General features: G+C 40.7%; 1 protein-coding gene across 2 annotated transcripts; it reads right to left on the reverse strand.

Moving 5' to 3' along the window:
• Window positions 1-35,636: 35,636 nt before the first annotated feature.
• rpap3 (RNA polymerase II associated protein 3) lies at window positions 35,637-110,246 on the reverse strand. Of its 2 annotated transcripts, none has more exons than XM_073058720.1 (16): window positions 110,040-110,246; window positions 106,334-106,474; window positions 103,828-103,926; window positions 98,798-98,925; window positions 93,643-93,764; window positions 93,426-93,496; window positions 90,629-90,754; window positions 90,087-90,214; window positions 83,432-83,553; window positions 71,748-71,818; window positions 68,639-68,743; window positions 54,595-54,785; window positions 52,102-52,291; window positions 51,723-51,820; window positions 41,753-41,853; window positions 35,637-36,109 (listed from the first exon to the last, which is right to left on the reverse strand). In XM_073058720.1, exons 1-16 carry the CDS (start codon window positions 110,181-110,183, stop codon window positions 36,024-36,026), a joined length of 1,923 nt encoding a protein of 640 aa, XP_072914821.1. In that variant the 5' UTR covers window positions 110,184-110,246; the 3' UTR covers window positions 35,637-36,023. The 2 variants fall into 2 exon arrangements, with proteins under 2 accessions (XP_072914821.1, XP_072914820.1); XM_073058719.1 differs by having other exon boundaries at window positions 110,022-110,246.
• Window positions 110,247-114,385: the final 4,139 nt, after the last annotated feature.

Consider the following 114,385-nt stretch of genomic DNA (forward strand, 5'->3'; position numbering starts at 1 on the left):
GATAATAAGTTAGCCATGATTCAATGGCAGAGTAGACTTGATGAGTTGAATGGCTTAATTCAGATCCTATGTCTTGTGGACAGGTACCCAGAATTATCCTCTGCAGTGATTAAACACCCTCATTCAAATAATACTAAAGCTGTAATTACCGTATATTAGCACTTTATATATATTTGTGATTAATTGATTGACATTATTTATTTATTTACTTATTCAGAGATATGGCACAGAACAGATCCATCCAGCCTAATGAACTGTACCACCCAGCAACCTACTGATTTAACTCCAGCCTAATCACAGGACAATTTACAATCACCAATTAATCTACTAACTGGTATATCTTTGGACTATAGAAGGACACCGGAACGCCTGGAGGATACCATGTGCTCACAGTAAAAACGTATAATCTTCTTAGAGAGGACTCTGGAACTGAAATCCGAACTCCGACACCCCACTGTAAAAGCATTGCTCTAACTGATGCTACAATGGCACCCCATATACCCTAGCATGGAAAGATAAAACAAACTGGATTGTTTATTTTTGATTTCCATCACTTTTATTTTTCACAGGGCTGTAAGAAACTTCTGATCAATTTTCTGAACTTCTTCCCCCACCTTTTGTTAGGTTGGACTCTTTCCCCTCCACCCGCTTCATGTTCAACAACTCATTCTCAGTTTTCAGCTCCTGCATTGTGATGGCACATCTTCCACTTAGCTCATAAACACAAACAATTCTGCAGATGCTGTAAATCTTGAACAACACACACAAAATGCTGGAGAAAGTCAGCAGGTCAGATAGCAACAATAGAGGGGATTAAGCTGTCAGCACTTGGAGCTGAGACCCTTCATCAGAACTGGGAAGGAAGTGGGTAGATGTCAGAATAAGAAGGTGGAAGGAGGAGAAGAAGCATAGGTGAGGGGGGAGGAAGGTTGAAGTAAGAAGCTGGGAGGCGATAGGTAGAAAAGGGCTGAAGAAGAAGGAATCTAATAGGGAAATCATAGAATACCATGAAAGAAAGGGACTAGGAAGGGGCACTAAAGGTGGAGAACTGCAGCTGAGGAGAAGAGAACCAGAAAGAAGAATGGACAGAGAGAAGAGAAGGAGGAAGAAGTTACAAGGTTAGGGAAATTATGTCCTTATTTCTGCTAGGATGCTCATGCACACTCACTCCATCTCCATCAATACCCATTCCACTTCTCACAGTGTCACCCTATATAACAATAGGAGATACAACAATAGCCTTTTTCTGCTTCCCCACTCATCATCCAGGAATCAAATCCACTCCTCCTAGGTAAGGTAATGGTTCAGTAATTCTTCTCAGTTAATGGGGTCTGCACGACATTGGGGAATTCACTCATCCTGCAAATATGACCACAAATTTCCAGCTGCCTGTCACCCTGCAACTGTTTTGATGGCCATGAGTTTGGACTCCTTCACCAAATGATGCTCAACATAACACTACACAGTTACCAGCCTGTGTGTTACAACATAACACTAGAGAGTTACCAACCTGTGTATTACAACCTAACATGAGAGAATTACCAGTCTGTGTATTACAACCTAACATGAGGCAGTTACCAGCCTGTGTATGTGTCAGTTACCTCCAGTTGAACTCTGTCTTTTTGTGTGTTTCCCCCATCTGTCATCCTGTCCCCACTCCTACTCTACTCCGGCCCCTGTATTACTGAGTACTCTGTCCTTCATCTCTCATTATTACCTGTATTGTTGCCACCTGTATCTCATTGTGCTCCACCCATCATCTGCCTCTCTGTTTATTGCTCAGTGTATTTCAGTCCTGTGTTTTCACCTGTTTGTTGCCAGATTGTGCCAGTGAATTTTCCTCAGTCTTTCCAGCATTTGTATCTGTACTCTGTCCATCTGAATATTGACTCTGCCTGTTTCTCGATTCTGGTTTTTGGATTTCTCTGGATGTTTTGATCCCTGCCTGAACTTTGACAATGACTTTGTTTGCAACTCAGGATTTGTTACTCAATTAATATTACTGGATCTGCAATTGGATCCCTGCTCCAGCACCCTGACAGTATTATAACATAACACTGGACAGTTACCAGCCTGTGTGTTACAACATAACACTAGACAGCTACCCGTCTTGTACATTACAATATTTGATCTTCAAAACTGAACTCAGTAATAAGATAATCAGCATATTGCATCATATTTCAAACTTGCTGTTCTTTTTTTCTCTTTTTGTGATGATTTTGGATCTTGTTCATCACTTCTCACAGATATAACATTTATTATTCAGTGGCCTATAACCTCTCTGGCAGTTCCTCTGTATTTCCTCAATAAACAAATGCTGTTTTATCCTTCAAAATGCTGGAGAAAAGTTCTCAGCAGATTTGGAGAAGAATAAACAGGTAAACTCCTCAGATGCTGCCTGGCCTGCAGGAGTTCCTCCAGCAGTTTATATGTGTTGTTCTGGATTTCCAGCATCTGCAAAATCTCTTGTGTTTCTGCCTTTTTCCTAATTTTACAGAAGTTCAAAGGTTGAAAGGTTCAAAAGATCATTTATCATCAAAATATACAACTCTGAAGTTCTTCTCCAGATAGCCATGGAACCAAGAAATCAAAAGAACGGCAACATGATCATCAAACCCCAAATCCCCCAACCTGCACAACCATAAAACATGGAAGATAGGGTGAAAAACATGGAATGTAAAAAAAACTTTAACAGTGGAAAAAAGTTCACAGTCCATTATCCATGTCTATATCCATATCCATTTCCAAAAATGCAAAAACCTTGGTAGTATTATCCAAGCACAGTAGCAAGCCATACAGCCTCACCTCCCTGGCAGCAGGGCGATCCCACCAATGGCAGGCAGGCAGTCGGCGCTCACCTCTACTTTTCAATTTCCCTAATGGAAGCTTCAATTAGCACAATGCAGTCAAGCATTGGCTCTCACAAGCCCCACACCCCCTTAACCTCCTTGCCTTGAGGCTCGTGCTCACTGCTTTCTGGAATCCTCTTGGAGACAGAAAGTGCTGGATCACCCAAATGATTTCTAATCTGTAAATCAAAGGCTGCAACAGTTCCAGAATCACATTCAAGATGAAAAACAGACCTAAAAGACATAAAAGAAGTGAAATAAATAGTTTTTGTCCATGCGGAAGATGCCGAATTAGTGAAGACATTAATTCTGTTTCTCCTCCACAGATGCATTCAGACCTTCTGAGTATTTCCTATATTTGTTTGTATTTTAGCAATAATCAAAAGTTAAAATTTAATTTGCCTGTTAACACAAGTGTCACAGTATTAATAATGGCAAAACTATGAGCATCCTTCATCATTACCCTCCAAAATTGACAGCCACCTTGGATTTCCACAAATGAAGAGTTGATTGTGGAAATCCCAAAATTAATGTTTTGACTGTCCCTGATGAATTGCACATTTCTAGCCTTGTCCAATGTAATCAAGGAAAATATATTGAAGTGATAGGAGCTTATAAAATTACAAATGGGTCCCTCTATTAAAAACCCTGAACATTTTCAGTTTAATGGCTTCTGTACCATAATTATTGTATCATCAACCATCTGCTCATTAAAATAATCTGACTTTAAGATTGTCTTTTGTAATTACTGTACATTAATATAAGGAAATATGAGACACTTTTAAGATTTGTTTGCCTTTACAGTAAATGCTGAGTTATCATAAGCCAATCACATATCAAGATATCAATCACAATCACTTGATCACATATCAAGTTTGAAAACCTCCTTTAAAAACTAGTTATTTTGCTTTCCGATACACTCTTTGAATCATTTAATGTGATCGGCTTGATAGCATTACAGTCACTAGGTTCCAATGTCAGGTGCTGTTTCTTTGTTGGAAGTTCTTTCCAAGATCAGTAATGATCTCAAATTCTAGGAGCAAAGGTGCTGAATTTGGGAAAGTTGAGAGCTTTAAGTTTCTAGGTGTGAACATCACCAATAATCTGTCCTGGGACAACCATATTGATGTCACAACCAGGAAAGCTCACTAATGCCTCTACTTTCTCAGGAAGCTAAAGAAATTCATCAAGTCCCTGGTGATCCTTACCAAATTTTATTGATGTACCTCAGAGAGCATCCTGTATGGATGTATAACAGCTTGGTATGGCAATTGCTCTGCACTTGACCTCAAGAAATTGCAGAGAGTTGTAGACACAGTACAACACATCACTGGAACCAGCTTCCTCTCTATGGACTCTGTTCACCTCATTAAAGCAGCCAGCATAATCAAAGGCCCCACCTACAACAGAGATTCTCTCTTCTCTTCTCTCCTATGAAGTAGAAGATACAAAAGCCTAAAAGCACATACCACCAGACTCATGGACAACTTCAATCCCACTGTTATCAGACCCTTGAAAAAACCCCTTGTATGATAAGATGGACCCTTGGCCTTACAATCTATCTTGTTATGATTTTGCATGATATCATTTACCTGCAATGTACTTTATTGGTAACTTTTACACTTTATTCTGAATTGTTATTACTTTACTTTACTCTAGTTCAATGCACGTTGTAATGATCAGAGTTGTATGAACAGTAACCAGATAACCATATAACAATATAGCACAGAAACAGCCTATCTCGGCCCTTATAGTCCGTGCCGAACGCTTATTCTCACCTAGTCCCACCGACCTGTACTCAGCTCATAACCCTCCATCCCTTTCCTGTCCATATACCTATCCAATTTTACTTTAAATGACAGTATCCAACCTGCCTCTACCACTTCTACTGTAAGCTCGTTCCACACAGCTACCACTCGCTGAGTAAAGAAATTCCCCCTCATGTTACCCCTAAACTTTTGCCCCCTAACTCTCAACTCATGTCCTCTTGTTTGAATCTCCCCTACTCTCATTGGAAAAAGCCTATCAATGTCAACTCCATCTATCCCCCTCATAATTTTAAATATCTCTATCAAGTCCCCCCTCAAACTTCTACACTTCAAAGAATAAAGACCTAACTTGTTCAACCTTTCCCTGTAACTTAGGTGCTGAAATCCAGGTAACATTCTAGTAAATCTCCTCTGTATTCTCTCTATTTTGTTGACATCTTTCCTATAATTCGATGACCAGAACTGTACACAATACTCCAAATTTGGCCTTACCAATGCCTTGTACAATTTTAACATTACATCCCAACTCCTATACTCAATGCTCTGATTTATAAAGGCCAGCATACCAAAAGCTTTCTTCACCACCCTATCCACATGAGATTCCGCCTTCAGGGAACTATGCACCATTATTCCTAGATCACTCTGTTCTTCTGCATTCTTCAATGCCCTACCATTTACCATATATGTCCTATTTGGATTATTCCTACCAAAATGTAGCACCTCACACTTATCAGCATTGAACTCCATTTACCATCTTTCAGCCCACTCTTCTACTACTTTATTATCCACAGCACCATCTATCTTAGTATCATCTGCATACTTACTAATCCAATTTACCACCCCATCATCCAGATCATTAATGTATATGACAAACAACATTGGACCCAGTACAGATCCCTGAGGCACACCACTAGTCACCAGCCTCCAACCTGACAAACAGTTATCCACCACTACTCTCTGGCATCTCCCATCCAGCCACTGTTGAATCCATTTTACTACTTCAATATTAACACCTAAAGATTGAACCTTCCTAACTAACCTTCCGTGTGGAACCTTGTCAAAGGCTTTACTGAAGTCCATATGAAGTATAACATCCACTGCTTTACCCTCGTCAACTTTCCTAGTAAATTCTTCAAAAAATTCAATAAGATTTGTCAACAACGACATTCCACGCACAAATCCATGTTGACTGTTCCTAATCAGACCCTGTCTATCCTGATAATTATATATACCATTTCTAAGAATATTTTCCATTAATTTACCCACCACTGACATCAAACTTACAGGCCTATAATTGCTAGATTTACTCTTAGGACCCTTTTTAAACAATGGAACAACATAAACAATATGCCAATCCTTCGGCACCATCCCCGTTTCTAATGACATTTGAAATATTTCTGTCAGAGCCCCTGCTATTTCTACACTAACTTCCCTCAAGGTCCTAGGGAATATCCTGTCAGGACCCAGAGATTTATCCCCTTTTATATTCCTTAAAAGCATGAGTACCTCTTCCCTTTTAATCGTCTTGTTATGAACCCCATAACTGGGTCACTTACCAGCAAAGATAGAGAGGTCCGCTTAAGTCTGATGGTACCATTTTTAAACATTTTTATTTATAATGGGGCACAAAAGTAAGGTTAATACAAGCATTCAGATAATATACGTCGTCAATACTCAATCTAAAGCACGAGTATAGTAATAATCAACAATTTGAAGTAGCTCTATCATTTGTCTAGGGGTAAAACGATTGTCCGATGGAAATATAAAAAGTCTCGCCAGTTCATGAAGGATTTTAGCCATTTGAGGGACCACTGGGTGTTCACGGGTTGGAGAGAGAAAATAAACTTGCCAGCCTGTTGGACTCAAATCGTGTTCGGGACCGTGAGTTCCCCATTGTCAGTTCGGAATCCTTTTCGGGGTTATTAGCCACTCGATTCCCTTGCTAGGGGAACCAAATCACACGTGGCTCCCGAGCAGCTTCCCGGTCTTACGGGAACGATCAGCGATGGTGTCTCCGTCTGGTGCGTCGCTGGAGTACCGCCTCCTGCAGTCTCCGTTTTATCATGGCTGGCAGATTTGTAAATGTCAATCAAGGTAGGGTGATACCATCCCCACACCACATTGCCCGAGGGTGTCCATGTCCCTGATAGCTGGCACGTACTATAGAGTTGCAATTCACACAGGTGCCTCTAAGAACAATGGTCAAATCCGTTGTATTGTCTCTCATTTCCCGGGTCCAAGACCCGAATTAATAGCGATCTTGCGATTCTCCGGAAGGAGGGGGCTGGTCCCGCACCCTTCGGCCCCTCAGAGCTGTGGTACATTCATAACAGTCTTAGTTTCCACAGCCTCAAAGAGAGACCTTGGTTTACAGTCCATCAAAAGCTACTGTTCAATTTTACATACTTTGGCTCTCTCTCTCTCTCTCTCTCTCTCTCTCTCTCTCTCTCTAACAAGGGAGAGAGAGATATCACTTCTTCCACAGGGAGAGGAGAGACAAACAGTCCCTGTTTGGATGTTACAGTCTGTAGTGCCGCATTTATTTCGAGTTCCTGCAACTTGAAAATCAGCAGAAAACTCTCACTCACCATTGAAAGAGAGAGAGCGAGAGAGAGAGAGAGAGAGAGAGAGAGAGATCACTCAAGGTAAAGGAGCCTCCAACAGCCGAACTCACTACCTCCATGTTCTGGCTCCCCATGATGCTTCAGCTGAAACACCAGCAAAAAGTCAAATGCACGAAGATACCCATCTTCACACCACTCCTGGAGATATCAAAAACATGGCCAATCGTGAACTCCACGATCAGGAACATGCTGTTATGCAGAACTGCAGTTTGAGTGCAGCTGGAGATCACAGACTCTGACAGGACTCCAGCTGCCTTGGAAAGGGAAATAGAGACATTAGAAGCTTTGCTGATGGGCCAGGAGAAGTCACCATCTGGCACCATCTTTAGCAGGCTCGAAGGGCTGAATGGTCTACTTCTGCACCTATTGTCTATTGTCTACATTCAGATTTGAGAGAAAACTTCTTCTAGGTTCTGCTGGACCCTTATCTCATCTAGTGGTTATTCCCCAAGTTTGTCCCAGAACATACCAAACAAAAATCTCAATGTCTCAGTGACGTGGTGCCATTATCAGTGACTGGTGCTGATGACGGACACATCTAAAGACTCGACTGGCCTTCTGAGAGCTCATGCTGCTAAAGATCTTCTTGTTGTTTACAAATGGTTATGAACAACATTAGCAAACAACTGATAGGGTAGCAAAAGAGAAAAAAGTAATTGAAAATATAAAATTAATACATTGATGAAGTATAGCTGACACACATTAATTATAAACCCTCCCCATCATTGAGGATATTGCCTCAAGAAGGGGCATCTGTCACCAAGGACCCACACCATCGGGGACCTAACCTCTTCTCATTATTCCCACTGGGGAGGAGGTAAATGAGCCCAAAGACCGACACTCTACAAGTTGGAAAGTTTATCCCCTCTGCCATCAGATTTCAGAACTGTTGATGAACCCAGGAATGATATCTAGTTATTTCTTGAAAAACCAATCACCTGCTTTCCATTAAAATGAAAGAGGCCATGTTTGAGGACTGGTTTAAATATAACAGGCCATATGGGAGGTACATTGGGCCTGCTCATCTGAGATTGCCACAGAAATCCTGTGCATTCACTTTCTCTCAGTACATTATGGAATTTCACCCTTCAGTGAGGAAGCTCTGTGGTCTGGAACACATTACTGTGTATACTGGAACCAGGTGGCAGTTCTCTCTGGACTGGTATTAGCACAATCCATCCAGCCTAATAGTTCATACACTTTGGAACGCGTGAGTCTATGGCTTAATGTTTCTGCACAATTAGTAAATGCAACATTATAAATGTCACTTATTGTAAGTAATTACAAGAAGAACCAATTATTCTCATTTAAGTTTGAATCATTGTTCATGTGTTATCTTCTCGTGCCATCTGTCATACCTGCTCCAACAAGGAATACTGGAGTGGATTTTAAATAGGAAAAACCTTACCAACCTTACAGAATCAGCACTTTAGAGTAATCCCACAAAATGCTGGAGGACAAGGAAATCTGCAGATGCTGGAAATTCAAGCAACACACACAAAATGCTGGTGGAACACAGCAGGCCAGGCTGCATCTATAGGAAGAAGCACTGTTGATGTTTCGGGTCAAGACCCTTCGTCAGGACTAATGAAGGGTCTCAGCCCGAAACGTCGACAGTGCTTCTTCCTACAGATGCTGCCTGGCCTGCTGTGTTCCACCAGCATTTTGTGTGAAATGCTGGAGGAACTCAGCAGGTCATGCTGCATCTACAGAGGGAAATAAACAGTCAAGGTTTCAGGCCAAGACCTTTCAAGAGTCTTGATGAAGGATTGCGGCTGGAAGTGAAGAATATTTATTCCTCGTCATAGATAATGCCTGTCTTGCCGAGTTTCTCCAGCACTTTTTGTGCATTGCTCTAGACTTACAGCATCTGTAGAATCTCTTCTGTTTGAGTAATCTTAATCTTGTTGCTGACCTAATGTTTTCAAGGTTTGTACTTACCCAGATTTGCTTTCTTGAAGATGATAACATCACCTTTTCAGATTAGTTTTATTTCACCACGCCAGGAAAATATGACCACAGCCATAGACTTTCAAGCAATGAAGACTGTAACACTCCACTTAGTGTAGTATTTGTCAGTAGTTCACATTCTTCGCCATTCAGGGTGTGTGTGTACCACAATTCATTGATAGTTTGCACTGGCACTTCCAGAGGAAAGGGCTCGATCTCATACTCCTGCTTTTCCCCTTGACACAAAAGGATTTAAAGCACCAACATTTACAGTTAGTGATTTATGTTAGTAAAAGATGGTAAAAGTGACTTCACAAAGTAATTTTAATCTTTCTATTGGCATTGAAAGATTAGCAATGAAGGCTTATTTTCCTCACTTTATGCCCTTACTTGATGACTGTAGGGAGAAGAGTATTTACAGTAGTTACTCCTGCTGGAGCTGAATACAATTTGTTGGTTGCCAGGAGTTGTAGCTTAGTTGGTCCCACTGAATCTGAACATTCAGCATAGTTTAAATATAAATATCTAAGTTGCCATTCTATCGCATAGAAAAATTAAAAGTTCAAAGTAAATTTATTATCAATTTATGTATATGTCCCATAGGCAACCCTGAGATTCATTTTCTTGTAGGTATTCACAGTAAATACAAAAAAAACCACAGTACAATCAAGGAAAAACCATACACGAGTCACACAAACAACCAATGTGCAAAAAGACAACAAAGTGTGTAAACACAAAAAGAGAAAATAAATAAATATTGAGAACATGAGATGAAGAGCCCTTGAAAACAAGTCCATAGTTCACTTCTGTGCTGGGGTGAGTGCAGTTGAGTAAAGATTCCCTGTGGTTCAAGACCTTGATGGTTGAGAGATGATAGCTGTTCCAGGACTTGTTGGTGTGAGCTCTGAGGCTCCTGTACCTTCTTCCCAACAGCAGCAGTGAGAAGAGAGCATGTCCTGGATGGTGGGGGGGGGGGGGGGTCCTTGATGATGGATGTTGCTTTCCTGCGAAAGCACTCCTTGTAGGTGTGCTCAAAGGTGAGGAGGGATGTACTGGGCTGTATCCACTGCTCTTTGGAGCCATTGGTGTTTCCATACCAGGCCATGATGTGACCCTGTCAAGATACTCTCCATTATACATCTGTCAAAGGTTATCAGTTTTCGGTACTGATGGACTGTTGATCTATTAAACTAAGATCATACTCACTTTTACATGTGGCTGTAGAATGAGTTACCCTTGTGTCCTGGCTAATATTTCCCACTTAATAGGTTTAAGGTATGTATTAGCTTGTACCTGAGGGAGATGGATGTGTACAAATTGGCTCTTGTATTTCCTGCCTTGTGTTGCTGTTGCATGTTTAGTCATCACAATAAGCTCTTTATAATAATAATTCTTTGTTTTTAAAGCTCTACCAGAAAAGTTCAGGTTTCCTTTTTGTTTTTTTCCCTCTCTTACTATACAATTTAAATACCCATGGTGTGTTCTTCATGCCAGATGTTGGAAAACTGGGAGACCCAGAGTCTCCCAGAGAACTACATCTGCATGAAGTGCATCCAGCTACAGCTCCTTGAAGACCCTGTTAGGGATGTGGAGCAACAACTAGATGACCTTCAACTTCTACAGGACGGTGAGGATACTGATCAAAGTTACAGGGAAGTAGTCGCCCTGAAGCTGCAGGAGGTGAGTAGCTGGGTGACCGTCAGGAGAAATGGAAATAGGCAGTTAGAGCAGAGCACCCCTGTGGCCATTCCCCTCAAAAACAAGTATACCGCTTTGGATACTTTTGTGGGGGATGACCTCCTGGGAGAATGCCACGGCGACCGGGTTACAGGCACTGAACATGGGTCCAAGGTGAAGAAAGGAGCGGTAATGATAGGGGACTTGATAGTGAGGGGAACAGACAGGAGATCAGGAGATTCTGTCAATGTGAACTGGATGGTATGTTGCCTCCCAGGTGCCAGGGTCAAAAAGCAATGAGGTCCTGAAAAGAGAATTTAGAGAGCTTGGTAGAAAGCTGAGAAGCAGGACCTCCAGGGTAGTAATTTCTGGATTTCTGCCTGTGCCACACTCCAGTGAGGGTAGAAACAGGATGATTTGCAAGATAAATGCGTGGCTGAGAAGCTGGTGCAGGAGGCAGGGCTTCAAGTTCTTGGATTATTGGGATCTCTTCTGGGGCAGGTATGACCTGTTCAAAAGTGATGGGTTGCACCTGAACCCAAGGGGGACCAATATTCTCATGAGCAGGTTTGCTAGAGCTGTTGGGGAGGGTTTAAACTAATTTGGCAGGGGGTTGAGAACCGGAGTGAAGGGACTCAGGATAGGATGGATGGTAAAAAAGTAAAGATAGCATACATCAGACTGGCAGGAAGGGTAGGCAGATGATGGGACTTAGTTGCAGTCCACAGGTTGAGAAAGTCAGAAAGGATAGCAAATACGGTACTCAAGCTGTTGTATCTCAATGCGCTTAGTATAAGAAATAAGATGGATGATCTTGCTGCAATATTACAGATTGCCAGGTATGATGCTGTAGTTGGAAGCTGAATGTCCAAGGTTACACATTATATCAGAGGGATAGGGAAGCAGGCAGAGGGGGTGGTGTGGCTCTACTGGTAAAGAACAGCATCAAATCATTAGAAAGATGTGATATAGGATTGGGAGATGTTGAATCCTTGTGGGTTGAGTTCAGAAACTGCAAGGGTAAAAGGATGTTGATGGCAGTTATATACAGGTTTCCCAACAGTGGCTGGGAGGTGAACCACAAATTACAACAGGAAATAGAAAAGGCGTGTCAAAAAGGCAGTGTTATGGTAGTCATGGGAGATTTTAACATGCAGGTCGATTGGGAAAATCAGGTTGGTAATGGTTCTCAAGAGAGTAAGTTTGTTAATGCCTGCAAGATGGCTTTTTAGAGCAGTTTGTCATTGAACCTGCTAGGGGATCAGCTATATTGGATTGATTGTTATGTAATGAACTGGAGGTGATTAGGGAGCTTAAGGTAAAAAGAACCCTTAGGAACCAGTGATCACAATTTGATTGAGTTCAACTTGAAATTTGATAGGGAAAATGTAAAGTCTGATGTAGCAGTATTTCAGTGGAGTAAGGGAAATTCCAGTGGTATGAGAGAGGAGGTGGCCAAAGTAAATTGGAAGGAGCTGCTGACAGGGATGTCAGCAGAGCAGCAGTGGCGTGTGTTTCTGGGAAAAATGAGGAAGGTGCAGGACATATGTATTCCTAAAATGAAGAAATACTCAAATGATAAAATATTACAACCATGGCTGACAAGGGAAGTCAAAGCTATTGTGAAAGCAAAAGAAAGAGTATACAACAAAGCAAATTTAGTGACAAACTGCCATACACAAGGCTGGTTACTAAGTTAAGAGACCATGGTATTACAGGAAAGTTACTAACATGCTTAGAGTATTGGTTGATTGGTAGGAGGCAGCAAGTGGGAATAAAAGGATCCTTTTCTGGTTGGCTGCCTGTGACTTATGGTGTTCCACAGGGGTTGGTGTTGGGACAACTTCTTTTTATGCTGTATATCATTGATTTAAATGATGGAATAGATGCTTTTGTTGCCAAGTTTGAGGATGATACAAAGATTGGTGGAAGAGAAGGTAGTTGAGGAAACAGGTAGGATGCAGAAGGACTTAGACAGATTAAGAGAATGGGCAAGAAAGTGGCAAATGAAATACAATGTTGGACTATTTTCTAAACAGGGAGAAAATCCAAAAATCGTAGATGCAAAGGAACTTGGGAGTCCTTGTGAAGAACACCCTGAAGGTTAACTTGCAGGTAGAGTCAGTGGTGAGGAAGGAAAATGCAATGTTAGCATTCATTACAAGAGGTCTAGAACACAACAACAAGGATGTGATGCTGAGGGTTTAAAAGGCATTAGTGAGGCCTCACTTTGAGTTTTGAGAGCAGTTTTGGTCCCTTCATCTTAGAAAAGATGTGCTGTCATTGGAGACAGTCCACAACAGGCTCACAAGGATGATTCCTGGAATGAAAAGGTTATCGTACGAGGAACGTTTGATGGCTCTGGGTCTGTACTCACTGGAATTCAGAAGGATGAGGGGAGATCTCATAGAAACCTTTTGAATGTTGAAAGACCTAGATAGAGCAGATGTGGAAAGGATGTTTCCCATGGTGGGAAAGTCTAGGACAAGAGGGCACAGCCTCAGAATAGAGGGGCACCCTTTCTAAACAGAGATGTGGAGGAATTTCTTTAGCCAGAGGGTTATGAATTTGTGGAATTTGTTGCTACATGCAGTTGTGGAGGCCAGGTCGTTGGGTGTATTTAAGGCAGAGATTGATAGGTTCTTGATTGGACATGGTATCAAAGGTTATGGGGAGAAGGTCAGGAACTGGGGTTGAGGAGGAGATAAAAATGGATTAGCCATGACGGAATGGCGGAGCAGACACAATGGGCCAGATGGCCTAATTCTGCTCCTATGTCTTATGGTCTTATAGTCTCATAGAACCATAGAACATTACAGCACCATTTTTCTGCCTAGTCCCACTGACCTGCACCTGGACCATATCCCTCCATCCTCTCATCCATGTACCTGTCCAACTTTTTTTTTAATGTTAAAAGTGAGCCCTCATTTACCACCTCATCTGGCAGCTCATTCCACACTCCCACCACTCTCTGTGGAAAAAGCTCCCCTAATGTTCCCTTTAAACTTCTCCTCCTTCACCCTTAACCCATGCCTTCTGTTTTTTTTTCTCCCCTAGCCTCAGTGGAAAAAGTCTGCTTGCATTCACTCTATCTCTACCCATTATAATTTTATATATCTCTATCAAATCTCCCCTCATTCTTCTAAGCTCCAGGGAATAAAGTCCTAACCTATTCAGCCTTTCTCTGTAACTCGGTTTCTCAAATCCCGGCAACATCCTTGTAAACCTTCACCGTCTCTTTCAACCTTATTAATATCCTTCCTGTAATTCAATGACACAATACTCCAAATACTCCAAATTCAGCCTCACCAATGCCTTATACAACCTCACCATAACATTCCAACTCTTATACTCAATACTTTGATTTATAAAGGCCAATGTACCAAAAGCTCTCTTTACTACCCTATCTACCTGTGACACCACTTTTAAGGAATTTTGTATCTGTATTCCCAGATCCCTCTGTTCTACTGCACTCCTCAGTGTCCTACCATTTACCTTGTATGTTCTACCTTGGTTTGTCCTTCCAAAGTGCAATACCTCACACTTGTCTGCATTAAACTCGATCTGCCATTTTTCAGCCCATTTTTCCAGCTGGTCCAGATCCCTCTGCAAGCTTTGAAAACCTTCCTCATCGTCCACTACACCTCCAATTTTTGTATTATCAGCAAATTTGCTGATCCAATTTACCACATTATCATCCAGATCATTGATATAGATGACAAATAACAATAGACCCAGCACTGATCCCTATGGCACACCACTAGTCACAGGCCTCCACTCAGAGAAGCAAACCTCCACTACCACTCTCTGGCTTCTCCCATTCAGCCAATGTCTAATCCAATTTACTACCTCACCATGTATACCTAGCGACTGAATCTTCCTAACTAACCTCCCATGTGGGACCTTGTCAAAAGCCTTACTGAAGTCCATGTAGACAACATCCACTGCCTTCCCTTCATCCACTTTCCTGATAACCTCCTCGAAAAACTCTAATAGATTTGTTAAACGTGACCTACCACACACATTATGATATGAGGGATAGATTGAGTGGACAGCCAATGACTTTTTCCAGGGTGAAAATGGGTAATTATGGGGGCATAATTTTAGATGATTGGGGAAAAGTATAGGATGTATGTTAGAGGTAGGTGTTTTACACAGAGAGTGATAGGTGTGTGAAGAACACTGCCAGGGTTGTGGTAGAGGCATATACATTCGGGACATTTAATAAAAGGAATATGCTGTGATTTATGAATTGTTTCCAGAAATTCCAGACACTACTGTTCTGCCATCATCCCTGCCATTGTTCTTTTCCAATCAATTCTGGCCGAACTCCTCTCTCAGGCTTCTGTAATTCCCTTTACTCTACTTTAATACTGATACATCTAATTTTAGCTCCTCCTTCTCAAATTTCAGGGTGAATTCAATCATATTATGATCACTTTCTGCTAAGGATTCTTTTGCCTTAAGCTCTCAAATCAATTCTGGTTCATTGCAAAACATCCAATCCAGAATAGCTGATCCCCTAGTGGGCTCAACCACATGCTGTTCTAAAAAGCCATCTCGTTGGCACTCTAGAAATTTCCCCTCCTGGAATCCATGAGTGACCAGTGTGTCTGGCTTAGGAAAGGAAATGGAATAATAAGTGCAATGGATACAGTCTGAAAGTGCACAGGACAATATCTCTTTAGAATTGATAGAATCTGTAGTGAATTTTATCCATTCTCTTAATCTGCATTTGCTTCATGTGAGATGTCATGGCAATTCAAACTGACTTCATACTCACTTAGTCAATGCACCAAGGACACTATAAGACCTAGGGACACAGTAATATGAGTTCATAACAACACTGAAGACAAGCCAGTTGTGTTTGCACACTTATTTGCATAGAGCTTATGCAGCACCTGATCTCAATGTAATGAATTCTATAACCTTCCTTAATTTACCAATGAACAATTACTCAATCCATCAGAAATTAACATCAGCTGGCGCAACTGTACAAGTTTCAATAAAATTGAGAAGTCCCTTCCAAACAGATTTACTTTTAATGGCTAAACCTTGTACTCAAAGAAACCTGTGACAACAGATATTAGACCATAACAGCATAGGATCAGAATTAGGTCATTTGACCCATCAAGTTCTCCACCATGGCTGATTATCCCTCTCAACTCCATTCTCCTGCCTTCTCCTGGTAGCCTTTAATACCCTGGCCAATCAAGAAACTAGCAACCTCCTGCTATAAATATACTCAGTGGCTTGGCCTCCACAGTGACCTGTAGTAATAAATTCCACAGATTCATCACTCTCAAGCAAAATAGATTCCTCCTGATTTCCATTCTAAATGGGCATCCATCTACTCTGAGGCTGTGCCCTTTGGTCCTAGACTCCCTCAAAACAGGAAATATCCTCTCCATGTCCACTCTCTCTAGGTTCAATATTTGATAGGCTTCAATTGAGATCCCTCTTCATTCTTCTATACTCCAGCAAACCTACCTCCAAATGACAGACCTCCGAATCCAGTTCTAACCATTAGTGCCTGAAGTCTCATGCAATGTACTTTGGTGCAGAGATAGGACCAAGTCTCAAAATGATAACTTTCAGATGCAGACTAAGCATTTATTAAGCTAATTTACAAACCATGTTCCCTAGAGGGTGGAATACTAATCAACATTCTAGAATTCTGTAAGTGTAGTGTCAAGGACTGAACCACCATTCAACTGGATGGGGGTTGGGATTTGTAGGAGGGAGGTAGGAGGGGAAAATTGGGGAAGAATTAAAGTCCATGTGGGAAAGGTACTCCCAAATTCTCTTTGATATGGAGTTCAAAGTTCAAAGAACACTTATCATCAAAGTATGCACACCATTTACACCATAGGTATAACATGATTAGTAGTAGTCAGCATGGCTTTGTCAACGGCAGGTCGTGCCTTACGAGCCTGATTGAATTTTTTGAGGATGCGACTAAACACATTGATGAAGGAAGAGCAGTGGATGTAGTGTATATGGATTTCAGCAAGGCATTTGCTAAGGTACCCCATGCAAGGCTTATTGAGAAAGTAAGGAGGCATGGGATCCAAAGGGACATTACTTTGTGGATCCAGAACTGGCTTGCCCACAGAAGGCAAAGTGTGGTTGAAGACGGGTCATATTCTGCTTGGAGGTTGGTCACCAGTGGAGTGCCTCAGGGATCTGTTCTGGGACCCTTGCTCTTGGGGACTTTTATAAATGACCTGGATGAGGAAGTGGAAGAATGGGTTAGTAAGTTTGATAATGACACAAAGGTTGGAGGTGTTGTGAATAGTGTGGAGGGCTGTCAGAGGTTACAGCGGGACATTGATAGGATGCAAAACTGGGCTGAGAAGTGGCAGATGGAGCTCAACCCAGATAAGTGTGAAGTGGTTCATTTTGGTAGGTCAAGTATGATGGCAGAATTTAGTATTGGCAGTATAGATCAGAGGGATCTTGGAGTCTGAGTCCATAGGACGCTCAAAGCAGCTGCGCAGGTTGACTCTGTGGTTAAGAAGGCATATGGTGTACTGTATTGACCTTCATCAATCATGGAATTGAGTTTAGGAGCTGAGAGGTAATGTTGCAGCTATATAGGACCCTGGTCAAACCCCACTTGGAGTACTGTGCTCAGTTCTGGTCGCCTCACTTGAGGAAGGATGTGGAAACCATAGAAAGGGTGCAGAGGAGATTTACAAGGATGTTGCCTGGATTGGGGGGCATGCCTTAACTCAGCCTTTTCTCCTTGGAGCGAAAGAGGATCAGAGGTGACTTGATAGAGGTGTACAAAGTGATGTGACATTGATCATGTGGATAGTCAGAGGCTTTTTCCCAGGGCTGAAATGGTTGCCACAAGAGGACACAGGTTTAAGGTGCTGGGGAGTAGGTACAGAGGAGATGTCAGGGGTAAGTTTTTTACTCAGAGAGTGGTGAGTGCGTGGAATGGGCTGCCAGCAACGGTGGTGGAGGTGGATATGATAGGGTCTTTTAAGAGGCTTTTAGACAGGTACATGGAGCTTAGTAAAATAGAGGGCTATAGGTAAGCCTAGTAATTTCTAAGGTAGGGACATGTTCGGTACAACTTTTTGGGCCGAAGGGGCTGCACTTTGCTGTAGGTTTTCTATTTTTCTATATACAACCTTGAATTTTGTCTGCTTACAGGCAGCACAAAACAAAGAAACGTAACTGAACCCATTTAAAAACATCCACACAACAGAGATATTCAAACACCCGATGTGTGAAAAAAGAACAAATCGTATAAACAATGAAGAAGTCAACAAATAAAACACAGAACATGAACCATAGAATCCCCGAAAGTGAGTCCACAGGCACAGAGCCAGTTCAGCACTGAGGTGAGTGAAGCTGGTCCAGGAGCCCGATGGCTCTAGGCTTCAGCCATGGAGACAATTCCAGCATTTCAAAGTGATAGAGCCTCTATTTCTGTAATGGCGATATTTTACAAAAGCTGATTTCATTTCTGGAAGCAAACTGGGGTCTATGCCAAGATGCAAAATAAAAACATTTGAAATCAGCTTCTGTGAGGAGATCACACCTGTTAACATTAAAACAGAACATGAAAGGCATATTCATGTAATTAAAAACAAAAGTTAGCTAGAGCCAGGGGAAAAAACAAAGTGCTTGAAACTGATTTGAGCTAGAAGGAATTTTATAGTGTTGTTTTCTGGTGAGCCAATACCTATTTAATTATAGCTCCCTTTTACACACAGAGCTCAAAGCCCTTAAGCAGTGCAGAAGGTAAATGGAGTGTCTGAAACTGAGGCCAAGTACAGACCATCAAGGCTATGAGAGGGCAGGGAGTCAAAGTCTAGAGGTGATGAGGGGTGGTGAGTCATCAAAGATCAATAACTTAATCAGGGTTGAGGTGGGGACTGGGGCTTCCTTTGGGGATAGTTGCAGTGGACCTGAGCAATTGAGTGGAAGATTGGAGGTTAAGGACCAAGCTAATTAGGAATCAGAATTTGGGGAAATTTGGCAGCAGGTGAGGAAGGTGTGGTGCTTTGGGACTGTGAGAAGAAATGGGACTGAAGAATAAGAAGTAATTAACTTACCTGCCTGGAATCCCATCCTGACTGTTCTGCGATTACCTATTCATCTGCAATGCAGACTTATTTCCCTTGTAACACTCTATTTAAGAATGGTCATTTATTGCTTGACTGACATGAAAATCAGTTATTTTTAAATTTCAGGAATATATTTTATTTTACAACCATATACAGTGATGCACCATCAATAACTCTCAGAGACATGAGGCGAGATATAGGCTTTTATTGGCTGGAAGAAAGAACAAGCAGCAAGTGACCACCACACTACATCCTGGAGAAGGCCGGGGCTGTGTCTCCAATCGCCTTTATACCGGGGTCCGTGGGAGGAGCCACAGGAGCAGTCAGCAGGGGGGCGTGTCCAGACAGGTATATGTAGTTCACCACATACAGGGAATACAAACAGTTTATGTCTTTCTTTATGTTAATTGTGCCATCAAATAAACATTGATAAATGATTTCAATTGCTATCACATGCATCAAGATAGCACAAGGGAAATCAGTAACAGTCTTCAGATTAGTGTTGGATTATAGTCCAGTGCAGGTAGACAATAAATAACAAGGCTATAATGAAATAGGTTGTGAGGTCAAGCAAAATCAATCATCAAGGATCCCTGCCATCCAGCTCCTGCTCTCTTCTCTCTGCTGTCATCCTAAAGGAAATACAGGACCTTTAAGTCCCACATTACCAGGATCGGGAACAGTCAATACCCTTCAACCATCAAGCTCTTGAATCAGCATTGATATCTTCATTCTCCTCAAAACTGAACTGATTTCACAAACTATGGACTCAATTTCAAGGACTCTACAACTCATGTTCTCAATATGATTTATTATTTATTTATTATTATTTTTCAAACTTCAATGTAAACTTATTATCAGAGTACATATATGTCACCAAATGCAACACTGAGATTAATTTTCCTGTGGCATACTCAAAAAATCTATAGAATAATAACCATAATAGAATCAATAAAGTACCACACATTTTTAATCAGAATACAGTGGTCAACTGTACAAATACAAAAAAAGAAACATCAATAATGAATAAATAAGCAATAAATATTGAGAACATCTGATGAAGAATCCTTGAAAATGAGTCTATTTGTTGTGGGAACATTTCAATGATGGGGCAAGAGCCTGATGGTTGAGGGCTATTAACTGCTTCTGAACCTTGTGGGGTGAGTCCTTAGGCTCTAGTGCCTTCTCCCTAATGGCAGCTGCATGAAGAAAGCATGTCCTGGGTAGTTGGAGTCCCTGATGATGGATGCTGCTTCCCTGCAACAGTGTTTCACGTGGATGATCTCAATGGTGGGGAGGACTTTACCAGTGATAGACTGGACGATATCCACTACTTTTTGAAGGATTTTTCATTCAAGGGTATTGGTGTTTCCATACCAGGCTATGATGCAGCCAGTCAAAATGCTCTGCACTACACATCCATAAAAGCTGACAAAATCTTAGGTATCATACCAAATCTCCACAAACTCTTAAGGAAGCAGAGGTGCTGTTGTACTTTTTTTTTGTAATTGCATTTATATGCTGGGCCCAGGACTATTTCAGGTCCTCTGAAATAGTAAACACCTAGGAATTTAAAATTGTTAACCCTCTCCATCTCTGATCTGCCAATGAGTACTGGCTCATGGTTTTCTTCTCCTGAAGTCTATAATCAGCTCCTTGGTTTTACTGACATTGAGTAAGACATTATTATGACACCACTCCAATTTTCAGTCTTTCCTATATGCTGATTCATCACCACCTTTGATTCAGCCTACCACAGTGGTGTCATCAGCAAACTTGAATATGGCTTTGGAGTTGTGCTCAGCCACAGTCATTAGTGTAAAGTGAGTAGAGCAGGGTTGTGGTGCACCTATGCACATGGAGACTGTGAAGGAGATGTTGCCAAGCCGAACTGACTGGGATCTGCAAATCAGGAAATCGAGTATCCAATTTCACAGGGAGTTATTGAGGCAGTGGTGGTGGATGTCTTTAATTATGTTGGTTGCTTTACTGTGGTAGCAAGGCATTCACTGTGCATTCCAATCTATATATACTCTTACCAAGCACCAATACCACTCACCTTCCCTCTCTAAACAGTACACCAATGAAAAGTCAGATGCATGGAGTAATGAAACTGAGCACGGGTTCATTTTCCATTCTTGGGCCTTGACATAGCGTCTGACCCAGAGACAGTCATACCTGCATTCTCAAGAGTCAGGTTTGCTGAATCCTTCAGGAGGCTGTGAAATCACTAGTTTGTTTGGATGATTCAAAAAGTACATTTCTTAAAGGGAAATTACAAGCTGTGGATTGCAATGATTGTATTTCAAAATTGTATCTAGTAACACATACAAAATACTGGAGGAACTCTGCCAAACATTGCCACATGTCAACGGTGCCATTTTGCCAACCAATTCTTACCATTTTCAGCCTAACTACTTTCAGTTTAACACATACCAAGCGGTTTTTACATTACATTAACCATGAAAAGGAATTCCACAGAAAAGTGCTGCTGCATTTGCACCAAGCAAGATTATATTCTTATTCTCTTTCCAGGACTGGGCATTACTGTCAAGACCTGCATTTATTATCCATTCCTAATTCCCACTAAGATGGTCACATTGAGCTGATTCCCTGACTTTGCAATGTTTCTGCTGAGGATCCTCCTCCTGTTACCTACTGACGTGGGAGGATTTCCAAGAATTTAAAACCAGCAGGTTTGGAGGAATGGTGATAAATTTCCAAGTCAAAATCATGTGCAACCATAAGAGACAGGAGCAGAATTAGGCCATTCAACCCATCGAGTCTGCTCCACCATTCCATCAAGGCTGATTTATTATCCCTCTGTACCCCATTTTCCTGCCTTCTCCCTGTAACCATTGACACCCTTACCAATCAAGAACCTATCAATCTCCGCCTTAAATAGACTCAATGACTTGGTCACCACAGCCATCTGTGGCCGTGAACTCCACAGATTCATCGCCCTTTGGCTAAAGAATTTAGGATGTCACAGGAGTCATAAATTAAAAATACATTAACATACTGTAAGTACGGTCCTTTTAAACTGATAAAAATCTTCAAAATTATAAACGAAAGGGGAAAGATTTCAAGTTGAACTAGTATGCTGTTCCTTATTTGATTGTGCTCTACAACTCTTCCAGCACTAATAACTGTAGGAAGCTTCAAGGTTACATTCAGATACAGTAACAAAATCCTGACTTGATAACATATGGAAATGTACTTCATAGGTACACACTTCATGTACTAACACACTAGGTATAATACTTTGGTGCCACCTTGTGGCATTTAGAATTACTCAAAAGGAGTCCAAGCCAGTCAGTCAAGTTTACTGTACACACAAGTACATGGATGTGCAGGTGCTATGAAAAATTTAGCATCACAGACAAGTAAAACTATATCAGCAATATTCACAAGACAAATATAAATTAAGCATTTTTACAACAAATGCAGTAAGAAGAAAGAAAAAAAATCCCCTTTGGTGCAAAGGTGCATTTGTACAGGGCCCTGGTGAGACCACACCTGGAGTATTGTGTACAGTTTTGGTCTCCAGGGTTAAGGAAGGACATCCTGGCTATAGAGGAAGTGCAGCGTAGATTCATGAGGTTAATTCCTGGGATGTCCGGACTGTCTTACGCAGAGAGGTTAGAGAGACTGGGCTTGTACACGCTGGAATTAAGGAGATTGAGAGGGGATCTGATTGCAACATATAAGATTATTAAGGGATTGGACAAGATAGAGGCAGGAAATATGTTCCAGATGCTGGGAGAGTTCAGTACCAGAGGGCATGGTTTGAGAATAAGGGGTAGGTCATTTAGGACAGAGTTAAGGAAAAACTTCTTCTCCCAGAGAGTTGTGGGGGTCTGAAATGCACTGCCTCGGAAGGCAGTGGAGGCCAATTCTCTGGATGCTTTCAAGAAGGAGCTAGATAGGTATCTTATGGATAGGGGAATCAAGGGATATGGGGACAAGGCAGGAACCAGGTATTGATAGTAGATGATCAGCCATGATCTCAGAATGGCGGTGCAGGCTCGAAGGGCCGAATGGTCTACTTCTGCACCTATTGTCTATTGTCTATTGTCAAAGAGATCAAAGTGCTCATAGTGTTGCTGAACTGTAGTGATTAGGGTTTTGCCAGTTGGTTCAAGGACAGGATGGTTGAAGGGAAGTGGCTGTTCTTGAACCTGGTGGTGTGTGACTTCAGATTTCTGTACCTCCTGCTTGATGGTAGATGCAAAAAGATGGCTGGGCCCCAATGGTGATGATACTTGATGATGGATGGTGTCTTCTTGAGGCAGTGCCTTTTGTAGATACAACCAATGGTGGGCAGGGATGTTTGCATGATGTATTGGGGCTGAGTCCACTACTCTCTGCAACTTTTTGGCTTTGTATGCATTTGAATTGGCATGATCCAGCTAGCCAGAATCCATTCAACAGTATATCTGTAGAAGCTGGTTAAAGTATTTGATCATGCAAGCATGAGTGATACATAGTTAGGAGATGATTCATTTTATTATTCTGAATCATGCATACTGAAGAACATGGTATCACAGTGGGGCAGCTAGTAGTGTGCCAGAGAGCCAGGTTCAATGCTGACCTCTGAGGCTGTGCAGGCTTCACACACTTTCCAAAATTGTTTTTATTATTATCACATATACCAAGACACATGCAGAAAATCATGTTTTCTACTGCAGTAGGACCTCCACATGTTGTTTTGGCTTCTTCCACTTGCTGTCTGGTGGTGCATCAGTCAAAGTTTCCACCAACTAAACATTGGAAAGACCAAGGCTATTGTTTCTGGATCCTACTCCAAATTTCACTGACCAGCCACCAACTTTTTCCCGCCCCATGGCAATTATCTGACGCTGACCCACATAAAAAAAAATTCACTATCTCTGTACATATGTCAACAATAAACCAATACCAGACTACACATAACTTTACTGACAATGTTTAACCCTTGACAACTTGTCAATTGTATCTCTATAACCACACATTTCCACATTCAGACCAGTGCAGTCACTCCCTCATCTCTGAACGAGAATCCAAATGTTTATTATCACTAATATAGGTTGCAAAATTTCTTGGTTTATGGCAGCAGTACAATAGCAAGCATAGAAAATTATTGTAAGTTGCAGTCAGAAATGAAATAATTAGAATATCTAAGAGGGAAAGTGAGGTGGTGGTCATGGGTTCCTGGACAATGTAGAAAACTAATGGTGGAAGGGAAGAAGCTGCTCATAAAAAGTCAAGGTTATCTCTTTATGGTCCTGTGCCTCCTCCCTGAAAGTAGTAAGAAGGGGGCATGTCCTTAAAGATGGATGGTGTCTTCTTGATGCACCACCTTTGGAAATTGTCTTTGATAGTGGGGAAGCTTATGCCTGTGATGGAGCTGGCCAAGTCTACAATCACCTGCAGCCTCTTTTGATCCTGTGCAATGGATTCTCTCTCTGAAGCCATTTTATACTTCATACTCTAGGGTTTGCTATTCTATTGGAACCTTGGCCAATTTGTCTTCCATCCTTCAGAAGTCAAAGATCATCTAAAAGTCTACTGACCCTGCTTAACCATATAACCATACATCCAAAATATATTTCATAATTTCCATGATTTTGTCAATTTAAAGACATTTAATTAAAAGTGCTTGTGTTGCTTCATATCAGTAATTGTAAATTTATTTTGCTATTTAAATCCCTCTTTCCATTGATTTCCTAAGAGCAATCTTAAGTCATTATTACCATTGAAATAGACAGGGGATCTGAATGACACAGAGTACCAATAATGGTTTAGGAATATTTATCATAAGCATTCTAAATTGCTGATATTAAGTGGGAAGTTTATGCTTGACACTTTGGTAAAAAAATAATTATTATATTATGTCATACGCCATTATATAGCCTTGAAAGATTTGTGGTTAAATGTGGAATAAGACAAAATATTGCAAAGCCTTCTGCTATATTTTACATTTACATTCTCTGTTTACCTCTTACTAACTCCATTTAAATCTCCTGACACTGCAATTTATTCTATAAATGCTTATGAATGCAAAAACAATAAAGAGACATAATTCTGCAATCGCAATATTGATGCTGTAATAACCAATGGGAGTGAAGCTCATTAGCATATTTCACCCTAAAGATTCACAGAGGAATACGTCCCAAGCCTCTTTTCACAGAAAGGCAGACATTTAGCATAATTTGTTTTAAGCAAATTGTGAATGAAAAAGCACTTACAGTACACTCCATTAAGTAGTAAAACTTGTTCTGCATTAATATTAAATTGCCAGTGTAGGAGCAAACTGAAAAGCCACATGGAGCTGGTGCTCCAAATAACAGATTTATTAGAAAACTGGAGAACACCAGGAGTCCAGTCAAAGCTGATCTACCCAAGTATGAATTTGGTAGAGCTTTTACATTCTCAGTTACATTACAATTTACATTAGCAGTAGAAGTCCATTTTTCTTTAAACAGCATGGTAGCTACAGGAAGACTTAATTAAGTAACAGATTCCGTCCAGATTACAGAATAACATGATTATACAGAGGTCTAACAAAAAAAATCAAATTTTCTATTGTAATAATAAGTGCACGCTATAACATAATTAATGAAGTTCCTGAAACACGGATGTTGTCACTGCCGCATTCCATGTCTCCACTTCTAGGCCTTGTCTGTGTTTCCCTGTTATCACATTAGCACCATCCACATCCCTACGTACTAGTTATTAGCCCTCACTATTCTTTTTCCAGAGGACACGCCTCTCAAAGTGAAGTAAGACTGCCTTGGAAGTTAAATCCATCAGGGTGAACTACTAAATTTCCTTTGCATTGTGGTAAGCAGGGTTGAGGGTTTGGTGAGGGGACTGGACATATTTGCAGTTCATAGATATTTTGAAAGCCCTTCCACTGTCACCAAGTACTTACAATACTTGATCATTCTCCTTCAACTTTTTGGCATCAAGTGGGGGTGTGGGGGGTGAAGAAATTACTGGCAGTTAAAGCATTCATTCCCCACGGCTTCAAAAATTGTTTCATTTCTTCAGCTCTACGATTTCTTTAACTTCCAGTAATTTCTCCCTATTCCCATTCCAGTTTCCCTCTTACCCCTTCTTCCTCACCTGTCCATCACCTCCCCCAGTGCCCCTCCTCCTTCCCTTTCTCCCAGAGTTCACTTTCCTCCTATTAGTTTTTTCTTCTTTAGCTCTTTACCACCTATCACCTCCCTACTTCTCACTTCATTCTCAATCCCCCACCCACCCTCCTTCTCACCTATACAACCTGCCAGCTTGTATTCCTTCCCTTCCTCCCACCTTCTCAGGGCTGCCCAACCTGGGGTCCACGATCCCTTGGTTATTGGTAAGAGTCCATGGCATAATAAAAGTTGGGAACCCCCACTTCTTCCCCCTTTCTTTCTTGCCCTGACGAAGGGTCTTAGCCTAAAGCATTGACCTTGTATTCTTTTCCAAAGATACTGCTTGACCCGAGCTACCCCAGCAGTACCTATTGTATTACTCTGGATTTCCAGCAACTGCAGAATCTCATACTTATGACCCTCTTCCTGAAGGCCACAATCAATTCCTTGGTGTTACTGACATTGACTGCAAGGTTGTTACAACACCACTCAACCAGCTGATCTATCTCACTCCTGTACACCTCCTCATCACCATCTGACATTGTGCCTTTGATGAATTTTTAGATGCCATTTGAGCTGTGACTAGCCACACACACCTGGGTGTAGAGAGAGTCAAGCAGTGGGCTAAGGACGCATCCTTGAGATACACCGGTGTTGATTGTCAGCAAGGAGGAGATGATATTGCCGATCTGCAAAGCCTGGTCTCCTGATAAGGGAGTCAAGGATCCAATTGCAGAGGGAAGGATAGAAGCCCAGGTTTTGGAACTTGTTTATTAGTACAGTCGGCCCTCCTTATGCGCAGATTCAACCAATCGCGGATCGGGAAAACCCGGAAGTGTTCTTCCAGCACTTGTTGTTTGAGCATGTACAAACTTTTTTTTCTTGTAATTATTCCCTACACAATACAGTATACCAACTATTTACATAGCATTTACATTGTATTAGATATTATAAGTAATCTAGAGATAACTTAAAAGTACAGACAGTTCCCAGGTTATGAAGGAGTTCCGTTCCTGAGTCCGTCTTTAAATTGGATTTGAAGTCGGAACAGGTACATCCGGTATTATTTTGTGTCACTTAGTCAAACATTTATCTTAGTATATAGTATATATTTTACCTTTATATGCATATAAAACACTTAATAAACATATGTATTTCAATGATCAAACCACTGCGTCGCTTAGTATAATTGTAGCTTTCATTGGGGCAGGACCTTCCACATACTCCATTAAAATTGTTCCGATCGTTGACCGACTGTGGCTTGACACTTTTCCAATGACCGATGGCGTTTCACCTCTTTCCGATCGCTTTATTATTTCTACTTTATTTTCAATCGTGATCGTGATTATTTTCATGAACAGAAACACTGCGGATTCAGAGTTGTGCCGGGTCCTAAAGACCTCTGCACTTAGACATGTTAATAAGGTTCGGTGTTCCGCTGGGTCCTAAGATCCACCGCATTGTGACAGGTTAATTAAGGGACTTGAACTTCCGCGAATATTGGTATCCGCAGGGGGTCCCGGAACCAATCCCCCGCGGATAAGGAGGGCCGACTGTACTGAGATGATGATGGTATTAAATGCTGACCTGTAATTTATTAACAGCAGTTTAACATAGGTATTGCTGTTATCAATGTAGTCCAAGACCCAATGGAGAGCCAGTGAGATTACAGCTGCTGTATACCTTTTGTGGCAATAGGCAAACTGCAGCATGTTCAGGTCCTGCCAAAGGGTTTTGGCCCAAAACGTCGACTGTACTCTTTCCCTAGGTGCTGCCTGGCCTGCTGAGTTCCTCCAGGATTTTGTGCATGGTGTCCAGGTCCTTGCTCGGGCAGGAGTTAACTTTAGCCATGAACAACAAGCACGTCAGCACAGGAGATGTAAGTGCTACTGGGCAATAATTATTGTAGCAAATAATCCTGGTCTTCTTGGTCACTGATATGATTGATGCCTTTTTGAAACAGCTGGAAACCTCCGACCGCAGCAGCAAGAGATCGAACACTCCCACCTGTTGGTTGGCACTGGTTTTCAGTCCCCCACCAGGTACACCATCAGGGCTGAAACCTTTTGAGGATTCACCCTCTGAAAGATGTTCTGATGTCATCTCAAGACAGATATGACAGGGTCACCAGATGCTGCAGGGATTCACACTCCCTGCAGCATCTGGCAACCCCATGACATCTGTCTCAAAGGCTGATAAGCTGAATGCCTTTTTTTGCACGCTTTGAAATTTTACCATATAACCATATAACAATCACAGCACGGAAACAGGCCATTCTGGCCCTCCTAGTCTGTGCCGAACTCTTAATCTCACCTAGTCCCACCTACCCGCACTCAGCCCATAACCCTCCACTCCTTTCCTGTCCATATACCTATCCAATTTTACCTTAAATGACACAACTGAACTGGCCTCTACTACTTCTACAGGAAGCTCATTCCACACAGCTATCACTCTCTGAGTAAAGAAATACCCCCTCGTGTTTCCCTTAAACTTTTGTCCCCTAACTCTCAAATCATGTCCTCTCGTTTGAATCTCCCCTACTCTCAATGGAAACAGCCTATTCACGTCAACTCTATCTATCCCTCTCAACATTTTAAATACCTCGATCAAATCCCCCCTCAACCTTCTACGCTCCAATGAATAGAGACCTAACTTGTTCAACCTTTCTCTGTAACTTAAGTGCTGAAACCCAGGTAACATCCTAGTAAATCGTCTCTGCACTCTCTCTAATTTATTGATATCTTTCCTATAATTCGGTGACCAGAACTGTACACAATATTCCAAATTTGGCCTTACCAATGCCTTGTACAATTTTAACATTACATCCCAACTTCTGTACTCAATGCTCTGATTTATAAAGGCCAGCATTCCAAAAGCCTTCTTCACCACCCTATCTACATGAGACTCCACCTTCAGGGAACTATGCACTGTTATTCCTAGATCTCTCTGTTCCACTGCATTCCTCAATGCCCTACCATTTACTCTGTATGTTCTATTTGGATTATTCCTGCCAAAATGTAGAACCTCACACTTCTCAGCATTAAACTCCATCTGCCAACGTTCAGCCCATTCTTCTAACCGGCATAAATCTCCCTGCAAGCTTTGAAAACCCACCTCATTATCCACAACACCTCCTACCTTAGTATCATCAGCATACTTACTAATCCAATTTACCACCCCATCATCCAGATCATTTATGTATATTACAAACAACATTGGGCCCAAAACAGATCCCTGAGGCACCCCGCTAGTCACCGGCCTCCATCCCAATAAACAATTATCCACCACTACTCTCTGGCATCTCCCATCTAGCCACTGTTGAATCCATTTTATTACTCCAGCATTAATACCTAACGACTGAACCTTCTTAACTAACCTTCCATGTGGAACTTTGTCAAAGGCCTTGCTGAAGTCCATATAGACTACATCCACTGCCTTACCCTCGTCAACATTCCTCGTAACTACTTCAAAAAATTCAATAAGGTTTGTCAAACATGACCTTCCACGCACAAATCCATGCTGGCTACTCCTAATCAGATCCTGTCTATCCAGATAATTATAAATACTACCTCTAAGAATACTTTCCATTAATTTACCCACCACTGATGTCAAACTGACAGGTCTATAATTGCCAGGCTTACTTCTAGAACCCTTTTTAAACAATGGAACCACATGAGCAATACGCCAATCCTCCGGCACAATCCCCGTTTCTAATGACATCTGAAAGATCTCCGTCAGAGCTCCTGCTATCTCTACACAAACTTCCCTCAAGGTCCTGGGGAATATCCGGTCAGGACCCGGAGATTTATCCACTTTTACATTTCTTAAAAGCGCCAGTACTTCCACCTCTTTAATTGTCATAGGTTCCATAACTTCCTTACTTGTTTCCCACACCTTACACCATTCAATATCCTTCTCCTTAGTGAATACCGAAGAGAAGAAATCGTTCAAAATCTCTCCCATCTCCCTCGGCTCCACACATAGCTGACCACCCTGATTCTCTAAGGGACCAATTTTATCCCTCACTATCCTCTTGCTTTTAATATAACTGTAGAAGCCTTTCGGATTTACTTCCACCTTATTTGCCAAACCAAACTCGTAACTTCTTTTAGCTTTCAAAGGACACAGCGTTCAGCTCATTGGAGAGTCAAACATCGCATCCATTTACAATAATAGGTTTCACCTTGAAAATGTTAACAGCCTGCAAACCCTGCCATAGCTGAAGTGCATCTGATTTTTGTCTCTAAATTAATTTGGAATTACTTTTTTGCTTTAAGAAAGCCTTCTGTAGATCATACCTGTAACTCTGGATCACTGATCATGAACACAAGTCTAGCCTGTGAATCTTCCAGTGCATCCATAGCTTCTGATTTGAGTATGTCTGGTACATTCTCGAAGGCACACACTTAAACACACAGGTCTTGAAGTTAGAGACAACTGTGGCATATTTGACGATGGGAAAATCTGCAAATGCTGGAAATCCAAGCAACACACACAAAATGCAGGAGGAACTCAGTAGGACAGGCAGCATCTATGGAAGTGTAAACAGTGGAATTATCTTGCTGAGTCCCTTCACCAGGTTGGGAAAGAAAAGACGAGAAGTTAGAGCAAGAAGGTAGGGTGAGGGGAGGAAGTAGTACAAGGTGGTAGGTAATAGGTGAAATGGGGGGAGGGGTGAAGTGAAGAGCTGGGAAACTGATAGTTAAAGTGATAAAGGGCTAGAGAAGGTGGAATCTGATAGAAGAGGGTAGAAAAACATCGAAGGAAGGGGGAGGAGCATCAGAAGGAGAATATGAGAGAGGGAATAGAAATGGTAATGGTAAAGTGGGGGTGGGGGAAGGGAGAGCAAGGCGCAGTTACCATGCTTGAGAAATTGGTGTTCACGCCATCAGGTTGGAGGCTACCCAGACGGAGTATAAGGTGTTGCTTCTTCACCCTGAGAGTGGTCTCATCATGGCAGTAGAGGAGGCCATGGACTGACATGTTGGAATGGGAAGTAGAATTAAAGTAGGTGGCCACCATGAGATCACAAGATCACACTTTTTCTGATGGTCTGCGAAGCAGTCTTCCAATCTATGTCGGGTCTCACCTACAAACACATCTGTCTGAAGCCAACATTAGAACATCTTTCAAGTGGGTGAACCCTCACTTGGTGTCAGGTCCTAATGACATACCTGTAAGAGCACTGAAAACCTATGTCAACCAACTCCCCCCCCCCCCCCACCTTCTTGCTCTAAGTTCTCGTTGTCTTTTCCAGTCCTGATGAAGTCTTGTACATGTTCCTCTGCCTCTTTTGACCATATGTTCTCAGTCTTCACGAGAGGTGCACAGTCCTCAGTCTCTGCCTATATGCTGGAAGTAGAAGTACAAAGTGCAGGCATGGGATGGTACGGGAAACATTTTTGATGGTGGTATAGCATGTAGTCCAGTGTTTTGACTCCTCTGGTTCCACAGGTGACAAGCTGGTGGTAGTTGCTCAGTGACTTCAAGCTGACCTGGTTTAAGTCCCTTGCAATGATCAGGAATGCATCAGTGTGCACTGCCTCATGATTGTTGATCACAGTGCTCAGCTCCTCCAGCGTGATGTTGGGCAAAAATAGAATGTACACTGTAACCAGGATGAAGGCTGAAAACTCCCTTGAAAGATTGAAAGGACAAGACTTGACTGCCGGATGTTCCATAACTCAAACTGTTGTTTCAGAACTAAGCGTAGCACTATTAGAAAACTCTTCTTTTTGAGATGTCAGGTTACAGCTCAACAGGATATAAACTAGTACAATTTGAAAGAAAAATTTCTCTAATGGCCTTCTGGGAAATCAATATTTCCAATTCAAAATAATCTGTGTATTACCACAAGAGTATATTTGAAAGAGCTCATGTGCACAAATTGGCTGTCACATTCTTTACACAATGAACTTACATTAATAAATTCCAGATGCTCATCATGAATGCATGTCTCTCTGATTATTATTGACTATTTAGGTGAAAGGGAAAAAATTGTCTGTAAATATACTTCTATGGCCAGGCCATGAGGAATCCAATATTAAATCCAATTCAGCATTATACTAGCAACTGGTGGAATGCAGCAGGCCAGGCAGCATCTATAGGAACAAGTACACTCGACGTTTCAGGCCGAGACGCTTCGTCAGGACTAACTGAAAGAAAAGATAGTAAGAGATTTGAAAGTGGGGGGAGGGGGGGAAATCTGAAATGATAGAAGACAGGAGGGGGAGGGGTGAAGCTAAGAGCTGGAAAGGTGATTGGCAAAAGGGATACACAGCTGGAGAAGGGAAAGGATCATGGGACAGGAGGCCTAGGGACGTAATATATCACACCAGCCGACTCACAGGTGAAGTAGGCGACACTTCACCTGTGAGACGGTTGGTATGGTATACTGCGTCCGGTGTGGCCTTCTATACTGTATATTGGTGAGACCCGACGCAGACTGGGAGACCGTTTCACTGAACACCTACGCTCTGTCCGCCAGAGAAAACAGGATCTCCCAGTGGCCACACATTTTAATTCCACGTCCCATTCCCATTCAGATATGTCTATCCATGGCCTCCTCTACTATCAAGATGAAGCCACAATCAGGTTGGAGGAACACCTTATATTCCGTCTGGGTAGCCTCCAACCTGATGACATGAACATTGATTTCTCTAACTTCCATTAATGCCCCTCCTTACCCCATCCCTTATTTATTATTCTTTTTCTCTTAGTATTTTTCTCTCTCTGCCCCTCTCATAATCACGCCTTGCCTGTTCTCCATCTCCCTCTGGTGCTCCCCTCCCCCTCTCTCTCCCTCGGCCTCCTGTCCCATGATCCTTTCCCTTCTCCAGCTCTGTATCCCTTTTCCCAATCACTTTTCCAGCTCTTAGCTTCTCCCTCCCCCTCCTACTTTAATGTTGATAAGTGTGAGGTGCTACATTTTGGTAGGACTAATCAAAATAGTACATAGTAAATGGTAGGGCATTGAGGAATGCAGTAGAAGAGTGATCTAGGAATAATGGTGCATAGTTCCCTGAAGGTGGAATCTCATGTGGATAGGGTGGTGAAGAAAGCTTTTGGTATGTTGGCCTTTATAAATCAGAGCATTGAGTATAGGAGTTGGGATGAATGTTAAAATTGTACAAGGCATTGGTAAGGCCAAATTTGGAGTATTGTGCACAGTTCTGGTCACCGAATTAAAGGAAAGATGTCAACAAAATAGAGAGAGTACAGAGAAGGTTTACTAGAATGTTACCTCAGCACCTAAGTTACAAGGAAAGGTTGAACAAGTTAGGTCTTTATTCCTTGGAGCGTAGAAAGTTGAGGAGGGACTTGATAGAGGTATTTAAAATTATGAGGGGGATAGATAGAGTTGACGTGGATAGGTTTTTTCCATTGAGAGTAGGGGAGATTCAAACAAGAGGACATGAGTTGAGAGTTAAGGGGTAACACGAGGGGGAATTTCTTCACTCAGAGTGGTAGCTGTGTGGAACGAGCTTCCAGTAGAAGTGGTAGAGGCAGGTTCGATATTGTCATTTAAAAAAAATTGGATAGGTATATGGACAGGAAAGGAATGGAGGGTTATGGGCTGAGTGCAGGTCAGTGGGACTAGGTGACAGTAAGTGTTCAGCACGGACTAGAAGGGCCAAGATGGCCTGTTTCTGTGCTGTAATTGGTATATGGTTACTTTCAAATCTCTTACTATCTTTTCTTTCAGTTAATCCTGATGAAGGGTCTCGGCCCGAAACGTTGACTGTACTTCTTCCTATAGATGCTGCCTGGCCTGATGCATTCCACCATCATTTTGTGTGTGTTGCTTGAATTTCCAGCATCTGCAGATCTCCTCGTGTCAACATTATACTGCTTTGGAAAATATTCTCCTCTGGCTTTCATAATTTTTGGGAACACTTAAGCACCTCGAATGACAACGAAAAATGTATTTTGCTATAAAGCTAAGCAAATGCTTTCATACTGGTTATTACCTCCTAATCCAAGTATTTTTGTTCAATACAATTTAGTAAACTACTGCACTTGGCTTCCCACAAAGCTGCTGGGCAAAATGCTTGGTTGAAAGCAGCTGGATAGATTTTCCCTTTATTTACTTGGAACTACTCATACACTGGGTAGTTAATTTTCTTTTTCAAAGAAATTTAAAATATTAATTTTGAAGCTTCTGCTTTCGGAAGTTTAACAGTTTATTCTACTGGGTTCTTTAGCACATTCTGTACCACCAGCAACCCATCCTTTTTATTGCATTTAATATCAAAAGATATCCTTTTAATATTGTATGAATGTTCATAATCATCTTGTTGCAAGTTTGAAAAGCTCTACTATTACAGTTGGTCCTCCTTATCCGCGAGGAATTGGTTCCGGGACCCCTCGCGGATACCAAAAAACATGGATGCTCAAGTCCCTTATTCAACTTGTCTCAGTGTGGTGGACATTAGGACCTGGCAGCGGAGCTCTGAATCCGCAGTGTTTCTGTTCACAAAAATAATCACGATCATGATTGAAAATAAAATGGAAATAATAAAGCGCTCAGAAAGAGATGAAACGCCATCAGACATTGGAAAAGCGTTAGGCTACAGTTGGTCAACGATTGGAACAATTTTAAAGGATAAAGTGAGAAAGGCCCTGCCCCGATGAAAGCTACAATTACTACTAAGCAATTATTGAGTTTTGGTGTTTTGGGTTTTTGATCCTCCACATCAAACATTCACGGATGGAGAGCGCACTCTGGAGCAAACTGTCACTGGATCAAACTCGGGAACTCCGAGCCCAGCTGAAACATATGTTCTTAAGTGTTTTATATGCATAGAAAGGTAAAATATATATTATATACTAAGACAAACATTTGACTAACTGACACTAAATAATACCGGACATACCTGTTCCGACTTACTTAGTAAGAGAACTTACAAATTTTTTCGATCCCAATCCACGATAACCTACGCACATCCTCCCGTATACTTTAAATCATCTCTAGATTACTTATAATACCTAATATAATGTAAATGCTATGTAAAATAGTTGTTATACTGCATTGTTTAGAGAATAATGACAAGAAAAAAAAGCTGTACATGCTCGAACAAGTGCTGGAAGAGCAGTTCCGGGTTTTCTCAATTCGCGGTTGGTTGAATTCGCGCATGCGAAACTTGCGGATTAGGAGGGCCGACTGCATTGCATTTTGTCCTGGAGCATTCTTCTAATCTCTGCAATTCCTACTAGGAATCGAGAGATCATTCTACCATGTGCTATCTTTTAACAGAGCTAAATGGCTTACAATATTTCTGTGCAGAATTGTTAATAACTTTTCAATTCAACTCTTTAATAACTGCAATTCCAAAGTGGAAAATAGACCATGCATAAAGTGCAAGTAGAAATTTTTAAAGTTTGTACTTTTTAACTCGGGTTCAGGCCAGCTCATTGCAAATCTCAGATTGATAAAACACTTGGACGAAAATATTGATGCTAGGTAAATAGTAGATAACATTCTTGTTCCAATTTATTTGCAGTAGATATAAATAAGTCTTTCAGATACCTCGAAAAATAATGCAAGAATTCACACAAATCAGAAAAATAAATTGGATTTAATTTGCCAAAGAAAGACTAAATCAAGAACAGTCTAGGGTGAAAATTTTCATACAGCAAAAAGTGGCTCCTTAGTTCATGACCCCTACAGTAAAGTTTCTCAAGTGCCACAGCACTTAGATAATGTTCTGTAGTTTCAGTCAAGCTAGACATATGGCTAAAATTCCAAAACAAAAACCCATCTCCCATTGAATGTTCAGCGCCAGGATCTTCAGCAGGATCAGTCAAGCAGCAACCTGACCAAACAAAAGGAGATCAGGAAAAATACTGCACACATACATGGGATAACCTTGTGCTAAAGTAGCTGCTAATGAAGGAAATCATGTACAAATAATATTCAGTTAATGTGGTCAAATCAGATAATCTTTCAAACACTGTATCTACTCTTCAATGCTATGAGCAATGGTTCTTCAATGCCAGATTTCCGTAGATGATCAAATAGTTCTTTTACAACTGCAAAAACAAAAATTAATTTTTGCTTTACATTGACAGTCATGAAACTTCTTCACAACTCTTGCTGAAAAGCAATAAACACTAAATATTACAGCAAATGAATCAGAGATGTTAATCATAGGGAACATTCAAAAAGCGCTTATTATTCAATCCGCATATCTCTTCAAACAAGGGTTTCTAGATATGGACACTCCCAGCATTTATTGTTACACTGAAGAAACAGTCGTGAACCAGCTGTATTCATTCATTTAACTAGTGAGTCCGTGCTTTTAGAGTTACTTATAATACATATAAATCATATTCCCTTCTTCACTAGTACAGCTATTTGCTTTATATTCTTCATAAGAATTTAACCGAGCTTAAGAAAGCTGATAAAAACTCTGGAGACACTAAGTGACTGATACTGAATCACGTTTTGATTCAATGAAATAACTACTATAGCCTTTGACTTATTGACCGACTACTGCAATGAAGCTCTAGCAAAATAGCTTCAAATTATTAACGCAGTGTGAAAAGGTAGAACCAAGTAATAATGCAGCACAATTCTGAATCAAGAGAAAAAAAATCAAAAACCTTGTCCCTGTCACTTCCCCAGTTCATGTATTAGGATTTCTTCCATTGTTTTGAGAAATTGGTTTATTGATGTTAGTACTTTACTTATGCACAATTACCTAACTTTATATGAGTTGTGTAGACAAGGCACTGGTCGTTATTCATCTGATCACAATAAAGAGTGCTTTATACATGACACTGAAATCTGTGGCCATTTTTGGTCAGCATTGTTGGCAATGCTTGTCTTTTCATAATGTTACAAATGCTACAATTGTTCAGTCCACTCTACTATCCTAAAGATAAAATCTTTATCTTTACTCATCTTCATATGCCTTGCTTTCTTTTTGACCATCCCATACATAATCCAAAATAAAACAACTGTATTCTTCAAATTTAAGGAAATAGCCCCCCAAAAAACTTTGATTTTGTCCTTCCAGATAGAAATAATTTTATTGTTTAACAAGCCCTCTGACTTTAGGGAAAGAATTGTTTTAAAAAACATACCCCATACCAAGCCTACAACTTGACTTCTGTATGGGGTAGCTATACAGATATTAAATATATCAGCAAATTAGCAAAGGAGATGGGAAAAAAAACAGCTCTTCTAACAGTGAAATATATATGTGGTTATGTTATCACTGACAAGTTGCATTTCCATCTGGTATAGGAACAGCTGAGCATTGGATCGGAAGTCTCTACAAGGGACTAAGAAAAGCTGAGAGGATCATAGGGGTCTCCCTACCATCCATAAGGTACATTTATCAGGAGCGCTACGTACACAGGGCCCCTAGTATTATCAAGGATTCCACCCATCCATCCAGCATCCTCTGACTGTCTACCCTCAGGCCATTAGGCTTCTGAAATCTCTGCTGCATTGCGTTCAAAGCATCACTGATTAATCTGCTCTGTGCCTTGCAATAAGTAATTTTTGTTTATATATGTGTGTTACATGTTCTGGAGCATGGTGATATTAAGGAAGAGGTGTTGGAGTTGTTAAAATACATTAGGACGTAAGTCCCCGGGGCCTGACGGAATATTCCCCAGGCTGCTCCACAAGGCGATGGAAAAGATTGCTGAGCCTCTGGCTAGGATCTTTATGTCCAAACGGCAGCTCTCTGACACCTCTTACTTACCCCTGGAACTGGACCACATCAAAAAACATCAAACCATTGTCTCCCGTACCATCACTGCCCTTATCAACTCCGGAGACCTTCCATCCTCAGCCAAAAAACTCATAATTCCCACATCCTGCACTGCTCGATTTTACCTCCTCCCCAAGATCCACAAGCCTGACTATCCTGGTAGGCCTATAGTTTCGGCCTGCTCCTGCCCCACCGAAATTGTATCTGCCTGCCTGGACTCCATTTTGTCACCCATAGTTCAGTCTCTCCCAACCTACATCTGGGATACATCCCATGCCCTCCACCTCTTCAATAGCTTCCAGTTCCCTGGTCCCGACTGCTTCATTTTCACCATGGATATCCAATCTTTATACACTTCAATTCCCCATTCAATTCCAAAGCCTCAAAGCCCTCCGCTACTTTCTTGACAATAGACCTCACCAGTTCCCCAACACCACCACACTCCTCAGGTTGGCAGAACTGGTACTCACACTTAATAACTTCTCTTTGAGCTCTTCCCACTTTCTTCAGACCAAGGGTGTAGCTATGGGAACTTGCATGGGCCCCAACTATGCCTGCTTCTTCGTGGGTTATGTGGAACAGTCTATGCTCCAAATCTATACTGGTACTGCTCCCCAACTTTTCCTTCAATACATTGACGACTACATTGGTGCTGCTTCCTGCACCCATGCTGAGCTCGTCAATTTCATCGACTTTGCCTCTAACTTTCACCCAGCCCTCAAATTCACTTGGTCCATCTCGAACACTTCTCTCCCCTTTCTCGATCTCCATCTCTGGAGACAGACTGTCCACTGACATCTTCTATAAACCCACTGACTACCATAACTACCTTGATTATACCTCTTCCCACCCTGCCAAATGTAAAAATGCTATTCCCTATTCCTCTGTCTCCACCGTATCTGCTCCCAGGATGAGGCTTTCCATTCCAGGTCATCTCAAATGTCCTCTTTAAGAATCGTGGTTTCCCTTCTGCCGTCATCAATGATGCCCTCACCCGCATCTCCTCCATTTCCCGCACTTCAGCCCTCACCCCATCCTCCCGTCACCACAACAGGGACCATGTTCCCCCTTGTCCTCACCTATCACCCCACCAGCCTCTGGATCCAGCACATTATCCTCTGCAATTCCCGCCACCTTCAACAGGACCTCACCACGAAGCACATCTTTCCCTCTCTGCTTTTTGCAGGGATCGTTCCCTCTGCGACTCCCTGGTCCACACGTCCCTCCCCACAGATCTTCCACTTGCTACTTATCCCTGCAAGCGTAAGTGCTACACCTGTCCCTACACCACCTCTCTTACCACCATTCAGGGACCCAAACAGTCCTTCCAGGTGAGGCAACACTTCACTTGTGAGTCCGTTGGGGTAATCTATTGCATCCGGTGCTCCCGGTGCAGCCCCCTCTACATCGGCAAGACCCAACGCAGATTAGGGGACTGCTTCGTCGAGCACCTCCGCTCCATCCGCCACAACAAACAAGATCTCCCGGTTGCCACCAACTTCAACTCTACTTCACATTCCCATTCGGATATGTCCATACATGGCCTCCTCTACTACCATGATGAGGCCAAACTCAGGTTGGAGGAGCAACACCTCATATACCATCTGGGTAGTCTCCAGCCCTTTGGTATGAACATCAAATTCTCCAACTTCCGGTAATAACCTCCCTCTCCCTTCCACCATTCTACTTTCACTCTGCCTCCTCTTCTAGCTGCCTATCACCTCTCTCATGATTCCGCCTTCTTCTACTACCCATACATTGTGCTTTCCCCTTACATTCCTTCTTCACCTCTCCTGCCTATCCCCTCCCCATTCCTTGATTTTTCCTCTGATTGGTTTTTCACCTGGCACCTTCCACCCTCCCCCCCACCTTCTTTATAGGGCCCCTGCCCCCTCCTTCTTCAGTACTGATGAAGGGTCTCGGCCCGAAACGTTGACTGCTCGTTTCAACAGATGCTGCCCGACCTGCTGAGTTCATCCAGCTTTTGTACGTGTTGATCTGACCACAGCATCTTCACAGTGTACTTTGTGTTATCTTTATGTCCTCGTTGTCCATGGGATTGGAAGGAGGCGAATGTTGTCCCCTTGTTCAAAAAAGGTAGTAGGGATAGTCCAGGTAATTATAGACCAGTGAACCTTAGATCTGTGGTGGGAAAGCTGTTGGAAAAGATTCTTAGAGATAGCATCTATGGGCATTTAGAGAATCATGGTCTGATCAGGGACAGTCAGCATGGCTTTGTGAAGGGCAGATCGTGTCTAACAAGCCTGATAAGAGTTCTTTGAGGTGACCAGGCATACAGATGAAGGTAGTACAGTGGATGTGATCTACATGGATTTTAGTAAGGCATTTCACAAGGTACCACACGGTAGGCTTATTCAGAAAGTCAGAAGGCATGGGATCCAGGGTAGTTTGGCCAGATGGATTCAGAATTGGTTTGCCTGCAGAAAGAAGGGAGTATATTCGGATTGGAGGGTTGTGACTAGTGGTGTCCCACAAGGATCGGTTCTGGGACCTCTACTTTTCGTGATTTTTATTAACGACCTGGATGTGGGGGTAGGAGGGTGGGTTGGCAAGTTTGCAGATGACACAAGGGTTGGTAGTGTTGTGGATAGTTTAGAGGATTGTCAAAGATGCAGAGAGACATTGATAGGATGCAGAAGTGGGCTGAGAAGTAGGAGATGGAGTTCAACCCAGAGAAGTATGAGGTGGTACATTTTGGAAGGACAAACTCCAAGGCAGAGTACAAAGTAAATCCATCCATATGGTTATATGTTTAAATAGCAGGATACTTGGTAATGTGGAGGAGCAGAGAGATCTGGGGGTACATGTCCACAGATCCCTGAAAGTTGCCTCACAGGTAGACAGGGTAGTTAAGAAAGCTTATGGAATGTTAGCTTTCATAAGTCGAGGGATATAGTTTAAAAGTCGTGGGGCAATGATGCAGCTCTATAGAACTCTGGTTAGGCCACACTTGGAGTATTGTATCCAGTTCTGGTCGCCTCACTATAGGAAGGATGTGGAAGCATTGGAAAGAGTACAGAGGAGATTTACCAGGATGCTGCCTGGTTTAGAGAGTATGCATTATGATCAGAGATTAACGGAGCTAGGGCTTTACTCTTTGGAGAGGAGGAGGATGCGAGGAGACACAATAGAGGTATACAAGATATTAAGAGGAATAGATAGAGTGGACAGCCAGCACCTCTTCCCCAGGGCACCATTGCTCAGTACAAGAGGACATGGCTTTAAGGTAAGGGGTGGAAAGTTCAAGGGGGATATTAGAGTTTTTTTACTCAGAGTGGTTGGTGCGTCGAATGCACTGCCTGAGACTGTAGTGGAGGCAGATACACTAATGAAATTTAAGAGACTACTAGACAGGTATATGGAGGAATTTAAGGTGGAGGGTTATATGGGAGGCAGGGTTTAAGGGTTGGCACAACATTTTGGGCCGAAAGGCCTGTACTGTGGTGCATTCTTCTATGTGTTACGCATATTACAGTGCTGTACACCCTGGTTTGAAGAAACATCTCCCTTTGATGGTATACATATATACAGCTAAATAACAATAGACTTAACTTGATTTACAAGCGAATCAAATAAATCACAGGGAGTGTTCCTCAGTGCATAGAATGCCAGATACACTTATGTAAATGTAAACAGTTAATACTTCAGGTTGAAGATATTCTGGAAAAGAGAAAACAGGTTAGTTTTAAGCTAGAGAGCAGGCAGTGGTGCAAGGGACAAAGAGTATCCCTGATATGCAAGACCAATGCTGCCAAGATGAATCTGTGATTTATGGGATTGTATAGTTTCCAGATTAATGAGGACAAGAGAAAACGAAGGAATTTGTGAACACATGACTGCTGAGTGTTTCGCACAATTCTGTTTTATTTCAGATGCCCAGCATCTGTAGTTTTTAAGCTTCTCAAACTTCAGCATAATAATAACTTACCTTTCCGTTCAGGATCTGACATGAACATCACTGCCATATCAAATCGCTTTACATTTGATAAGTTCTTCAGGACATCAAAAATGAGGGAAGGTTCTTCAAATCTATAAAATGCAGTGCAATCACCAATTACTTAAGAATGCAATTCTGTACAAAAATCTATGTTCCAAATTTCTAATACAATCTAAAACTTCATGAGAGAAGTAATGGAATCAAAATTTACTTGGACAGTTGCGGGAATTATTCAGTATGATGCAAGATATTGTTGCACCCACAATTTAACAGCATCAAATGCCATTTTCAGTGATTATAAGGCATCCATTCCTATTGGTAAACAACTGAGGCCAAATTTGGAGTATTGTGTACAGTTCTGGTCACCGAATTAAAGGAAAGATGTCAACAAAATAGACAGAGTACAGAGGAGATTTACTAGAATGTTACCTGGATTTCCGCACCTAAGTTACAGAGAAAGGTTGAACAAGTTAGGTCTTTATTCTTTGGAGCGTAGAAGGTTGAGGGGGGACTTCATAGAGGTATTTAAAATTATGAGGGGAATTGATAGAGTTGACGTGGATAGGCTTTTTCCAATGAGAGTAGGGGAGATTCAAACAAGAGGACATGAGTTGAGAGTTAAGGGGCAAAAGTTTAGTAGGGGTGACATGAGGGGGAACTTCTTAACTCAGAGAGTGGTAGCTGTGTGGAACGAGCTTCTAGTAGAAGTGGTAGAGGCAGGTTCGATTACGTCATTTACAAAAAAAAATTGGATAGGTATATGGACAGGAAAGGAATGGAGGGTTATTGGCTGAGTGCAGGTAGGTGAGACTAGGTGAGAGTAAGCGTTCGGCACTGACTAGAAGGGCCGAGATGGCCAGTTTCTGTGTTGAAATTGTTACATGGTTAATATGGTTATAACTGTTAGAAAACTGCCCCTGGAACTCTGTGTGGCACAGTGCCCTGACAATTTAAAAAGCTATAATATTGTTCAGTTTTATTTTTGGTTCAAGAGTTTTTTGCAGCTATTTTCAGAGTTTGTCAAAATAGAGTACATCAGTTTAATTATTAGCTTATCATATTAAAATTGCACTTTTAGGTGAAGAAATTCACACTGCAGGAGCTGAACAGTCATTCATTCCACACATTTTTAATCTATTCCAGTTTTTTCCACATCCAACCCCACTACCCCAAGGTATCCAGTCACTGGTTGAAGATCCATTTGGACAGAAAAAACTACAAACCAGCAGACAAACCAGTTGTCTTTGTTTCTCCCTATTTTGTGGACTCCAAACTGATTCTTGCTTTTGGATAATCTAATCTGCGCAACTGAATGTGGACATGGGGAGCTTCAAGAAATGATCTGCTAAACCTGAGTAGCTACTTGTTACGTAATGGGCATGGACTCTGAACTGATTCTTGTTCTGGGACAATCTAATCAGAGCAATTGAATGTGGACACAGGAACTTCAGGTAATGACCTGCTAAATCTGAGACCACTCTTAGAGGAATAGTTATTTATTATTTAAAATACCAGACCTGCCAAAGAAGCAATCTGTAATCTCATTAGACTCTGTCTAGGTTGCCTCATTTAATTGATTTGGACCAGTCAGAGTTGAAAGACACAAATACACAAGGCTAGGGTGGGCAGAGCTGTTGGTTGTAGTCCTATACAATGACCAGTAAGAAGGTGACCCAGGTAGGTCAGGTAACCTAGAGCCAATGGATGAGCAGCACTATAAGAGTTAAGGAGCTCCAAATACACAGGAATGATAACTCTCCAGCAACCAGAGACCAACCATCGCGGATAAGGAGGACCATACAGACACGTGGAGATTGGGACCACTAGGAATGCCCGCTAGCATTCCCGGGTAATAGCTTTTCTCTTCATTGACTGTTCATGGAGGGTCAGGGATCCTAGTAGGATGCACACAGAAGTAGTTTGTGAACCCACTTGCTTTTTAGTTGAAACAATAAAAGTTACTTGTTGGTCAATACAGATTCTCTGTGCTTCACTGATCATTATTACAAGGGGTGAATCTTATTACAATGTCATAAACAAAATATCTACATTTAAAACTTCATCTGACATTTCCTTTCATACCTTTTAACTTAACTTCTGCTGCTTCAAAGCTAAGAGACATTTATCAGAAAAGTATATGGAGATAATCAGGTCAGTTAGCATTTGCAGAGATAGAAATAGATTAATAATCATTTAGATGGTTTTTGTTTTTCAGCATCTGCCTCTTGTTCATCTCCATCTTCATGACTTCCTGCAAATGTTTTGCTGATAAACAGCAACATTCCTAACTTTCAATTCAAACATAAGTTAACTGACTCAAAACATGAACCGCCTCCCTAATGGAGCTTCATTACTCACAGTGGTTTACTTTTGCTTTGGGCTCTTACCATCAAGGAGGTACAGGAGCCTGAACACACACTCAGTGATTCTTCCCCTCTGCCATATGATTTCTAAATGGACACTGGAACTCTTGACCACTACCTCATTGCTTTTCTTTCTGTTTTTGCACTATTATTCTTAATTTAACTATTTAATATACAAATATACTTAGTGTATTTCATTTATTATTCTCCTATATTCATTATGCATTGTATTATACTGCAGCCACTAAATTAACAGATTTCAGAACATATACCAGTGATATTAAACCTGATTCTGATGATATGACTAAAGCCATTTTATTAAAGACAGCTGGATTATTCAAAGAGCAAACACGAGGAAATCTGCAGATGGTGGAAATTTAAACCACACACACAAAATACTGGTGGAACACAGCAGGCCAGGCAGCAGCTATAGGGAGAAGGACTGCCGATGTTTCAGGCCGAGACCTTTCGTCAGGACTAACTGAAAGGAGAGATACTAAGAGATTTGAAAGTAGCGGGGGGAGGGGGAAATGCAAAATGATAGGAGAAAACCGGAGGGGGTGGGATGAAGCTAAGAGCTGGAAAGGTGATTGGCGAAAGTGATACAGAGCTGGAGAAGGGAAAGGATCATGGGACGGTAGGCCTCAGGAGAAAGAAAGAAAGGGGGAGGGGGGAGCACCAGAAAGAGATGGAGAACAGGCAGGGTGATGGGCAAAGAGAGAGAAAAGAAAAAATAACTAAATATGTCAGGGATGGGGTAAGAAGGGGAGGAAGGGCATTAACGGAAGCTAGAGAAGTCAATGTTCATGCTATCAGGTTGGAGGCTACCCAAGTTATAAGGTGTTGTTCCTCCAACCTGAGTGTGGATTCATCTTGACAGTAGAGGAGGCCATGGATAGACATGTCAGTGTCTAAAGTCAGTGTTCACTAATTTAAGTGATCCAGTGCACCATAAACATCTACACTCTTCTTTCACTATTAAAGCTACTGGGTACTTTTCTGCACTTTATCTCAACTTAGTCTTTATAAAGTATTGCAGTTTAATCTGGAGTGGATTATTGTAGTACTTCTGCAGTATATCCTATCAACAAAATGCCAATATGTTTAAAACCAATGTATGTTAACTGCAGTATCTAAAGAGCATGCCATATGTTCTGGTCAAAAACACGCAATCACCAAATGCTCACAAGATCCCCCAAGTTAAAAATAAGGGGCAATATATATAGTGCTAAGTTTCAGAACCAAAATATCATTTAACATCACTGGCATATGTCATGAAATATGTTATGCGGCAACAGTACATTGCAATACATAGTGAAAAAAGCTATAAATTACATTGTATACAGTGGTCTGCAAAAGTTTGGGCACCCTGGTCAAAATTTCTGTTAGTGTGAATAGCTAAGCGAGTAAAAGATGACCTGATTTCCAAAAGACATAAAGTTAAAGATGACACATTTCTTTAATATTTTAAGCAAGATTACTTTTTAATTTCCATCTTTTAAAGTTTCAAAATAACAAAAAAGGAAAAGGGCTCGAAGCAAAAATTTGGGTACCCTGTATGGTCAGTACTTAGTAACATCCCCTTTGACAAGTATCACAGCTTGGAAATGTTTTCTGTAACCAGCCAAGAGTCCTTCAATTTTTGTTTGGGGGATTTTCGCCCATTCTTCCTTGCAAAAGTCCTCTAGTTCTGTGAGATTCTTGGGCAGTCTTGCATGCACTGCTCTTTTAAGGTCTATCCACAGATTTTCAATGTTTAGGGCGGGGGACTGTGAGGGCCATGGCAAAACCTTCAGCATGCGCCTCTTGAGGTAGTCCATTGTGGATTTTGAGGTGTGTTTAGGATCATTATCCTGTTGTAGAAGACATCTTCTTTTGATCTTCAGCTTTTTTTTTTACAAATGGTGTGATGTTTGCTTCTAAAATTTGCTGGTATTTAATTGAATTCATTCTTCCCTCTACCAGTGAAATGTTCCCCGTGCCACTGGCTGCAACACAAGCCCAATGCATGATCGATCCACCCCCATGATTAAGAGTTGGAGAGGTGTTCTTTTCACGAAATTCTGCACCCTTTTTTTCTCCAAACATACCTTTGCTCATTGCGGCCAAAAAGTTATATTTTAAATGCAGCAGTCCAAAGGACTTGTTTCCAAAATGTATCAGGCTTGTTTAGATGTTCCTTTGCAAACTACTGACGCTGGATTTTGTGGTGAGGACGAAGGAAAGGTTTTCTTTTGATGACTCTTCCATGAAGGTCATATTTGTGCAGGTGTCGCTGCACAGTAGAACAGTACACCACCACTCCAGAGTCCGCTAAATCTTCCTGAAGGTCTTTTGCAGTCAAGGGACGGGGGGGATTTGATTTGCCTTTCTAACAATCCTACGAGCAGCTCTCTTGGAACGTTTTCTTGGTCTTCCAGACTCAACCTGACCTCCACCGTTCCTGTTAACTGGCATTTCTTAATTACATTACCAACTGAGGAAACGGCTACCTGAAAACGCTTTGCTATCTTCTCATAGCCTTCCCCTGCTTTGTGGGCATCATTTATTTTAATTTTCAGAGTGCTAGGCAGCTGCTTAGAGGAGCCCATGGCTGCTGATTGTTGGGACAAGGTTTGAGGAATCAGGGTATTTATAAAGCTCTGAAATTTGCATCACCTGGCCTTTCCTAATGATGACTGTAAACAAGCCATAGCCATAACAAGCTAATTAAGGTCTGAGAACTTGGTAAAAGTTATCTGAGAGCTCAAATCTCTTGGGGTGCCCAAACTTTTGCATGGTGCTCCTTTCCTTTCTTCCCCACTCTATAATTGTACAAAACAAAAATAATACACTAATCTTGCTTCAAATGTTGAAAAGAATGTTTCATCTTTAACTTTATGACTTTTGGAGATTAGTTCATCATCTACTCACTTAACTATTCACAGTAACAAAAATTTTGACCGGGGTGTTCAAATTTTTGCATACCACTGTATACATACATACATATACACATACATATATTTATATACATATAACAAAAGTTAAATAAGTAGAGCAAAATGAGGAAAAAAAGTGAGGTAATATTCATGTGTTCAAAGTCCATTTAGAAATCTGATGAAGGAGGGGAAGAAGCTTCTGGTTGCCTCACTACAGGAAGGATGTGGAAACCATAGAAAGGGTGCAGAGGAGATTTCCATGGCTGTTGCCTGGATTGGGGAGTATGCCTCATGAAGACTGGTTGAGTGAACTCGGCCTTTTCTCCTTGGAGTGACAGAGGATCAGAGGTGACCTGATAGAGGTGTATAAGATGATGAGGGGCATTGATCATGTGGATAGTCAGAGGCTTTTCCCCAGGACTGAAATGGTTGCCACAAGAGGGCACAGGTTTAAGGTGCTGGGGAGTAGGTACAGAGAAGATGTCACGGGTAAGATTTTTTTTTTTTTTTAAACGCGTGGAATGGGCTGCCAGCTATGATAGGGTCTTTTAAGAGACTTTTGGATAGGTACACGGAGCTTAGAAAAATAGAGGGCTATGGGTAAGCCTAGGCCATTTCCAAGGTAAGGACATGTTCGGTACAACTTTGTGAGCTGAAGGGCCTGTACTGTGCTGTAGGTTTTCTAGGTTTTAAGAAGCTGTTTCTGAAATGTGTGTGTCTTCATGTTCCTGCACTTCCTCCTTCACAGTAGCAATGAGAAAAGGGCGTGTCCTCAATGATAGGGGTCCTTAATGATGCTTGCCCAACTTTTTGAGGGATCGTCTTTTGGAGGTGTCTTTGATGCTGGCTAAGCTAACGCCCATGATGGAGCAGGCTGAGTTTGCAACTTTCTGCAGCATTTTCTCATCCTGTCCAATGTCTCCTCTATTACCAGATGGTGATGTGACCAGTTAGAATCTTCTCCAGAGTACATCTGGAGAAATTGGTGAGAATCACTGATGACATAACAAACCTCAATTTCCTAATGAAACATAGCCACTGTAACTATGTTGGACCCAGGATAGATCTTCAAGGATGTTGATACCCAGGAACTTGAAACTGCTTACCCTTTACATTGCTGATTCCTCAACAAAGATGGTGTTGTGTTCCCTCGACTTCCCCTTTGTCCACAATCAATTCCTTGGTCTTGCTGAACATCAGCACGGAAATGTTATTTCCGATCCTTACATACTGTGGTCTCCGAGTGAGGAAGTCAAGGATCCAGTTACAGAGGAAGGTACAGAGGCCCAGGTTTTGGAGCTTCTTTAGAACTGAGGGTATGATTTTGTTGAACATTGAGCTGTAAGCAATAGTTAGCAGCCTGACACAAGTATTACTAATGTCGATTGAAGAGCCACTGAGAAAGTATCCACTGTTGACCTATGTGGTGACAGGCAAATTGCAGTGGGTCCAGGTCCCTGCTTAGGCAGTTGATTCTAGCCATGACTGACCTCTCAAAGTACTTCATCACAGTGCCACTGGGTGATAGTTGTTGAGGCAGCTCACCCTGTTCTTCATGGGCACTGGTATGATTGTCACACTTTTGAAGCAGGTGGGAACCTCTGACTGCAGCAGTGAGAGTGTGAAGATGTCTTTGAACACTCCCTAGTTGGTTGGCACAGGTTATCAGAGAACTTCCAGACACACCATCAGGGTCTGATGCTATGCAATGGTTCACCCTCTTGAAAGATGTCCTGACATCAGCTTCCAAGACTGAGATCACAGAATCACCAGATGCAGTAAGGATTCGCAAGTCAAGACGTACAAAAAAGCTGGGTGAATTCACCAGGTCGGGCAGCATTCGTTGAAAGGAGCAGTCAACGTTTTGGGTCGAGACCCTTCGTCAGGACTAAAGATGGAGGGGGCAGGGGCCCTATAAAGAAGGTGGGGAGAGGGTGGAAAACCAATCAGAGGAAAGACAAAGGGGTGGGGGAGGGGATAGGCAGGAGAGGTGAAGAAGGAATCTAAGGGGAAAGCACTATGGGTAGTAGAAGAAGGCAGAGTCATGAGAGGTGACAGGTAGCTAGAAGAGGTGACAGAGTGAAGGTGGGATGGGGGAAGGAATTACCGGAAGTTGGAGAATTTCATGTTCATACCAAGGGGCTAGGGACTACCCAGAGGTATATGAGATGTTGTTCCTCCAACCGAAGTTTGGCCTCAACATGGCAGTAGAGGAGGCCATGTACGGACATATCCGAATGAAGGAGAGTTGAAGTGGGTGGAAACCGGGAGACCCTGTCTGTTGTGGCGGACGAAGCGGTCCCCCAATCTGCGTCGGGTCTCGCCGATGTAGAGGAGGCTGCACCAGGAGCACCGGATGCAATAGGTTACCCCAACAGACTCACAAGTGAAGTGTTGCCTCACCTGGAATGACTGTTTGGGGCCCTGAATGGTGGTAAGAGATGAGGTGTAGGGACACTTATGCTTGCAGGGATAAGTGCCAGGTGGGATATCTGTGGGGAGGGACGTGTGGACCAGGCAGTCGCGGAGGGAACGATCCCTGCGAAAAGCAGAGAGGGGTAGAGAAGGAAAGATGTCCTTAGTGGTAGGGTCTTGTTGAAGGTGGCGGAAGTTGCGGAGGATAATATGCTGGATCCGGAGGCTGGTGGGGTGATAGGTGAGGACAAGGGGGACACGGTCCCTGTTGTGGTGACGGGAGGATGGGGTGAGGGCTGAAGTGCGGGAGATGGAGGAGATGCGGGTGAGGGCATCATTGATGACAGCAGAAGGGAAACCACGATTCTTAAAGAAAGAGGACATTTGAGATGTCCTGGAACGGAAAGCCTCATCCTTGGAGCAGATGCGGTGGAGACGGAGGAACTGGGAATAGGGAATAGTATTTTTGCATTTGGCAGGGTGGGAAGAGGTATAATCAAGGTAGTTATGGGAGTCAGTGGGTTCATAGAAGATGTCAGTGGACAGTCTATCTCCAGAGATGGAGACCGAGAGATCGAGAAAGGGGAGAGAAGTGTCTGAGATGGACCAAGTGAATTTGAGGGCTGGGTGAAAGTTAGAGGCAAAGTCAATGAAATTGACAAGCTCAGCATGGGTGCAGGAAGCAGCACCAATGTAGTCGTCAATGTATTGAAGGAAAAGTTGGGGAGCAGTACCAGTATAGATTTGGAGCATAGACTGTTCCACATAACCCACGAAGAGGCAGGCATAGCTAGGGCCCTTGCGAGTGCCCATAGCTAGATCCTTGGTCTGGAGAAAGTGGGAAGAGCCGAAAGAGAAGTTATTAAGTGTGAGTACCAGTTCCGCCAACCTGAGGAGTGTGGTGGTGTTGGGGAAATGGTGAGGTCTATTGAAGATTCGCAAGTGTAGCTTTATTCTCCTTTTCAAACTGTACAGAAAAGGCATCAAGCTCATCTGGGAATGAAGCATCACAGCCATTCATGATGTTATGTTTTGCTTTGCAGGAAGTAATGGCCTGTAAACCCAGCCAGAGCTGATGTGCATCCAATTCTGTCTCTAACCTCAACTGGAATTAGTTTATTTTTGCTCTTAAAATAGCTTTTCATAGGTCGTCCCTGGATTTTTTGTACAGCTGTGGATCGCAGTCTCGAATGCCGCAGATCTAGCCCTCAGCAGACTATGAATCTCCTGGTAGGTTTTTATAGGTTTCCTGCCTATTCCATGACAAGAATTCCAATGACTGGATTGTACATTTCAGGAGTGAAGGATTGACAGAAAAACTTACCTTAATTGCCAAGTTTTACATCAAAACCACTGATAAAATGTTTCTACTCACAAAGAGCTTGGAAAGGTTAACTTGATTTGTTTTTCCAACATATGCTGTGAGATTGGCTCACTGTTCCCATTGTGGTAGGCCTTGGAAGCACTAATATATCGAGTTTGAGATCATGTACATATTTAGAAGCAATAAGATAGCACCAGACATTTGCATTTATTTAATGTCACTAATGAAGAAAATATTGCAAGTGTTACAAATATATTTTCAATCAGTGATGTGTTGTGGTCAATATCTTGGTAAAGAAGAAGCATTCAACAACATGTAAAGTCTACAAAAATTAGTGGATGCGGCCCAGTTTATCACGGGTAGATATTGAGCATATCTGCATGGAGTGCTGTTGCAGGAAAGCAGCATCCATCATCAAGGACGCCCACCAACCGGGCCTTACTCTCTTCTTGCTGGTATCATCGGGCTGAAGGTACAGGAGCCTAAGGTTCCACACCACCAGGTTCAGGAAGTTATTACCCTTCAACCTTCAGGCTCCTGAACCAACATGGACAACTTCATTCACCTGAACACTGAACTGATTCCACAACCTATGGACTTACTTTCAAGCACTGTATAACTCAAGCTTTCAGTATTTGTTACTTAATTATTATTGTTTTGTTATTTTATTTTTGTATTTGCACAGTCTATCTTTGTTGTATACAGTGTATTGTGTTTCTTTGTATTTACTGTGAACGTCTGCAAGAAAATGAATGTCAGGGTAGTATTGGTGACATATGTACTTTGATAATAAATTTACTTTGAACTTTACAAGACATGGGAAAGAAAAAACATTTGGATGACCTGCTTTTTTTGGTAAATCTTCCTGTTGTTTATCACCATCACTCACACTTTAGTGCATTATTCAGAGAAGGTGGAATAAAAAGCTGAATACTGCTTACCTGATGTATAAATCATGAAGGATTCTTAAAATGTGATTTAGAATGTCGGGTTCCAAAGACTTTTGAAACAGTTGTGGATAAAAAGAGGGCTCAATTTGCTGCTCAAAAGGAACAATCAGAACAATGCATCAGCAAGTAAATATTTACAACAGTCTACAATTAATTCTACTGGAATTTACTGAATTACCCTGCTGATTGTGCTCTGCTGATTACAAAATGGAAGACATAATCCTCTGCAATTTTGATGCAATGTCACTTGATTAGCCTCCTCCTTACATTAATTTTCTGAACCTAGATAAATTTCTTTCTACCATTTAAAAACATTTAAAATTAAGACAGAAAAATTGCACACCCATGAATGATACACTATTATTCCTACCTTTAAATACTTATGGACCATCTCCGGATAATTTTTCAATTTGCGGAGGTCTGCTTCAAGCTGAAAGGCGTTGGCAGGGGCAAGAGGGATAGCTACATTATGATGAGGCAAAGAGGATTCGGGTTTCTTCACTTTTGTTGAGTTTGCTATGGCAACGGCTTCACCCTTACCTGGCACACCAGAATAACCACTGGAAAAGGACAGTTTCAGTAAAATACTTGGAAAGGAATACAATTTATTCAATATACATAAACATGGAAGGTTAGTTAAGAAGGTTCAGTCTTTAGGTATTAATGCTGGAGTAATAAAATGGATTCAACAGTGGCTAGATGGGAGATGCCAGAGAGTAGTGGTGGATAATTGTTTATCGGGATGGAGGCCGGTGACTAGCGGGTTGCCTCAGGGATCTGTTTTGGGCCCAATGTTGTTTGTAATATACATAAATGATCTGGATGATGGGGTGGTAAATTGGATTAGTAAGTATGCCGATGATACTAAGGTAGGAGGTGTTGTGGATAATGAGATGGGTTTTCAAAGCTTGTAGGGAGATTTATGCCGGTTAGAAGAATGGGCTGAACGTTGGCAGATGGAGTTTAATGCTGAGAAGTGTGAGGTTCAAAATTTTGGCAGGAATAATCCAAATAGAACATACAGGGTAAATGGTAGGGCATTGAGGAATGCAGTGGAACAGAGAGATCTAGGAATAACAGTGCATAGTTCCCTGAAAGTGGAGTCTCATGTAGATAGGGTGGTGAAGAAGGCTTTTGGAATGCTGGCCTTTATAAATCAGAGCATTGAGTACAGAAGTTGGGATGTAATGTTAAAATTGTACAAGGCATTGGTAAGGCCAAATTTGGAATATTGTGTACAGTTCTGGTCACCGAATTATAGGAAAGATATCAATAAATTAGAGAGAGTGCAGAGACGATTTACTAGGATGTTACCTGGGTTTCAGCACTTAAGTTACAGAGATACGGTTGAACAAGTTAGGTCTCTATTCATTGGAGTGTAGAAGGTTGAGGGGGGATTTGATCGAGGTATTTAAAATTTTGAGAGGGATAGATAGAGTTGACGTGAATAGGCTGTTTCCATTGAGAGCAGGGGAGATTCAAACGAGAGGACATGATTTGAGAGTTAGGGGGCAAAAGTTTAAGGGAAACACGAGGGGATATTTCTTTACTCAGAGAGTGATAGCTGTGTGGAATGAGCTTCCTGTAGAAGTAGTAGAGGCCAGTTCAGTTGTGTCATTTAAGGTAAAATTGGATAGGTATATGGACAGGAAAGGAGTGGAGGGTTATGGGCTGAGTGCGGGTAGGTGGGACTAGGTGAGATTAAGAGTTTGGCACGGACTAGGAGGGCCGAGATGGCCTGTTTCCGTGCTGTGATTGTTATATGGTTATAAAAACATTGATGTTTTATATTTCTCAATTTAGTTTCTTTTATCTATACTTTTCCAGCAAAACATTAAAATAGTAAAGAAACTTAAAGCAATTTTAAGGTCATGTAGGAAGTTCCATTGATGTATCTACCGAGGAACTTGTGACCAGGTTTACACAATCCTCAGGATAGTGAATGAAAGAAACCATAGCCCCAAGATGCAGAAATTTAAATACAAGGTTGAAACTGTGGTAGGCTAGATAACATGCTCAAATATCTTCAAAGTTCAGAGTACATTTTATTATCAAAGAATATATACCTCAGACAATCTTAAGATTTATCTCCTTTCGGGCAGCAATGAAACAAAGAATGCCAATAAAACTAATCGAAAATGAAAGAAGTCTATCCAAACACCCAGAGTGGAGAGAGAGAAAAAAAAATTGTGCAAACAATAACAGCAACCAGACTGGGACAGGACCATTATCAGTAAACTGATTGCTTTATATGGTATTTCCAGAGCCACACTCTACACTCCAGGTTTGCTTTTTAACAAAACAACCTTCTTCATTTCTCTGAAATATCAGTGTAAGCATACTGAATCATTAGACCAAGATCATGGTTCCCAGTTCACTGTCAATGAGTTGATTTCACCAACAGTACAGTAGCAGTGGACAGACAATCAGAGCTCTCCATCTACAGGTGGAAAAAATGAGGAGAAAAGCAAACAGAGCTCCCTTAACACAGTATTTTTACTGGCATAAACAAGTCCAAGATGTCAGAGATAAATTGTTTCTTCCCTCCCAACCCCCACACAGAATGGTGAATGAGTGGAACGTGCAGCCAAGGGTGGTGGCCGAGGCAGAAACATTAGTGGAATTTAAGAAACTCTTAAGATAAGCACATGGATGATAGAAAAAAATGAGGTCTATGTAGGATTAAGTTAAAACATAGGCACAGTATCATACGCTGAAGGGCCTGTAACACTAAGAGCTGTTGCTCTATAGTTAAATGCCAATGCATAGCAAAACAAATACCACCCAACACTTGACATTCCTACCCTGAGGTAAGTCTACCCTACCTATGCCAATACATTTTCTTACAATAAACATAACATACCTCCTGCTAGAAATTAATGGAGAGCCCCCACATTCTTCCACTTTAAGGATTTTGGCATTGGGAGCTTCAGGAGATAATAACGCAGATGTTTGATTTGATGGAAGATCAGAAGAAGAGACTGCAGCTGGTATCTCATTAATGTTACTTGGTTTATCACCAACTTCTTCAATTGCAATTCTGATCAGAGGTTTCTTGAAGGGAATATTAATATCAAGGCAAATTAATTGTAGGATATTACAGCTAGACTTAGACAGTAAATTCAACTAAGCAATAAATATACTTTTCCTCAATATTTGCTTTGCAAAGCAGATACAGATCGCTTTAGTCTGATCCTTTGTCAGAATGAATTATGAAATTACATTTCACAAAAAACTAAAATGTATTTCCTCATCAGGAGACCACAGTCTGTGTGGATTAGAAACAACATCTCCTTCTTGTTGACGATCAACACTGGAGCAGCTCAAGAATGCATGCATAACCCACTGCTCTAATCTCTCTACACCCACCACTGTGTGGCTAGGCACATTTCAAACACCATCAATAAATTTGCCAATGACAACTATAACTGGCAGAATTTCAGATGATAAAGAGGCATACAGGAGCGAGATAGATCAACTGGTTGAGTGGTGTTGCAACAATAACCTTGCAATCAGTGTCAGTAAGACCAAGGAATTGCTTGTGTACTTCAGGAAGGCGAAGTCAAGGGAACACACACCAGTCCTCATCGAGAGATCAGCAGTGAAAAGGGTAAGTAGTTTCAAGTTCCTGAGTCTCAATATCTCTGAAGATCTATCCATGGCACAAATTATTGATGCAAATACAAGGAAGGCACAACAGAGGCTATAATTCATTCGGAGTTTGAGAAGATTTGCTATGTCACCAAAGATTATATCAAATTTCTACAGATGTACCATGGAGATCATTCTAACTGGTTGCATCACCATCCGGTAGTGGGGGAGTGTATGGGGGAAGCTGCAGAAAGTTGCAAACTTAGTCACTTCCATTATGGGCACTAGCCTCCCCTTTATTTGGGACATCTTCAAAAGGCAATGCTTCAAAGAGGCAGCACCCATCATTAAGGACCTCATCACCCAGGACTTGCCCTCTTCTTATTACATATTCATTCATAATGCTGGTAAAAAAATTATATACATTCTTATTGCAATTTAGTTTTTTACTATGTATTACACTGTACTGCTGTCACAAAGCAACAACAAATTTCACAACATATGCCAGTGATTCAGATTCTCCAATTTCTACTTAAGACAGTTGACTACACAGAAAGAAATCTAGGTTGACATTCCACTTCAGCAACCTGGGTGTTCCACATGGATACAAGTGAAATCTTCTGTATGAAGCTTTAAGCTAAGGCTAAGTCTGTGTACATATATGGACATAAAGAATCCCATGGGAGATTTCTGGAATGCACTAAGGGAGTAACCTAAATGATATGACCATTATATTTGTTTCATTATTATTAAAAATCAGGATCTACATTCAAATTTTAACTGATGGAAGCATTTGGCACTAGATATACTACCAAAGTGATTGGAATCCAAAAAAACTGCACTGGGTGTAAAGCTTTCCCCTGAAGTGAAGGACAGTCTTTGAAAGTCTGGGTCTTTGATTTACACAAATTGAAAGAGGCTTCGGTCATCCCAAAATACACTTGATAGAATTAGGATGTATATAGAGAACAGGAAACTGCTCAAAAATTAAATAGGGCATGGGACTTTAGGCAATGAAAGTAACTTTTGGTACATAGCACATGCCTAATCAAATGCAAAGCACTTCTTTATGATATTCAATTAATATTGCTCCTATTGTACAGATATTCAAGATGGTGGGAAAAAATTGTTAATCTCAGGAAGAGAAGCGAGGAAATATGGTTGATTTCATCACCTCAGGACATGGAAATTACCTTTATATTGAATCCAGTAATTTTAAAATTTAGTAATCTAGCATGTTACCAGAGATTTTGTTAGTTTGTTCCCATAATATATTGCTATAAAGACAAATTGTATGTGGTTTAAGAGATAAATGCTGGGTAGGAAACCAGAACTACACTGCTGCTCTTGGAATAAATTTATGGCACCTGAGATGCAAGTGGCATTTTGGTTTAATGTCCGTCTCATCTGAAAAGCAGCACTGCACTTGAGGCTGAAACCCACAACCTATTCACTCAGAACAAATGCCCACATTACATATATATTTTTGCTTAACTACATATTTAACTGACAAGCCTGCTAAATGAGTTAATTACTAATAGAGTAAAAATAAATAAGAGGGTACAATATTTTATGATAGTGACAACAAGATCCCTGACTCGTGATATTCAATGTCTGAAAACTAATTACAATTCTCAGCCTTCATCTCTTGTCAAAAGATGCAAGATGAAAGGAGGCTGTTGGCAACAAGAAACACAATTGTTCTGCACCAAGTGTTCAGAGAAAATCAGCTGTATCATTTTGATTTTTAATTAGAGCCTGCAGTGCTTACATTTCTAACTTCACACACCCAACGCTAAACTGATTCCACGACCTAAGGACTCACTTTAAAGGACTCTACAAATCATGTTCTTGAGATTTAGTACTTATTTATTATTATTACTTTGCTTTTTTTTCGTTTGTATTTGCCGTCTTTCGTCTTTTGCACATTGATTGTTTGTTGCCTTTGTTATGTGTGTTTTTTCATTGATTCTATTGTGTTTCTTTGTACTTACTATGAATGCCTGCAAGAAAATTAATTTCAGAGTAGTATATCAGGACATATATGTACTTTGACAATAAATTTACTTTGAACTTTGAAAGGAATAAGCTTGAGATTAGCTGCGACATCTAACCTCCTACCCTGCTGGGCGTGAGCTGGCAATATTCATTGGGGCTTCATGAATAAAGGCAATCTTTTGCTAAAGTGTATGAAGTGCAAACACTTAGGTCGTTTTTATTATACATAAATTGTGGAAAGTCATATGAAGCACAAAGCATTTAAGCATATTGCTTTAAAAATATTTCAATCTACTTGAGTAGTTCTTGAAGATCCCTGATCAGAATGCAGGCAAGCCTTCAAGGTACACCATTCAAGTTTAAATGGCTTCAGCTACATCGACCCAGTCTCAAGGATAACTGGACCCAAAGGGAAGTAGAAAGTACAACTACAAGAACAGACAGGAGTGTGTGAGTAAGCACAGGCCATGGGTTGGACTGAACCGCCAACTCGCACAGCCAAGCATAAAAATGTCAATATCAGATGTTGGTTATGTGATTTGCAGATGCTTTGGCAAGAATGTGTCTCTGTATTAGGGTCTGAAATCCCTCAGCTTCAGATTTGCAAGGTTCTTTTTTCTTTCTTTTCAAATCTTTTTATTAATTTTTAAGAAAAACATAAGAAAAATATAAGTACAAAACATTTGAGAGTACATAATAGATTAATTAACAATCAAATATGTATTAATCAATACATAAAGTCTCCCAAACTCATAGTATAATGTAAAGGAATTAAGAAAAAAAAAGAAAAGACACCCCCCCAAAAAAAAACAACTAAAAAAAAACTAAAAAAACTAACCAACATGGGCAATTGCATAATGTTAAATACATACAGTAGTGCCAATGACTCCCAACCTCCATCCACACAATTCAGGATAGTAACAATAAGGTTCAGGATCAGACCATTTAATTCATATGAAAATGTTGAATAAATGGTCTCCAAGATTCCTCAAATTTAACTGAAGAATCAAAAACCACACCTCTAATTTTTTCTAAACTCAAACAGGAAATAGTTTGAGAAAACCACTGAAATACAGTTGGAGGGTTAATTTCTTTCCAATTCAGTAAAATAGATCTTCTAGCCATTAGTGTAACAAATGCAATCATTCGTTGGGATGAAGCGGATAAACGCTTCTTATCTATCATTGGTAGACCAAAAATTGCGGTAAAAGGATGTGGTTGGAGATTAATATTTAAGACTCTTGAAATAATATTAAAAATATCTTTCCAATAGTTTTGTAAACAAGGACAAGACCAAAACATATGGGTCAACGAAGCAATATCAGAATGACATCTATCACAGGTTGGATTAACATAAGAATAAAATCGAGCAAGTTTATCTTTAGACATGTGAGCTCTATGTACAACCTTAAATTGTATTAGAGCATGTTTAGCACAGATAGAGGATGAGTTTACCAATGATAAAATTTTTTCCCATTGCTCAGTAGATATAGGGCAATGCAATTCTTCCTGCCATTCCTTCTTAATTTTTTCTGATATATCTGGTTGTACATTCATAATCATATTATAAATGATAGCTACTAAGCCCTTTTGACAAGGATTAAGAGCTAAAATTCTTTCTGTAATGTCCAATGGACATTCTTTCGAAAAAGACTTTAGTTCATTATATAGAAAATTTCTAACTTGTAAATATCTAAAAAAATGGGTTTTAGATAAATTATATTTATTAGATAACTGTTCAAAGGACATAATGTTATCATCCAAAAACAGATCACGAAAACATGTTATACCTTTTGTTTTCCATAAAAGAAAAGCTTGATCTATAGATGATGGTCGGAAAAAGTAGTTAGATATTATAGGACTTGACAGCATAAACTTATTCAAACCAAAAAATTTACGAAATTGAAACCAGATTCGTAATGTATACTTGACTATAGGATTAGTTATCTGTTTATTCGTTTTGAATAACGAAAAAGGAAGTGAAGATCCTAAGATTGAGATCAATGAGAAATCTTGCACAGATTTACATTCCAAATTTACCCATTGTGGGCCAGCAATTGTAGTCGATTCTTGTGTCCAAAATATCAAATACCGTATATTAACTGCCCAATAGTAAAATCTTAAATTTGGTAGAGCCAAGCCGCCCTCCTTCTTAGGCTTCTGTAAATATTTTTTACCTAGCCTAGGATTTTTGTTCTGCCACAAATACGAAGATATTTTAGAGTCAACTATATCAAAAAAAGATTTAGGAATAAAAATTGGTAATGCTTGAAATAGATATAGAAATTTAGGTAGTATCATCATCTTAATGGCATTAATTCTATCTACCAAAGACAAAGATAGTGGGGACCACCTATTAGCAAGTTGCTTAATTTGATCTATTAAAGGCAAAAAATTAGTTTTAAATAAATCTTTATGTTTTTTAGTAATTTTAATACCTAAATAAGTAAAATAGTCTGTAACAATTCTACATGGTACCTGATTATAAATTGAAGTATGCATATTTAATGGAAAAAGTTCACTCTTATTAAAATTCAATTTATATCCAGAAAAATTACTAAATTGAGCAAGCAAAGAAGAAATAGCAGGAATAGATCTTTCAGGGTCAGATATATATAATAACAAATCATCCGCATATAATGATACCTTATACATCGTCTCCCCACGGGTAATACCTAAAATATTGGGTGATTCATGAATAGCTATAGCCAAGGGTTCTAAAGCAATGTCAAATAATAAAGGGCTTAAAGGACAACCTTGCCTTGTGCCCCGAAATAACTGAAAAAAAGGGGATCTTTGATTATTGGTGAAGACCGAAGCTAAAGGTTTCTGATATATTAATTTAATCCATGATATAAATTTTGAACTAAAATTAAAATGTTGCAAAGTATTAAATAAATATGACCATTCGACTCTATCAAATGCTTTTTCGGCATCTAAAGAAATGACACATTCTGGGATTTTAGATGAAGAGGTATAAACAATATTAATTAATTTTCTAATGTTAAAAGATGAATAGCGATTTTTAATAAATCCAGTCTGATCCTCAGAAATAATCCGAGGCAATATATTTTCTAATCTAATAGCCAAAATTTTACTAAAAATCTTAAAATCCGTATTCAGCAAAGATATAGGCCGATAGGATGCACATTCAGTGGGGTCTTTATCTTTTTTAAGAATTAAGGAAATAGAAGCTTCATAAAAAGATTGTGGTAGTTTACCTATACTTAATGCATCTTTTAAAATTTTACAAAGCCAAGGAGAAAGTATAGAAGAAAAGGATTTAAAAAATTTTGCAGAAAAACCATCTGGACCCGAAGCTTTACCCGAGTTCATTGAGAAAATAGCCTTTTCTATTTCAGACTCCGTAATAGGTGTGTCCAAAAATACACTATCCTCAACAGTTACTTTTGGAATATTCAATTTCCTTAAGAATTCATTCATTATAGAAGAGTCCTTAGTACATTCTGATTGATATAAAGAATTATAAAAATCTTGGAAGGCTTTATTTATCTCTTTATGATCAATCGTCAAAGTACCATCTTGTTTGCGAATCTTAGTAATTTGTCGCTTATCCGAAACAATTTTCAATTGGTTAGCTAGTAGTTTACCAGACTTATCTCCATATGTATAGAATTGAGCTTTCGATTTAATTAACTGACTTTCAATCGAGGAGGTTAATAATAAACTATGCTCCATTTGAAGTTCCACCCTTTCTTTATAAAGTTCTTTACTAGGGGTCAATGAGTAGATCTTGTCAATTGCCTTAATTTTATCAACTAATGTTAATATTTTAGAATTAGTTCGTTTCCTAATTCCGGCAGAATATGAAATAATCTGTCCACGAATATATGCCTTAAAAGTATCCCACAAAATTCCACTAGAGATCTCTGCTGTAGAATTTATTGAGAAAAACAAATCAATTTGCTGTTTAATAAAGTTAACAAAGTCAGAGTCCTGCAGTAAAACAGGATTAAACCTCCAACCTTTAGTACTAATATATGAATCCGTCACCTTAATAGATAACTTCAAAGGTGCATGATCAGATATAGCAATAGAGTCATATGTGCAATCCATAACATCTATAAGTAAATGCTGATCAATGAAAAAGTAATCAATTCTTGAGTAATTATGATGCACATGGGAAAAGTATGAGAACTCTTTGTCATTAGGGTGTAGAAAACGCCAAATTTCACAAATAGCTGAATCAATCATAAAAGAATTAATAAGAGAAGCCGATTTGTTCGGAAAAGTTTGAGTGGGCTTGGATCTATCCATCAAAGGGTTTAGACAACAATTAAAATCCCCGCCCATTATCAATCTATATTGATTCAGATTAGGAAAGGATGTAAATAAGCATTTAAAAAATTCAGGACAGTCAGTATTTGGAGCATAAACATTAACTAAAACAACTTTTTGATTAAAAAGTAAACCAGTAATAAGCAAAAATCTACCTTGCGGATCTGAAATTGTTTCATGATGTATAAAAGCAGTTGATGAGTCTATAAAAATAGAAACACCTCTCACTTTGGCTTGCGAATTTGAGTGATACTGTTGGCCCTTCCAAAACCTAAACAACCGCTGACTATCCACCTTCCTTACATGAGTCTCTTGTACAAAAATAACATTAGCATTCATTCTATGGAATACTTTGAATACTTTTTTCCGTTTGATCGGATGATTTAAACCATTAGTATTCCAAGAAACAAAGTTAATAGTCTTATCCATATTGACAATATATATTACAGTTAACATATAGGTTTGAAAGAAAAGTGAACTCATGAACCCGGAAGAAGGAAGTAAGTTCAAAGGGAAACCGGAAGTCACAGCACTGCAGCCATTTTTGTAGTTTCATATAAGCCCATGAAATAAAACTAAGCAAAAAGCAAGCGAAAAAAAGAAAAAAAAGAAAAATCCCCCTCCCACCACCCTCAAAACCCCAGGAAAAAAGCCAAAAAGAGGCAAGCGAGCGATCTAATACTAAAATTACCCCCTTGTCTCAAGACAGCAACTCGAACGTAACAAAGTTAAAAAAAATACAAACAACCCACATTATAAAAAAGGGTTGATATAACAAAAGTTAAAATATAAAATTAGTGTTATAAATGTATATAAACAAAAGGGTTAAAAAAAAATTAAAACAATAAATGAAAGTTTAAAACTTTCAAACACATCAAAACAGTTATGACGCTGCAAACACTGGAGTCTGTCGGGAAGAAGAAACGCCATTTTATTTTTTCCCAATCTTAATATTCAAATGTTAAAAGTGTAAAAAAGAGCGTATATCGATTTAAAAAAAAACAAAAAAGAAGAAAAAAAAACCCTAATAGGTCATTTTCAACGCTAATAGATTAATAATATGAAAAAATATAAAGTCAGAATAAGCCCAGCAAAAAAAAAGAGCTTTAACCGTATGTAAGAAATACATGTAAACCGTATCAAAAAAAAAACCCAAACGTCAATCTATAACAGATCCAAATCTATAGGCTAAATTACATTGGTCAGCCCGATAAAATGTCATTGTTCCAGGAAACCTTGAGCATCCGCTGGCGATTTAAACAGCCGAATAGTTCCATCTTGGAGGGTGACTCTCAGGTGTGCTGGAAATAACAGCGCTTGCTTGTAGCCTTTCTGGTGAAAATTCGACATAACCGATCTAAAAGCCAGCCTAGCCCGTAATACCTCTGGGCTATAGTCCTCCAGAATGCGAAAATTGAAGTTTTGATAGGTTATCATGCCTTTTTTACGAGCCGCACGAATCAGACGTTCTTTTATATGAGGATAATGGATTCTGAGGATTACATGTCGTGGTTTCAGACTTGAATCTGCCTGAAATCGTGATACCCGATGTGACCGATCGATTATCGGGGGCTTATCCAGGACCTCTGCGCCCAGGACATCCACTAGAAATTTAGAGAAGAAAACGGTCAGATCACCACTTTCAAATTTTTCCGGGATCCCAATTAACCGAAGATTTTGTCTTCGAGAGCGATTTTCCAAATCAGTAATTTTAACTTTATAACGATCCATCTGTTGGAACGTTGAAGTTTGCTCTTCTTGTATTTTTTCGATTATACGATCCTTCTTACGAGCGGCTTCTTCAAGAACCAAAATGCTTGCTTGTTGTTTTTGTGATTCCAGTGAAAGGGTCAGGAACTTTTCTTCGAGTGATTTCAAACGTTCTTCATACTGTGAAAATCTTGCGAATAATTTTTTCTCCAGATCTTCAAATTTAGCTTCTATAAACTTCACAACTACTTCTAAAGTTATCGGTTCTTTCGACTGTTTCGGTTCTTTTGCTTTAGACATTTCAGCAAGTTGAGAATAATTCAAATAGTTTAAAAAGAAAAATTCTATATGTTTAGACCCCTTTAGAATAAGTTTAAGGGGTGTTTGTAGGTTAAAAAAACGTAAAAGGTTTGGAGCAAAGCCTAGATGCGGTTTACTCCATGAGCGCCATCTTGAGACTCTGCAAGGTTCAATTCAATCATCACAGCTTGCCCTTTAGAAATGTCAGATAAGTTTTGACAATTGCACACAGTGCAGCTTGAAAAAAACATCCATCTCTTAACTCTTTCTTAATATTACCAAAGTACTATCACATCAGTATTTAAATACAGATTATTATAAAGATACAAGATCTCAATTCAAGGGCACACTTATGTATAATTAGTTGGCTGCTAGTTGGCCTTTCTTCCCCTATTAACTACACTTATAGAGCCATAGGAAATTACAGAACAGAAATAGGCCCTTTGGCCCATCTAGACTGTGCTGAACCATTTAAACTTCCTACTCCCATTGACCTGCACCTTGACAATAGCCATCCATACACCTGTCCCATGAACCTATCCAAACTTCTCCTAAATGTTGAAATGCACCACTTGCGCTGGCAGTGCATTCCACACTCTCACAATCCCCTCATGTTCCCCTCAAACTTTTCACCTCTCACCCTTAACCCAAGACCTCCAGTTGAAGTCCCACCCAACCTCAGTGGAAAAAGCCGGCTTGCATTTACCCTATCTAAACACGTCATAATTTTGTTTACCTCTACAAATCTCCCCTTAATCTTCAATATTTCAAGAAATAAAGTCCGTCTTTAACTCATGTCCTCCAGTCCTGGCAACATTCTTGCAAAACTTCTACATGCCTTTCCAATGTTATTCCTGTAGATAGGAGACCAAAACTGCACACAATACTCCAAATTCAGCCTTACCAAAGTCTTATACTTCAACATAACATCTCATCTCCTGCACACAATACATTGATTTATGAAGGCCAATGTGCCAACAGCTTTCTTTACAACTCTACCAGTCACACCACTTTCGATGAATTATGGAAGTGTTTTTCCAAATCCCTTTGTTCTACTGCACTCAAGGTCTGTTGTTCACTGTGCAAAACCTATTTTGGTTGGTCCTACCGAACTGTAACACCTCACACTTGTCTGCATTAAATTCCATCTGCTATTTTTCAGCCTATTTTTCTAGCTAGTCCAGATTCTGCAAGCTCTGATAATCTTCCTCACAGACCACTTCACTCCCAATCTTGGTGTCATCCGTAGGCCCTGGGGATTTATCCACCTTGATTTATCTTAAGACAGCAAACACATCCTCCTCTGTGATCTGTATCGGGTTCATGACTCCGCTGTTACTTTGCATCATTTCTATAGATTCTGTGTCCATCACCTGAGTAAATAGAGATGTAAAAAGTCCATTTAAGATCTTCCCATCTTTTTTGACTCCATGCATAGATTTACCATTCTACCATTAACATTTAGAGGTTATTGAAATGGACTTTTTATAATAATTATAATAAAGGTCTTTGCATTTTTCATTTCAACAGCTGGCTGCAAAATGGTTCAAATTTAAGATAATTTAAATATAAGAAGCAGGCTGAAGGAAATTCAATTTGGTTTCAGGGACTCCATTTTATCTGCTAACATAAAGATCAATGTTTCTTGCTTTTTAATACTGACAGGAACCAAACAGCAAGATGAAAGACACTATTTTGACATTTCACCACAAAAGAAGAGTGTCAGACCAACTGCCTTTGTGAAGGAGAATCTCTGTAAAAACACTTTTGACCTCACAATACAGACAAGACAAAACTATATCCACTAATACACTGATTTATACAATGCAACCCAATTTTTTTTTATTTTTAATATTGCTGATATCGGAGTAATACCATCTACACTAGATTTCCGCTTTTTTTTAAGCTCAACTGAGAGTTAAGTTGCTTAAACAAATCACTTTTAAATTTAAAGCTAAAGCTCTACTGGTCTCAGGTGCACAGTGGAGAAAATCCTGATTGGCATTCATTGACAGTGCAGTAGATATTCCCAACTACATGTTATTGATGACCACTTGCTCTGCACTGAACTTAAATTCAATCCTGCAAGTGAGAACTTCACCAGTATTGTCCTAAATTGTCAATGCTCATCTGTAGCCTAGAGTTCAATAAGGAAAGATGCAGTGTCAGGGGGAGAGGTTATGAACTCTGCATAGGTGGGACAGAATGACCTGCTGAGATAGGGATAAAATGAAATCTGAGAAATTGATATTGGAGGGAGAGAGTGAATTTGAAAATTGGTGGGAAAAGGAGATATCAAGGTATCTTTTAAGGATAGCACACACAGTATATTCAGCTTTAGACAAATGAAAGAGGGAGAAAAGCATCCAAGAAAACACTGTTCAAGTTATTGTCAAGTTACTAAACTAAAAAGAAATTATTTAAACAAAAAAGCTGAAAAAAATTAAGTCCAATCAAACATTTCCTCAGAGATGACCATTCGTGGGACAGACGAGCAGAAGCAACACTGTGGACAAATTTTCTGTTGGGATCCTTAGCTTGAAATCAGCCCATTAAAAGAGAAACAGCCACACAAGTAGCTGTCAATTAGCCTTAAAGTTATATCTTGGCAGTTTGCTGCTAGTAGGAATATTTTCTCGTCCACCCCCCCCCCCCCCCATCTCATCCCTCACATTGAACTGGAATAACTATGCAATGAAGCATAACCTTCATGCTGTTTGCAATGCAGCCACTATGCCACTGCAGTTAATTTGTGCTGCCCACCCAATGTGATCAGTTTATTATGGTAATAATGAATATTAAAAGACAGAAATGAAGCAATCATTTAATTTACATTTCAGTTTATGTTCAGTCTCAAACACTTTCAACTCTCCACTTTGTCAACTCAGTTTTGCTGTATGTTCATTTAAATGAGCCATTATACATACTGCCCAACAGTCCATTAAACTAGTATCAAAATCAGGTTTAATATCACTGGCATATGTTATGAATTTGTTTTGTGGCAGCAATACATAATATAAATTATAAATTACAATTTAAGTATATATAAAAAAGAAAATTAAATTAAATAGTGCAAAAGAGAGGAAAAATACTGAGGTAGTGTTCATGGGTTCATTGTCCATTAAGAAATCTGATGGTGGAAGGGAAGAAACTGCTCCTAGAACATTATAGTGCATCTTCGCGCTCCTGTACATCCTCCTTGATGGTAGCAATGAGAAGAGAGCATGTTTCCTTTCTTTTGTTGGAGGCATTCTTATAGTCTAACAGTTCTTAGCATATCACTGTTCATTTTCAAAAAGCTTCCGTCAAAAGCAATGTAGACTGACAAGTGAGTCTTTCTTCCTACTACTGAACTTAAAACACAGAAATAATTGATGCTGGTTCAACTCTGTGGTATAAATACAGACCAGAATTCAATATATTGGACCTTTTGATTTCCTTGTTCTTGTTTAGTTCAGATCATGGGGAGAAGCTTCTACAGTAAAATCATAGAAAGCAAATTTCAAAGTTTAAAGTTCAAACAACTCGTTCAACTTTACTAAAAACTGGTTTTATTCCAAGAAAAACAACAGTCATCTAATTTTTAAGTAATATCACATTTATTAAAAGGCTGTGCATACTAACCACTCTGCTAATGTGGCATGTGCCCTTTGGCCATGATTTTGCTGGCACAAAAATCAGTCTCCAAAATAGCCTGCATATCTACAGTCTCATGTGCTCCTGAGACTTGGACTACCTGAGGCATGCATCTTAAAGCAATAGAAAAGTACCAGCAATGCCAGTTCGCCAATGTGCATCGTTCCCCAGGCCAGCATTCAGATCCTGGTTCTCAGTTGGCTAGATCAGGCTAACCATAGGATGCCCTTTCTTACACTAGACTTCTAAAGCACATAGGAGGCAGTTTATTAGCAGACTGTGCAACATTCCCATTGACTCCAGGGAATCTAAGGGCCTACGTCTTATGTAGAGAAGAAGCATTCTGAATGGCAATGAGTACCTTGTGCCCATGATTTGGGAATGTATAAACTACTCACCTAACAGTTCCATCAGGCACATCCTGTCCCATCCAGAAAACATCCTGTGAATCACACTCTTGCCTCACTAGTCACCACAGAACCCACAAAACTAAAGTAGCAGCAAGCCACCCCATATACTGAAAGACTAATGGTTGTAAATTTGACACCTTTTTGTATTTTTGATAATACCATTCAAGTTTAAACACCGTGACTACTATTTTCATGAAAATTAATAGAAATTGGAATCCAAAATGCGAAACTAATTGGTCCAAGAAAGGAGTCAGGCACATCTTGCTAAGAGTAAACGTAATAGCTGTGCAATGTGTTGGTTTATGTTTAAAAGATTCTCTATTAAAATAGAAGACATACTTATATTTTATAATTGATTCCTTACATTTTTATGAAAGTATGGCAAATGTTGAAATAAGAATCAGGACATAAGAATTAATTGCACAGAAAAAAAATTAGCTTTCAAGTAACTATGCCAAATTGAAAGAAGTCTGGTCAGGCTATATCTGTGGAGGGAAATGGACAGTCAACATTTCAGGTTGATCCCTTTCATTACTGAATAGAGTATTGTTCATCTAATAATAACACAACTCTTCAGTGAAAGACACTTCTCAATTTACTTTCCTCAAATTATGATTTTAGAAAATAACTCCAAAAGGCTGTTGACAAAATTTAACAATATTGACATTAAGCATAACCCTGGTTTAGTGCTGGTACTTTTATACTTCAGTTTTTCTGCTGTATAGCCAAGGAAGGAAACTTTCAAAATACACCACAGCACACCATTCTTCTAAAAGATCATCTAATAATAATTAACATGATTTTAGAAAATTTAAATGAAATTATTCTGGAAGCATGGATCCTTCGTATTCTTCATTTACAGAACAGGAAAAGCACTGAAGATAATTCAACACGTGATCATACAAGCATATGCCTCTGTTGGTCTAATTCTAAATTTCTAACTGATAGTAATTCAAAACTTACTGTAGACCTTAGATGAGGTGGCTTATCAATTGCTTTCACTAGCCTTGGACCATCATCCTTTTCTCCCAATGATTTTGTAAGTGTGTCCCCTTGCAAAGCTAATTCCTTGAAAAAAACATTGAAGTTCTCATTACAAATTGGTTATAAATACTCAGCAGTCAGATATTTTCTGCTGCAGGCCTATGATTTATCAACTTCATTAAACAACTTCTAAACTTGCCAACCATCTCGTTTGCTGGCCTAGAAAAATCATTAGATATTACTAAGAATTCTTATTTTTTTCCCCCTAACATATAATTCTGACCCAAACTTCAACTCAGTGCATTATTAACAATTAGTCAACTTAAACAAGTTATTCTTATTATTACAATATTAATTTACAGAAACAGTCAATGAACTGTAAGGAAACTAGGTCAAATATGTTCTTGTAAACCATTTCCTAAGTGTTCAATGCGGTGACATCCCTCATTAAGGATGAAAGCTATTACTTTTCTCTCATTTCTACCCATTTTCATCAAGTTAAAGTCATTGAAAAAGTTCTTATACAGTGAATTCTGATTAATTGGGCCATCAGGTAATCGGGCCAGCCGCTCATTTGGGACAACTCTTAAAGAACAAAAACTAATCGAGGAAATAGCCAGAATTCCTTTATGTTCATTTGGAATATTATGTTGCTTCATTAGGGCAGGAGACTGAAGTTGAATCATCTGTACTTGTGTAGTCATTAGATGCTACAAAATGTTTAGAGCGAGCAGTTTTTATATAGAGTTAGCTGTGTGTGTTTGTGTTCAAAAAGCAGTGACTTTGTCACTAGTAGTTGGTAAGAAATAAGCATTAAGACAATTTGGAACTGTTTTGCTCACTGCAGTTCAAGCACTGAGACTTGTAGATACCAGAAATGGCCAGGAGAGAAAATGAAATGATTTCACTACTTCAACAAGTTAGGGACTACAAAGAATTTGAATGTTACAATGAAAATGAAGATTTGGAGGATGGAATCGTCGAGAGAATTGTACAAAACCAGTCCATTATCTGCACTAGGTATCTGTGCTGGTTTTGTTCATTTACAAAGAATGTAACATGGATAAATTCCTCTGTTGACAAATATTGGGAACTAATAAAGATTTTTAGCACTGCAGTAGTATTGGTAGTGCTCTAATTTCTTCTGTATTTCATTTAAGTAAGTAATTTGTTATTCAGTCAAAAAGTAGTTCGCTATTTTTTTAATCTTTTGAACAATTTCCATGAAACTTTTGATATTTGGGGCAGCTGGACCAAATTGGACCAAAACGTACTGGGGACCCAATTAACTAGAATCGACTGTATTTATTTACTAAAATGAGGCCACCATTCAACCCATTCAAGACTATGCCAACTTGCAAAACAATCCCATTCTAAAAACTAAGATGCTATGATAAAGATTGCTCACATTTTCAACCACTGAATGCTAATGCCCTTTATGCACAAGGGAGTCATTTACATGACAACCTCCAAAAGAGTGATCCAATTAACCCTGCCTTTTGCTCTATCTCAAAAGCTTTGAAAAAATTTGTATGTTCAACTATTAATCTATTCGATCATAAAACATAGGAGCAAAATCAGACTATTGTGTCTGCTTCATTATTCCATCATGACTGAATTATTCTCAGCCCCATTCTCCTGCCTTCTCCTCATAACCTTTGACACCCTTACTATTCAAAAACCTACTTTAAATATACCCAATCACTTGGCCTCCACAGCAGTCTGTGGTAATGAATTCCACAGATTCACAATGTTCTGGCTAAGAAAATTCCTACTCATCTCTTTTCTAAAGGGATGCCTTTCTGTTCTGAGACTGTCCCATGATTGGGAATATCCATTCTATGTCCATTCTACCGAGGCCTTTCAAAATTCAGGAAGATTCAATTAGATCCCCCCTCCCCCCCCCCATTCTTCTGAATTCCAGGCCCAGAGCCAAACACTCCTTGTATATTAATTCTTTCATTCCCAGAATTATTGTCCTAAGCTTCCTTTGGGCCCTCTCTAATGCCAACACATTCTTTCTTGGCCCAAAACTGCTCTCCAATGATAGCACATCCTTTCTGGGCCCAAAACATCTTACAGTACTTTAAATATAGTCTGACCAATCCCTGACAAAGCCTAGCATTACATCTTAGTTCTCTCAAAATGAGTGCTAATATTGCATTTGCCTTCTTTAATACAGAATCAACCTGCAAGTTAATCTTTAGGGATTCCTGCATGCAGCCTCCCAAGTCCCTTTTCACCTCTCATTTCTGAATTCACTCCCTATTCATAAAATAGGCTATACCTTTATTATTTCCACTAAAGTGCATGATCATATACTTCCCTGCACTGTTTTCCAACTACCATTTCTTTGACAATCTCCTAATCTACCTGTCCTTTGCACACTCCCTGCTTCCTCAACACTACCTGCCCCTCCATCTACTTTTGTTTCATCCATAAACTTGGTCGCAAAGCCATCAATTCCATCATCCAGGTCATTAACATAACAAGAAAGGTAGCAGACATAACATCAACCTCTGTGAAATACTAGTCACCAGCAGCCAACCAGAAAATGCCCTTTTCATTCCCACTATTTGCCTTCTGCCAGACAGCTAATATTCTATCTAAGTTAATATCTTTCCTGTAATACCATGAGCTCTTATCTTGTTTAGCAGCCTTATGTGTGGCACCTTGTTGAAGGCCTTCTGAAAATCCAAGTAACAACATTACCTGTTAAATATTACTGTTGATTTTGCTTCTTTCGCTCCTTCTGACATTGCATTCAAGTTCACATCAATCATTGTGTTAAATAAAATATTCTTCTCTTCAGCTTTGGCTGTATCTTCTGGTTATCAAATTGTTTTATTGTTGACAATTTCTCATTTACTCTCAAATCTATCACAATTTTAATAACAGCTACTAATGGTATATCTACACCTATTTTGATGTGATAATTTGAACAATCTGCTACTGGTGTTGATGAACAAACTGCGAACATAGGCAGGAAGGATATATGTGAGATGGTTGTTTCCAAAATGCAATTATTATACAAATTAATTCTATAATTTCACCTTTTCACAATGCAATACAAGTTCTTCATTCTTACCTTGTTTATTTTTCCAAGTTCAGTTAAAGCCTGCTTGTTTCCTGGTTCCAGCCTTAGCACCATTTCAAAGTCTAATAAAATAATTAAAATGCAATTAAAAACTGCTTAAGTGATCAATCGCAAATGAAGCAATTGTGCTACAGAAGTGAATGTAACAACCATCTCCGAGAGAGAGAGGATCAAAAACCTGGGTGTCACCAAATATCAAAAACTCAATGGATCAGGTCAGAAGCTAGACTCATGTCGCACACCAACTATTTTCCACTACTGACAAGGCACTAATCAGAGGTACTTTCCACTTAACTCATCCAGAGCAACAACAAGTTTCAGCATCTTCTGGAACATACAGATGCAAGAAAAAGTTTGTGAACCCTTTGAAATCACCTGATTTTCTCCATTAATTACTCATAAAATATGGTCTGATCTTGTACATCACAATAATAGACAAACACAATCTGACTAAACTAATAACACACAAACAATTGTACTTCTTCACATCAATACTGATTACACCATATAAATAGTCAGTCTAGGTTCAAATAAGTACATGAACCTCTGGGGTAATGCCTTCTGCAAAACCTAATTGGAGTCAAACAATGACATGAGATTGGTGATACAGGTTTTGGAGGTGCCCAGCTCTACAAAAGAGACACACAAAATCAGGTTACTGACAAGAGGCTGTTCTTCTCAAGAAAGATCCGTTTTTGGGCACCATGTTTTGTTCAAAGCAACTTTCAGAGGACCTTGAAGATGAATTGTAGACATGCACGACGTTGGAAAAGGCTGCAAAGGCATTTCTGAAAGCCCAAGGGTTCATCAGTCCAGAATAAGAGAACTTGTCTACAAATAGAGGAAATTCAGTACTGTTGCTATTCTCCATAGGGGTGGGCATCCTGCAAAGATCAGGCCAAGAGTCCAATGTGCAATGCTAAAGGAGGTGAAAAAGAACTCAAGGGTAACAGCAAAAGACCCACAGGAATTTCCATAACTTGCTATAAGTCTCTGTTCATGTGTCCATTATAAGAAAAATGAATGGTGTTCATGGAAGGACACCACCGAGGAAACCACTGCTCTCCAAAGACAAACATTATAGCACACCTCAAGTTTGCAAAAGACCCCTTGGATGTTTCACAATGCTTCTGGGACAGATGAGACAAAAGTTGAACTTTTAACAGAAATGCACACCGCTGATTGGAGAATGGAGTTCAACCCGGAGAAGTGTGAGGTGGTACACTTTGGAAGGACAAACTCCAAGGCAGAGTACAAAGTAAATGGCAGGATACTTGGTAGTGTGGAGGAGCAGAGGGATCTGGGGGTGCATGTCCACAGATCCCTGAAAGTTGCCTCACAGGTAGAGAGGGTAGTTAAGAAAGCTTATGGGGTGTTAGCTTTCATAAGTTGAGGGATAGAGTTTAAGAGACGCGATGTAATGATGCAGCTCTATAAAACTCTAGTTAGGCCACACTTGGAATATTGTGTCCAGTTCTGGTCGCCTTAGTACAGGAAAGATGTGGAAGCATTGGAAAGGGTACAGAGATTTACCAGGATGCTGCCTGATTTAGAGAGTATGGATTAGGATCAGAGATTAAGGGAGCTAGGGCTTTACTCTTTGGAGAGGAGGAGGATGAGAGGAGATATGATAGAGGTGTACAAGATATTAAGAGGAATAGACAGAGTGGACAGCCAGCGTTTCTTCCCCAGGGCACCACTGCTCAGTGCAAGAGGACATGGCTTTAAGGTAAAGTGTGGGAAATTCAAGGGGGATATTAGAGGAAAGTTTTTCACTCAGAGAGTGGTTGGTGCGTGGAATGCACTGCCTGAGCCAGTGGTGGAGGCAGATACACTAGTGAAGCTTAAGAGACTACTAGACAGGTATCTGGAGAAATTTAAGGTGAGGGGGTTATATAGGAGGCAGGGTCTAAGGGTCGGCACAACATTGTGGGCCGAAGGGCCTGTAATGTGCTGTACTGTTCTATGTTCTATGAAAAAGGGCAATGCACACTAACACCAAAACCTTATCCCAAATATGAAGCATGGTGGAAGAAACATCATGGTTTGGGGCTGCTTTGATTCCTCAGGGCCTGGACAGCTTGCAATCCAATAGTTTCAATTTATATCAAAACATTTTACAGGAGAATATCAGGGTAGAGGTCAGAATACTTGAAGTATTGTACAATTTGGATGATACAATAAGACAATGATCCCAAAAAATAAACCAACAACAGAATTAAAAGAAAATACGTCTTTTGGAAAGCCCAGGTCAGAGACCAGACCTTAACCTTTTTGAGATGCTGTGGCATGACCTAAAGAAGGCCACTCATGCAAGGTATCCCATAAATATTGATGAACTGAAACATTTTTAGAACCATAGAACATTACAGCACAGAAACAGGCTTTTTGGCCCTTCTTGGCTGTGCCGAACCATTTTTCTGCCTAGTCCCACTGACCTGCACCATATCCCTCCAAACCACTCTCATCCATATACCTGTCCAAGTGTTTCTTAAATGTCAAGAGTGAGCCCGCATTCACAACTTCATCTGGCAGCTCATTCCACACTCCCACCACTCTCTGCATGAAGAGAGTTCCCTTTAATGTTCCCTTTAAACTTTTCCCCCTTCACCCTTAACCCATGACCTCTGGTTTTTTTCTCTCCTGGCCTCAGTGGAAAAAGCCTGCTTGCATTCACTCCATCTATACCCATCATAATTTTATAACACCTCTATCAATTCACCCCTCATTCTCCTATGCTCCAGGGAATAAAGTCCTAACCTATTCAACCTTTCTCTGCAACTCAATTTCTCTTAAGTCCAGGCAACATCCTTGTAAACCTTCTCTGCACTCTTTCAACCTTATTAATATCCTTCCTGTAATTAGGTGACCAAAACTGCACACAATACTCCAAATTCAGTCTCACCAATGTCTTCTACAACCTCACCATTACATTCCAACTCTTATACTCAATACTTTCATTTATAAAGGCCAATGTACCAAAAGCTCTCTTTATGACCCTATCTACTTGTGATGCCACTTTTAGGGAATGGTGTATCTGTACCCACAGATCCCTGTGTTCTACTGCACTCCTCAGTGTCCTACCATTTACCTTGTATGTTCTACCTTGGTTTGACCTTCCGAAGTGCAATACCTCACACTTGTCCGCATTAAACTCGATCTGCCATTTTTCAGCCCATTCCTCCAACAGGTCCAAATCCCTTTGCAAGCTTTGAAAACCTTCCTCACTGTTCACAACACCTCCAATCTTTGTATCATCAGCAAATTTGCTGATCCAATTTGCCACATTATCATCCAGATCACTGATATAGATGACAAATAGCAATGGACCCAGCACTGATCCCTGTGGCACACCAATAGCCACAGGCCTCCACTCAGAGAAGCAATCCTCCACTACCACTCTCTGGCTTCTTCCATTGAGCCAATGTCTAATCCAATTTACTATCTCTCCATGTATACCTAGCGACTGAATCTTCCTAACTAACCTCCCATGCGGGACCTTGTCAAAGGCCTTACTGAAGTCCATGTATACAACATCCACTGCCTTCCCTTCATCCACTTTCTTGGTAACTTCCTCAAAAAACTCTAATACATTGGTTAAACATGACCTACCATGCACAAAGCCATGCTGACTTTTTCTATTAAGTCCCTGTCTATCCAAATATTTGTAGATCCTATCTCTTGTTATTCCTTCCAATAATTTAACTACTACCGATGTCAAACTTACCAGCCTATAATTTCCCACCTTACTTTTTGAGCCTTTTTTAAACAATGGAACTACATGAGCTATCCTCCAATCCTCAGGCACCTGACCTGTGGATATTGACATTTTAAATATTTCTGCCAGGGCCCCTGCAATTTCAACACTAGTCTCCTTCAAGGTCCATGGGAATACCCTGTCAGGTCCTGGGGATTTATCTACTCTGATTTGCTTCAAGACAGCAAGCACCTCCTCCTCTTCAATCTGTATAATTTCCATGACCTCCCTACCTGTTTGCCTTGTTTCCATAGACTCCATTCCAGTTTCCTTAGTAAATACAGATGCAAAAAACCCATTTAATATCCCTCCCATTTCTTTTGGTTCCATACACAGCCGACCACTCTGATCTTCAAGAGGACAAATTTTATCCCTTACTATCCTTTTGCTCTTAACATACCTGTAGAAACTCTTAGGATTATCCTTCACTCTGACTGCCAAAGCAACCTCATGTCTTCTTTTAGCCCTCCTGATTTCTTCAGTATTTTCTTACTCTTTTTATACTCCTCAAGCATCTTATTTCCTCCCTGTTGCCTATACATGTTATACATCTCTCTCTTCTTCTTTATCACAGTTCCAATATCCCTCAAGAACTAAGGTTCCTTATTCTTATTCATTTTGCCTTTAACCATGACAGGAACATACAAACTCTGCACTGGCATCCCACTTACCAATCACATCCTTGCCAAAGAACAACCTGTCCCAATCCACACTTTTTAGATCCTTTCTCATTTCTTCAAATTTGGCCTTTTTCCAGTTTAGAACTTCAACCCGAAGACCAGATCTATCTTCATCCATGATCAAGTTGAAACTAACGGCATTATGATCACTGGAACCAAAGTGTTCCCCTACACACACTTCCGTCACCTGTCCTAACTCATTTCCTAAAAGGAGATCTAATATTGCATCCTCCCTAGTTGGTACATCTGTATATTGATTTAGAAAACTTACCTGAACACATTATACAAACTCTAACTCATCTAGACCTTTAACAATATGGGAGTCCCAATCAATGTGTGGAAAATTAAAATCCCCTACAATCACAACTTTCTGGCTCCTGCAGTTGTCTGTTATCTCTCTGCAGATTTGCTCCTCCAATTCTCGCTGACTATTGGGTGGTCTATAATACAACCCTATTAATGTGGTCATACCTTTCCTGTTTCTCAGCTCCACCCATATAGCCTCATTAGACAAGCCCTCTAATCTTTCCCTGACTAGCAAAGCCACTCCCCCCCACCTTTCATCCCTCTGCCTTTATCTCGTCTGAAACATCGGAACCCTGGAACATTGAGCTACCAGTCCTGCCCCTCCTGTAGCCAAGTTTCAGTAATGGCTATGATGTCATAATTCCATGTGTCAATCCAGGCCCTCAGCTCGTCAGCCTTTCCCATAATACTTCTCGCATTGAAATATACACACCTCAGAAGATTATTACCACCACACACGACCTTACTATTTGTGACTTTGCATGAACTACTAACATCATTTATTTTTACCCCCGTTCCACTATCTAATCTGGCACTCTGGTTCCCATTGCCCTGCAAATCTAGTTTAAACCCTCCCCAATAACACTAGCAAACCTCCCTGCAAGTTTTGTATTGAGGAATGGTCTGAAATTCCTCACCATTGTGTAGTATAATCATTCGCTACAGGAAACGGTTGATGGAGGTTATTGCTGCTAAAGGAGGTTCTACCAGTTGTAAATACAAGGGTTCACATACTGTTTCCAGCCTAGATTACGAAAGATGAAACAATGTGTTGAAACAATGAAAGATGAAAGAATTCATCGTTGAACATGAATTAGAACAGAAGTAAGGAGGATTTTTTTTAGTTGGAGTGGTGAATCTGTGGCATGCTCTGCTACAGACTGCAGTGGAGGCCAAGTATGTGGGTATACTTAATGCGGAAATTGATAAATTTCTGATTGGTTGAGGCATCAAGGGATATAATGATCAGACCACATTTTATGAATATTTAATGCAGAAAACCAGGTTCACACACTTTTTCTTGCAGCTGTAAAATTCCATTTGACAGGCACACTAAATGCTCTTGCACTAAAACATCATAGTGCATTGAAGCATCGCGGAGGGAAGGTTGTTTCCTTCTTTTCTTTAACTGATCGGGGAAAGCAGGCTAGACTGCGCAGGAGCGTGACGTAGCGCGCCAAGGTTTAAAAGGGACAGAAAAACTTTCAACAGTCTTTCCAATCGAAGCAAGAGGCTGAGAGTGGAAGACTGAAGCATCGCAGAGGGAAGGTCGTTTTTTTCTTTTCTTTAATTGGTCAGGGAAAAGAGGCTAGGCTGCACAGGCGCATGACGTAGCGCGCCAAGGTTTAAAAGAAAGACCACCATATACAGCGGCCATCGTTGGAGTGGACAGAATCGGAGTGGGACAGCTTTGGCTCAATCAGGCTTCGGCGAGGAACAGGCAGAGGTGAGAGTAGGTTCTGTTAAGTTTCTGTTTTTCGTCTTTTTTTTGTTCATGCCAGGCAGGATGTTGGAATGCTCCTCTTGCAGGATGTGGGAAGTCAGGGAGACCTCCAGTGTCCCTGACAATGATAACTGCAAGAAGTGCATCCAGCTGCAGCTCCTAACAGACTTCGTTAGGGAACTGCAACAGGAGCTGGATGACCTCCGGATCATTCGGGAGACTGAGCAGTTTATAGATAGTAGCTTCCAGGAGGTAGTTACACCAAAGGAACAGGGCACAGGTAATTGGGTTACTGTCAGGCGAGGGAAGGGGAACGGGCAGGTAGTGCGGGGTTCCCCTGTGGCTACTTCCCTCCAAAACAGGTATACTGATTTGGATACTGTTGGGGGGGGGGGGGGGGGGGGGGGATGGCTTACCCGGGACAAGCTGCGGCAGCCAGATCTCTAGCACTGAGTCTGGTTCTGCAGTGCAGAAGGGCGAGAGGAAGAAGAGGAGAGCGGTAGTGATAGGGGACTCCATTGTTAGGGCTACAGACAGGAGATTCTGTGCTCGTGACAGAGACTCCCGGATGGTTTGTTGCCTCCTGGGTGCCAGGGTCAGGGATGTCTCTGATCACGTGCACAGCATTCTGAAGTGGGAGGGTAATCAGCCAGAAGTTATGGTACACATCGGTACCAATAACATAGTAACAATAACAATACCAATAAAGAGTCAGGAGGTCCTGAAGAGTAAGTACAGAGAGCTTGGTAGGAAGTTGAAAAACAGGACCTCAAGGGTAGTAATCTCCGGATTGCTGCCTGTGACATGTGCCAGTGAGGGTAAAAGTAGGATGCTCTGGCAGATGAACACGCGGCTGAGAAACTGGTGTAGGGGGTAGGGTTTCAGATTTCTAGATCATTGGGACCTCTTCTGGGGCAGGTGGGACCTGTACAAGAGAGAAGGGTACACCTGAACTACAAGGGGACCAATATACTTGCAGGAATGTTTGCTACTGTTATTGGGGAGGGTTTAAACTAGATCTGCAGGGGGATGGGAACCAGAGTGCCAGAGTAGATAGTGGAATGGGGGTAAAAATAAATGATGTAAGTAGTTCATGCAAAGTCACAAATAGTAAGGTTGTGTGTGGTGGTAATAATCTTCTGAGGTGTGTATATTTCAATGCGAGGAGTATTGTGAGAAATGCAGACGAGCTGAGGGCCTGGATTGACACGTGGAATTATGACATCATAGCCATTACTGAAACTTGGCTACAGGAGGGGCAGGACTGGCAGCTCAATGTTCCAGGGTTCCAATGTTTCAGACGTGATAGAGGCAGAGGGATGAAGGGTGGGGGGGGGGGGGGGGGGTGGCTTTGCTAGTCAGGGAAACTGTTACAGCAGTGCTTTGGCAGGACAGATTAGAGGGCTTGTCTAATGAGGCCATATGGGTGGAGCTGAGAAACAGGAATTAATAGGGTTGTATTATAGACCACCCAATAGTCAGCGAGAATTGGAGGAGCAAATCTGCAGAGAGATAACAGACAACTGCAGGAGACAGAAAGTTGTGATTGTAGGGGATTTTAATTTTCCACACATTGATTGGGACTCCCATACTGTTAAAGGTCTAGATGGGCTAGAGTTCGTGAAATGTGTTCAGGAAAGTTTTCTAAATCAATATACAGATGTACCAACTAGGGAGGATGCAATATTAGATCTCCTATTAGGAAATGAGTTAGGGCAGGTGACATAAGTGTGTGTAGGGGAACACTTCGGTTCCAGTGATCATAACGTCGCTAGTTTCAACTTGATCATGGATAAAGACAGATCTGGTCCTCGGGTTGAAGTTCTAAACTGGAAAAAGGCCAAATTTGAAGAAATGAGAAAGGATCTAAAAAGCGTAGATTGGGACAGGTTGTTCTCTGGCAAGGATGGGACTGGTAAGTGGGAGGCCTTCAAAGGAGAAATTTTGAGAGTGCAGAGTTTGTATGTTCCTGTCAGGGTTAAAGGCAAAATGAATAAGAATAAGGAACCTTAGTTCTCGAGGGATATTGGAACTGTGATAAAGAAGAGAGAGATGTACAACATGTGTAGGTGACAGGGAGGAAATAAGATGCTTGAGGAGTATAAAAAGAGTAAGAAAATACTTAAGAAATCAGGAGGGCTAAAAGAAGACATGAGGTTGCTTTGGCAGTCAGAGTGAAGGATAATCCCAAGAGCTTCTACAGGTATGTTAAGAGCAAAAGGATAGTAAGGGATAAAATTTGTCCTCTTGAAGATCAGAGTGGTCGGCTATGTATGGAACCAAAAGAAATGGGAGGGATATTAAATGGGTTTTTTGCATCTGTATTTACTAAGGAAACTGGAATGGAGTCTATGGAAACAAGGCAAACAGGTAGGGAGGTCATGGAACTTATACAGATTGAAGAGGAGGAGGTGCTTGCTGTCATGAAGCAAATCAGAGTAGATAAATCCCCAGGACCTGACAGGGTATTCCCATGGACCTTGAAGGAGACTAGTGTTGAAATTGCAGGGGCCCTGGCAGAAATACTTAAAATGTCGATATCCCGGGTCAGGTGCCTGAGGATTGGAGGATAACTCATGCAGTTCCATTGTTTAAAAAAGGCTCAAAAAGTAAGGCGGGAAATTATAGGCTGGTAAGTTTGACATCGGTAGTAGTTAAATTATTGGAAGGAATAACGAGATAGGATCTACAAATATTTGGATAGACAGGGACTTATTAGAAACAGTCAGCATGGCTTTGTGCGTGGTAGGTCATGTTTAACCAATGTATTAGAGTTTTTTGAGGAAGTTACCAGGAAAGTGGATGAAGGGAAGGCAGTGGATGTTGTATACATGGACTTCAGTAAGGCCTTTGACAAGGTCCTGCATGGGAGGTTAGTTAGGAAGATTCAGTCGCTAGGTATACATGGAGAGATAGTAAATTGGATTAGACATTGGCTCAATGGAAGAAGCCAGAGAGTGGTAGTGGAGGATTGCTACTCTGAGTGGAGGCCTGTGACTAGTGGTGTGCCACAGGGATCAGTGCTAGGTCCAATACAAGGTAAATGGTAGGACACTGAGGAGTGCAGTAGAACAGAGGGATCTGGGAGTACAGATACATAATTCCCTAAAAGTGCATCACAAGCAGATAGGGCGTAGAGAGAGCTTTTGGTACATTGGCCTTTATAAATCAAAGTATTGAGTATAAGAGTTGGAATGTAATGGTGAGGTTGTATAAGATATTGGTGAGACCAAATTTGGAGTATTGTGTGCAGTTTTGGTCACCTAATTACAGGAAGGATAGTATTAAGGTTGAAAGAGTGCAGAGAAGGTTTACAAGGATGTTGCCGGGACTTGAGAATCTGAGTTACAGAGAAAGGTTGAATAGGTAAGGACTTTATTCCTTGGAGCGTAGGAGAATGAGGGGTGATTTGATAGAGGTGTATAAATTTATGATGAGTATAGTTAGAGTGAATGTAAGCAGGCCTTTTCCACTGAGGCTAGGGGAGAAAAAAAACAGGTCATGGGTTAAGGGTGAAGGGGAAAAAGTTTAAAGGGAACATTAAGGGGGGCTCTTCACGCAGAGAGCAGTGGGAGTGTGGAATAAGCTGCCAGATGAAGTGGTGAATGTGGGCTCAGTTTTGACATTTAAGAAAAACTTGGAAAGGTATATGGATGAGAGTGGTTTGGAGGGATATGGCCCAGATGCAGGTCAGTGGGACCAGGCAGAAAAATGGTTTGGCACAGCCGCGAAGGGCGAAAAGGCCTGTTCGGTAATGTTCTATCGTTCTAACTACAGCATGCTCTATCACCAAATAGTGTCATAAGAGCAATATCGTGGAAGCAACAGCACTACACAGACATTTTGCCAGGATTGCAGCAGTTTAGGAAGGTCGCCAATTCTCTACCTCACTGGCATGACTAATTCTCAGGGGCACTTAGGAACAGGCAATTGATGCTGGTCCTGCCAACAACACGCAAATCATGAAAGAGAAAAATTTGCATTACAAATAATCAAGATGCAAAAATCCTTCAATGTTTAGATTAGTAAAGAAATCAGCAAAATTATAAAGCAATTATTTGCATGAATAAACACTTCTCAGATTTCCAGCTGAGTACAGGTATTGATTACAACCAACGTTTTGATGACACATTGTACCATCTTCAGGGATCATGCCCAGGCAGGATAGCCAGGAACCTGAAGAAATAATGGATTAATACCATCCACAAACCCGTAAGGAAACTCAAATCACAGCTCATGCAGGTAAAAGATGACCTGGGACTCAAGTTGCCTGAAGCTTACATGATTCCCCATGAATGCAGAGCAGCGTATATTGGTCAGACACGATGGAAACCCACATCAAGGAACAAAGGAGGTTTGGAATACCTGGAGAAATCGGCAGTAGCAGAACACTGAACTCGCAATGACCACAGGATTGTCTTCAACAGCGCAAAGTTTTGCGCCAATGGCTTTTGGTATATTGGAAGGAATAACGAGGCTGGGTTAATTGCTGGAATAATTGGCTGGGTAAAGGAAGCCATTGAAATAAAACTGGAGGAAAAGAATTCTAACAAAGACAAAGGTCTCGCTCCAAGGACTGGAATTCATTTGTAAACAATGTGGAAGAACGGAGACCTTATTGGACAAGGACTAACCACTCAAGAGGGATGGACTACAAGGGTATAAATATCACCAGACTCGACATGCCTAGGCATCATCCCTGACGAAGATCATGGAGTTTGTCATCAAAAAGCCAGTTATAGTTGATACCTGTACCCAGCTGGAAGCACGAGAAGAGTTTATTCGTCCTATAGACCAGGAATGCACTAGATACTTTGTTTTATATGGTTGGCTATTTGGTCCATCAATTTCATTGTGGCTGTCAGAACAATCCATCCATGTGCTTTCTTCTCTGTAGACTGCTTTCTGTCTCTCACCAAAGTTACAAACACAAACTGAATGCCTGTCATTTTGTCCAGAGAGACAAATGAGATTGCATACTTTTGGCAAGTAACAGGATATTGGTCACTAAGATTAATGGGACAAATGATCACAGTAACTGACAAGATCACACCCAGATTAACTAAATAGCTTTCCCATGCAAGAAAACAATGACAAATGAAAATTAACTGGCATGTGAGACCTCTGTGTTACAGAAGTTGGTCCTTACATAATTCACAAATCACTCCCAAAACAACCTGGCCTAAGAATAAAGATCTGTACTTAATTTATGTGAAAATAACAATTGAGCACAAATTCTTGATGCAAACGCAGATGATGCAGCTTCATGTTACGGAATATCATAATACAAAGTATTATGAAGGAACATAACACAAGGGTCTCCTGTTATACAAGTTCAGAGAATCCAACTTGCCCCCCCCACCAATAAGTCTTCAATACAAAATAAAACTGTGACTCCTGTTGATTTCTGTTCAAATTAACTGCAAAATCCAAGAGGAATTTTTCTTTGAAATAAAAATCATTTTTCCAAGCTTTAAACCATTCTCACCTTCTTTTGCTTCCTTTACTTTCCCAAGGCATAAACGGGCAGTTCCTCTACGTGCGAAGGCTTTGGAATAAGTATTGTCCAATGAGATTGCTTGGCTGCAGTCAGCTTCTGCCTCTGCAAACCTAAAGAGTGTCATTAAGTGGCTCAAAAGTGTTATAACAATTGGTTGTGAAAGAAGACATTTTCTTTGCTGTCTTAAGAATATGCTTAATATTGCATGAGTACCTCAAAATATTTTATTTCAAACCATATGTATTTATGAATAAATAATCTCTCTACATATTGCCAGATTTTAGGAAGCTGAACATTAATTACAATTGATTTGAACCAAATATAGTATCAATAATAACTAAAAATAGGTCGACATCAACAAACTAGAGTTCATCACAGAGGAGAATGAAAAAGGTGCGTGTTTTTTCAGATAGTTAGTCTCACATGGACAAGGATATCAAACTGTATCTCACAATCCATTTAACCTAATGCATTTGTTTCTACATTTTCCCTCAATTCAGATACAACTTAAAGAAAACTAATAGTCTTAGACAAACACTGCTGTGTGTGCATTTGTTTTAGATCATCCCAATGATTAACCTTCTAAATTTGATGAGATTATAAAATATCATATTTGAGAAAGCTTTGCCTGAATGGTTGCTATTTCAACGATTAGACTCAAAACTCAGAATTAATATGGATTTGAAAATATTTAAAATTTAAACTTACAGTAATACTATTTCATTTGATTAGAGTACTTATAGAATATCAACAATTATCATGATAGATTTAAGGCAACACTAATTTTAACTAAATTAAATAACTATTTTTAGTTAGAGATACAACATGGTAACAGGCCAATAAACCTAACACTGTGGGAGGAAGCAGGAGCATCTGGAGGAAACCCACATGGACACAGGTAAAAACTCCATAAGGTATAGGATGTAGCAGAATTGGCCATTTGGCCCATCGAGTCTGCTCCACCATTTCATCATTGCTGATCCAATTTACCTCTAAACCCCAATCTCCTACCCCATATCCCTTCATGCCCTAACCAATCAGAATCTATCAAACTCTGCCTTAAACAAACATAAAGACTTGGCTTCCACATCAAAGAATTCCACAGGTTCACCACTCGATAGGCTTCAATGAATTCTAATGAGTACAGGTCCAGAGCCATCAAAGGCTCTTCACACAACAAACCATTCAATCCTAGAATAATTTTCATGAACCTCATTTGAACCTTCTCCAGTTTCAGCGCATCCTTTCTTCACCAAGGGCCCAAACCTGCTCACAATACGCCAAGTGAGGCCCCACCAGTTCTTTATAAAACCTCAACATTACATCCTTGCTTTTATATTCTGACTCAAGGCTAACATTGCATTTAGAATTAGAATTTAAATAAACTGTCCCATAGCCTGTTGGTCCAGACTTCAATGTTGCGGTAGCGTTTGCCAGAAGTAAGCAGCTAAAATGGTTTATGGTTGTGGTGACTGGCGTCCCCAATAATCTTCCAGACCTTCTTTCTGCACCTATAAATGTCCTTAATGGAGGGAAGTTCACATCCACAGATGACAGTACCAGTCTGCAGTGCCCAGCGATCAAGGTTAGTACAGTTCCCATACCAGACGGTGATACGGCCAGTCAGTATGCTCCCAATGGTGCTCCTGTAAAAGGTCTTGGGGATTTGGGGACCCATGCCAAGCTTCTTCAGTCACCTGAGGTGGAAGAAACGCTGTTGGGCTTTTTTTTTGCCACAAGGCTGATGTGCAGAGTCCAGATGAGATCTTCGGTCATGTGTATACCAAGGAACTTGAAACTATTCACCCTTGCAGTTGATGTTGATGTTGATTGGGCTGAACCTGTCTCCAATCCTCCCATAATCCACGATCAGCTCTTTTGTTTTTTGGGCATTGAAGGAGAGGTTGTTATCTTGGCACCACTGTGTCAGGGTGTCAACGTCTCCTCTGTAGGCTGTCTCATCACCATTAGAAATAAGCTCGACCAAAGTCGTATTATCTGTGAATTTGATCAGCAGATTGTAGTTGTGTGTGGCAGTAGAGACGTGGGTGTAAAGGAAGTAGAGAAGGGGACTCAGGACACAACCCTGGGGGACACCTGTGTTGAGAGAGGTGAGGAGCCCATCCTTACCACCTGCCAATAATCCGATAGGAAGTCTAGGATCCAACTGCACAAGATGTGGTGCAGGCTGAGGTCCCCAAGCTTCCTGCCAAGTGTGGAGAGAATTATGACGTTAAAGGCTGAACTGTAGTCCAGGAACTACATTTTAATATACAGTCGGCCCTCCTTATCTGTGAATTCAACCAACCGTGAATCTCGAAAACCCGGAAGTGCTCTTCCAGCACTTGTTGTTCGAGCATGTACAGATTTTTTTTCTTGTCATTATTCCCTAAACAATACAGTATAACAACTATTTTACATAGCATTTACATTGTATTAGGTATTATAAGTAATCTAGAGATGAGTTAAAATATACGGGAGGATGTTCTCTTCCTAAGTAAGTCGGAACAGGTATATCTGGTGTTATTAAGTGTCAGTTACTCAAACATTTGTCTTAGTATATAGTATATATTTTACCTTTCTATGCATATAAAACACTTAAGAACGTATGTTTCAGCGCCGGACTCAGGAACCGCTCCCGAATGCGAGCAAGTGACAGACAGCTTTCGAGGGCGCTTTCCATCCGTGACGGGTTGATGTGGAGGATCAAAAACTCAAAACCCCAAAACCCAATAATTAAACCACTGCGTTGCTTAGTAATAATTGTAGCTTTCATCGGGGCAGGGCCTTTCTCACTTTATCTTTAAAATTGTTCCGATCATTGACCGACGTAGCCTAAAACTTTTCCAGTGACCAATGGCGTTTCACCTCTTTCCGATCATTTTATTATTTCCACTTTATTTTCAATCGTGATCGTGATTATTTTCATGAACAGAAACACTGCGAATTCAGAACTGCGCTGGGTCCTAATGTACATCGCACTAAGACAGGTTAAATAAGGTCTGGGGTTCCGCTGGGTCCTATGGTCCACGATATTGAGACAGGTTGAATAAGGGACTTGAGCATTCGCGTTTTTTTGGTATCCGCGAGGGGTCCTGGAACCAATCCCTTGCAGATAAGTAGAGCTGACTGTATACATCACTCTTCTCCAGGTGAGTGAGGACGGTGTGCAATGCCGTAGCTATGGACGGTTCCGTCAGTAGGCGAATTGCCTTCCTCAGACTCAACCTGCAAATTAACATTTAGGGAATCCTGCACGAGGACTCCCAAGTTCCTCTGCGCCTCCATTTTTGTATTTTCTCCCCATTTAAAAAAAATAGTTAACCTTTCATTAAAAAGTTAACCTTTCATTCCTTCTACCACAGTGCATGACCATACACTTCCCAACAGTGTGTTCCATCTGCCATTTCCTTGCCCATTTTTCTCGTTTGTCTAAGTCCTTCTGTAGCCTACTTTCTCAAAGCTACCTGTCCCTCCACCTATCATCACATTCTCAGCAGGCTTTGCAACAGAGCCATCAATTCCATCATCCAAATTATTGACATATAATGAGAAAAAGAACTGGTCGCAACGCAGACTCCTGTGAAACATCACTAGTCACCGGCAGCCAACTGGAAAAGGTTCCCTTTATTCCCGCTCTTTACCTCTGCCAATCAGCCACTGCTTTATCCAAGCCAGAACCTTTCCTGTAATACCAGACACATAGCTTTTTAAGCAGCCTCATGTGTGGCACCTTGTCAAAGGCCTTCTGAAACCGCAAGTACACAACATCAATCAATTTTCCTTTGTCTCTCCTGCTTGTTATTTCTGGAAAGAATTCCAATAGAATTGTCAGGCAAGATTTTCCCTTGAGGAAACCATGCTCAATGTTGCCTATTTTATCATGTGCCTCCAACTGCCCTAAGACCTCATCCTTAATAATCGTCTCCAACATCTTCCCAACCACTGAGGACAGACTAGCTGGCCTAGTTTCCTTTCCTCTACCTGTCTTCCTTCTTAAGGAGTAGAGTGACATTTGCAATCTTCCAGCCTTCCAGAACCATTCCAGAGTCTAGCTATTTTAGAAAGATCATTACAAATGCCTCCACAATCTCTTCAGCCACCTCTTTCAGAACACTAGCACGTACACCATCTGGTCCAGGTGACCGTCAGTCCTTTCAGTTTCCCGAGAACTTTCTCTCTAGTAATGGTAACTTCACACACTTCATGCCCCCTGACACCTAGAACTTCCACCATCTGCTAGTGCCTTCCACAGTGAAGAACAATGCAAAATACTTATTCAGTTCGTCCATCATTTCCTTGTCCCCAGTTGCAAACTCTCCAGCATCGTTTTCCAGCAGTCTGAGATCCACTCTTGCCTCTCTTTTTCACTTCAACTAACAGAAGAATCTTTTGGTATCCTCTTCTACTTTATTGGCTAGCTTACTTTATCTTCTTAATGACTTTTAGTTCCTTTCTCTTGGTTATTAAAAGCTTCCCAATTTTCTGCCTTCTCACTAATTTTTGTTCTGGTATATGTCCTCTCTTTGGCTTTGACTTTCTTGTTAGCCACGGTTGTGTCATCTTGCCTTTAGAAATTCCACCTCCTGGAACCCAGTACCAACTTGATTTTCCCAATCTACCTGAATATTGAAATCCTCCATGACAACTGTAACACTGCCCTTTTGGCATGCATTTTTTACCTCTCATTATAACTTGTGGACCACATTGTTAGTACTGTTTGTGGGTCTGTATACAACTCCCATCAGGGTCTTTTTACCCTTGCAGTTCCTTAGCTTTATCCACAATGATTCAACACCTTCCATCCTTTTTATGATACTTCATTGTTTATCAACAGAACACCACACCCTCTGCTTCCTGACTGTCCTTTCTCTACAATGTGCATCCTTGGACATTAAGCTCCCAGCTATAGTCTTTCATCCACGATTCAGTAATGCTTACAACATCATATTGCCAATTTGCAACTGTCCTACAAGTTCATTACCATATTCCACATACCGTACACATTCAAAAACAGTCCTATATTCACCTTTTTAAATTTTTTCCCACCTTTGACATTGCAACTCATCCGGTTGGCTGCAATTTTGTCCCATCTATAGCCTCTCCTTAGTATACATTGTCTCTGTTTGTAAACCAGCTACCTCCTCTTCAGCACTATCATTCACCTTCCCTACGATACTTCCTGCATTGAAATACACGCAGCTCAGGACACCAGTTACACCATGCTCAACCGTTTGATTCCTAAATTTGTCTGTGGTCTTACCAACATCTACCTCCACAGCCACTCCACAAACTGTACTGGCATTCTGGTTCCCACCCCCCTGCAATTCTAGTTTAAACTCCACTGCGCAGCATTAACAATTCTTCTTGCTAGGATATTAGTCCCACTCCTGTTCAAATCATCCCTACTGTACAAGGTTCCACCTTCCCTGGAAGATGATCCGAAAATCTAATGTCCTCTCTCCTAAAGCAACTCCTTAGCCATGTATTAAACTGTATAAACTTCCTAGTTCTGGTCTCACTAGCATATGCCATTGGTAGCAACCTTGAGATCACAACCCTGGAGGTCTTGCCCTTTAACTTAGTACCTAACTCCCTGATCTCTCCATGCAGAACCTCGACACTTGTCCTATCCATGCTATTGGTACCTACATGGACCACAACTTCTGGCTGTTTACTCTTCCACTTAAGAATGCTGTGGACTTGATCCGAGATATCACAGGCCCTGGCACCCAGGAGGCAAAATAGTATCTGGAATTCTCCTTCTCACCCACCGAACCTCCTGTTTGTTCCCCTTACTAACGAATTCCCTCTCACCACAGCATGCCTCTTCTCCCTTTTCCCTTCTGAGTTAGAGGCAGACTCAGTGCCAGAGACCAAACCACTGTGACTTTCCTCTGTTAGGTCATTCCCCCCCCTCCCCTCCACAGTATCCAAAGTGATATATCTGTTGTTGAGGAGGATGGTCACAGGGGTACTCTAATGGCTTCTTAACCTCTTTCCCCTTCCTTATCTTCACCCAGTTTCCTATATCCTGCACCTTGGGGTAACTACCTCTTTATATTTCCTATCTTTCACTCCCTCAGCCCCCCAAATGATCCGCAGTTCCAGCTTCAGCTCCAACTCCTTAACATGGTTTGTTAAAAGCTGCAGCTGGATACAGTTCTCACAGTTGTAGTCATCAGGGACACTGAATGTCTCCCTGCCTTCCCACATCCTGCAAGAAGAGCGTTCAACTATCCTTCCTGGCATCTCTACCACCCTGAGCAGATGTAAAGAGAGCTTTACTTTCCTTTGATTTCGCTAAATGAAGCCTCTCTTCACTGAAACCTTGAAGAGCCTCAGTCTCAAGATCACCACTCTGTCTCTGTCAACTCAGACGACAGCTGCTGTGACGATGGCTGCTGTGCTTGCCCCGCCTTCCTTTAAGTTGCTGTTACTTATCAATCTCAACTGCTGATTGGTCATTGGTCAAAGCTCTTTTTCACTGTAGCGACCCACTGTTGCCTTTCCTACTCGGGCCTTAAACTCCTTACAAACTGTGGCAGAATTGAATCCAAGTTGCTAGTATTGTAATAATGTTACATTAACTGTTATGTTACTGGACTGCCCTAACATCTTACATGTTTAAAGCAAAACTTACTTTTCAAGCTTCAGAAAAGCCATAGCCCGGTTAGCTGGTAAAAGTACATTGGTGCCATCGGCTGTCATCCCTTTGGTGTAGCATTCAATTGCTTCTAAATACTTGCCTTGCTTAAAATAATCGTTGCCCTGTAATGAAACCATTTACATTTTTGTCTTTAAAATGACTGAATTGTAGTGAATAGAATACACTTCAGAGCAAAAGATTCACAACTTTTATTGTACGTTAAATGTTAACTTTCCTACTCGGGCTCTCTACAATTTCAGTTACCACATGCCACAGGCGGATGACAAAACTACGCTGATAGTTTGCATGTATTCAGATTAGTGAGTTGGAATTATACTACACACTCATGGTGTTGCACATTAGTGTCAAACTAAAAGTTACAATTAGTGGATTTCTTCAAATATAAACTATTAAATTGCATGATATTAAACCTGGAATCAAACTGGACAACCCGAGTATTTCAATTGCAGGACTAGTTAAACCTAGCCATTTTGGATGGCATTTTAAAATCTTGTCATCATTGGTCATTAACATACCAAGTCTTTCTCAAAAATGGCTTGCTGCTTTGCTTGTGTTTCGGTCACTCTCTTTTCTTCACCGGCATTCAGCTTTTCATTGTTTAACCAATTCTGATCTTTAACAGACTTTGTTGGATCTAAAGCCTAGTGAAAAAAGCACATACACACATTGAAATGCGTGAGGGGACCATCAGACAAAATGACTTGTGCTTGTTTCATGTTTCAGTAACTCTGCCCTTGTACTTATTGCATAATGCAAATCCAGTTTGTAGCTTCCAAAAATCATCACAATTTCTTTTGTTTTAGGTAAAATGTGTAATTACAGTCGGCCCTCCTTATCCGCGAGTTCCGCATCCATAAATTCAACCAACCGCGAATCTCGAAAACCCAGAAGTGTTCTTCCAGCACTTGTTGTTCGAGTATGTACAGATTTTTTTTCTTGTTATTATTCCCTAAACAATGCAGCATAACAACAATTTTACATAGCATTTACTTTGTATTAGGTACTATAAGTAATCTAGAGATGATTTAAAGTATATGGGAGGATGTGCGTGGGTTATTGTGGATCGGGATCGAAAAAAATCTGAAGTTCTCTTACTAAGTAAGTCGGAACAGGTACATCCGATATTATTTAGCATAAGTTAGTCAAATGTTTGTCTTAGTATATAGCATATATTTTACCTTTCTATGCATATAAAACACTTAAGAACGTATGTTTTAGCGCCGGGCTTGGGAACGTAAGTTCCCGAGTGCAAGCCAGTGACAGACTACTTCCGAGCGCGCTCTCCATCCGTGCCTGGTTGATGTGGAGGTTCAAAAACTCAAAACCCCAAAACCCAATAATTAAACCACTGTGTTCCTTAGTAATAATTGTAGCTTTCATCAGGGCAGGGCCTTTCTCACTTTATCCTTTAAAATTGTTCCGATCGTTAACCAACATAGCCTAACGCTTTTACAATGACGGATGGCGTTTCACCTTGTTCCAATCACTTTATTATTTCCACTTTATTTTCAATTGTGATCATGATTATTTTCGTGAACCGACACACTGCGGATTCAGAGCTCCGCTGCCGGGTCCTCATGTTCACTGCACTGAGGCAGGTTAAATAAGGTCTGGGGTTCTGCTGGGTCCTAAGGTCCACGGCATTGGGACAGGTTGAATAAGGGACTTGAGCATCCGCGGTTTTTTGGTATCCACAAGGGGTCCTGCAACCAATCCCTCGCGGATAAGGAAGGCCGACTGCACTGCTATTCTTCATGTTTAAGAGAGGAAGACCTTGGAGAAGTATTCAAGAAAGCAAAATACTTTGATCACACTCAGAATATTATACAGATTCCCTGAGAAATGTTGAGGCTACCAAGCAGTTCTCTAACTACACACAGAAGATTTAGATGCTACAACCTGAAAAAAAAAACTGTTGGGGGAACTCAGTGGGTCAATCACCTTGCAAGAGTTCCTATAAAGCGTTCAGTCCTAGAGCTTACATTCTCAGTTACTGTAAACAGCAAGAAACAGGATAAGACCAAGATTCTTAAATCAGACTGGAGAATCTCCATAGAATCTAAATCAGGAATCAGAAAATACATTAGATCATACATTATTAACAATTTAGTATATAGCTGATGCCATTGGGATAAATAACAAAAGTTTGCCCTTTTAAAGTCAATGCTGCCTCTCATTCCCACAGAAAGAATTGTTCAGACCAAGGGAAAGTGTATTCATTTTTTACACAAGGAAAATTTCACAATCTGTTTCTGAATACACCAACCCTAATTTTTCCTCGTCTTTAGATTCCAGCTAGCATGGTGTACATCAAATTCATGTTGAGCATGTACTCCAGCACAGAGTCCTGTGGCAGGATTAGATAATCTCTCAATTCCCATAGTTAACTGTCTAAATGTGGTCATCAAAGTTGTTACCCATTTGGCGCCAACAGAGGGCATTCAGCTCATTATTCTTCCAATACAAAATAAAGGCCCATAGTTAATTTATAAAAAAGTAAAGTAGAAGTTCCAAATGGGTGAGAAATATTTCTAAAAGTACCTAATGAAAGGACAGTTGAGAACATTAAATCCATATACACTATGTAACACGCTGTAAGGTTTCACTGCTAAGGCTAATGTAATGGCTTCTATGTAATGTTCCACGATTAAGGGAATGGCTTTTCTGTAGCAGCAATGTTTGGGTTATGACTAGATATAACAGGACTTTGGAATGCAGGGGCTATCCAATGGGAGAAATGTTGGTTCTTTCTTGTGTGTTTGGGAGCCAGGTTTCTCGTGGTCTTTTGTCGGGGAGCAGTGGAGAAAGGGGACACGAATGAAGAGTCGGAAGACCCCTGGACGGAGTGGACTTAGGAACGAGGGTCTGAGGGCTGGCTACACTTGGAGATCGATGGGAACAAATGAACCAACAGTGAGCTCCAACGATGCGCAATAGACTTTTTCCTTAAAATCGGCCCTTTTACTTTTTATTTTCTTTACTAACCCTCTATCCAGATTAAGATTTATAAAGTTCAATCATTAAATTGTATATAGCGTACTGTCTGATATTTTGTGGTGCGTATTTGAAACTGGGCAACACATCACGCAGCATCCACACAATGAGATTTCTCAGTTTGGCAGGCAAATGACATTTCACTGGATGTTTCGAAGTACATGTGATATGTCCAATCCTAATGAAAACATCCTCTCTATCCAGGCCTTTCAGATCTCCCTCAACTTTCCAAACTCCATTCTGCATAGGTCCAGAGAATCAAATGCTCTCAGTAGAATGCTTTATAAAATTATGCAGTTTCATATTTTCATATTTTACCTCATTTACTTTTCTGAGTTCATTTGTAGCTTCAAAGTTTCCTGCATCCAAGCTCAGCACCATTTCAAAATCTGAAACATTAAGAATATAAAAATAAAGATTTACAACCGTTTAAATTCAAATCTATTAATTCTGCACAGATAGCAATAAAAAAATTAAATGATAATAAATCTTTTATAGACAATTTTAATTGCTCGACAGACTTAGCTTTACTAACCTTCTTTTGCACCCTGCAAGTTATTCAGTTTAAAACGAGCAGAACCTCTTCGAAGGTAAGCTTTGAAGAAGGCCTTGTCCAGTGCAATTGCCAAATTGCAATCTGATTCTGCCACAGCATACCTACATGGGAAATGAGCTTCATAGAATAAGTTATCCACAACATATTTTCATTCAAAGGGTTAACAAATATGTGACGAACTACTCCAGAATGTTTCCACACAGTTCAATTCATTACAGAGTAAAAGTAAGATGAACTGAGTAGACAGGGAATTATCACAAGATCTGCTGGAAAGCTGAGTGAAAGTAGCAGCTTTTGAGCCCAGTTGAGTAGTGATGTAAGATGGCACAGGGAATAGGATACAGAAAGAAGTTACTGAAATACCATGCAACATGAACTTATAAAAAATCATTAACACCTTTGAGTTATTCAGCTGAACTTTTTAAAATTTTAATTAGCCGGACCAATATTGAAATAGGAAAATGTTTTTAGTATAATAAAAATTCAAGATGTCTTAAGTGAAAAATTAGCAAGAATTGCAGAAAATATAGCAAATGTTTTGTAATTCTTTTGAGTGCTTGGGGAAAAGGTATATTTGTTAGATTGGTGTGCAGATTGTTGGTTACATTGTATTTTTAGTTTAGTTTACATTTCCTACGCTTGCTTATATTTTATATAATCACCTATATACATGTAACTGTTTAGTGAATATTCCAGTAATTACAGTGCAATTGCTTCTGTATTTTTGTACAATTTTTACTTTTCAGTAGTAGCTGTCACACCACCTGAGTCTGGCTATTTTAATGGTTAATTGTTGTAACTGGAATTTTGTTATCTCTAGAACAAATATGAGAAACCACAACTGCCTTTTAGTCTGGTCTTTGCTTTATATCTTGGCTCCTGTGTTCATTTTCCACTAATTACTATAAGAAGTAAGTTTTATGCTTCACTCTTGACTTATGAAGAACCTTTGGATCAAAAATACCTGACAAAGCAGCAGGCCAAAAATTTAGTATGTTTTAAACAGTGTATAAAACTGGCAAGACTTAAGATTACAGAAAGCTTTCATCTGAATGGTGCTAACAACTGAGACGTAGGAATTATGAATGCATACTCACAGAGAAGGGCATAAAGTTTGAGGTCAAAATATGAGAATCTGAGATTAGAAGTAGAGGTGAGATATTTAGGGGGAACATCTTCACTCAGGAGGTGGTGCAAGTGGAGAATGAGCTGCTGGTGGAAAGTGGTGGATGCAGGTTTGATTGCAACATTTAGAGAAGATTCGATAAGTACATGGACGGAAAGGGCATGAAGGGCTATGTTCCAGGTGAAAGTTGATGGCATTAGGTAGAATAACAGTTTGGCACAGACTAGATAGGCTGAAGGGCCTGTTTCATTCACAGGAGTAAAAATTATATATTTATGTTGGGAATGGGGCTCAAATAGAATCAGCATCCACAAAAAGTCAACGAAGTTGGAATTATTCCAGAAAAGAGCACAGCAAGATTGGAGATAAAGGTTTCACAGAAACCAGCCAAAGATACCTTTTGCTAGTTTCTGAGTTTTAAGGATTGCAGCACAAAGGTTGAATAGATTCTTTCTTTAATTACAATGGAAAGTTAAATTGTATAGCTTGCAGAGCCATTTATAAACTAGAAAAACACAGGGGGAAATATATTGCAGATGCGCCTTCTCAAACCAGTTGTGAACTAGTATAACCCAAATAACACATCAGTCCAAGAGGACACTAGTTTTTTTAAACCAGACAGACAATTAAAGTGCAAAACAATCAAAACTCTGGCAGGGTTTGCAAGACATTACTCTCTAAAAAACTAAACCCAATTGCATAAACCATAGCGATGCTTCATTACAAGATGAACTCAACACCTTCTCTGCCTCCTTTGAAAGGGTGAACACAACTACAGCTGTGAAGATCCCTGCTGCACCTGATGACCCTGTGATCTCTGTCTCAGAGGCCGGTGTTAGGCTGCCTTTAAAGAGAATGAGCCTTTGCAAGGAGGAAGGTCCCGAAGGAGTACCTGGCAAGGCTCTGAAAACCTGTGCCATCCAACTAGCAGGAGTACTCAAGGACATTTTCAACCTCTCACTGCTACGGGATAAAGCTCCCACTTGCTTCAAAAAGGCAACAATTAGACCAGTGCTTAAGAAGAATAATGTGAGCTGCCTTAATGATTATCGCCCGGTAGTACTCACATTGACAGTGATGAAATGATTTGAGGTTGGTCATGACTAGACTGAACTCCTACCTCAGCAAGGACCTGAACCCATTGCAATTTGCTTATCGTCACAATAGGTCAACAGCAGATGTAATCTCAATGGCTCTCCACATGGCTTTAGACCACCTGAACAACACAAGCACCTATGTCAGGATGCTGTTCATCCACTATAGCTCAGCATTTAATACCATCATTCCCAAAATCCTGATTGAGAAGTTGCAGAACCTGGGCCTCTGTACCTTCCTCTGCAATTGGATCCTCAACTTCCTGATCGGAAGACCACAATCTGTGCAGATTGGTGATAACATATTCTCCTCACTTACAATCAACACTGGTGCACCTCAGGGGTGTGTGCTTAGTCCACTGCTCAGCTCTCTATATACCCTCGACTGTGTGGCTAGGCATAGCTCAAATACCATCTATAAATTTGCTGATGATACAACCATTGTTGGTAGAATCTCAGATGTTGACAAGAGGGCTCACAGGAATGAGATATGCCAACTAGTGGAGTGGTGCTGCAGCAACAACCTGGCACTCAACATCAGTGAGACGAAACAGCTTATTGCGGACTTCAGGAAGGGTAAGACGAAGAAACAGATACCAATCCTCAGAGGGATCAGAAGTGGAGAGAGTAAGCAGCTTCAAGTTCCTGGGTGGCAAGATCTCTGAGGAGTTAACCTGGTCCCAACATACTTACGTAGCCATAAAGGCGGCAAAACAGCAGTTATACTTTATTAGGAGTTTGAAGTGTTACAAACTGTAACAATTTAGAAATGAACCAGCAGCAATAGAGTTTACACTTGGAGTCTGGGTTTGATGTTAAAACCACTATCTTTATTAGTATCTACTTACAATATAGCAACTTAACCAAGATAAACAAAAATTAAGTGTACTTCTGTGTAAATACAACTTGAAAACTATTGAGCTTGGGGGGAACAAGGCTTGGAGTCCTGAGATGGTAAAGCATGAAAGTTCAGTTCACCCACAGAATAAAAGATGGGAGAGATATATTTGTAATCCAAGCTAAAACAGAGAGAAGGCAATTATATCGAATTCCACAGGTTACACGATAGTAATTAATAAATATCTGCTGTCAAAGATCCTCCATCAAGCCGTTCCAAATCCACATATGAATTACCACCAAAGTGATCTGTCACAGGGATGTCGTCTTCAAGAGGTTACCACATAACATACCCAGGCACGGGCTCCTCCATTGAGATCATTAAGAGCACCAATTTCCTTGGTGTTCACCTGGCGGAGAATCTCACATGGTCTCTCAACACCAGCTCCGCAACCAAGAAAGCAGCTCCGTAGCCAAGAAAACCCAGCAGCGTCTCTACTTTCTGCGAAGGCTGAGGAAAGTCCATCTCCCACCCACTATCCTCACCACATTCAACAGAGGATGTAACAGCTGCTTCACTGCCTATTTTGGGAATTGCACCGTCTCGGATCGCAAGACCCTGTAATGGATAGTGAGGTCAGCGGAGATCATTGGATCTCTCTTCCCGCTATAACAGACATTTATACCACACGCTACACCTGCAAAGCTAACGGTATTGTGAAGGACCCCACGCACTCCTCACACAAACACTTCTTCCACCTGCCATCTGGCAAAAGGTACTGAAGCATTCGGGCTCCCACGACCAGACTGTGCAACAGTTTCTTCCCAAGCCATCAGACTCCTCAGTACTCAAGAGTTTAGATTGGCATCTACATCATTTATTATTATATTGTAATTTGTCCTCTACTGTGCCCACTGTTTATTAATTATTATTGTACTGCCCTGCACTGTTTTGTGCACTTTATGTAGTCCTGTGCAGATCTGTAGTCTAGTGCAGTTTTTATGTTGTTTTATGTAGTCTAGTGTAGCCTTGTGCTGTCTCACATAGTCTAGTGTAGTTCTGTGTTGTTTCATGTAGCACCAGGGTCCTGGAGGAACATTGTTTTGTTTTTACTAGCAGTTTATGGCCGAAATGACAATAAACTTGACTTGACTTGAGAGGTCCCACAGGACATTCCTTAATCCACTCCTATGGATTATACGAAGTGACAGCCACACATTCAATGTGCACTGGATCGATAATCAACCCACCCTTATGGGTATAGCAGAGTTCCAAATTCCCAGCTTCGACAAGCTAGAGCTGCTACCTTTTCCAGGTTCGCTGCTCTCTCTCTCCCTCTCTTCTTCTGACTTCTGACTGTGACTGTCAGTGTCCTTGGTTTAAGGGTAAACAAGCTGTAAGTCAGTCAGCGAACAACATCGTAGTCCTGCCTCACTGAAGCGCTCTTTTAAAGTGACAGTCCACAGTAAACGAAACCCGTGGGTTCGTAACAGAAGCGATTTGTTATGTCAACAAATACACTCAAAAACTTCTATAGTTGTACCATGGAGAGCATTCTGACAGGCTGCATCACTGTCTGGTGTGGAGGGGCTACTGCACAGGACCAAAAGCTGCAGAAGGCTGTAAATCTAATCAGCTCCATCTTGGGCACTAGCCTACAAAGTACCCAGGACATCTTTAGGGAGCGGTGTGTCAGAAAGGCAGTGTCCATTATTACGGAGCTCCAGTACCCTTTTCTCACTGTTACTATCAGGTAGGAGGTAAAGAAGCCTGAAGGCACACATTCAGTGATTCAGGAACAGCTTCTTCCCCTCTGCCATTCAATTCCTAAATGGACATTGAACCCTTGGATACTACCTCACTATTTTTAATATACAGTATTTCTGTTTTTTTGCACTTTTTGAATCTATTTAATACACATATACTGTAATTGATCTATTTTCTTTCTCTTTTACATTATGCATTGCACTGAACTGCTGCTGCTAAGTTAACAAATTTCACGTCACATGCCAGTAATAAACCTGATTCTGAAATAGCTTGATCCCTTTTAAAGGTGTATCACCATGTTATACATACTTGTTCATTTTTAAGAAAGTTGCTGCACGATTTGTAGGAAAAACTGGATTATATGGATCCATTGTCATGGCTCTCGTGTAGCATTCCATTGCTTCATCATATTTTCCTTCTTTGAAGAAATTATTACCCTGGGAGGAACAAAACAGAAACAAGTACACCCATCAGTTCTCAAAGCATTTGCTCTGACAAAGAGACTTGATCCACGGATGTAAAAGTACAGGATAATTATTTATCAAATTGCCATAAGAGTGGAGATACTTATTTTCAGATACTGAGATACATGGAATTATCTTAACATATCCTGGTGCCAAGAAAAACAATGAATATCGTAGATAGACTTTGTAGATTAAGACAATTTAAAGCAATATCCAGTCTAATCATATACGTTTCTTTGTTTAAAATGCTTCCCAAATATTTGTAACAAAATATTGCATGTACCTCAGTAAAATAAATGTTGTAACTGAAATACTTCATGCTTAACAGTGAAAATAATCAATATTATATTAAAAGATAGGAGAAACAAAGCTTATGCTGCCATGGATGAAATTAATTTGGAATTGGAATTAAAATTGGATTATTATTGTCATATGTACAGATTCAGTGAAAAGCTTGCCTTCCATTCTGTTCATGTAGATCAGATTATTACACAGTGCACTGAAGCAGAACAAGGTAAATCAATAGCAGAATGCTGAATAAAATGTAACAGCTGCAGAGAAAGTGCAGTGCAGGTAGACAATAAGGTGCTAGATCGATCATAATGAGGTAGATTGTAATTCACATACCCATCTAGTGATCTCACAATGGCAAGGAACAATAATTTAGCATAATAGAACAGTAATATGACCTGACAATTCTTTAATCAACTAACAAAACTACAAAAAGTGTCTGATTGTTGTTATCCTTACTTCAAAATCACAATCAGATACCACCAGCATATGTTGTGAAACTTGCAGCTCCATCTGCCAAAAGCAGAATTTCCTGGTGGCCAACCATTTTAATTCTGATTGCAATTCTAGTTCTGACATGTCGGTCCATGGCCACCTCTTGTACCATAATGAAGCCATGCTTAGGATGGAACACCATCCCATATTCCATCAGGGAAGCCTCCAACCTAATCCAACCAAACATCGATTTCTCCTTCCTGTTAAAAAAATTGCCCTCCCCCTTCCCTCTTCTATTTCCTGCTCTCATCTCTTACCATTTCTCACCTGCCTATCACCTCTGTACTGGTCCCTTCCTCCTTCTATTTCTCCCATGGTCCACTCTCCTCTCCTATCAGAGTCCTCCTTCTCCAGCCCTTTACTTTTCCCACACACCTGGCTTTACATATCACCTTCTAACCTGTCCTCCTTCCCCTCACCCCAGCTTTTAATTCTTCTTCCTTCTTTTCCAGTCCTGAAGAAGGGTCTCAGTCTGAAACAGAGCCTGATTATTCAGTTATAGAAAAGTATAGCACAGAAACGAGCAGTTGGCAATCTAGTCCATGCTGAAACCATTTAAACTGCCTAGTCCCATAAACCTGCACCTGGACCAGAGCCCTCTATACCCCTGCCATCCATCTACCAATCTAAACTCCTCTTAGATGTTGAAATCAAGTTCACATGCACCACTTGCATTGGCAACTCATTCCAAACTCGCATCATCCTCTGAGTGCTGAGTGAAGAAGTTTTCCCTTACGTTCCCCTTAACCTTCTTGCCTTTCACCCTTCACCCATTACCTCTGGTTGTAGTCCCACCCAATCTCAGTGGAAAAAACCTGCTTGCATTCACCCTATCTATACACCTCATAATTTTGCATACCTCCATCAAATCGCCCTTCATTCTTCTATATACCAAGGAATAAAGTCCTATCCTATTCAATCTTTCTTTATAACTCAGGTCCTCTAGTCCCAGTAACATCCTTGTAAATTTTCTCTGTACTCTTGCAACATTATTTACATCTTTCCTGTAGGTAGGTGACAAGAACTGTACACAATACTCTAAATTCGGCCTGACAAATGTCTTAAATGTCTAAGACCCTGTCGATCCGCGCTGCCACTTTCACTGAATTGCGGACCTGTATTTCCAGATCCCTTTACTCTCCTCAGTGCCCTACCGTTCACTAGATACTGCCTGACCTGCTGAGTTCCTCCAGCATTGTGTGTGCAGTTTTGGATTTCTGTGGTTCTTTTCATACTGTTTTACCACTAAGTACAAATTGAATGCTGGGTTTACTACATTACAGCATTAACTATATTTTGGGGAACCATACTTAATTGGCCATCAGCTGTTTTGGTACTAAACAAACACAAGCATTTCTTTAGTGCTTTACATAATAACACCTCATTGGTCACTGAATAATCCAACTTAAAACTTTACAAGTGCTTTGAGATTTCCAGTTTACCCCACTGACAAGGAACTGGAAAGAACTCAATAGCAAACCTTAGTTGATACAACACCCACTGCAAGCGATAGAGAGGGGGGGGAAACGTAAACCTCCCCCCAGTACATTCAGATCAAACAACAAAAATCAAAGATTATCTTCTGCTAGAAGTCTATCTGACAGTTCAACTCAGTGGAAAAGAAACCTACTTCATAGGTCAATTAATAACTTTAGTCAAATAACTCTGGTCTTGCTTCAGTTGTGGCAGTGTTGTCTCAACCTCAAGTGCCATCCAAATACTTTCAGCCACAGGAGCGCTGACTTTCAGCAACACCACCTTTCAAACCCAAAACTTTCCTAGCTGGATATAGTGCACAGCTCTGAAGAATTCTCTTTGGTGTCCTAATCCGTGTTTATTCTTAACCAAAACAATTATCTGCATTCACAATGGTTACACAATTTCCTGAGGTCACTCATCACTCACAATGCAACTGTGCTCATATTTCTGAACAATCTGGCTAACTGTGAAACATTTGGATTTCCTCAAATTGAAAAAAAAGGCTAATTAAATAAAGTTATTTCTTTCTCTCCCTTTTTCAAGCTGGGTTATCTAGAATAAATAAGTGAAACATGCAAATAAAATCCCATTGAGCACCATATCAACATCCAAACTTTCAAAGACTGTCCACCATGTGACTAAAAAGTAGACCTGCCATGGGATAAGGGCAAGTTGGGATTCAGTGTACTTCCAAAAAAGAGCAAGTTGGGAATGAACAAGCAGATCTTGTGATAATTCCCACCAATTTTTTTAGCCAGTCCTCCCTCAGACCCCATTGTTCAATAGATTGTTTCCACATTACTTTCAGTTAATACTTACAGTGGCATGCAAAAGTTTGGGCACCCCTGGTCAAAATTTCTGTTACTGTGAATAGCTAAGTGAGTAAAAGATGACCTGATTTCCAAAAGGCATAAAGTTAAAGATACATTTCTTTAATATTTTAAGCAAGATTACTTTTTTATTTACATCTTTTACAGTTTGAAACTAACAAAAAAGGAAAAGGGCCTGAAGCAAAAGTTTGGGCACCCTGCTGGTCAGTACTTAGTAACACCCTCTTTGATAAGTATCACAGCTTGTAAATGCTTTCTGTAGCCAGCTAAGAATCTTTTAATTCTTGTTTGGGGGATTTTCACCCATTCTTCCTTGCAAATGGCTTCTAGCTCTGTGAAGTTCTTGGGCCGTCTTGCATACATTGCTATTTTGAGGTCCGTCCACAGGTTTTTGATGATGTTTAGGTCGGGGGACTGTGAGGGCCATGGCAAAACCTTCAGCTTGCGCCTCTTGTAGTCCATTGTGGATTTTGAAGTGTGTTTAGGATCATTATTCTGTTGTAGAAGCCATCCTATTCTTCTTCAGGTTTTACAGATGTTGTGATGTTTGCTTCCAGAATTGGCTGGTATTTAATTGAATTCATTCTTCCCTCTATCAGTGAAATGCTCCCCGTGCCACTGGCTGCAACACAAGCCCAAAGCATGATCGATCCACCCCCGTGCTTAAGAGTTGGAGAGGTGTTCTTTTCATGAAATTCTGCGCCCTTTTTTCTCCAAACATACCTTTGCTCATTGCAGCCAAAAAGTTTTATTTTAACTTCATCAGTCCACAGGACTTGTTTCCAAAATGCATTAGGCTTGTTTAGATGTTCCTTTGCAAACTTGTGACGCTGAATTTTGTGGTGAGGACGAAGGAAAGGTTTTCTTCTGATGTCTCTTCCATGAAGGTCATATTTGTGCAGGTGTCACTGCACAGTAGAATAGTGCATCACCTCTCCAGACTCTGCTAAATCTCCCTGAAGGTCTTTTGCAGTCAAGGGACGGGGGTTTTGATTTGCTTTTCCAGCAATCCTACGAGCAGCTTTCTTGGAAAGTTTTCTTGGTCTTCCAGACCTCAACTTGACTTCCACCATTCCTGTTAACTGCCATTTCTTAATTACATTACGAACTGAGGAAACGGCTACCTGAAAACGTTTTGCTGTCTTCTTATAGCCTTCTCCTGCTTTGTAGGCATCATTTATTCTAATTTTCAGAGTGCTAGGCAGCTGCTTAAAGGAGCCCATGGCTGCTGATTGTTGGGACAAGGTTTGAGAAGACAGGGTATTTAAAAAGCTTTGAAATTTGCATCACCTGGACTTTCCTAACATGACTGTGAACAAGTCATAGCCATAACAAACTAATTAAGGTCTGAGACCTTGGTAAAAGTTATCTGAGAGCTCAAATCTCTTGGGGTGCCCAAACTTTTACATGGTGCTGCTTTCCTTTTTTTTCACTCTAAAATTGTACAAAACAAAAGTAATACACTAATCTTGCTTAAAATGTTGAAAAGAATGTTTCATCTTTAACTTTATGACTTTTGGAGATCAATTCATCTTCTATTCACAGTAACAGAAATTCTGACCAGTGTGCCGAAACTTTTGCATGCCACTGTATCATTTGTTATATAAATTGTCTGCTTGTAAGAGATTGTGAACATTAAACTGCAAAGTAGTTTTAAAAATGAATGTGCCCATGTGAAGACCAGCCTGTGCTGATTTACAATCCTGTTCACTAATGTGCCACTCAATTTCACAATTCCCTTTTGAGAATTCCTGGTTAGTGAGAGATCTCTGCAACAAACCTTTTCTTTCTCAGCAAGAGCTTTCTCTGCATCTACTTCTTCTTCTGTATCAGGCTCTGGAGTGCTGTCAGTTTTATCCATCTCTTCCAGTACTTTGTCCTAAGGCAAAAGATGAAATACAACATCTATATAATCTTCAACAGTGAGTAAAGTCAAATTAATCTTATTATTGAAGTTCATATAGGTCCTTAAGGCTATTAAAGCTGGGGTGGTAATGGGGACAAGCTCCCATTACCTATAAAATACCCACAACAGCGTGCGTCTCAAATAGTCTCTGACAACCAAGTTCAGTTCCTGGCCTTCACATATGGCTTAGCTACTAAGCCTGGTGGAACCGTTTCAACTGACAGGAGAAGGGGCAAAGGCAGGTTACTGGTGTCTTAAAACCAGTCGCTTTGGGCAGATGGGATTCATCTTGAAGGAAAGCTCTGATTTCAAACCTCTGCTGTCTTGTGGCTATACTGACTCATGGAGATAGCTTCAGGAGTAAACCCTGAGGGAAAAATCTGGAGCTGCAGTCCCTAAAGTTACAGGGAAAGGCTGAACAAATTAGGTCTCTGTTCTTTGGAGTGTAGAAGGTTGAGGGGGGACTTGATAGAGGTATTTAAAATTATGAGTGGGTAGATCGAGTTGACGTGGATAGGCTTTTTCCATTGAGAGTAGGGGAGATTCAAACAAGAGGACATGAGTTGAGAGTTAGGGGGCAAAATTTTAAGGGTAACACGAGGGGGAATTTCTTTACTCAGAGAGTGGTAGCTGTGTGGAATGAGCTTCCAGTAGAAGTAGTAGAGGCAGGTTCGGTATTGTCACTTAAAGTAAAATTGGATAGGTATATGGACAGGAAAGGAATGGAGGGTTATGGGCTGAGTGCGGGCCAGTGAGTGTAAGCGTCAGCATGGACTAGAAGGGCCGAGATGGCCTGTTTCCATGCTGTAATTGTTATATGGTTATAAAGCAGTCCTACATTGAGTTCAATGTTGACTGGCCACTCCATTGACGATGCTGGTACCAAACTGTATCGGTCTCTGCTGTTTCTTTGGGGTCATCAGATGCATGGAGAAGGGGAGCTTGCTACATAGACAATGGCTTGCTCTCCATATCGTACTGCCCAGGCATGCATATCTGGACAGCTACAATGTAATATCCATGGTCAACTCTAACTGATGGAGGCCCTCACCTCAACATATACCAATGACATTAATTTTTCTTTAGATATTTACACAGAAAATAAAGATAGAATTCATGAAAAATGATACATAAACAAAGGCTGATAAACAACCAGTGTGTAAAATACAAACTGTACAAATAATAATAGTAAATATACAATACTGTGAACACAATGAGAGGCCTTGGCCCAAAATGGCAACAGTCCCGGTGACGGGCCCCAGCCCAAAACGGTGACTCTGTACTCTTTTTCATTGATGCTGCCTGGCCTGCTGAGTGCCTCCAGCATTTTGTGTGTTTTGCTTCCATTTCCAGCATCTACAGATTTTCTCATTTATGAGTTGTTGAGTCCTTGAAAGTGAGTCCATATGGTGTGCAATCAGTTCAGAGATGAGTTACCCACACTGGTTCAGGAGCCTGATGGTTGAAGGGTAATAACTGTTCCAGAACACGGTGGTGTCGGACCCAAGGCTCCTGTACCTACTGTCAAATAGTAGCAGCAAGAGACAAGCATGGTTGGGATGTTGGGGGGGGTCCTTGATGATGGACATAGCTTCCTCATGGTGGTGATCCTTGTAAGTGCGCTTAATGATTGGGAGGGCTTTGCTGTGACGGACTGGGCTGTTTCCACCACTTTTTATACCTTCTATTGCAGATGTCAAATGGCGCACAAAGTCACAGAACTATCTGATGAACAATTATCCTTTAGAGGAACAATCCTACTATCCTCACAAAGTTTTACATGTGACTCCAACATTCTAGTTGATTAACAACCTCCTAAATAGACCATCAAGCCACTCAGTAGGAACTTGCTGTCAACACCCATGAATATACCAAAAAGTAATCACAATGTGATTTTAAAAAGGAATTCAGTAGCTTCTTGGAATTTAGCTTTAGGGGCTCTATAACTGGCAGATGGAAAACTGGATGGGGTAGTGTATGGGGAAAACAGGCCATTGCAGCTTATGTAGATATTTTACAGTAGGCATAACAGTTCAAGCTTTTAGAGCCGATGGTACTTATCAGTCATTCACACTCAGTCCAACTCAAACAGCAGGTATAACCACAAAGACCCTTTATAACGTATAACAACCCCAAAACAGCTGAAAAGATGATTTATGGTCCAAACAGTTCAGCATTAGAAAGAAATTCAGCCTTTTATTTTAGAGTCTATAGCTGAATTAAAGAGACTGGCTTAAAGACAGATCGAAATTACTTCTTACATTTATATTTTATATCATTTTAGTTTTACAGAATAAACCAAACTTAAAAAAATGCCAGAAAATCTGAGGCAATAATTTAAATTATGCTAAATTATGTCAAATACACAATGAAGACTTACCACATCAAATTTTTCCCAAGATTTATAATCATAAGACTTTATTCTGGTTGCTTTTTTTTCTCCATTTTTCTTATTGTTCTGGGAGACAGGCTTCTTATTTGTTTTTTTCTTGAAATCTCGATTTCTTATAGGTGGCAAAGACTGCAAGTTATCCAAAGAATAATGGGCCATTTTCAACCAAGTAATTACATTTACTATTACATTAAAAATACTTTATCATACTTTGACCACAACTAGTTCAATATTCATTTTATTTTAAACAAAAATTTGAATTAAAACAAAAACAGCCTTAAATCTCAGGACGAATATTTCTTTATCAGCCAGGTTGACTCTGTGGTTAAAAAAGCATGTGGTGCATTGGCCTTCATCAATCATGGGATTGAGTTTAGAAGCCAAGAGGTAATGTTGCTTAGAAGCCAAGAGGTAATATAGGACCCTGGTCAGACCCCACTTGAAGTAATGTGCTCAGTTCTGGTCATCTCACAATAGGAAGGATGTGGAAACTATAGAAAGGGTGCAGAGAAGATTTACAGTATGTTGCCTGGATTGGGGAGCATGCCTTATGAGAATAGATTGAGTGAACTCAGCCTTTCCCTTGGAGCAACATAGAATGAGAGGTGACCTGATAGAGGTGTATAAAATGATGAGAGGCATTGATCGTGTGGCTTTTTTTCCAGGCTGGAATAGCTAGAACGAGAGGGCACAGTTTTAAGGTGCTTGGAAGTAGGTACAGAGGAGATGTCAGGGGCAAGTTGTTTTACACAGTGGTAAATGCACGGAATGGGCTGCTGGTGATGGTGGCAGATACTAGACACTACAATACTACAGCACAGTACAGGCCCTTCGGCCCTCGATGTTGTGCCAACCGATGTATTAAACCATATAACAAATACAATATGGAAACAGGCCATCTCGGCCCTTCTAGTCCATGCCGAACGCTTACTCTCACCTAGTCCCACTGACCCGCACTCAGCCCATAACCCTCCATTCCTTTCCTGTCCATATACCTATCCAATTTTACTTTAAATGACAATATCGAACCTGCCTCTACCACTTCCACTGGAAGCTCATTCCACACAGCAACCACTCTGAGTAAAGAAATTCCCCCTCAAGTTACCCCTGAACATTTGCCCCCTAACTCTTGTTATGATACCAGCCCCCTCCTTTGTGAGAATTGCAAGAGCCCTAGTAAAAGGGGGGTCAATGACCCAAGAGAGAGAGAGAGACAGGCTGAATGGACACAGGAAATGGAAAGACATTCCACTGGGACAAAAGCTGGTGACTGTGGCATTGTTCTCAGGAGACACCTGGGAACTGCAGACGTGCCAACTCGCAGGGACATTGTAAAGCCCTCGGGCAAAGTGGGCTGGTTGAGAGAGAGATTGCATCACCTGCAACCTGATTGACACCTGAGATCCCGTGAGGCAGTATAAAGAAGGGTCTGAAAGAGGACGACCCTCAGACGCACCAAGGAGACACCAAGAAGCACGATAACGCTTCCCGTGGGAACGGGAAGCCATTTTGAAATAAGCCACGTGCGTTAAATTCCGAATGCGGGGTTTGTGGCTGGAACCAACGGAAGATCGCTTTTAACTAACAACGGGGAAGATCGCTCCCCTGATTCCATGGATGTTTTGGGCAAGTTTTTCCGTTTATCTCTCTCTCTCTCCAACACGTGAAACCAAAAGGGAAAAGCCTGCAGACTTCAGAGTGACTCTTTATATTTCCAATTGGACTCAGTATTATACCCTAGACAACGAAAGAGCTTATTTCTGAGTGATTATTAATGTACCTGCGTTTTAGATTGAGTATTGACGCATGTTATCTGAATGTTTGTATTAACCTTAATTTTTGTGCCCCTTTATTAATAAAACTTTTGAAAATAGTACCATTGGACTTCAACTGACATATCTATCTTTGCTGGTAAGTGAAACCAGTTACTGGTTTCATAACACTCTCAACTCATGTCCTCTTGTTTGAATCTCCCCTACTCTCAATGGAAAAAGCCTATCAATATCAACTCTATCTATCCCTCTCATAATTTAAAATACCTCTATCAAGTCCCCCCTCAACCTTCTACACTCCAAAGAATAAAGACCTAACTTGTTCAACCTTTCTCTGTAACTTGGGTGCTGAAACCCAGGTAACATTCTAGTAAATCTCCTCTGTACTCCGTCTATTTTGTTGACACCTTTCCTATAATTCGGTGACCAGAACTGTGCACAATGCTCCAAAGTTGGCCTTACCAATGCCTTGTACAATTTTAACATTACATCCTAACTCCTATACTCAATGCTCTGATTTATAAAGGCCAGCATACCAAAAGCTTTCTTCACCACCCTATCCACATGAGATTCCACCTTCAGGGAACTATGCACCATTATTCCTAGATCACTCTAAGATATTAAAGGAATTTTCATATTCCTTAAAAAAATACTAAACCCACTCTACCCCGTCTTTTAGGAGACTCCTGGACAGGTACATAGAGCTCAGAAAAATAGAGGGCTATGGGTAACCCTAGGTAATTTCTAAGGTAAGGACATGTTTGGTACAGCTTTGTGGGCCGAAGGGCCTGTATTGTGCAGTAGGTTTTCAATGTTTCTAATCAAATCAATGCAAGCTTTCAGAGAATTTCCATCATTCCCATTCCACCACTGACTTCCAAGTTCTTTTTCAAGCCACCAGTGATTTTCCTTTTTTCCTACAACACATCTGCAGTAGTGGCAATTTGATTTATTTATTGAGATACAGTGCAGAATAGGCCGTTCAGCCGCACCACACAGCAATCTCCAATTTACCCCTAGTCTAATCACAGAATAATTTACAATGACCAACCAACCTACCAACCGATACTTCTTTGGATTGGAGTAGGAAATCGGAACTCCGGGAGGAAACCCACACGGTTCACAAAGAGAACTTACAAACTCCGAACGGACAGTGCTGGAATTGAACTCCAAATTCCAAAATGCCCCAATCTGTGATAGCGCCGTGCTAACCGCTACACTACCATGTTGTGAATGTACTAAGGCACATGCAAACAGTGGAGGGAATTAAACCCGGGCTGATGGTGAAACATTGTGCTATCTGCTACGTTACCATGTTGTAAATGTACTAAGGTACATGCAGACAGTGGAGGGAATTGAACCGGGGTCGATTGTACTGTAAAACGTTGTGCTAACCACTGCACTACCATGCTGCTGTTGCTAATTAACCTGGTAGTACATATTTGGAATGTAGGAGGAAAGCCCTCAGACATTAGCCAAAGTAATGCTCCACAGCCACACCACCTACTGTTCAAGTTAACTAGATCTGTGTGTCAAAGAGCACATCCCACCAGTTGAACAGAAACTTTAAGAATTCTAGAGTGATTCAAAGGTCTTCAAATACAAAGTAAAGAATTGTAAACACATTCAAGACCCCTCCTCCCCATCCCCAAACACCCTCAAGTGCCCGGAGCCCTGCTGCTCATCCCCAAATCCTGCATGTGTTGGCTCCCCACCAAAACCCACTCATGGGCCGGGACCCTCCACACTCCTTCATGTGTGACAACGCCTCCCATCCGCCCTCTCCCCCAGTGTGACCGCTCACTCCCGCAATGATCACCCCGACACACCCTCACCCCCGGTCACGCCCTCTCACCCCTCGTGTGACCCCCCTCCCGGTATGATCCTTTCCCCCAACTCCGCACCGGGTCCGCCGCCAGTACCACGCCGCTCTGCCGCCGGAGGTCCTCGTCCTTCTTTTTGATGTCCTTCTCCCAGCCGTCCAGCTCTCGCATGAAGTCGCGCAGCTCCTCAGCCTGGTGCCGAACCTGAAACTGCAGCTCCACCGACTTGTTCGGTCCCGACATGGCGAAGCGAAGAGAACCCAGGCCCGGCGCGGCGCCGGCACCATGACACCGCGTAACACGGAAATGACGTCAGGGCCGGAAGCACCTCCTTGGTGCAGGAGGTCCTTAGTCACCGTGCTTGTCTTTCATCTCTCCTCAGTAGGGATAATCTGCTCTACTCCACCAGAGTGTAGGATTAGGAACAGATATAATATCAGTTGGGGAGAGGATTTTTGTATGTTTGGCATGTTAGTTTCCAGTAATTGGGCATTGCTAGCCATTTACAAACACGATGCTGGAGGAACTGGGCTATGGATATGGACAGTAGACGAGATAGTCCACAGGAAATGACCATATGGAATTTTCATATCCCTCCACAGATGCTGTCTGGCGCCCTGAGTTCTTCCAGCATTTGTTTGTTGCTCTGGATTCCAGCATCTGTAGACTCGCCTCTCTGTTGCAAGCTGCTGTTGTAGTATAAATGTCCATGAATTGAACTAGCAAGTGAGCATATACACAATTTGATCAATAATATATCAGCCTTGGTTTTGTGCTCAATAATGAAGCAACGATGGAGCATACATGTAGGAGATAGTGTGGTAATGATAGAGCAATTTTAATGTGAATTATGTTTATCTTCTTGAGAATTGTTGGAGCTGCACTAACACTGGTGAGTGGAGAGTATTGTATCTTCACTTGCACCTTGTAAATGGGTTAAAAATAGGATGTCAGGATAGGAGTCAGTCACAGCAGGATACCTAACCTTTGACCTACTCTTGCAGGTCACTATATTTTTGTGATGGGTCTGTTTGCATTTCTGGTCAATGGTGATATGCAGGTTATTGATGAACCTGGCTAAAGTAATTAATTTAAGTATTTAAGGTAGGTGGTTAATCTCTCCCTTGCGAGAGATGTTCATTGCATGAAAGTTACTTGCTACTTTCATATTTAAGTTTATTGTCAATCAACCATACGCATGTAGACGGCCAAACGAAACAATGTTCCTCTGGACCAAGGTGCACAACACAGTACATTTTACTCACACACATAACACATGAAGTAATATTCATGAAACATAAAGAAATAAATGAACAAGTAACAGGGTGCATTTATGACAGTTTAAAAGGTAAGCGGTATTCAGCCCATGTTATCAAAGTCATATTCTCTGGCATCTGAGGAGTTGCAAATGGAGTTGAAAATTGTGCAAATATCCTCCCCACTTTTAACTTTAAGATGAAGGGAGGCTCTTGGAGGTGTTGAAGATATATTGTGAAGAATTACTACAATCATATTTTGGGGTGGCATAATTAACATATGACAATCAATAACTGTTTCTTTTGCATGAGGTAGGACTCCTACCACAGGAGTGTTTTCTCTTTGATGCTGAGGACTGAAGGTATCAGATTTAATGACATGCTATTTTATGCCATGAGAAATCACTCTTGTTCTTTCAACTCTGGAATTCAGACTTTTGTCCAAGTTTGTGATGAAGTCTGGAATTAATTGTTTTAACTAAAACCCAAACTGGGCATTGAGGGCTGCTTAATAGCACTGTGGATGACGGCTTCCATCACGTTCACTAATAAAAGTGAGTAGACTGGTGATATGTCCACCTGTTTGTGACAACTTTCCACATTCAAGATTCAAGATACAAAAACTTTCTTGTCATTCTAACTGTACATCAGCTCTGTAGGGCAAAATGAGACAGCATTTCCCAGGAGCAGTGCAATCATAACATAACAAACGCAATACTAAATAATAAATGTAACAATAAATAGTAAAACACAACAGCTACATGTCAGTTAAAATCAAGTTATAAGTGTCCAGTGCAAGTTAAAAGTGTCCAAAGCAGAGTCAGGTAGAGCAGCTATTTAGCAGTCTGACTGTCTGTGAGAGGAAGCTGTTTAGTAGCCTTGTGGTTTTAGTTTTGATGCTCCTGTAACGTTTACCTGATGGCAGAAGAACAAACAGTTCATGGAGAGGGTGTGAGGGGTCTTTAATCATGTACCGTGTCTTCTGGAGGCATCGACTCTGAAAGAGGCCTTGGACAGAAGGTAGGGAGACCCCAATAACCTTCTCTGCTCCCCTAACCACCCTCTGCAAGGCGTTTTTGTCGGCAGCACTGCAGCTGGAGTACCAGGTTGTGATGAAAAAGGTCAGCACACTCTCAATCACTCCTTCATAGAATGTAGTTAAGATGTTAGTGGGGAGTGATGCTTGTTTAGGCTTCCTCAAAAAGTGCAATCTCTGCTGGACTCGTTTCACAATCCCAGTGGTGAGATTGTCCGAGATCTGCACCCCAAGGAACTTGATGTTTTCCACTCTCTCCACTGTGGAGCCGCTGATGCTGAGGGGTGTGCGCTCAGGCTGAGACCGTCTGAAATCGACGATCTTCTCCTTGGTTTTGGTGACATTAAGCATCAAGTTGTTGTCACTGCACCAGCTCTCTAGGTGTTTGACCTCCTCCCTGTACATTGTTTCATCATTTTTGCTGATGAGCCCCACCACTGCATTAGAAATGTACTGAAATGCTTTGTCTTAATGCACAGTCCGTCTGAGAATGCACGTCTGCAATGTGATATCTGGGTGTTACAGTATCTAGTGTTCCAAGCCAACTCTTGTTATTACATAGAATTAATCAAATTGTTTGGAAACTGGCGTCTGTGAGATAAGAACACAAGACATTAGGAGCAAAAGTAATCCAGCGGCCCCTCACAAGCCTGCTCCACGATTCAGTCTATGATGGCCTCCACTCAGCTCCTCTTCCAGTGCTCAGTTCTTCAATTTTTCAAATATTCATCTTTTTTTTCCATCTATCTCCACCTTACCATGAGTATATCTAACAACTTGGCTTCTACTACTCTTAGGGATAGAGAATTCCAGAGATACATCGGGAAGATGGCCATTACATTTTTGTAAACTTTAGAATCAGATTAATTACCACTGAATTAAATGAATCAGAATCAGGTTTAACATCACTGGCACGTATGGTGATATTTGTTAATTTAGATGCGGGAGTACAATGCAATACATGATAATATAGATAAAAAGGAAATCAATTACAGCAAGTATATATATGTATGTTAAATAGTTTTTAAAAGTGAGGTAATGTTCATGGGTTCAATGTTCATTTAGGAATCAGATGGCAGAGGGCAAGAGGCTATTCCTGAATTACTGAGTGTGTGCCTTCTGGCTTCTGTACTTCCTTCCTGATGGTAACAATGAGAAGAGGGCATGTCTTGGTTGATGGGGGTCCTTAATAATAGACACCGGCTTTTCCCTGAAGCTCCTTGAAGATGCCTTCGATACTTTGGAGGCTGGTACTCAAAATGGAGCTGCCTAATTTTACAACACTCTGTAGCTTATTTATTTCTTGTTCAGTAGCCCATACCAGACAGGGATGCAGCTTGTCAGATGCTCTCCACAGTACATCTATAAAAGTTTTCAAGTGTTTTAGGTGACAAACCAAACCAAATCTCCTCAAACTCTTAACTCCACTGTCTTGCCTTCTTTATAGCTGCATCAATATTTTGGGTCCAGGTTAGATCCTCAGAAATTTTGACATCCAGGAACTTGAAACTGCTCACTCTCTTCACTTCTGATCCTTCTATAAGGACTGGTTCCTGTCCCCTTGTCTTACCCTTCCTGAAGTCCAAAATCAGCTCTTTTGTCTTACTGATGTTGAGTGCAAAGTTGTTGCTGCAACACCACCCAACTAGCTGGTATGTCTCACTCCTTTACGCCCTCTCGTCTCCATCTGAGATTCTGCTGGCAATGGTTGTATCATCAGCAAATTTGTAGATGGTAATTGAGCTATGCCTAGTCATAAGTATAGAGTAGATCAGTGGGCTAAGCACACATCCCTGAGGTCTGCCAGTGTTGATCGTCAACTAGGAGTAGATATTATTACCAATCCATACAGATTGTGGTCTTCCACTTAGAAAGTCGAGGATCCAATTGCGGAGGGAGGTACAGAGGCCCAGGTTCTGTAGCTTGTCTATCAGGACTGTGAGAATGATGGTGTTAAACGGCAAATGATTTAAAGTCATTGTTTTGCAGCAGTAGTAGAGTGTATTGACTTTCCTCCAAAATGCTGAAAAATACAGTGTCAAAAAGCACAGATTTATGTAGTGGAGGAATTTATACACTTGTTATTGCTAGCTGAAAAGTGTACCGCATGATGACTTTCAAAACTGCTTCACTACAACAGCTCATTGGCAGAT

The sequence above is a fragment of the Hemitrygon akajei genome, chromosome 10 (genome assembly GCF_048418815.1).
Source record: "Hemitrygon akajei chromosome 10, sHemAka1.3, whole genome shotgun sequence".
NCBI classification, from domain to species: domain Eukaryota; kingdom Metazoa; phylum Chordata; class Chondrichthyes; order Myliobatiformes; family Dasyatidae; genus Hemitrygon; species Hemitrygon akajei.

Bases quoted from the DNA above. Each gene is read 5' to 3' on its own strand.
- rpap3 (XM_073058719.1), bottom strand. From the start codon at position 110,183: ATGTCGGGACCGAACAAGTCGGTGGAGCTGCAGTTTCAGGTTCGGCAC. The intron at 106,475-110,021 runs GTGCGGAGTTGG...GATAACTTGCAG, and splicing joins TGGTACTGGCGGCGGACCCG to TCTTTGCCACCTATAAGAAA. The intron at 98,926-103,827 runs GTTTGTTGCAGA...TGTTCCTCCCAG, and splicing joins CTCTTGCTGAGAAAGAAAAG to GGTAATAATTTCTTCAAAGA.